At 40.5% G+C, this 123,887-nt stretch overlaps 1 protein-coding gene across 1 annotated transcript; it reads left to right on the forward strand.

Moving 5' to 3' along the window:
- The first annotated feature begins 17,985 nt into the window (after positions 1-17,985).
- On the forward strand, positions 17,986-106,366 carry fam155b (family with sequence similarity 155 member B). Its single transcript, XM_036525570.1, has 3 exons — positions 17,986-19,106; positions 99,352-99,523; positions 105,778-106,366. Exons 1-3 carry the CDS (start codon positions 18,387-18,389, stop codon positions 106,098-106,100), a joined length of 1,215 nt encoding a protein of 404 aa, XP_036381463.1. The 5' UTR covers positions 17,986-18,386; the 3' UTR covers positions 106,101-106,366.
- The last annotated feature ends 17,521 nt before the right edge of the window (positions 106,367-123,887 follow it).

The following is a 123,887-nucleotide window of genomic DNA, read 5'->3' on the forward strand; positions in this document are numbered from 1 at the left end:
TGAGTGGGTATGGATTTACTTCTGTGCATACAGCATGTGCATGTGTATTTGCTGTGTGTGTGTCTGTCAGTGTGCATGCATTTATATGTATGTATGTGGCTGTTGCTGTACAGCACATCTGTGCACGGGCATGTGTGTGCAAATGTATTTGCTGGTGTGCATACAATATGTGCATGTGTGTCTATCGTGTGTATGCACTTGTGTATGTACATGCATTCTGGTTTACATTACATGCATGTGCATGTCTGTTTACCATGTACATGTGTGTGTGGGTGCACGTGTGCACATGTTTGTGTGTGAACGTATGTGCTTGTGGACGGACGTGCATGTGTGCATGTGTAAGTCTGTTTACCGTAGACTCCACTGCAGCCTCAGCAGCTGGTCAGATGTGGGGCGATGGGAGGCATAGATAAGCAGGCCCTGACAGCACGGAGACCCCATGAATACTAATGTTCCATCCCCTTCCTCTGAAGCAGTCCGAGAGCAAGGTGATGAAGCCCAGTCTTTGTGTTTGAGGTGCTTATCTCTCCTCTGTTTTCATCCCCTCTCACTCTTTTCTCTTTTCAGCCCTCCCTCCACTCTGTCTCTTCCACACCCTCTCAATCTCTTGTCTGGTAAATAGAAACACTGGCACTTACACATCCAGTGTTAGTGAATGGGATGTGAACAGATTTATGTAACCTCCAGGCAAACATGCAGTGTATGCCAATGTAACTGTTTAATTCTGAACAGAACCTTCACTGAACAGGCAACATTTAAAATGCACGGTATCACAATAACTCCTAGAATAGATCATTATAATCAACACATCCACAACAATGTACAATATCACTATTAATCTTCATAGTTTCTCAGATTTATGGGGAAAAGTTCCATTTCAGTCCTTTCAGTGCCTAATGGGATTACTGAGTAGCATTTGTAATCATTTTTGAGACATTTGATAAACATGTTTATTTACTTTGTTCATTATTTTGTTGTGCTCAATCACTGAAATTTGTACAGTTGTGGTAATTTGTGTGGTTTGTGTCACCTCATCTGTAGACATTAATGATGTACTGTGACAAAATTGTCACCATACATATTATATAACAATTTTGGAACACTGTAAAAACAATGTAATGTTTTGAAACTGTTCAGTAGTGCACGTGATGAATGCAGTGTGATATTTTCTTCCCACCTGGATTAACAAATCTGATATCAAGGAGATGATGGTGCGATATCACTATATACAGCACTATATACAGATCTGACACCATTGGGCTGATGGCATTTATCCGTGCAAAACTACTTTCTCATTTTTACCATCAGGATCTTACCCAAAACGGCCTACGGCGTCCCTCCGAATCTATCGCAGCTGTGGCAGACTGAATGCTGATGATTACAATGATGATTGAGCTGAAAGGGGCTTTTTATGGCAGCAGATAATGTCACACAGTAGCGAGTGCACCACAGAAGCCTTCCCCTGAAGCCTGGGCCTGATTATTTTCATTCAGTCGCTCATTTATCACAGCGCATTTCACCCTGACAACTGTTTACATTAAAGCCCACGACAGAATTCAATCAGTTATCGCAGAGCGAGAATGCCGGCCTGCTCGACGTAGGAGAGAATGCTATCCCAAACATGTGAACTGAGCCAGGCAATGCTACCAGCTATAGCATTGTGTAGTCCTATGTACATTTGCTGCTTTTTGTCCATTTTAAAATCTGTTTTAGAGGGGGTTCACTTCTTAAGTTAATCTTGCAGTACTGTAGTGTTTTTTTTAATTTTTTTTTATGATGTCAGATACGTATTTGCCTGGTAATGTTTCAAGCTGGGTCTGTTAAATATGTAGCTAGCTAAAGTTTGAGTTTCCAAGTGAGTGAATATTGCAAACTACCTTATCTCGCTTTACAAATGTGTCTGGCATATTCCTGCAATAGGTGTACATATGCTGTACAGAGGTAGACAGTGCTTAACAATAACATCTGACAGCAGAAAAGACATTGTTGCATGGACTGGCACCATTGACATGTATTTACATTGAACACTGGCCTCACTGTTGAATTTTCTTTTGTGATTTTTTTTTTCACTCTGAATGGACATCTGTACATTTCAGTTTATTTTTTAATCATGAATCTTTTTTAACTATCACTCTCTTATTCAAGTGCATCAAATGCATGTTAAGCAGTGTTTTAAATATGCTTGGGAATACTATATCTATGCTAATAATAACACTACATCTATGGCAAACATTTTCTTAGCTTGACATTTACTAATGAAATTCAGGTAAGGCGCTTTGCTTACATGGCCAAGGATAGGCCCTTCAAAGTCGTCAGTATTACACTCCTTACTGTGTATATTTTTTTTGTATATGAGTTACTTTGATTGTGTGGTGTGTGCTGAGGCTCATCCTACTGCCAAAATGTACTAAAGTGATGCTATCATTAATATAATTTTCCTGGTTACAGGAATAGTTATTTTCTGGCCTCATCCATGATTTCTCATAGTTATATTTTATATATTGTACAAATAGCTGCTCATTCTTCGCTGTAAATATATCATTGTGTTTACCGCTGCCTGTTTTTCAATAAACCATTTTTTTAGCCTGGCTTGGCTACTAGTAGGTCAGGTTGACAGCACTTAATGAGATTAAACCAAATGCAACCTGCAACCCTTTTTGATCACAAATTCCTTAACCACAACACCACCCAATGGCTTGGAGATAAACCATTTCTATGAGAGCAAAATTTGAGGAGGCAGCAAAAATCTGTGTGACACCAGAGGAAATCTCACTTGTTACAAGAGCTGATTGTAGATAATGTCCAGTTGTTCTGCCTTTTTCATCCTTGTTTTCCTCCCCACAGATTGGCAAATATACCACTGCCCACGGAAGATTGCTCAATTAAAAATGTGATGCTTGTTGCAATAACGACAGGAAAATTATAATGTGGTGAACAAGAGAACTATGCAAATGTTCCATCAGGGTGGGTGGAGGGGGGTGTTGAGGCCTGTGAATGGAGTCTATGCATTGTTCCTATTCCAGCTGGCACTCCCCTCCCAGCATGCACAGCTGTTCAACAAGGAGGGCGGTTGTTTGTACAGTGCAGATATTTTTTTCCTTCTGGTTTCTGATAAAGCTTAAACTCTGGGTTTATATGCTTGTCAAGAGCAAAGACATGCAGGGCAGGGTTACGCTGTAAATGATTACTGATCTGGTAAGGCTGGGTTTGCTCTCAATACCCATAATCTAGCAGGATCCCACGGGAACAAGAGTCCTGACACTTCACTTGAGGATGGTTATTTCTCAAGAGCTCACTGGATCACAACCAGACCATTCCTAGAGGGCTGAATCTATGATTGGCACAATTCCATTTAGCAGTTTGTCACATGTGTTGTGGCTGATGTGGAACAGTTACTGGGCAGACCCTGGTCATCCAAAATACACACTGCTTGCAGTAAATCTGACTGTGACCAAAGTTGCCTTTGTACCAGACCCTCCTCCAGCTTTGTCAATGCCAGACTGCACATACAGCCTGAAAAACAAGGAGGGTGAGCCTCTGTGGAAATTGACCCCCTACTGCCCCTTGCCACCCCTGTGGAACCTATGATATAAGTGGTACTGTGCCTTACTCCCATTGATCAGTCCACTCCAGACATCGGCTTTCACACAGTGTTAAGTGAAGATCCTCTTTGCACTCCTCTCCCAGTAATTACAGACATTCAATTAGCGAGCATTTGAAGTGTGGTGGCATTAATCACCCTCAAACACAGAGAGCTCCCTGTACCTTTTTGAAAGGCCGCTCTACCCCTTTCATCAACACCTGTAATTGCAGAGCACTGAAAGAAGAAACAGATAAAAAGCTGACATGCATAGAGTAGAGCCAGTTTGCCATATTATCAGATAGAGTAATACTGTTGCAAAAGAGATTTTTATGTGAAAACACAAATATAGGGAACGTAGTGCTAGCACATGTCAAAAGCATGTCATGTTTTATATATGATAGGCACTGTGCTGTATATTGCACATTAAAATTACATTTAGTATATTCTACAATTGAAGTATTACATTTTGTAAGAATCCAGTTCCCACACAAGGGGTGATGGATAAGTGGTTCATTTGCATCTTTGTTCAAAAATGGAAACAATGGATTTTAAAGGTTTCCAAAACTGCCTCACAAAATTTCATGTGCTTTTTGCCCATAAAACATCAGGATCATAAGGCAAGCTGAAACCTGCAAAGCTCTGGTTCATTTTATAGGACATTACTGCAAAGGCTCCACAAACACAAATATTTTGATTACTGTAATAGCAGAGGTGTGAAACTTAGGATAGTGGCTGTAGAGATAGCAACCACTAGATTTTATATACTGTAGGAGCTGTCAGATTTACTTATGACTTTGTGTCTTCCAAATATGGATGATTTTAACATCTTCTATTGATAAATAGATCAAAATTGATAGCCAGCTTGATTTAGTTGAAATATCTAAAAGTGAAATACCTAAAATTCTACTTGTATAAACACAATGGTATTCTCCAATTCTGTGATGGTATCACCATTTGTAACCCCCTGTCTGAGTTGTTTGTGACTCTTTATTTCCAACTGTCCAAACACCAGCTAACTATCTTTTGTTGTTCCAGTTTGGTGTTGTTCATTGTTCTCTGCATTGGGATTTTCATTTTAATCATTAGTAGTGTCAATATCCAAGTTGTCATAAGTTCCCAAAAGGCCATTAAGTCTTTGTAAGTGGTGTTATCCAAGCAGGGATACAAGTAGCCGCCGAGGTGGACTCATCAACACGACAGACAGCAAGATCACCACACAGCTCTGAGGGCCTCACTTTGGCCTGCATAACAACAAGCAAATATTTGTTTGCAAATGTCCGTAGATTGTTTACAGATCTCAGCACCATTGTCTTATTTGGTATCTGACCCAGTGGCCCTCCACATATTTGAGAAGCCAAAGGCCTGCGACAAACAATGAGAACATGGCATTGGTTGTCAAGGGAACAAAGCACTGAATGACAAGGAAACTTGCTGCGCAAGTCAAACAAAGGAAACTCAAAAAATGTTGAAGATATTTTGAAAATATTAATATACTTTAGTTTAGAATTTTATGTATATTTCAATAATGACGATAATATATAGTAATGTGTGTGTGTGTGTGTGTGTGTATATGTGTGAATGTGCATTTTGATAAATATCAAAATATATTGCTCCTAGTCTGCACATTGTGTGCTCCCACAACACTGCATAGTGAATAGACTGAACTAACATTTTGTTTTCTTTCAGTCTCATTTGTGTGTGCTGGAGGTAATTCCCCGCAATTAACCTCGTGGACCCTCAGTGCGGTGATGGTACAACAGCCCCCTGATCTGTCTCTTTAAGATTCCAAACAGTGACTCACCCAGCTGAGGCTGTGTTTAGCATTCAGCGACAGACAGCGCATCTGCCAGGCTTCACTCCCTGTCACTGTACACCGATGGAAGAAAGACAGTCTTGTCCTCACAGAGGTAATCAACTAAGGCAGGACATAAGCGTGACACACACGCTGCTTCTGTGCTGTCATTAGCAGATTTTTACTTGTTGGGCAAGAGGGAGAGTGCCCCTTATTCACCTGGATGACTACAGCCAGAACTTGTTACATGTCAAACAGTGTTTTTAACGTGCAAAAGACTATCTTTAATCTGCTGTAACCCACAGAAAATTAATGATGCCTTCTAGTGAAATCAAAACATGTACACCAAAAAAGGAAACTAAAGCTAATTTCAGAGTCCACCAATCAGAGGTCACAAAATGGTTCTGGTTCTCTCATCCTAGACTCTGAAACACAAGTGTATACCTATTTCCAATAACAAAAGCAATTAAACATCGAACCATAATTGTGGTGATAATTTTTTATTTATTTATTTTATTTATTTATTTTTTATTTTATTTATTAATTTATTAATACAAGCAAGTACTTGTAATTACCTATTCCACACTCTGAAGGAGGCACTTAAAGGCAGTCTGGTGAATGGAGAATGGATGCACTGGTTATGTCAGGTATTCAGGGCTCCAGCTGAAACCCCTTTCTGAATACCTCAGACCACATTTGCACAAATAAAGTACATCATTTTTCCTTCAAATCAAAACACAGGAAACAGAAAATAGCATTACATAGAAGATGCAATTTTTTTCTTCGTGTTTAGAGGTGCATTTCTGTTTGTTGGGCCTTTGCGCAATCCATGCAACCCACTCAGGGCAGTTAATGGATCAGTGTCGATGTTCTCCGGTTTTTGAACCTTCCACTTAGTTCTGTGTTTTCAGGTTTAATATATGCATTTGGTTATGTCCCATGATCACGTGATCATGGAAAGAAGGTTCAACAGTGACTGAAAAGCATTTTTTAATCTAATTTGTAATTTGTCACATATGCTTACATCTAAGAAAATGATTGTTTCCAACCTGAGCTTTTATTTCATTGTAGGCCCATATTCCTGCCTGCTATGCCTTTAAAGTATTTTTTTCTTTTAGAAATATAAAAAAACAGCCAAGATAGAAGGTGCCTATGGAAACAGTATTTTTCGCCCCAAACAATGAACTAAAGGGAATACTATTTATGTTAGGTTTCTCCCTCCAGAAAACTAGCTCACCAAAGGATGTAGCTTTATGAAGCAGAGTAACAAAAATGTCAAAGGAAAACTTTTTTTTTTTTTTTACCTTCCAGTATGCTTGTGAGATATCACTTTGAGATTGCATGTCCAGTTTCCTAATTTATAAAACGCACTTGAATTCCATCCTATGTTTAATTGTACAACATTTCTTCAAAATGTTTGTGGATAATATTTACAGAAGTGCTCATACACATGAATTAAGCTGTGTAGCTCTGAAGTATGAATCTTCTATCTATAAATTACAAATTGTAAACCAATCACACAGACTTATCAAGATGCATCTGGGAAAGGATAGTGGCTCAAAAGCCAGCCATCATCCTGAAAGAGGAAGTCAGCTCAGTCCCTAAACATTCTTTCCCTGCAAAACACATGGTTAACCAAATTACATTACATTACGTTATTGGCATTTAGCAGACGCTCTTATCCAGAGCAACTTGCATCAGTTACAGTTAAATTGGCTACAGTTTTACAACTTACAGCGGTTACGACTTACTTCAGTTAACCATGGTCAAACGTCAATTAGCACAGGTACTGGGTCTTCTTATAGAGACCTACATTTCCACTCATGCTCAAAACCTTTGAAACAATATTAAAAATTGTATTGTTCATACCCATTCAATTTTGAATCTGGAGAGCTACATGATCATGTTCACATACATTATTATAGGCTTTCATGCCTAACATTAATTGAAGTCTATAATGCAGCAGTTTGGCCACTAGTAAAGGTTTGCTTTATTACTATGGGCAGCAGTGTAGCTTAGTGGTTAAGGAGCAGGACTTGTAACTGAAAGGTTGCTGGTTTGATTCCCCATAGGGGCACTGCTGCTGTACCCTTGGGTAAGGTACTTAACCCACAGTTGCCTCAGTAAACATCCAGCTGTATAAATGGATAGCTTTGTAAAGAACTGTAACCTATGCAAGTCACTGCTAAGTGGTAAGAGCATCTGCTAAGTAACGTAATGTAATGTTTGCACGCTAGGGAAGAAGCTTGCATTGTACAAAGTGCTTTTCTACTTCAGAAATCATTACTTTGATGTGGATTTTAATATGTCAGATTGTAGGATCAAATCTGTTTGTAAGACCATTTAATAAATAAGGCCTAAGGAGTGTTGCAAAATAGTTTTTGTATATTCATCGTGTCATTCAGGTGTCACTAGACACTGAGCCACATTTAATCAAATGTCATTTAATAATGAAGGGAAATCAATTTTTCATGTATTTCATGTATTTATAAGGATTTTAAAAATTGCACATGCCTTTTCTGCTCTTTTACTGATAATGGAACAACATAACCCATGCATACTTTTTACTCAATGGGTTAAGGACAGATGTTAGCAAGTTTTATCTAAAGAAAACCTGGAACTTGAATTGTTATACCAGCACAAGTGTACCACCAACACACATTCCTTTCAGGAGGTGTTGAATACATGGCTGTATTTCGTTATCTTCTTAATATAAGTAATTAAAAGCAGCTGGGATTAAAACCAGCATGTAGCAGGCTCCTAGGACCTGGAATGGACACTCTGACCAACGCCTCTGTAAAAGAAGGTATTTAAGGTCAGCGTACAGAAACTGGTTTGGGGAACACGGAAGATGACACAGCAGGCTATTGTTTCTTTGAATTAGATGATATATCTCGCTGGACTGAACACGGCAAATAAGTCCCGGCCGCACCAACAGAGAATAGGTAGGAGGTACACACTGGCAGAGCAAGCAGAAAGCAAGGGTCTATTTTGGCCTGATCCCAGGCTAGGCTTCAGGGTGCATGAGCAGGCCAGTATGAGGCTGAAATGTAAACAGAGCCTTGAAACAGGCCAGCCACAAACAGGTTCACATGTCACTTAAGCACTATTCACCTCCCTTTATTTTTAGCATCTATTCCCCATGCATGAATATCTTAACTGAAGCAAATTCAACTGCTAACAAAAGAGCACAATAAAGAAACATGTCAAATAAAGATGTTGATGGCAAATGTGCTAAACAAACACTCTGGGCACATTGTTGGTGGATATTTTTAAACACCGATAATTGGTAGAGAAGTGAAGTCTTAATAAATATAAGTAACACTTTATAAGCAAATACAGATAACAAGCAACAGGGGATTTTATGAGAAATGAAAACCCAAGGAAAGTATTTTGCCAAGTACCAAGAACATACATCAGCCTGGCAATGACGTTTTGTATGGTGTGTGTATTGTATGCCCAACTATACACTGTTGCTTGGGGTTCAATTTTCAAGGTTTGTTGTCTTCATCCTAGAATGAATAATGCTTCAATAAAAGGTAAATTATGAATATTTGTTCTGAGAACAGCCTGGGTACAATGTAATATTAAGTGTATTATTGAATCCCTGCATGGAAATATACAAATAACTGTAACTTATTTCCATGCAGGGATTCAACTTAAATTCACTATTCTTCCTGGTACGTCAATAACAATTGATAAATATTTTTAAACAGATTTATTTCTTATTATCCTACTTTCCATGCAGTTGAGAGAAAAACAAAGTGCAGTGTATTTTGTCTTTAGTGTTAAGTAAGTGTATTTCTAACAGCATTTTTTGGTTATTTTAGCAAAGGTGAACTCCTAATGTTCTGTAGGAAGTAAAAATAAAATGGATGACATGCTTAACTGCATCACTCAAAGGACAAATCACATTGCAATTCGATCGGATCTGGGCTTCAGTCTTATCTCAGTAACAAGGCTGCCATTGCAGATTTGCTTTTAAACAAAATTTTCTTGACTGTGTTAACTTCGAGAGTTTCTGCTTCTCTCTGACTCCTGTTTCTTTCAGAGTCAAGGACATCAAGACAGAACCAGTTCACCTCAATAGCTGCCATTTCTGCAGTCTGTCTCCAGGAGAGGGGGGAAAGTTGTGCTTTAAGTTTTCTTATCAGCAAACACAAAAATAGCTCTGAAATGCACACTAATTCCCTTCACAAAAGGCTCCAGACATGACAGGCAACACAGCATTGTAGTCCCATATTTTGTATATGAGTAGAAATGTATTCAATATCTGTTTGTGTGTATGCACACATGTCCATGCATGTGAGAATGCCTGCATTGAAATCATCTCTCACCAGACTCAACCAGCAAATCTCTGTTTCTAACCACTTCCCAAAGCCAAGCTCCTCAGATCTCTGTAAACCAGAATAACACATTTCCAGAGTATTTCTTAACCTGTATCCTTATACTTATATCTCTTCAGATAATGAATACCTGGAAGACAACTACTTTGCACATACTCTACAATTCATAGTAACTGTACTGATTCTATGAGAAAGGCTATTTGTATTCTGTTTTATGTAATGAAAAGCATTACATTTTATTGACAAGGTATTGTATTACATCAATCTGTGCAGGCATTGTCTGGCATTTAACATTTCCAGTTCTGTTTATGTGGTATTACAGCTTTTGCTTTCACTATATGTGGAGTAGCAAGACAACTTTCTAACAACATAAGTTGATAGGGCAATAACATTTGTATGATTGAATAGCAAAGATAATTCAATAGATGATTCCTAACACTATAAATCATGTATTCTATGTATGAAAAGCAGTCATTAGAAAATCTTTAGAACATGCCACAGGTAGCGTGACAGGTAGTAGTAACAGCATTGTTGAATTGCTTGATCTGTTTCTCCGTGAACAAAACATTCATCTGTTAAGATTCAAACCAGGAGACTCAGCCCAAACATATTTTATATTGATTTTCATGCTTTACGTCATCATCAATTTCAAAATGAGATCTCTGATATATAACTATCACAATGACTGCACACAGACAACACACAAAGCCTCCATATAAATGAATTGTATTTAAAAAGTGCTGCCTATTACTGCACAGATGGGTGTCTTGCCATTAAATGAGAGAAATAGTTATATGGCCACGAGCCACACATTTCTCAAAATCAATAATATCTGTAAACCTGTTTTGGTCGTGAGAAGGATTTAAATGGACAATGTCTGCAGCTGTACTGTTGCTTTCCTACCAGCAGGTGCCACTGTAATGCAGTGGAGATGAGGTGTGGTAACAATTTCACCCGAAATCAAAACTATCTCAACAGAAAAGAGGACATGGGGCAAGGGGGCATTAATGTAGAAGAAAAATACTCTCTGCAGCAATATTTTCTCTCACATAGAGTTAAAAATGCGACAACTTGCCAGTATTTGTCATGGAACCAGAGAACTTCAAGACAGGGACAAAATCAAACATGCTCTCAAGGTTACAGGCAAACTATATTCTGTGGTTGGCTGAAACATACACTCCTACAGCATGTTATTTTGGCCAAAAATTTATTTGTCAATTTATTTAACTTATTTCTATTTATTTAACTCAACCAGAAGTGTTTTCTTGTCCTATGATTTTCTTGTTGGGTTGATATTATTTGTGTTTAGGGACCATTTATTTCAAGATACCTTTGTGTGGTCCAGCCTTCAGTTTATACCCCCCTCCCCACTTTAATATGGAATGATTATGATAGGCACACATACTAATGAAACCTGACCATTATCTCCTCTGGCTCGTAAACCTTTCTAATATCAGGGCAGTAACAAAATAAATCACACATTATGTCCAGCCAGAGCTCCTCTACAATCAGGCACATTATCTGACTGACCGTGCGTGCGTTTGCAGTGAGGTCATAGTGATTGGTTGGTGACGTCGTAAATCAATGCCATTAAATGGCTTTAAATCATTCCCAATGTGTTTAGTTGTGTAATTCACTTTAGCGGTTTGCTCTAGTTCATTCAGGTCAGCTGCCTGTCTTTGGATATGTTGACAATTCTAAACTTTCTCTGCATTTTTTGAACCTCAGATGCTATTTTAACTGTATATGAGAGCTGAAAGGAAGAAAGCATTAGTGAACTGAGTGTCACTTCTGCATGTTGACCCTTGTTTCTGCAGTTGGAAATGTAATTAAGCCATGTCTCTAACAATGATATAGTAGAAGTGTGCTAACAGGAACCACACTGTCCAGTGAGATTGCTCACAAATGCAGGCAAAGGAAAAAAAACACATTAAAGAGGTCTTTCATTGCGTTTCCATATGTGATATATGCAACACATTATCTCAAGCAGTCATTTGCTAATAGCATGTTTAATAATTCTGACTTAAAGTCTTGTTTTTCAGTGAAAAACTATTATGGAATATTTGGTAAATGGGGAAATGTGAATGGTATCAATGCTTTGTGAATAAGGTTGTACTCTGAAGTTCAGGTAAATCTGTATTGAGCAGGTGTAGGTTTTTGCCACTCAGAGGCAGGAAGCTGACAGTTGGTTGAGTAAGTTAGCAAAAAGCTGTGAGATGACTGTCGCTAACAACGAAAGAAGTGTTTGCACCCCGGTACAAATAAAGGAGGATAGTATGCTGACAGCACGGTCAGGCTGATAGCCTAGCACCTTTATTTGTCTAGCAATTACTTTAAATTAGTGGAGAGAAAGATGGTCTTTATTAGAAAATCACTTGCAGCCCTACAAATGACTGCGAATCCCCAAGCAGATGGCTGTGTTTGTGTAGCACTAGTGATCAACTCCTTTGTTCAGGTAGCATTGGCTGATGTGTCTGTTTACCTGATACGTCCTATTGCAACCTTAAGAATAATAGCTAAAATGTTTCCGACTGTCTTCACGCTATATAACCCTTCTTGCTGTGTTGAAATTCAGCTGTAGTTTTAGTTCTTGTGCTGCTTATAGGATAAAAACTGCAGGATTATTTTGGTCAAAAAAGTTAATCAAAACCCAAAGGAAAAAAAAATCTTTGAAATTGTAGCCATGGAAGACAGGAATTAAGTTCAGAATACAAGCCACTTGTTGAGCACCTCACAGAAAATTTGAATGAGACAGAAATACGTTTGCTAAAATATAAGGTTTGCTCTTTTACAAATGGCACATTTTAGGCCCAGAACAGCAATATTATCTATCATCTGTGGACACCAGGATATGCCATCATAGCTCTGGTTTTATTGGATTTGGATAGCCATTCATTAAAGGAAATCTGAGTCAGTCCAACTTCACAAATGGATGAGCTTGTTTTAAAGAGCTGAATTTGTACCAGATCGCAGCATGAGAACAAGCTAGAAGTAGGTCAAAGTAAGAAATGAGCATTGGGTATTTCCTTTAAAAAAAAGCTGAAATGCATAATGGACATGTCAATATCATTGTCATTGTCATCTTCGTCATAATAGGTGTTATCACAGACATCATCATTGTCATCATTATTATATTCGATGTTATTCCTGCAGGGTCTTGGTATCATCAGCTTGTATCGTAATGTATTAATTCTAAGATCTCCTCCTGTAAAGATGTTGATGCCAACCCCCCCCCCCCCCCCCCCCCCCCCCCGCCCCGCTTACACACACACACACACACACACACACACACAAAACCTCTTCTCCTTTACGCCTTTATCCAATACCCATCTGGATGTCACTTCCTCGTTACATAATTACATGCTTACACATCTCTCTCTCTGTCGTTTCTGTTAAGTCCTACATGCCTTGACCATCTGCAAACCTGTTGTGTTTTATTCATTATTCTCTGACTTTAACTCATATTTTCATACCTAGTTTTACCTAGTTTGTGTTACCTTGCAACACATTGGGTATGTTGCACTTCTCTTTACTCTCAGGTTCATAGCTGTATGTCACGTTTCACCTTTTCTATTACCTGTAGATTATTCTGTTAGCAGACCACAATGGAAGCAAGTCTTTTAGATATTTGGTATTATCCTTAATAAGTTTAACTCAGTGTATGTGCTTCGGTTCAATCAATGTTTTCAATTGTGATGACAAAAGCATGTGTTTCAAGTATCAAATCAATCAATAAACGTTTCCATCTTCATGCTTCACCATTTGCTGACATCCTTTTGCTACATTTATCAAGCCCCTGTAACATCCAAGCAATCCGTGGTGTCTCCACCTTCCTCCATGTATAACTGGTGCTATTTACAACACTCTTACACATCTGCGAAGCTTTTCATTCAGTGTGCATCAGTCATTTGAAAGCAGTTTTACCTTTTTGCATACCTCCCTCTGAAACTCAACTGTCTCATAGTAGATGTTTCTTCTTCAGCATTCAGTTTTGCCTGCCATTCTGTTGCTTCTAGATTGATATCAGACTCCATCAGGTTCACAAGGTTTGTACCCTTGCTCATATAATCATATCATGGTGCCATCCTGAGAGCCAGTCCAACTGATATCCAGGCATTAGGATCAGTCATATCACCAGTCATATCAAACTCCTTTTAAAGTGGTTCAGACCACATGCTGGCATTTATCATGTTCTTATTTCTATAAAATCTGACATATTTTTTCTCTTCTTTCATTTCTGTGACCTATGTCAGCTTAGACTTTCTTCTCATCTTCTCCTTTTACTATCACTGCAGTACACGCTGCTATTGCTATACAATTGGCATTTCTCATCCGCCTCCAGTGGTGACTTCAGCTGGCTGCACACGTCCTCAGATTCCATCATTGGGTGACCTGAAGTTGCCACATAAGCTTATATGATTACAAGACCTGCTGGCTCTGTGTGCACCTTCACAAAGCCCAGTCTTACTACCCGGCTGCCCTGATTTTGGCATTGTCTCTGCAGCCTTCTTATCTGGCATCCCAGCCACGCCTCTTCCTTTCCAATCTTCAGCACTATCCTCACATTTCATATTCAGATTCAAAGGCATTTACAAGGCACTCAATCAGTAACATCCCAGGGGGTCTTACAATTTACATTGTGTGAAACTTTGGTTTTCTCAAAGGTCCTATTTCTGGTAAACATTGGAATCTTAACGATGGCTAAATACATAACATGTGATGGCATAAGTTCAATTATACATTTATTAAGCTGCAGATTTGTTCTTTACATTTTAATGTGAGGCAGTTCATACTCCTCTATAATTTTTTGTTGCATCAATATAAACTTTTAATCAAAGATTATCAATGACGATTCAATTAGCTGACCAGTTAGAAAAGAAACCTGGCCTGTGGCAATCCAGGACCTGGACTGGGCTTCTCTACCCCTAGTGATGAAGATTGACCTCATTTTTGTTCAATCAGAATTTTTGGGCATCCATCCTAATTCCAGGCCTAGGGTGCACTGGAGGCCAAAGTGTGCTTTTTCTTCAGTAAATATAACCAAAATTCTACATTGTTCATGTCTTATACGATGTTGTGAACCCTGCTATGGTTGAAACCATCAAAAACATTGCCTGAGAAACCAAAAAAGAACACTTGCTTGCATTACGGACAAATTACACTGTTCTTAGATTAAAAGTGGGCATATTCTCATGTTTCATGGTGGAGCAGGAGCCCCACAGATGTAAGTTTAATAAGTGAAGTTCAGGAGGACAGGAAATTCCTATATCCATGCCTGTTCCTCCCTAGACCAATCCAAACTAGCAAATTATGTACACAAACTGCCTCCTAACCTTTCCTTCCTGTTACATCAGCTGTCTGGAATCCCACTTCCTCCCCTTTTTCACTTTTGATTACTCTCCTTCTACCTGCAAGTCTCCATCCTGGGATGTCTTCAAAGGTTTTCTACATGGCCTTGACCTTCTCTTTGGTTGAGTCCAGGATTCAGCTGTCCTTGTCTTTTGGCCAGGACTAGCTCCTTCTGCTCCAGAGGATCCAAAGGGGGGGCCTCACAGTGCCATCCTATAGGCGCACTGACATGCTTGCCTCCCTGGAGGACTAGAGTCCAAGTTAAGCCAAATATCCCAGTAGAACTGCTTCCCAGTCATGTTATGCTGTACCTTTCATTAATAAATAGAAGAGCAAACATTAAACTCTGCAGCCTGTGTGGCACAGTATCGACTAATTGTTCTCAAAAAAGAAAGCGTTTGGTTTCAGCAGAATCCTGAGTGATTTTGCTTGGATCTGAATGCTTTGCATCTGATGAGCCAATATCTTAAATGCCTAAAACTGACATGGGCTTACATTTCAGAAAGCAAATGTCAGTCACATCGGTTGTTAAATTTTGTCTATTTTCTCGCACATTGATTGTGTCATGGAATGAAGTAGAGCGCAGTTTTTAAAAACCCAGGGTGGCAATATTTCTGAATGATTTACATGAGGTTGTTCCAACAAAGTGCCATGATCTGCATCAAATAACTCACTGGGATAAGGAAGTGATAGACCAGGCTACACATCTTTGAAGTCTCTGACATATTTGTATTTGAGATATGTTGTGGAGTGCATTATTAGTTTACCACACTGCTTACAATTGTTTGAACCTGTGCATAAAATGCATTTTCTTGGCGTTTTCTCTGTACCTGATATGTATGAGGTCGTGATTACCATTCATTGACAAGTCAACACCATTATCATTTATGTTTGATGTGGACATGCAAGTACAACATACAAGTGCAACGCACCTTGCCAGTTTATAATAGGGAATAATTTGTATGTGGGGAAATTTATGTAAGTGCCACTTTACTGTATGAGACAATGAAGATAATGTATGAAGCTACAGCTGTTGTTCTTCGAGTTTTAGCATAGGGTTGCTTGCACTCATGCTCCAATTGTTATTAGACTGCTGCATATTCACTCAAAAGTGCCTCTGACATAAGCACATTTACCAGCAAGCTGTGGGCCACTTCACGCACTTCAGTATTCAGTTCAGTGGTCAACCAAATCTTTACAGCTTAGTTGCATCCTTAGTTCAGAAGCTCTGATAGGCCCAGATTTCCACTCAATATCTGGCAGCCAAAATAGATTGTTTCGATTGGCAAAGATGATCAATCAATGGAAGGAAATAGAGAGATGCTCCTGCTACTGAACTCTTACACAGTCTGTAACTGCTACTGAGAAGCTAAAATTTTTTAAATGGGTAGGTGTACAATATGAGACTGTGTCATAACCTCCCAGCTTTAATGACGTTGTGTTTATGTACCTTCCAATCTCAGCATTGAAAAGACAATCCTGCAGCAAAAAATGGAAAAAGTATGCCTTGATCAACAAAGTAATATGATTCACTTCTTGACTTTTCTTTATTGTATCCCATGGATTAAATTTAACACAATGTTTTTCTGCAGAAGAATAAAATCATCTCAAAGTGTGAATGCAACAGGCATTGTTCATCCCACCAAACGTCAAAGTCTTTTAAGCAATATTTTCACCTTATTTACATCTTGTAACAAACATTTTCTATGTAAGTCACCCTTTCACAAACCTTTGTCCTTTGAAATGGTAAAACTAAGGAACCAAACTGATTTGAAAACTTGATGCATTTTTCAGTACCTGCTGTGCCACATAATATTCAGATACCCATATTTTGTTTAAACTGACTGGACCAGAGAAGGGCATCAATTTTGAGGACCATTTAGATTATTTGTTGGCAACGTCTTGGCCTGCACAGGCCCAACCATCAATTGCGCACACTTGGCCAGCTTTTGACAAGATCACACCTTGGGAGCTCTCCTTCAGCACCAGTCTATTGGCAAAAACTGATAGGTAATTTATTCGCAGGATAACAGAGAACACAATCAGCCAATATATTACAGCAACCATGAAATTTTAAGATGAAACTATTACTTTGTCTGTTCAATCCTGTTTAAATAGTTTTGACAATAGTTGTTCAATTACAGACTGTATATAATTCCTATTGCCATTGTTATTACTTCAATTATTAGTAGTAGTAACAATAACATTCAGAGGAAAATGCAGAAACATCATCTCAGAGTTGTTACCTGTTGGGCATAACATGGCTCACTCTTCAGAACAGAACATGAGGTATTTGTAACCACTTAGGGAGTATTTATTTTGAAGTATCACAATTAAATGAAGCAATAGACTTCTATAGGCTATATAGATGGGCCATCATGTCATTTCCAAATTAAACTGGACTATGTTGGCACCTAAGAAGCAAATGATCAAAGAGGTGTTTTATCACCTGGCAACTATGAAGATGGTAAGTGAACAATACACAATAGCAGTTGTGCAAAACCAACAGAGCACATCACAGTAAGAGAAGAGAAAGACAGAGCACCCTGCATGACCCTTGCTGGCAAGGCTGTCAGGCTACTGGTAGGAACGTACCGTACGAAAGTGACCGTTATTAAGAGGTGCATTTGCGTGAGTGGTGCTTATTCCCAAATTCGATTGAAGCATCATGTTGCGTTCTATTTGATCAGAAGCCACTCCCAAACATAGGGTTACTAGGTGAAAAATGAATGAAAGTTGGGGAATGAATGGAGCTGGCGTTAATGGGAAGCGAAAGGGGAGACCGGCATCGAGTGCTGCGAGCGCGCACGCGCCCCACCCCCCTCAATTAAAAAAAAAAATTCTCAAGGTGTTCTCTGCGAAGCCGAAGATGGCGACAGACTGAGAAGGGGAACATAAGGGGAGATATCAGGACGATGAGCAGCAAATACAGCTTTCTGCATCAGAAACGGAAGAAAAAATAAGAGAACACATCTTGGTTCAAAGATGACAGTTTTTAAGTAAGATTTCGTTTTTCGTGCGTGATGTGCGTTTGCCGAGTGCTGCTGAAGGAGTACTGAGGATGCTGGTAGGATTTTGCAACATGCTAAAATTATGGGTGTATAGGAAAGATTTTGTCGGGCTGTTTTCCTTTGCAATGGATCGCTCTGAAAATTAGACGCAGAGGTGAGGAAGTGGATTGATTTTTTTTTTATTTCAACAACGGAAGATATGCAGCCCATCATCATGTTACAAAGGAGGTAGGTGACATTGTTTGGGGGAAAAAATTGGAGAGGAGAATAACCCACTGGAGATTGCTTTTGTCTCCCCCTAAAATATGATCAGGGGTGCTTGGATGTATCGAAGGGAAGATGATGCCGTGTTGAAAATCTGTTGTGCACCCAAACAAAACGACAAACCCTGCGCCGATTCTGAGAGGGCACAGAAATGGCGAATGTCTTTGGCATCCCTGTTATTTTTCACCGTCCTTCTTTCTGATCACCTCTGGTTATGTGCTGGAGTTAAGCTAAGGTCCAAGGATAGGAGCTACCGCAAACCCTGGAGCAACGCGACTGACGGGGACCATCCAGTGCAGAGCGAGAAGTGTGGTATTTTTCTAAGCAATCTGACCAAATCCGCTGCTCCAAGTCCTCATTGCACTGACGCTCAAAACCACCAACATCTGGAGTCAGCCTGCACCACCTTGCATCGACAGAAAACGGGCTTTGGTTCCTCATTTTCAGCTCCACCATCGTTGTCGACACAGTTTATTCTGAGTTATTTTAGAAATTTCAGCCTTTCCTTTTGTGACTCTTACGTTATCTCCGACCTGCTGTTGGGGATGGCCAACCCAGACAATTTAAATTGCAGTCTTCAGAACATGATTTGGGATTTGGGTAGCGGCGGTGGAGAAGACGAGGACGTCTGCAGCACCTGCATCCAGGCATACATGAGACTGGACCAACACGCTCAGGAAAAATACGAGGAGTTTGACTTCCTCTTTCTCAAGTATTTATCAGAGGAGTATTCAGTCAGATCACGTACAGAGGACTGTAAGGTAAGGTTTGGCAATTTATGGGCTACTCCAGCAGGATGCCCGTACACCACCATGTGCTGGTTCTTCTTTTTCCGTACACCTGCCGTGAATATAACGAAGTGGGCTTCTTTTATCTCCGTTAGCTTTGTTTTGACACAACAGGTTTATCCTTAAGCGACCGTGACGTTCACTTTATATCATAAGGGTATAACTTTGTCGTTGCCAGCAGGGGCCATGGGGTTTCAAAACACCGCTAAATGACGTCATTTAATTATCAAAAGTCGTTGCCATAGCACAGCTTTAGCCATCTGACATGACTGACTGTCAGGGAGACATTGTATTTGTGCTTAAATAATAGGCACGAAGTAAACAGCACTGGCTCAACATCAAAGGGGCATTGCATTAAATAATAATAATAATAATAATATGTGTTTGAAGCAGTTTTATGTTCCTTATATTAAACCAGTTATCGAAACTGAGGCTCTTTCTCAAAGTGCCTACATCACTGGGAAACAAGTCTCTTCAGCTGTCTGCGTAAGGGTAATAGAAGGTTTTCCCACATCTTTTTAAGATTAAAGCAAAGCAAGTAATTCGTGGGCAGTGATGCCAAAACAGTCTACCTGGTTGTGTAGAGGAATCAGTTCTGATTTCTGAAGTTATTTAATGCTGAAATCACCACAACGTATTTCCTGTGCCATGATTTCCAAATGATATGTCCAATTCCTTTAACATTGCAGCTAGTCTCAAGCTTCACCTTTACCTTTGTCTAGATGTCTCACAGGGTTTTGCTCACTCCAACTAGCACACATTCCTAAACTGATAGAACTGTCATTGTAATTGCTTGATCTCACACTATCTTGTAATTGCATGGGAAGGGTTTAAATTATTGCATGCCTTTGTGCTTATTTTATTAGGAGTTTTGTGCTCATTTTGTTAAAGAAATTTGAGTAGCCCTAACCTAGTCATATGAATGAATTGCTGACCCCAAAGTACACAATTTATCCCAAGACAGTTACAGTGTGTGTGTGTCTTAGACATTGTGAGTTTTGAAAAAATGTAAAGTGGAAAAATGTATACAAACTCCTTTGAAAGGGTCAACATGAAAATAGATTTTTCATCCAGTATTCCATTCACTGTAAATAGGGGGGTTGGTTTTAATCTTACTAGACTAGAACCCCTTCTTCAGAACTGTAAGGAATCAGATATTCAGAAGTTTGTGAAGCGTTATACACTAGATGTCCATCCATTGTTGAAGGCACACTTTTTAAATGTGCCAGCTTTATAGCAAGTGGGCGGAATGACGGAAAGAATCAAATAAAATGTATAATATTTATAACTTTGTATTCTTGTCCTCATGGTTGTCTTGGAGTGCTCAGAAAGCATATTAAAGTGACATCAGTTTTTAAAGTCAGTTGTAATCCAGGGGGAGATCACTCACAGGCTATTGGTTGTGGCAGCTCTCAGGTTTGCTAAAACAAACTTGCATTTTCCATAATAGTCCTCAACAGAGCAAGAACATGCAAAGTTACAAGGCATAGACATTGAATAAGTGCACATAATCTTTCCCCATGTGGCTACCGAACTGTGATTTTTTTGTGATAAATAAGCTTGCCCCCCAAGATTGTGCATGGTATGGATACTGGTGGTTAAAATGTCAGTTGGTCATTTTGTGTTTATATTTGGTTTGGTTGCAACTTAAGACCCAGGGGACTGACACAAGTTTGCTCTGAAAACACGTTCATCTTTTTCAGTTGAAGCATCTTGCCATTTCATGGACTTTATGGATGTCATCTTCTGCCCCAGGCGAAATGTCAATGAAAGCAGTGTAGAGGTTATTTCTGCCGTATCAATACAAGTAGAGTGATGTCAGAGATCAATGACAAGACATATTTATTGGATACTTAGGGAATATATTGTGTTATAAAAATTGTGTGTGTTTTTGGAGCTTATTTAAGAAATTAATGAGGTCCAAGAACTCATGACAGTATGAGCATCACAAGTGAGACACAATTGACTCCTCTTAATTAAAATACATCTGCATTTGGCAGTATTTACTGGGTCTTGTTCAGGCTTCTCATTGCAAAATGGCACTTTCTCGTCCTCAGATTGGCAGGAATTCCCCAGCAGACCTAATGAGCCTTTCAAGTAGCCTCTCGCTTGAACAGATCATTTGTGTGCTTTATGGCCTCATGATTCTGGCAAGTTTTCCTCTTGTTTTGTTTGCTTTACACCATGTCTCAGCTCTGGCACCTTGCCATGTGAATGTTGTGCACTGATGATGTCATCCTTCAGAACCTCATCAGGGTTGTCTGGCAGATCCTTTGATGTTCCACTTCCAAAGGAAGCCATCTCTGGCAATGGGGCATTTACTGCTCATTAAGGAGCTTGCGGTTCTGAGCTCGGGCTGAACTGTGGCCCTGTGTGGTTGTTAGCAGCGCTATCAAGCTCCAGGTGCTGTTCTGTATCTTTAATGAGAACTTAAACAGCCAAGTGGCATTGCTGCTGCAAGCTTTTAAGTCCCATGGTATTACACACAGCCAGAGAAAAGGTGTGAGCCACAGTGACCCAGCTAGATTTAAATACAGCTCCTGACAGAGGCACTGCTTAAATAACCCTCTTTCTTCCCTCGCCCATGTTTTCAGAGGTAGACACAACAGCCGCATAACAGATTGCTGTTGCATCCAAAATTACGGCATTGTTGTCAAGGGAATAATGATTATCTCCAGAACTTACAAACACTAAAGATCCTGAACTCATCCTCTAGTGTCATGAGTTGACAAATTCTTCCTGTGACAAAAAGGTGTGAAACATTGCCAGTAAAGTACAAGAGTTCTCTATATATATTCCAAAAATATGTCTTTAGAGTTCTGTTTAAAATAGTTTCCTAATCAAATTCACGTACCATCTGTTAGCAGGTGCCCTCTACTGAATTGTTAGCATGGAATATGTGAGTACCTCCTTTCCACACAATAGAAAAACAGACCTACGGCAGGATACCCAAATTCAATGCTAACAAGTCATTCCAAAACCCACAGCATGGGAGAGAGGCACTGCAGCCACTGCTCATCGCACCGTGTATTCATTTCCCAAAATGTCGTATACGCACATTTCCCGCTGTTAATAAGGATCATGGACCAGCTTGTGAATGCAATGTGAAACAGGCTGTTTGAACAAGGGAAATGGCGTGCTGGCAGATTTTACACTCAGATCCTTAATGGTCTCGGTCAGTATGCTGGCTTGCAGCAAAATGTGCAGCAACGTTGTAATCTCCAAATGCATAATACATTGATAGCAGGGTCTAAAATGATCAGAGCTATTGGAATTCATTTCTTAAATTCACTTGTCAGAAGGAAGCTGAATTTCATGGAGCCTTCTGATATAAACAGAGGATGAAAATCTATCAGCAAATTTTAGCCTGCATGTCAGAGTGTCTCATGTAGCATACACTAACAGTATAATGGTTGTTATGTATTTTAGAACAGAAAGCAATTTCCAGGAAATCTTGAAGCACCCATTAGTATGAGACAAGGGCTAGTTACAGTAATTGAACACGTATTAGTCATGAATTCAAAGAGTTCACATTAACCTATCAGTGCTTTTGAGATAGACTTGCTGCTGACTTTACATGCAGTTTCATTGTAGGGAAGGCATTCGGTAATATATTAATACTTAGTAACAACTCTAACCCTAACCTCCTGCGTGTTTCCCCAACAGTAATTAGAGAGTTAGATAGGTTAGATAGTGAGAACAGACTTCATTTCTGTAATGCTCTAGCTATTAGGTCGACATGGCAAGCTAACTAAGTAGCTGGGTAAATGGAATTTTCTCCTCCTAGCCAGCAGATAGCTTGCTCTGAAAAAGTATTCCCTCTAACCTACACTACCTACCCTGCTAGCCAGCTGCACCAAGCGTGTTTATCTGCTTGTGCTGGCAAGCTCTGTCACTCCCCAGCATACATATCATTTGTTTGCAAAGAGTCTATTTTGTGTGTTGCCAGGGTCATGCACTACTAAATGCTTTCTGGCACATCTGTAATGTGTTGTTAGGTGGCTAAATTGAGTATCTGTGTGTTGAACCATTATTTCTATGAATAAACTTGACAATAACACTAACATATGTGGCTAGACAGCTAGCTATGTAGTTCAGTAGTTAGCAGTATAAGAAGATAGCTTTGTAGCATGTTAGCTACATGTCAGGTAGTATCCGTAATAACAAATGGCAGGCTTGCTAGTGACATTACTACAACTTTTTGTGGCTAAATTAACTAGTTCCCTTGTTAGCTATGATTGATAGTTCCATGACTTACAATGCCAAAGGTAAGGAGCTAGCTGAAATGATATCAGCAGGCTTAACATCTAATTTTATTAACAACAGCAACAAAATAATAATAAAAAAAGTTTATGCAGTATTAGTGAGTGAGGCAGCAAAGTGTTAAAAGCCAACATGGTATTTCACACAGCTTGCAAGAGGCTGTAAATCAAAAAGTAAACTGTTTATTTAATACACATTCAAAGCTTAGGAAGGAGTAGTGGTTTGATTTTGGAGGAAGAACCCATTACCATAAGCAATCCTGATAGATAACAATAGTCCTTGCCTTTTATATGCAGCCTAATTCATTGTCATGGGCAAAATAACATTTTTTTTTTAGTTATCTGTATGTCTATATTTCTATCTGACTGTCTGTATTTCTTGGTGGCCACTCTGTGGGCATGAAACAGTTTTTTTGAAAGGTGGTGTCAGTTTTATTTCAATTCAAAGCCAAACAATACAAATTGACAGGAGAGCAGTTTTACTGCCTCTTCATTATTTTGGCAGGACCCAAGCAGCTGGATAATGTGCAGACATCCAGTGTAGATCTGCCATGATGCACACAGTTTGATTGAGGATTGACACAAGCTGCCCTCCTGATTCAATGTAGCACTCCAGTATGGAGATTGGGCTGTTGAACTCAGATGCTCATCTCATGGTGTCAAGACCGAGGATTAGCTGTCATATTTCCCAGATCTGTTAGAGAATCCAGAGCAGCAGATGCAATACCACAGCCAAAAACTTGACAACCCAGAGGCCGATTTTGAAGTGATTGAAATGTACTGATTTAACTAATACCAGTCCAGTTTACCCATTTAGCTTGTACAGGACAAAAAATACATTTTTGTCGATTTAAATTTAGAGGTATTTACGAAGCATTCATCATTTTATTGAATGCAGACTAATCATCATTATCACAATGTTTCATCTGTTTATTCATTCATTCTTTTATTCATTTAATGGTCAGCAGCTGAAGCATACTTGTGCCTACTTGTGTGGGACTGGGCTTGGTTACTGCCTGAATGGAAGACCTCATGGCAAAGCCAGACTGCTGCTGGAAGTGGTGTTGGTGGGCCAGTAGGGGGCACTCTTCACTCTTTGCCAAGTGATTATAATCTGACAGTGTAGGCCATATTAGAGGCACTGAGCTATCCTTAGGATGAAATGTTAAACTGACGTCTCTCACTTGATGTGGTCATTAATGAATCTGTGTCATTTATTGGAAGAATAGGGGTGTTATTCCCAGTGTACTATCTCTAGCCACCTAATCATCCCCTTATAGTTGATTAGAGACTGAATACCTTGAATTCACATATGCCTGTCACAGGCACATACAAAATCTAGATATAAAACCAAAATTAATGTGAAACGTTACACGAGGAGAATATAGAAGGAAAAATGTCAAGAAAGGCACATTTTATAGAGGCATATCTTGAGGACAGTAATAAGAGACTGTGCTAATATTAGCAGGCTAGACATTGTACCTTTTGATAGCTAAAGAGGAGGAAAATGGCTTTAGATGTGAAATGATCTCAAGAAGAGATGACAGAGATGGAATGGAGAGCAGAGAGAAATTACATTGTTTGGTGGAACTGTCAGTTTAGCTACTGTACAGATGCTGCTGTTGGCACTGAACATTAAACTAGAGGTGTCAAATGGTAGTTACATGGGATTTCATTGCTTTTTTCAGTAAGATAGGTAACTAGAATTAACTAGAATGCATGATCTTCCTGGAAGGCATCTGAGGTCAGGTATAGCCTACATCAAACATGCAGGCATTCATTTTGAATGGTTCTGAGGTGATGCTATACAGGTCAAGTACACTTGAACACAGTCATTAAGAACAAACCATAAATGAAGATATCATGGTGCTGCTAGTGTAGTAACTCTATGTCTGTTACACTATGTTAATTTGCTTTTCAAATACTTTTATGTATACCCATACAAATGCTTTATTTCAGAGGAGGTGAAACTAACACTTTCAAGAAAGCCAACACAATACAAAAGCCAATGTGATGCCAAATTGTTACCTGTTGCACATTTAGTGATATTGGCACAAATAATCTGTCTTGCAAGTTACATTATATTAGGTAGTTTGAAAAACTCTACATAGGCATCACATCAAGCAACAAGATGGGAAAAAGGACACATTTCCAAACCAAGGGCTGTGTTTTTTGTGTGGTTGGCAAGCGTGTGTCATAGTTGGTATTAAAAGCGATATTGAGGTAAGCCCATGTTCAACATATTTCCAGGGTGTGTCTTATGTTCAGAGTAAAGCAGTCAAACCAATGCAGCATTTACTGAAGGAAACAAAAGCCATAGATATAAAATGGAGTGCCAAATTTTATTATTACATTTTACTCCTTAAGGATGCACCCATGGCATTGATTGCAGGTACTTTTTAGGAGGTGTGTGTAGATTCACTTTTTGCCGTAAAATTAAGCGACTGTTTTAGCCGATTAGAATATCTCTTTTGCCACAGAGGTGGGTCATAGATCAGTATTGTCTAATGCAGTTTCTCCATTGCCATAAAGATCAACAAAAATTTTCAGTTTCTGCTTTTTCAGGTCTTATGCTGATCTCTGCTACTGTTCTCCAACCATCCAGCCCATTCTATCTCCTCACTCTCCTTTGCACTGTGTCCTTCCTCATCAAATATTGCCAGCAGCTTCTTCCCTAACACAACACAATTTAAAACTCTCATGCAGCAATCATTTTCTTCACAACATTCTCTGCTAACATTTTCTTTGAAGGGTTCTTACCTGTATAGGCACTAGATAAACATAAAGTTCCATCTTTCAGATGATAAAGCAAAGTACTGACTTGCTGTGGTCATTGAAGATCTTGTGGCACTATAAAAAAAAGTAGGGGGTTCCCCAGTGTCTTGGCAAAATTCCCAGATTTTCAGCCCGGCCCTCTAATGATTCCTCAGTGTAACTGAATGATTCCTCTTTATCTCATCTGATGTGTGGTCAGCGTTCTGCCACAAAATGGCCAAGTATCACCCAAGTGGATGCTACACATGATGATGACTGAGGTGAATAATTATCCCTTTTTTGTCATGTCAATGTCACGTATACTAAGGATGGCAATCTAGCACATCTTTTGACAGTGTCAGTTGGCATAAGTATGAAATGCTTATGAAGATTGGATATAGTCAGATGAGGGTTCTATGCAGGCTATGTCTTTTGTAGGGAGCATCATATGAAGGATTAACTTTTATTCTAAGGCAGCTGAGTTTATAGTCAATGAGATTTTTACATGTTCTTTGGATCAATTGTAGTCTTAGTGAAGTTTTTATGCGTTTCCCCTTTATGCAACACTGTTTTGCAATTTCTGACAGTACTCATCCCACCACGACAAGCCCTGCATATGTGCCCGAGCACTGAGGCGAGACAAATGCAATCCTGCAATACAATCAAATGAGCCAACAGCTATTTTTTGCACACTCAAGTCGCACAGTGCACTACAGTGAAGTTAGTGCTCATTGGAGTATAGGCACTACATCATCCATGCAACTGACAAATCACCGGGTTCCTGATAGTGGATAATGGAAACACTGGTTAACCTACCCATCACTGTCCCCATTGAAAAAATGGGGACGGTGGTCATTGCTGGCAAATGACATGGCTTATTTTTAAACCCAAGCCAGAGGGCTCAGCCTATGTTCTTGTCTTGCAAGCAAAGTCAGTCTGGACCTGGTAGTTTCAGTTCCTTGCCATGTTTGATGGCTTAATAAAAATTATCACAGGAACCACTATTGTCCATAAAGTATTTAACTGATCCTAATTTAAACTGGTTTATTTCCTCTCAAGCATCAGAGATATCCAGTTTATCGACAGTAGAGAAATTATAAAACCATGAGAGAGAAAACCCTGTGAAAATGGGAATTACAGCCTAGAAATAATTTTCAAATGTAATGTGTCCTGCCAATGTAAGACTTAAACAATAATTTTCATTGAGATGGTAACACACCATTACACCAGGATGTAAATTTTAAGGCCGTTTCCAAACGTGCTCTAAATACCATTCATTGAAATATCAATCCAACCAGCATGCACCATAAATCATGAGCAGTTAAATTGCTGCGTTTATCTGACAGATACTGTAAGGGATTAAGGAAAGAAACAATGCTCACAGTCATGTAGAACGAAATGCACTTGAAAGGGACTCGCACAACAAGTGGCACTGCCAAACAAGGCGGATCGGCTCTCTGAATATTATCAATTAGTGTTGCTGTGCATGACCACAAAGACCATCACTGCTGTGCATTTCCGTGCCAGTGAAGTGTGTTTAGCATAAAAACAGCCCTCTGCCGCTTGCTGCATGCGCATAGTCATTGCCACGTAGTCATGTGTGTGTGTGTTTCTTGCATGCTGTTCATCCAGCAAAGGGATACAAATAAACATGAATCCCCTGGGGGGCTGGAGCGGGATTCTGGAACAGACTGACAGGGTCAAACAACTTGCCTGAGGCCACACAGCTGCTGCCTTCCAGAGATCACCAATAGGTTCTCAGGCCTCGTGCTTTAGTGCTTAGGTCAGATTGACTGCATCGCAGGCTGTAGACTCTGTGCTGAATGTTGTGTTGGGCTCCTTCTATTTCTTTGTTGCCTGTGGCACTGATGAGTATCAAAGCTGCCCCACACAGCCTCCCTTTAACAAGCTGAGCCCTACATAGGTAGAACCCTCTTTCTGCCTCATTTTCTTATACATGCTCTGCTTCTCCTCAGTTGTGTGTGTGTGACTTTAAGCGTGCAGGGTATTTATTTTTCATGAGTTTCTAGTCAAGTCGCATGTAACCATGCCGACCCAAACAGCTACGTGTTGGTCCCACTGTGATGCCTGTCAATAGCCTACACGTTTCTCTTTTTGTCATTCACAATAGCTCAAAGTGTACCAGCAAATTTGTTTTCCTAAGTGTGCATGGCAAGCAAGCATGACAGGGCCACAAAGCACTCCCTGACATGACCACAGATTGGTCTGGGGTTTGTAGGAGGTGAACTGGGGAACACTGAACTAGGAGAAATGGGCACACATGCCAGCACACTACTCCATTTTCACCCTTTGAATTGTTTTCATGTGCGGCAAAAGCTTCCTGCCAAATAGTTTCTTTCTGTTGCATGGAGCCAGCAAGTAGGTTGTAGTTTTAACCTCCTTGTAGGAGGCTAACAGAAACTGCGCTTGTTACTGTGTAATGCCATGCTGCAAGGCACTTACTGATCGCATACTCACTGAGAGTGATTGCAATGTGCATGCACATTTGTGGCATTGCTGTCTCAGAACATTAGTAACGAGACAGAGAAAATCATTTGTTTAGAACATGCAATTTAGAACCTGCAGAGCTAGCAATGAATGTATAAACAAGGTCTGTATAATGTAATTTGTTTTGATGTGATTTATGATCATTGCACAAAGCCTTAAACTTATCTTGCATTGGAACTAGATTCCCCAAATATATTTTTACTCTCTTGTCATCAAATATTATGATTGTTTACTTTAATGGATATGAATTATATTTTGACTCTGATGTGCATCAATAAACAAATATTGCATTACATGATTGTGTGGTTAGCATGTCTATCCTCAGAGAGGATGTCATCTATGCAGGGAATATCGCTATCCCCTGAGAGGCACAGGTGATTTTGTGAGGATACTCAGATTCCACAGTGAATATCAAATCTAACAGTGAGGTCTGCCGGGTATTGTGTTGTATTTGTATTCAATACAAAATACAGACAATGATGTAATTAATAAATTAACTAAATACACCAGAAATTAAAGACCAACACAAAATGAAATGAATTTATGAATTAGGAATAAGGTTGTAGTGGTTACAAGACAATGATATGTAAAGCAGAACCTGAAAAAGAAGTAAAACTCTGAGTCAGAGTTCAGAGAGGGAGATTAACAGTGTAAGTGATCATAAAATCACAACTGCAATCTGATGTTAGCTGACAAAACACTGATGGCATGGGGGTTTGTTTGCACAATTCAGCTGGTATGAGGAAAGCTTAACTGTTTGCCAGTTAATCATTCTCATTCAACCAATTGTAATAGGGTATAAAAAATGACCACATGTGTTCTCATACATGATCATATCAGCTACACTCACGATGCCTGTATTAAGGAGTGATACTTTACAGATATTTCTATGGAGGGCCTGTCTGTTAGATTCATAGGGATAACAGCTCATTAGTTATGCTGGGGAGGCCACAGGCCATGTCCGCTGGAGGATTCTGGGCTTTTCACAGGAGAGAGAGATGTGTGCAGGGGAGATCAGATGTCTGACCATTGTTGGAAAATAAGATTCCATTGTGGACAGCACGAGATGCAAGTACAAAGAAACAAATGGTCCATCAGTGGAGGTCTGCTTCCTCTGCTTTTCTTGCCAGGCATAAATGTCATTGACATGGGGGTATGCTTTTGCACCTTAGACAATATACTGAAAAAAAAATAGTGAAAAAGTTTTTAAATGATCCACACTGTTTACTACTTACTCTGTAAATCAAATACAGTGTGGAAAATCACACCAATTAAAGCAAATTTTACAGCAAATAAGTATATAGTGTGTGTGCAATTGATAGATGTATCAGTCCAGTTTAAATGATCAGCTGCTCGTGTATGTAAGTCCTTAGCCATTGGTCTTATAAAGGTCTGAGATTTCTAGGCTACTTTTGAGCTACCTTTGTTTAGAAACTGGAAGTTTGCACTCCAAATTTGAAATATCTCTATTTCTGCCACACACTCAAAATTTGAGAAGAGCTTCAGCGCTAGTGACAGTTTTACTACTTGCCACTGTTCAGAATGGAACCAGTCACAGTTGACAGCATTGTTTTCCAGATATAAAAACTATCTTGATATTGATGACATGACAAAAGAAGGTACAGCCTTAAGCATATTGTGCATAACAGTATTGTGTATTTCAATGCAGTTCAGTTATGGAAGAAAATTCTGGGTTCACTTTATGGATTTATGATTGTGAGTTCATATTTTGTGCTTAGATGTGCTTTTCTTACACTTGGTTATATTTTAAACGTGATCTTTGATATAGTAAAGTAGAATACCAATAAACAAGAAACAGCATAAATTTGGACATCGTCCTATATCATTATTTTAAGTCCATAGTGCCCGTGTTAGAATTGACGTAAAGATCTCTATCTCTCTGTAATTAGGCTGGCACGACTTTGGCATGCTGCCAGATCATCTCTGTAGTCTCTCCAAAAACAGATATTTTACAAAAGTACTGTTTTCTGCCTCTTTCAATTTGCAGGCTTTTAAAAATATTAAATAAATTTAATGAGTTGCTTGTCAAAGCCCACCTTGATAATGCAGGTGTTAACGATACGGCTCCTTGGTTTCTCTCCCCACTGCGTAGATTGTTAAAGAATTCTCCAGCTTTACTGGGTGGCAGTGTAGCATAGTGGTTAAGGAGCAGGACTTGTAACCGAAAGGTTGCCGGTTCAATCCCCGCTGGGACACTGTTGCTGTACCCTTGGGCAAGGTACTTAACCCATAGTTGCCTCAGTAAAATATCCAGCTGTATAAATGGATAACATTGTAAAGAACTGTAACCTATGTAAGTCGCTTTGGATAAAAGCGTCTGCCAAATGAATAAATGTAAATGTAAATGTACTGAGCCAGGCAAAAAAGCTCTGCGGGAGTCCCCATAGAATGGAATGGTATGACCACAAATGGTGAAAAACTGTAATCCATTATCAATCCTCTGTATGGAGTGGCATTACTGGAGGAGTGTGTCTGCCTTGACCATTAATCAAATTGCATTTCCTCCCCACTACGGCTTTAACCGCTGACCCTGACACCCTGCCGCTGCGTCCTGCATGGGGGAATTATAAACGCACATGAAAGAAAATCTGAACACAATTACTCCAGGGGACTGGAAGTCAGTCTCAGACAATAGCCACTGGTTTGTGAGTAATTTTGACACAGTGTGACGGTGACCCAGCAAACAAGGTGGATGGAACGGTGGCAGTCGGGACAGAATGTGATTCAGAAGTGGTGCAGTACCTCATTAAGCATCAAACTTGCTGGAATAGGTAAAAATAGGGAGCAGAGTTGTAGTATCCAAAATATGCAAAAGATAAAATAAAAGTGTTAAAAAAAAAAAACTCAAGACAAAGTGCGAGGGTATAGAGGATACTTTTCCTCTTGAGAGCGGTTAGGGGGACCCTGCTGTTGTACCCTTAAGCACGGTACTTAACTTCAATTGCTTCAACAAATATCAAGCTGTAAAAATGAATATTATGGAAAATGTAAATGTATGTAAATTGTCCTGAATAAGCTTGTCTGCCATCCAGATGAATATACTGGCTTTAAAGTGACTCTGCTCAATCACTCTTCCATGAGCCTGCTGCCTAAATCACATTAATATAACATCTCCAACTTACGATAGAGCGCTATGTTGTGTCACTGCAGCTCTTGCAAAACTGACAGCCAGCCAAAGCAGCATGCCTTAGCCCCAAGGAAACTCCTCTAAATTAGACTGTTCCATCTGATGGAACAGCGGGTAAGGAAGAATGACTTTGCTTTCATAAATTTTGATGTTGACAGGGTGAAATTAAATAATGAAACAAGAAACAAAGAATCACTGTAAACACCATTGGACTGGAAAACATTCAACTTTAAAATGAGAACCTGTGCCCTGTAGCCCAGGGCAGCTCACTGGAAACATTGATTAACAGCCCTACTGTATCAAAAGAAATGATGCCATTACCCCAATTAGTGATAAGATGGATTGCCTCATTCACATCCATCTTAAATATGGTTTTGAATACCCTTTTGGCACTTAATGCAGTCTATGTACACATGCTGTTTGATTCCAAATGGCAGTGGTGGCCACATTAGTTAGTGGTGTTCAAGGCAAGCATTTTGTGTGGTTGTTAATTACATTTGGTTTGATGACTGGTATTAGCTGTGTTTGTGCATTACTACACTGAGACCTCTACAAGGTGCACAGTGGATTACTGCAGTCTGGGTTCAGACATTTGTATTAGTGTGATTTCTTCAGTACAGTACACTGTTCAGTGAAAACTGAGGAGGCATTGGTCTTTTTGTAATATGAGTTAACAGAAGCATTCTGGATAAAATGCTGCCATCAATGCTGATTAGTTTCCACACGTCCTTTCTCATTTGCTTTGGATATACCTATTTACGGGCCAAAGAGGGCTTGTGTTGGTCGCCGTGGCTAAAAGGTGGAGACAGATTGGAGATGACAGTCGGTTCGGGCAGGTTTTTTTTTTGCTCGCCAACCCTCTTGAGTCAGACATGGGGGTGGTGAGGTTATTTCAGATTAAACTCCTCAGGCAATCCTCCAGAACTGTTCAAAGCCCAGGCTCACTCGATGGACTCATTGCTCTTTCCGAGGACAAACAGCTGGCTTTGCTCGCGGACAGATCCTCCATAAAGTCCTGCCTTCGTGAAATGTGGCGAGCTTTAAAGCATGAGAGACCCTTTCAGGAGCGTGCTTTCACCCCACGTGTTGGCAGCTTTGTTTTTACAGAGGCGAAAACTCGACCAAATGCAGAAACAGGCACGGCTGTTATGTACACAAATCTGATAAGAGCAGCGCATTTTCAGCACGGGGATTTTGGGGACATTGTGCTTTTAGTCCTCTTCGTTCATGTGGAGTTTTTATGTGGTTTTTCCCACCTAGGTTTACGCTGGCAGACAACTAACATCCAATTTTTTTTGTTCTGTGTTGTTTGATTTTGCATCAAAAAATTTAATCTTACTGTAAACCACTTTGCTGCAGCTTGTGTACTTACTGTTGTGGTAACTCAGATTTTACCCCACACATGAGGTAGCTCTCTCACTAGGTTACTGAAGAAGTACATGTGTCAGTGGTAAAATATACATGTTGTTTGAGACTAATACCATTAGCAAGCCTGTGGACATGTAAATGCATAACTTGGAAATCACGTCTCTATGGCTACCCTTTCTGAAAATGTTACATGTGCATCACTACCACTAATTTCTATTAATTAGTTCATATAGGTAGCATTATAATGACCTTGATGCAGCAGCTAAAGTAATGACAGTTGGTATTCTTGGAGGGTGTTATTTCAGTTCTGAGAAATTCTGTTTTGTTGAATTTAAGCATAATTGCTGTTATGTTAGGGCTAGTCTTTGAAAATTACTGCAAATTGTTCACAGTTGATGCAAGACCAGTTTTTTTTTTTTTTTTTTTTACCAACAAGCTTTCAAACCTGGCAAACAAAACAGTTCCAGAATGTCCCCTCAGAATGATCCAGGTTGGAATGGCCTGTTTATTTTACTGTAATGTTGGATTTTTATGAGTAGTAAAAATGAGTAGTGTTCTCAGACCAACAAATAGGCAGTCTAACATTTAAAGTGAAGTAAGTATACAGTGCGGTACACAGTGGTCTGTGATTTTGTTTGCATTATTGAAAGTGCCAGAGATTGGTGACATGAATCAAAACCTGGCTAATACTGGCTAATTTGCAAGCCGTTCTAAGCTCCTCCCACACTGGTTATTCTGCAGATCTTCTGCCAGTGAATAGTGCTGTTAAGGTGAGATGGTAATATATCATTGTTACCACCTAGACAGCTGTTGATTGTAAAATGTCAGATGAGCAATCTGTAATGCATGTCTGATCAGTCTAGTACTGTGACCTTAAGGACTGCGTCAGTGAGTTTGTGGTCAGCCAGACTCCTTGGCAGCTGAGGAACTAAAGGTTAAACAGCAAGAATCTTGCAGAGCAGGGTGTTTGATTGAAGAGTGGCTTATATTTTCACCGCCTTGGCTGATGTCTGTACTGTAACTACATTTCACTTTAACAAAATATTCTGATTGCTTTAAGGATGTCAGTGTAACACTTTTAGGTCTGAATGGAAAAGACACCTTTTTTCTTTGGCTGACATGTCCTGTGTTCTTCCCACTACACAGAGCTAAACATTTGATTTGATATATATCTCAGCATGTATGAAATTGTATCGTTTGCAGTACATATTTGCACTTCTGGGCGTTAATGAAGTTAATCAAAAACTATTTTTGAGTTGACACAAAGTAACATGAATTTGGTCTGCACTCTTTTTCTTTTTCTCAGTTTGGCACTACATTATATTCACCACTTCTGCTCTTTAGTATAATCATTTCATTGAAGCACTGAGCCGGATGGGGCTTGTGAATGTTGCTTGGAGGTCAGGCTGTGGGAAAGTAACATGAAATAAATGTAACACGAACACAATTGAGGCTCTGAGGCGTACAAGCGAGTGGAAACGACATGTGTTGTTTTTATTTTTGTTTTTTTTTTCCTTTTGGGGGTGGGGGTGGGGGGAGGGCTGAGACTTTGAGGAACAAAGCAAGAGGTGAGGACACCAGCAATGAGTGTCAATCAGAACTGCAGCACAGCTGGCTCGCCGTGTGCTAGAATATCAATGTGCCCTACTTGGTATTCCTGCAGCATCCACTACAGGAGCTGTCACATTGCCCTATCTCCCCATGTAGACCATTGGCTGGGGGCTCTGCGTCACTCATCCAATAGAAGCGAGTGTAGCTTGGCCCAGCCCCCCTTTTCAGAGTATGCTGTCATCGTGGAGGCATTAGGATGCTACACATGTTTAGAGCTAGGTGGAATGAGCATACCTCAGCTGTCAGTTGAAGGACAGTGACTCAGGAAAAAATATAAATGCTTTCTGAAATAAATACTTGTAAAGACGCTGGTACCATGGTTTCTTTAATCTAAACGTTTGCAGCATTTAATGCAAGTGGTCAACATATTATTTATGCCTTTAGAACTGTGACAGCTTAGGCCTCCTGTGGAGATAACCCCTGCAGGTTTTGACTGCTGCATACCTCACATTCTTTGTATGAAACAGGAAATGGCTTTCAACAACCATGTTAAAGGAATGCATAATTTAATTATTCATTAATATGGAGCCAGTTGTTGCCCACATAGTTCACTATTACGTTTACTCATTTCTTTCAAGGACACAAAGAACCCCCTGTTGATGGTTGTAGCTTCAATCATGCAATTGTTCTATGGGTTCGTTTTTCATTGCATTTGCAAATTGTTATTCAAATGGAGAAATAAACTCATCCCTATTTATAACTGTTTGATCAAAAGATTGCATGGAGTTTCTCAACACATGGGAAGTGTGAGTAAAAACACTCCCTGGGGGGTCTTGTTGTTTCAAAGAGGGCGCTTAGTGATGCTTGTTAGATATGTGAAATCATATTGTGGATAGTATCCAACTATGAAAGTATTACATTAGCTCACACCACTGATGTCTTCATGGCCCACCATCCTTCAGTCTACCTTTATGAAAGTAATAGGTTGCTGAACATGTGGCAAATAGTAATCTCAAAATAAAGTGACTTCCTTTATCTATTTGACTTTGAAACAATGAGTTTCTCACTTTTTGTGTGACTTAGAGATATTTCACATTGTATGCAGCTTTTTGGTTTCCTCAAAGTAACCAAAGGAATTGGTAACACTTTCTGTTTAGTTCAGTTACAATGCTGAAAACATTACATAAAAACAAATTGCTGATGTTTAACTAACCGTAAGGATAGAGGTAGCCAAAACTGTCCCACTAATAATTATATACATTTGATATATTTTATGTATTGACATTATCTGACAGCCTTGTTTCCTCATTAATAACATAATTAATAACATTTATTAATTAATGTTGTACTAAACAGCATGTCTTTTTAGAGGTGTGTAATGTCATATTGACACCAATAAATACTTAGAATTGCCCCATATTCTAAAATATAAACAAATAAATGATTTGTTCACATGAAGTTAATTGACAAGAGAATAGCAGTGCTTGCCATATTTTGATACAGTTGCGTTGGTGGCATGAAAAACATTGATACCATATGGTTTCTGAATCCGTAACACAGCCCTCAATGCTCAGTTGTAAGATATTGCATGTTTAGGGATTTTTAGCTTTTTGTGTGTGTGTGTGTGTGTGTGTGTGTGGAGTGAGGAGGGGTGTTGATTCAGCAGAAACTAGATTGTGCAAATATTAATATTATTATATTAATATTATTGGGCTTTACATTAAAAACAACTTTAAGAGAAAGGATGAAGTGGTGGATGGGATTTATTAAAAAGACAAATGTAGCTGTGGCTAGAGTTTGCCAGGTAATCCAATGATTTGATATTTCACACTTTTTTAATTGCTTCATCATGGATGCCAACAAGGTTTTCACACTCACCCTGCTATGCCACTAATGAGGGATTAAAGAATAGGCAAGTAGGCTTCCAGGTCTGTGCGCTATCGCCCGATTGTCTCCATTCCAAGCTGAGAGATCTGTGTGGTCGTGGTGTTGACCAGAGGAACAACAGCACCGTTTCTGTTGAGGTGTCTCTCTGAACCTGCTGTAAGTAGATTCATATTGATTCTTCATTCCTGCTCATAACAGCTAGCGTCCCCAGTGACCGATCAATTTAACTAATAGAATAAATGTGCTATCATATACCTGGCAATGTTTTTTTTTAATCAAAATGCATTTGATAGAATTCCCTTTGCAATGAATTGTCATAAAGTGCTTAACAAGATATAGAGGTCTAACTGCAGGAGAATTGAATTACTAAATTGAATTCCTCTTTCTGCCATTACTACCTTACCTACTATTAGTAGCAGTAGTGCTAGCAATGGTACAAATGAGAGCACTAGAAGTAGAAGTATGGTTAGTAGAAGTAATGGTAGGACTAGTTCCTCTAGAAATAAAAGTATCAGAGTGGTGAAATTAATAGAAAAGTAGTAGTTGTAGAAGTAACAGTGAAAGAAGATAATAGTAGCACTGTGAAGGTGTTTCATTAGTGGATGTGTTTTTCCTCAGAGCTGTAATATTGCAGTATTTACAGCCTCTGGGAACCTGATCAGCTGATGAGTGATTGTGGCTTTGCCTTGACATGAGTCCATGCTGTTTGCTTATCGCCAAGGGGGAAGGACCCAATCATCTGTGTAATGTGGGCCGGTTCTCTAAGATATCAATTTAATAAATGTACTTACAGATGAAAGCAGCAGTGCTAGGAAGGGGGTTCCCTTGCAATAAACAAAGGCAAATAAAGAGACCTACACTGTGCTCTATGTTTTCCATTTTCATTCATGTATCCAAGTGGTGCTGTGATTGTCTTTTGAGTTTAGCTACATGTTCTTGGAATTTTCTCTCTTAATATATGGACTAGGATACAGTATTATGGGAAATCGTAAGGGAACCTTCATCTGTGGCTATTCTGTTGCAACACTTTTGTTGATTGTGTTGCATGCTATTTTCTATTTTTAAAAAAAATAAAGCCTGTTGATTCATTCATGCTCGTAGCATACTCGTTACACTGTGGTGAGTAGTATGTATATGCATGTATAAGTGTCAATTTCATTTTCACTGAAACATGAAATACAGCTTCTTTCTGAAAACATGGTGTTCTTTTTTAACAAGACTGAGTAATTAGGGCGATCTGTTTTATTTTCAGAAGCTAAATTTTGCCATGAACCAGTTTCAGTAATTAGATGGGATGAAGTTTTAAGTGTTTGCAGCCTCCTAAAGGCTCTGCACCAAAAAGTAAATAAATAAATAATTTAACAGCCATAATTGCATATGTTGTTGCTTACCTATGAACAGAGGATGTCCTTCTGAACCACTGCTGGATTGAGACAAGGTAAACTATTCACTGCAGATGCACAGTTTTTTTGCACTCTGTATTAATGTGTGTCAGTGTAAGAGTTCACTTATCAGACACCATAGTGCTCGCTTTCATACCCTACTCATTAATACCTCTTTTCTACTTAAGAGCTGCAATCAGGCTTATAAACTTATTTCAAGTTCTGGGTAGTTTGGAAGTCATGATGTTGTATATCATAACTTCTACCCATGTCTGCCCATCCTGCTGGTATTAGTGATTCTAGCATGCTACTGTCAATGCAATCTGTTGGTGGAGTCAGTGAATTGTGTAACTATGTTTCTTTCATCACCAACAGTACTATAAACGGAGAGGATAAGCGTGAGAGGAACACTGGACAAAGCCACCATTGCTGATCACAGCAAATGACCAGAGGAGCGTTGAAGTAATATGCAGTGTAGTTTCTTGGGAAAACCTCATCCTTGGGCTGCAAACTAGTCCAGACAGTCATCTTGCTCTGGGCAGATGTCAGCACCCGGTGTGACATGACCTGTTGTATGTGATGCTGTGGAAGATCAGTCATATTGCACCTGGTCAGCCAACTATGGCTTCCGTTCATGCTCTAACAAGTTTTACAGTCAAAGCAGGGTTTGTTGACATTACCATCTGTATCAACCAGTCAAATCTGTAATGATCCAACAAGAGACTGACAACATAACTTTTCATTATTTTTCAAAATTTTACCTTTCCATTACACATGGTGCATGACTTCAGCAGGAAATGATGAGACAAGCTGATGCAGCTCTACCCTCCAAGGACCCTTTGGTGCGTAGTTAACGCCTAAAAGAAACAGTTCCGCAAAATGAAGGAAACTGTTCAACCATGAATTCCTCAGTATTTATCTGTGCTATTTTTTACAATCAGTTCAAATCTCATATGCAACTCATTTACAACAGATGTAACTGAGTATTTCAGAGTAGTGGTGCATTTCTGGATTGAAGGCTTAATGCCAACAGCTCAGGTGTTCTCCCCAAGGAGTTTTAAAGACCTGCTGAAAAGGGTTTTCTGACCGTGGGTTGTCCTCAAACTAATTACTGGAAGAGTTCATATTCCATTTCTTAAGTGTTGGTTCTAAAATACAGAGAAAACAAGTGATAACTGAAGATCAAATAACATAGTCCTCATCTTAATCATTTAAGGAATACTGTGTTTAATTTATCAGCAATTAAATAGAAAGAAAACAGCTTTATGCAGGTAAGCTTTCTACACAATTGAGGTAAGCATTCATGTCCAACTGTACGCTATCATACTAATATTTTTTACTAGTGCATTGCTACTACAGGGGTAGCCATGCGTCAGCTAACAATATTAGATTAAATATTATATATAAAGGGAGTTATATAAAAGGGAAATATGTGTGAATCACAAATGAATCACTGTACATTATTGTACATTGAGACAGAGACAGATTATATTATTAGATTTTATATTAGATTATAGTGGAGATAGCATAATAGTATAATACTGTATACTGTTCCTGTGCTGTAAAGTAGTTTATCCACTAGCATCCTACACAGCACTACCTAGTTAACTGCAGTAAGACAGCTTTTTATCTTGCCTTTTGTGTGTGTAGTTGAAGATAATATACCTCACTAACCTTTCATCTTCATGTTCTTACTTTTTTTACACTTAATGTCATATGCAAAGAATAGCTGAAAATGTTTTTGCTACAGCATTAATGGTGCTTATTAACTTAGTCAAATGAAGTGTTTGGGTTCTCTTTGTCTTGATTGGCTCACATCTTATTATTAAGGTTAATGAGCACCCTCGGAAAATGAAGTTTCTGCTGTAATTACTCATTTTCAGTCATCTCACAAGATGTAAGAAAAAACTGCACATAAAATAAAAAGACTGACACAATTTGTGAATTGTGAGCATTGTTAGAAGTGCAGATACATTATTTGTGAACTATGGAGGTACAAAACCAAGGTCCATAAAAAATCAGTATTTATTTTATATGTTGATTTTTATGTATTTCTCTTTGATGTCTCAGTGGAAGCATTTCTGCCAGCCCTGCCGAGGAGAACAGAAGGTCAGTAACTTGCAGGCATATAGCATCGCCTATAGACTGAAGTACAAGCTTGCTTATTTTCTATTGTAAACTGTCTTTTTTTAATAATCAAAAATATCTACAGAAAGTTTCCCTTTGCAGCTCTGGTTGCCCCCCCCCCCACCCCCCTCCCCAGCCCCTCCACGTGAGACTGTGGTAACTGTCCCAAACAGAATACAACAGTACAAATAAAATCCCTCCCTAAGGTAACTGCAAAGGTAAATGTTGCCAGAGCCAATATTTGCTCTTTAAATGAAATCCTGGTCGCAGGACCTTTAATACGGACGTAACAAGCCCCATAAAATATGCATATGTGTTTGACTTTGCGTTTAGCGGTCATATGAATCCCTTTATAGATGTCACAAGACACTTGTTCCTTCCACTTGAATCGTCCCACCCTGTCATCTTGTGAGTCTCCCCTTGTTACTTGAGACAAGTCCCTTCACCTGCTGAGGGTGAGAAAGTGCTAGGACCAGCTGAAGCTTCCAAGTATAGATTAATGCACTGCATGTGGGTCTGGATCTGTTCATTTCTTGTGAGAGGAAGGGTGTTTGGAGGTTATAACCCTTGTTGCACAACAAGGCTTTTTCTATTTAAATGGGACAGTCATTCTGTGATCTATATTCTGTTGATTCAGCAAATATAAGGGAAGTGGTAGTGAGCTTAATTCAATAAAACTGTCAATTATCTGCTAATGAAAACCTGCAGACCTCTTCAGCTTAGTTGCTTATGTTTTGTTCTTTTTTAAATTAATTATTACTATTATTATTTTTATTTTACGTTATGACTGTTGAAGTGTTACAGGGCTCCTACTTCATTATAAGTAGTTGATTTGCAGTTGGGCCCAATTTCAGACCACAGACCTAACAAAACAATGTATCTTATGATGGTTACAGTTATCTCCTGGGTGTGAAGAGGGAACAATATTTGTTCCAAAAACTCATATCAGCAGTTCTCTGGTAAGTGTTAGTAACAGTGGGTTGAAGCAGACATTTTATTCACAGTTATCTGTCTATATATCAACAATTGCATATTCATTTAATGCTGAATATGTTTTTGAAAAAAAAAAAGTCTTGTTGCTTCTGTAGTATAGTAATATTATATTATTAAGGGCTGATGCAGTGCATGAATGACAAAGAAATAGAAATCGCAATAGTGACCTTTGAGATTAAGTGATTGTTATTTGTTTGATTGATGTTGATACATGGAATCACATTTAGCATATCTTCCAACAAAGATAGAATTGCCAAAACATAGTACCATAAAAAGAGGGTTAAATGAAAGGACATCCTCTGTCAAAATAACAGAATTTGCACCAAAGTGGCAAAATGTCAAAATTCTGCTCATTAAATAGACTTGATAAGCTCTGAAAAGTTAAATTGCTGTTATGAATTTGCAGCGAGAATCACTTGTGGTGAGCTGCATCTCTTTTTGTCTGCAATCCCTGTGCAGTAAAGCCATTGTGAAATTAAAGGGCATCTGGGGATGTTCTTTGAAAAAAATTATCAGCAGTTTACCTGGCAATTATCATTCACCGTGTGTGTCTAACTGGAACGTGAAATCAATTTTAAGTTGTCTGGAAAAAGTGCTTGAAAATGAACCTTAGGGAAAGTATTTAGTTGGTCGCACCAATCACATTACAGGTCAGTGGCTGATTTGTGGATGCTTGCCACGTGCACCCAACAAGCCACTTTCCCTGCGTTTTGATCTCATATTTGACCACTCAAGAGGCCTTTTCAGTGGACTGAGGTTAGTTGTGGTGTACTTTTGCTTTTTACTGCTGCTGTTCTCCATGTTAGCGAACACTTTCTTTGCTCTGTATTCCACACTTGGTCCAGGTTCTGTTTATGCTTAAATAAGCACACACAACCTTATGATGATTAGCCTCTTTCCCATTTCAAAAGCATGCAAAGTTTCCAGACTCTACCAGGAGCATCATTCTGAAATACTGAAATATATCCCCTAATGTACTAAAATTTCAAATTTTGATTTGCTCATCAGTGTAGTTTTTATTTTATTTTATTAGATTTACAAAGCTGTAGACAGGAACTTGTTTCAAATCCTGATGTTTTGTTTAGGGGTTTGGTCATTGAATTTGTAATTATGTCTACTGTAGCTTATGAACACACTGAACAAACCTGAACAAAGGCTGGAAAAATAGTACCTTGTCTGCCTGACATTTCATGTCGGAAAAACAGCATTTTGTTTGCGTTGTGGTTTCAATGAAAGTTCACGGTCATAGAGAAGTGATTTATGGCAAGTCTGCAGCATGAGACAGCAACAGATTGTGCATCGTCTTCCCTCCATGTGCTCCAGCATCGACCAAGTCCCCACCTGGGCCTCACACATCTTATTCTGTTTCTCTGTGTGTGTCAAAGAGACGTCTCTGTAGGGATGACCTAGAACATAACCAGTGACCTACACCTGCAACTGAACTGAATCCTGCATTGTGGGAAATGCATGCTATGAGACAATAGGCCCAGTTTTAACACCACACAGTACAGTCCAGCACATTTGTGTTTGGCAGGTTGAAGTCATCAAAAATAAGGCTGGCAGTCGATTTTCATTCCATTGCACTATAGCTTTGCCCTAAAAAAAAAAACAGAGCGTGGTTGTGGATATTCAGGGTGTTGTTGGTTTTTGGCACACCACAGTAGGCCTTTTTGCCTTTGCTTTTTACACCACCTGAGACCTGGCGGGAAGCCCATTGCAGTGTCTACTCCAACTGTATGAAGAGGGGAAATTGATTAAAAATAATGGCAAACTATGAGAGATGTGGGGAAAATCTGCTGATGAGCACCAACATTTCATAATGTTTGGATGGGGATTGGTAGCATTTCATTTTTCAACTCCATCAACCAATGCTCTCTTTGAAATCATAAACACATTCTTTATGATGTCAAAGATAGTTAAAAAATGAAATGCTACCAATCCCCATCTAAAGATTATGAAATAATAATAAATTTAAAAAATCCAGAAAATAGGATCACTGGTCAGAACTAAAACACTGACAGCTAAGCACAATATGAATATGGTTCAGGCAGATCCACCTCATCCCAATGAGAACAAGAAACAGCTGCCCTTCAATCATTTCATCAAGTGTGAGCACCCAATACACCCACCTTATCAGTTGACAGTTAACACAACCAACCATACATCTCTCTTGTAGTAGTGGAATATTTGTTCTTTAATGGGGAAGACTGTTGCAGTAGGTAGAAATCTGATTGATCACCTCTCGATCTAAGAGGAGGGATGTCCGGAGCGGCTTTAGTGCCCAGTATCAGCCCTTGTTTATCCCATTCTACCAGACCATATCCCCTGCCTGTTGCTGTAAAGGTGACAACTGCCTTGTCATTCTATACTGCCAGGTCATCTGAACATTTCCTAATCAGCCTTCAGTTCTGCTCTCTGTGAGGTCATTTCAACTGCACCCGCATGCAGCTGCAAGCACCTTCATTCAGCCCTGTCATTTATCACCATCAGGGGGTCCCCATTCAATCAATGTTCAAGCAGAATGCAATGGCAACTGTACCGAAGTGATAGTATATATCTTCTCAGTACAACAAATGCATAACATTTTGTGCCACCAGCTTATTCCATTTAATTTTGTAAGCAGCAGAAACAATACCCACTAACACCAGAATGCATTTTAAACTCCATTCACAGTACCATGTAACTACAATTCAAGACAATCTATATATGTTGGCAAATTGTGAATACATTTTATAGAAACAATTTACAGTAATAATGTCTCTCCTCCAAAACACGCTTTGTGATTGAAGTGCATTCCTTTAACACAGTGTTTAATATGGCAGGTGACTTAGAGAGAGGAAAAACAGCATAATGCAGAATTTGATCACTTGATATCATTTTTTGTACTTTTACAAGCACAAAACATCTTTATCTTAGATAAAGATGATAATCAAATAATATTTTCCCTTCTCTATAGTTCATGGAGTACAGATCTTGAACACAGAATTAAACAGACAGGTATTTGTTTGAAAGAACATATTGTAATAAAGTAAAAAGCATGGTTTGGTTGGAAGGACTGTTCTCTTTGGAATGTACCAGGTTCTAGATCATGGCAGCTTTCATAGCCTGCCATACTCAAGTTACACTTCTACTTGTAAGTAGCAGTTTACTGCGTTCTTTAGCATCAGTTATGGCTCATGTTGTGGTATTTAGTCCTTAAATAAAGGTATGAGGCTTACTAACCAGTGGCTAGGAGTATAGAAAAACTTACGAACCTATTACAAAGATAATTCATTGTTATTTCTGTCCACATATTATGCGCAGTAAACATTTTTTGGGGTTTAAGATGGGTTGAAGATAACTGCAGTGATCAAATAACACAGAAAAGGTTTTCGTATGGTGGTCAAGTTATCAAGATTTTTTGTATTGTGGCCAAGTTATCAAGTTATCTGTAGCTGCAAGGTTTTGTTGGCCACTGGCCCTGCTGCTCACCAGTATATCTGATAGTACCTTTCTGTGAAGGCCATGTTTTTGGTCAAATTGAGAAACCACAGCCGCAGTTCATCTTCCTGTCTGACCGCAGATCATGTAATTGCCCCGCCACAAAAGAATGCGGATCGGGAGGCTGTCGGACTCTGAGCATAACCCATTACCAAGGGCGCAATTGATCAAAGTCAACGATGTGGGCGGCCTCTGTTTTGTGGTTGGGTGCTCACTCAGCCTGCCCAGACAATCTCTCATCGTCATTGGATGAACTTCACTGCTCTCTAGTCCCATTTATCTGATTATGAGACAGATACCATCCCTCACCAGCTGGGCTCCAGCTTGCACTTGAATGGGGGTTTTTTATATGTGATATAAACAGTTATTGTCTTCCATTTACAACCTGCATAAAACCTCTCACTACAGATGTATGATTACATCTGTAATAAGGGGGTGTCAGATGCCATCTTTAAATGATTTCTAAGTACAGTTTTAGTTTTGAAGTATTTATAGGACAGAGCAACACAGTAACCAGTGCCTGGGGCTATTTAGATTTGTGCCAGATCACTTCAAAATTAAAAGTCAGTGGAGTAACTAGCTGGATAAAGTAATGTTTTTCTCCCTTTAAATCCTTTCTCATACATTAAAAAATGAAAAATGTGATTTTTGTAACTTGCCATACGGAGGTCTCAGACCAAGACTTTGCTGAATCAGAAAAGAATATATAGACAGCTACCAATGAAGTAAAAGCAGAGGCTATTATAAAGCCAGATGACTTAGCTGTTTTGTATAATGCTTATGGGGATGCTGACATATGCAAGTGGTTGTTAGTGTTTTTTGATTTGAGTCTGATAAACGTTTCCTGTGCCACTATACAATATGTGCTCCTTGTATGGAAGATACAACAAAGTTTTAAACATGCTAAATAAGCATGCTTCTCCAAATTATTATTAAATTAACTAAAATAATGTGACTATTATAGCCTATTTGTAATAGCTTTTTATCTCTAATCACCCCTGTCTACATCTAGTGAATTACCTGGGACATGCTCATGCTCAAGGATGTGTGAAATAACACATTTTTCCTGTAACTTTTTTGACTTGGATGTGAGTATATTGTATATATTGAAATACAAACCAGGTGGCCTGCAATTGATGTCATTAACAGAGCAATTTATGTGATTTATGTAGCGTGACATATTAAGTGGCATACATCTTTATGTATGAGATAGGATTGAAGCCAGGTTGATTTATTAAGATGTTACATGAGAATGTGAATCTTGTTGAGACACCACAGGCAGACGCAAAATGGGATCCCAGTAGGAGGACTAAATATGAGAAAAACGCCCATTGATAGCTGTTGTTTCTGGACATGGTGAAGTGGAACTGCAGGACTGGCTTCAGATGGAGCACTTGAATGAAAGGTCGGACTACACAGCAGGGGAGATGGCTGACAGCTGACTTCAGAACAGGACAGCAGCACCTCCAATTGATCAGATTCAAAGTGCTTAATCACTGCTTTCCTGTCAGCGAGGTCGGTGTGGGGGAAGACCTGCCTTCAGCAGCGAGGCTCTGTGGTTCAGTCACACTTCATTTACTCTCTGCGTGTGTGTGTGTGTGTGTGTGTGTATTTCTATTCCATTCAATGTGTATGACAGGACATGCAAAATTTTGATACTGGGTCATACTAGTTCTAACCAGCATGGAATTTGATGTAGATCTCTTTCTATGGCACCTGTTTGTTGCTGGACCTATTCAGAAAATGTGCTGCTTCAATGGAGAAACACCACAAAATGAGAAGATGGAATTGTACTAAATGGCCTCTTAAATACAACTAACATGTAGGATAATTGAAAATGTGGCAAACCCATTGTAGAATATGCAGCTGTGAATGCTATGTTGACAAATGTGAAGACATTGAAAATGAAGCCCTCTTCACTCTATTGCTTTTGTATGGAAAAGTAGGTAGGAAAGAATTTTTTATACTTTTATCATGGTTTTTAATCAGTGTGTATGCATTAAAAAATTGTGAGCCCAGAGTTAGATGGAATAGTGATATTCAGTTTTGTGACTGAATGAAATCACGAGTGCTTCCTTTTTTCAAGCCTCAAATCACAAAGAGGGTCATAGCGAAAAAGGGCTTGGCCTATCATAAATTGTGATCTTTGTGGATGAAAAGTCTTTCCATTAATCAGTGGGTGATTTGCAAATTGCCTAAACGTCCTTTAATGCTGTGAATGTATCCTAAGGACAAATAGATTTAGAATTGCTTATGTGGAACAAGGGTTTGATTTCTGTGTAAGAAAGATCAGGCTTAAGGCACTTCTAAATTTGTATAAAATTAGTTATGGGGGATCCCTGCCACATAATCCCTCCTTGCCTGCATGAGAGCCAAGGTATGGAATCCCTTTAGCAACAATGCAAAGCCAAAGCATGTTGTAAACTCTTTGGTATTGTGCAGATATAAGATGTAAACCTTTTAAGGAACCATGCACAAGGTGTATACAGGGTGGAGTGAAATTGAACAAGCTTGAACTGGTAATGCTACAAGATAGGTGTAACCTAAAGTGGTTGTAGTGTTTCTGAATTTTTGGTTTTCTAAATTCTGTCATATATCATAATATTGATTACTTGCACAGTCTGTCAGGGTGTATCAGATTTCTCATATTCATTATTTGGGTATATTATTTGGGTATATTGGGTATGTTAATTTTAGAATTTTGATGTTGGGACATGAAAATCTTTATACAGAAGAGAAGGGAGAACAAGGGAAGATGGAGAATTTTGATGCCTTTACATGACACTTGCCAAATTCTAAGCAGATAACTGCATGTTGTCAGTAATGTTATATATCATTGTTGAAAGCACAGTTAAAATTCTGTGTAGTGAAATGCAACAACTTGTAGTTAATGATGATCACCCTGAAGCTATCAACAGCAATTTCTTGAAAGCCATACAAAGCCAATGTATATGGTATCCTTTGGAGATAATTAACTGTAAAGAGTCACGGTTCTGTTGGGTTCATCTGTTTTGTATTGTCTGTGGAGACTACAGTCTGTCTGGTCATACTTCCACAGCCTACCTTACACATGAAAAGGAAAATGAAACCCAGTGATAGTGTTTGGTTGGCTTTTATCTTTTGTGTACAACTTTAAAATGGTTGTTTAATTTATTGCACTGTACAAATAAACAGTTTCACTGGGGTACACTTATAAATGTATATGAACCTTTATTTATTCATTTGTTTAGTTGTTTATTTTAAAATACATAAAATTGATTTCAGCAATTTGAAATGGTAAAGTGAGCTACTGATTGTTTTTTATCTCAAGCTCTTGGTGAGCATCAAGAAAGTTCAAAAATCTTTCCTGTATTCTCTCCTGAGTACATCTTGTTAAATGAGGAAGCAAAAGTAATATCTGGTGAAATGGTCCTTTCTTGACATTACAGGAAATCCACAGCTAATCAAGATCTTCAGTTGTGTTGTCTGTAATCAGATATGAACTGATTAGTGTTTTGCATACTGGTGTTTGCTTTTGTCCGATTTCCTTTTCAGCATGCTTCAGTACTCCGTGTTTGAATTAAAGAGCACAGGGGAGTTCTAAAAGACTTGGTGGCTGGCATAAATATATCTCTGTCTGCCAAAACACTGGGAATGGTCTTTCCAGAACTCGTTATTCCCATTTCCTGGCACAGTGCTAGAATGGAACAGGTGTGACTGTTGGCACTGGGCGTTTGAATCATGCAGGGTGATGTGTCACGATGTAACAGGATATAAAGTTTCCTGTCCAGAGTCCAGATCTTTCTGATTTAGAGGAATATGGGCTAGAGTGATATCGGGGAAGATGGTCACAGTGTAATGAACTTATAATACATAATGCTGCCTGGAAACAACTTACAGGCAACTAAGTAGCTAACCAATGAAATTATCAAATGCTGAAAGTACCATTCATAACCTGAATTTACAGAAACACTTTAGCTATACTATGCATCTACAGAAATACTCTCACATGCTCTGTAGATAAATAGACATTTGCTTGAAGATTGTGATTTGTATCTGGCTACCTCTTCAACTCTCAATTCCCACATTTATTATGTGGACATGTTTATTCATGAAAATAGCCAGTATGTCAGGCCTTTAACACATAATGGAAATGTTAAACATTCAGTGAACTGTCCAATGAAGTAACTCTTTGACAGAAATCTGCAATGTGTAAACTCTGATTTCAAAACAACGCATGCAGAAAAATGAACCCAGTTTACTAACATACTAAAATACTGTCTAATGGTTTATGGTGGTACTGTAAATACCACACTCAAATGGAGGAGAAACATCACAGATCATTGACTCAGTTGTGGAGAGATGTATGCAAATTACAACCTTGATAACCTCTCTGTGTGTTTATTATGTGCAGGGTATTTAAAGGGATTGTTTTGCAAGTGACACAGCCATCTGTGGCTAACATTAAGACCAGAATTTCCCTGAAAATATTACAGAAGGCACAAATGCCTCTGGATCAGTAAAGATGCTTGTTAGGCAATCCTTTCCTGGACATTTACAAGCAGAAAAATCAAAGCAGAATTGGACTCATGGTTACCAGCAGATTGACAGTAAACAGTACTAATGGAAGTAAGGATTAAACACTGCTATGAGTGTTGTGTTTACTGCAGCAAAGATAACCTATTGACAGCTCTTACAGATGAGGTTCAGTAAAGAAAGGCCTGGCGTCACTTACTGTGGGTTTCCTTGGAAACTGTGTCAGGCTTTTGATTGCTGTGAGCCTTTTAGAAACACAATGGGATGGAGTGGCGGGGGAGTTGGGGGCATTTTGATCATCTATTTAATATCCGATCAAAAGAAAGTGATTGTCAGGTAAATGGTTAGAAATGCGTCTGACAATGCAAAAGCAGCGGAAATCTCTTACAGCTGTGACCACAAACTAAATACATATCTCAGCAAAACTTACATCACTGTAAATATTCTGAAATATTTTAAGTTTTAAGTTATGATTGTAATTAGGATTTCCAGATTTCCTGACCATTCGATTAAAAGTTCAGTGCTAGAGTCAACTTTTCAATGTCTGTAAATAAACATCTCAGTGTGGAACATTTGACATCTGAAAATACTGCATCACAAACTTCAATTACTTCAAGCACAGAGATTTAATTATCCGAAAACACACTCAGGAACACACTCAAATGGAATAGGTTGACTGCACTGGAAATAGCATGTTTAAAAACCTTAAAATAGTACACAATAGATCTTCTCTCAAATATGCACAAATATGACTGCTGGAAAGAGTGGTTTGAATAAATCGGCAAAGCTCTGGTGATACAAAACAGAAGATCCACATATATCCACAAGCAGTAACATACCTACACGACACTGTTTTGAACCACTATTTTATACTGTTCTTCAACTGAATAGTCCAAACCTCCAAATTACTCATTTGATCCTTGAAATTAATAATTGAGGCTCTCATTGCACCTTTCATAATTCATACTTTCAAAATACTATGTGTAACCCTCATTTGAATTAGTAATCTGAGGTTATAAATTATTAAAATAAGGTTTTGAATTAGTAATCTAAGTGTACGAAGTATGAAATTGAGGGTTCCAACTAATAAAAAGAGGGTACAAGTGGTGAATTTGACACTGCAGATTAGTGGATTGAGGGTTCGAAATCGTAAATTGTGGGCATGAATAAGAATATTTACAGTACAATGACTGTTTTTTTTTTTAATTTTCATTATGACCTCTACAGAACTCCACACGAACAAAGAGAGGGAAATGAGAGGGAAACTGAACAATACATTTGGGTTTCAACAGCAGCTCATTTTCACATCAAAAGAGAGGAATACCCTCCTATTCATTTCTTGATTCTCTTTGAATTTGCCATTTATTATAAAATGTGAGCATTCCATGCATGCCAGATGTAGGTATTGTCTCACTGTGGTAAAATATACGAAGAGATATGATAACCTGAAAAATAAGTACAACAATGTTGTTTGTAAATATTACTACCAGTGTTTGATCATCTATTGCTAACACTTCCTTGCTTATTACTTATACTTTGAAAATATATTGCATTAAAATGTGAAGATACTAGATATCATTGTTGAAAGCTGAACTTGCTGGATGTATGTTTCATACTGTGCCCAGAAACTACTTGTGGATGAACTACAGATTCCATTACAAGCTCACAGATACCAATTAAAGAAATAGTGTCTTTTTGAAGCGGCAACAGCTGAAGGTTCAAGTAGATATGTTGTGGAACACACTTTCATGCATGAACCTTAGTCCTGCCTTTGAGAAATCCTGTGTAGCTCACCATTTCAGTCTGTGTGCTTGTAACCAGGATCCAAACACTGGTAAAGGAATAAAATGCTAAAAACCAGCATGAGTCATATGATACTAAGGAACAACTTCCATGAGACAATTTCAGCACATTACTGAAGGTGTACTCACACTAGGTCATCCGTACCGTGCCCGAGGACGTTTGACCCCCAAAGTCCAGTTCGTTTGACTAGTGTGATTGCTCCGTACCGTGTCTGGGCATGGCAGCTGACATTGAGGGAGGAATTTAGAGCTTTACTCGCCGGCTACAATTCACGTTCATCAATAAGGTGAGAACCAGACCCGTTATTAACCCAAATATTCTTGAATGAATTGAAAAGTGTACTATCCAAGTAGTAATAGAAGTTTGTTGTTGTAATGATGACAGTTGCGCGCACACACAAGTAGTAGCCCTAACTGGTTAACATTAGCTAACATTCAGTAATCTGATACAAATCTGACACAAAATATTAGTCTGTCCTTTAGCATAATGACTGAAACATCAGCTGCCTCTGTAAAAATCGTCTTATATGTGCAGCACGATTAACTGAAAATCACTGCGTTGCATAATTGATAAATCTATAAGGCACGTGAAACGGTCGCGTGTCACTGTGCCCGAAACGACTCCAAATAAGCCACAAAGTAAGTACAATCATGCACTCTGTTGTGCTGTGCGAGAGCGTTTTTTTTTCAACACAAAAAATCGCACCGTGATGACGTAAGCGTACTCGGGGCCCAGAACGTTAAGCACAATATGAGCACAGGCCAGCCGGGGAGTGGGGAGGGGGGATAGTCGTGCTCGGGCACAGTACAAGGCAACCGGGCCTAGTGTGAGTACGCCCTAGGTGCTTTTGAGTATCTTCCAGTTCCAGGTACAGCAGGAGCACAGCATCACTCCATTACCCCGCAGATGCACCGGTTCTTTTTCAGACCCGGTCATGAGTGTAGAGAAGCCTGTTCCAACATCCACCAGTGACTGTTGCGCTTGTGAGGCAGGCACCTCCGTCAGGCATTGGAAAAAGGTGTCGATGAGTGGGCCGGTCACTTCTGTCTCTCTGCATTCTCTCCAAAACCGCACACTCCTCCCTCAGGAGATGAGCTCAGATGTGCAGATGAGCGCAGCTGCGAGCATGGGGGATGCACTGTGATTGTCCTGGCATGCCTGAATGTATTAGTCTGGCCTTAATGCAACATCAAAAAACGCAACTCCTTCCTTTTTAATTATTTCCTGTTTCCCTCCGGTTTCTCTGATGAGCTGAGACTTGTTGCTTTGTCAGCTTGTGCATTTTAATTTTACTGTTCTGCACACGCCTTTCTTTTACCAGCATTCTCTTTATTGTTCAGGTTACATTTTAGCTCCACTGTGGAGCTACAAACTACACATACAGATTGTTCCTTGTTTCATATCACCATATTAAACTGCGCAAAAAACCTTGCAAGAACAACCTATGTTGCTGAGGCAGCAGAGTTGCACTTCAGTGTAGAGCAAGTTTACTTAGCTACATTTATATCACTGGCAGTCATCAGTGATGTGTAACAATCACAGAACACCTGTACCATTGGTTTAAATTCCAAATTCCCTTCAAATGTCAGTCTTCGTATACTCCCATTAGTTTCAACAGCAGAAACAATCTATACAAAAATTGCTCAGTATTTTTTCTAATACAAATAGTACAAATGCACTATGACCCATAAGCATATGACATATTCACCATTCTATGTGAGCTTTCAGGGAAGTTCCAGCAGGGACTTCTGGTTCATTTCAATCTCTGCATTCTCCAAGTGGCCAGTAAGTGCACATGCATCCCTTTAAAATGTTGTGCATCCGTAATCTCTCTTTTTAAATAAGTTTCTTTCAAAACCAGCTTGTGGTCCCACCTCAAATCCTTATAAGGCAGCCCATGCCAAACCTCTCTGTTATCAGTTTCAGTGCACATAAAATTTGGAACAGATAAAGTAAGAGCAAATAGTAAAAGAAGGGCTCATTAAAGCGCAGTTGCCAGCCAGGAGACAGTTGCAGATCTGCACATCCACATACTCAAACAAAGTATATTATAAGTACAATCTGTTCAGTGTATTAAAGCGATCAGAGACCTTGCATGCAGAAAGTGCTTCCTCACATACAGCAGCAGCTCAGGGCTGCCTTAATTCCAATTACGTCATCAGTGTTCAGGAGGAGGGTTGAACTCAGGGCCATCTGTGCTTTGGGAGCATTATTCTCAGCCATCATGGTACAGCATTTAAATTGTACATTTTGATGGGAGTGACCATCTAAATATGTGAATTGCCTGCTGCCTTTCGCAAAATTTTGTGAAAGCTGCACACTTTCTGAACCTGATGACAGTGACACTGCCTGAGGATGTCCGTGTCCCTGCAGAAGATGACTACATAGCTTGGTGCTGTTTTTTTTTTCCTCATCTTTCTTGTAGCCTGCTTTACCTAGAGCTGTACCTTACTGCCTCAAAACCATGACAGCAGTCTCTTCTAAGGGGCGTACCCCACCACATTAGCAAATGTCATCCAGTTTAAAAACCTGTGGTGGTTTTAAGCTCAGCAACGTCACTTCTACACTGGTGTCCAGTACTGTTGTACTCATTGATGAAAGCAGGTTGCTGTCACAAATCTGTAAAAATCCTCATTGTTTATGTTCCTGGTACCCTATCCAAAGATGGCTTCTGAGGAAACAGTGGAGTAGAGATGCTTCAGCAAGGAGATTGGGGCACTGACCATTCATTTGTGCCAGAGTCTATCAGTCCACCCTGCTCGTCAGCTCCCATCCCCTCACCCCAAACTTTTAGGCGCGCAAGATTGGCTCTCTGCTACCTCTCACATAACCTCAGAGCTCAGTCTACAGTTTTTCAGTAGCGTTCAGTCCCTGACATATGACCTTGAGTACACTCACTGTTTTAATGCCATAATTTTCTTTATGGTAAAATATCACGCTTCTCAAACTTACCTTTAACAGCATAGTAAACAAACAATACAAACAACCTACAGACAAGTCTACATTGAATTTGCATTCTTGAAATAATTCTTCAAATAATCGCTGTCATCCCCATCCGTCAACTTCAATCCGACTCAAAACTCAATGCTGGCTCTAGGGGTGCCATTTTGCCCCTCATTGCATGATACCACAGCTGTCACCAGTACCGTGACTACTGTGGCACTCACATGCTCTTCCCAGCAGACATAGCAGCCAGTGCAGAAGCCATCAAACTAGGTTAATTGTTTGTGCCTGTCTCGTTCCTGTGGCCACACGCAGTCTGCTGTTGTTCACTGACATTGACGAACATCCTTTGGTGCTTTTAGGGTCAACTGCACATTTGTGTTGTAGGGGCTGTTTACCTCTTCTGAGCGGTCTTCATTTTCTGTAATGTGTGGTGCCTGGCGTTGTACTCAGAGGAAACATACAATGATTGTATTGACATGGTATTATAACCCACTGAATCAAAACCTAAGGAGAAAAGAAGATTTGAAGAATAGATGAAGCTGAAGTGAAAGTTGTGAAAGCCCCTGTCTACCCCAGAAAACAAACAAGCTGACACAGATGGCTCATTAAGGGAGACATATTTGCGCCGTTCGTGGAAATGCAGTTCAGGGACAAGATACTGTCTCCTCTTTCAAACACAGGAAATAAATGAACTTGTCAACTGCCAGAGGGAGGACATACTGTCCATCTTGAAAATCATAACTATTTTCTGATGCAATATTCATGCAATAATATTTCAATTAGTGTGATTTTTTTCCCATAAACTATATGCACAAATCAATTTTTTTGTGTCTAGATTTAGAAGAAGGATGTGTTAAATCAGAAGTAAATACTGTTGATAGAAGCTGAATGACAGCACTTTTAAGAAATACTACCATTACACCAGAATATGGATAACACTGAGTGGGGTTTATCACTTCTCATAGCTTAACTGGGAAATTTACTCCACTTGTCAACAGAGGTGTATGAGGTTAAGTTTGGAAGAGCTTGAATGATGTATGCACACATTGATATTACACACTGTTCATAGGCCACAGACATAGTCAGCATCTACTGGAAGCAGATCGAATAGAGGAGTGAAAGCTCCATCCACAGGGTGTCTCGCACAGCGATTCCACCATTAATCTGAAATAGTGTCGCATATGCTGAAAGTTGAATGAAAATAATAATAATCATTCAGCCATTTATTAAAACGGCATATCTGTGGTTTACTTATGCAGCCTCCTTTTAACCCTGCATTTTATAGTAACTCATGTGAATGCAAGAATACCAATATGATAATTTACTAACAAGGGTTGTTTTCAAAATGTACCTCTTGAGCCTTTTTTGGAGCGCAGGTGTTATTGAGAGGGAGGTGGATTTTGAGATGGGGTTTCAAAAGTGCACATGTGGTGAGGTTAACATGACCACAAGAGGGGTGAATGGGGAGTGGAGGAGCCAGGTGCTGCTATGGGAGGTGTTGGCAGGTGCAGTGGAGGGGTGGGGGGGGCGGGGGCAGGGGTTTGGTTTGACTGCTTAGAACAGTGTTGCCAGAAATGGACTGGGCTTTTCTGCAGTTGCTGTGCTGTGTCTTTCTGCTGTGTTCAGATCAGAAGCTGTTTCCACTACTGTTACCATTGCCCATGTTATACATGCATTCAAGTAAAATCCATGTTTCTGATGCACTGGGCTGGCTTAACCTGTGATGTTCTTTGTGTGGGTGTATGTATATTATTTTTACTTTATGGTGGTCCCTAGTCATGCATAGTCAATGTTGTGCTGTTGTTCTGCTACTGGCTGATATGTCTACAGTACAAGCAGATCTCTATAAGAAAACTGATCTGTTTAATTTGAAGAGAATTCAAATATAAACAGATAAGAACTTTCTTCTTACTGGATTCACATAGGAGAGCTCAGCTCCCCATGAAAAAGGTTCTATTCAATCTCAGGCCTCTATTTACAAAGCTTTTGTGTTACTGCCAGTGGTTGCAAAATGGAATGCCATATGTTGTTGGACATACTGTATTTTACCACTGTAATACAAAAATATGTTTGTTTTCTTCTTCCATTAATATCAATATTAATATTGTTTGGAATTTCTCCCTCCTCTGCCTTGTGTCTGCTCTGTCACTAGCTGTGTATTTGCTGTGAGTTCAGACACAGACTGCAAGTTATTGTGGGAGGTGTGTAATTGAAATGTGTCCAGGGGTATATTGGTGGGTTCTTAGCTAGTAGCATTCACATGATCCATTCTTCTAAATACCCCCACAAATGTGGAATTCTTCACCCATGCTATCTCAGCTGCAACAAGCTGGTATTTGCAGCATGGTTATTAAATGGGGCCCACACCTCCTTTTCCATTCCCACCACATAATTGGAAAGAGACTGTAGTGACATTATTCAGGTATTGCACTTTGCCTAAATGGATGCTGGTGAAATATATGAAACTCTTGTGGGTTCTATTTTGTTTTCTTTCCTTTGTCCAAGAAAACATTTAAATAGTTGTAGTAGTAGTAGTTCTAGTGTAATAGTATTTTTTATTATCATTTTATTTTCACTGCTGTGTCGGCTTAAATATAACGTGGTGTTTTTTCACAACAGTATACATTTTAAAATTGCAGTTCACAAAATGTTTCCGGAATAGATAAAATTGAATTTAATGGTAATGCTATGTAGCGAAGGGTGGCGCCATTGGCCCAAGCGACGCTGATGGATGGAGGACACATTCTGCAGTGTTTTGCTAGCATAATTGTAGGAAAATGGATGAGCTGGTGAACATCTTGAAAAAAGTGGACCAGAAGCTGGGCAGGTATCCAAGGGATTGAGAGGGAGTTGTCATGCCAGTTAATGTTTTTTGCTGTACTTGGGATGTGTGGGATACAATTTGAAGAGAATATCATGGAGAATAACTGTGCTTGCAAAAATGTGACCAAAACATGAACTTTCTAGACCATGTGAAAATTTGCTAATTTAACAAGAGATGAATAAACATCACAGAGGCACTGTCATAAAACTAAGACCTCCTAACTGTTGAAAATCACAAAATAAGGCACAGCCTATCATCTCCATGGTAACCAGTAATCACTGTGAATTACAAGTAGTCACATGTCCATTTTTAAATAAATTAGAGATAGTTAATGCTTATGCTAATTACCTACTTCTTATATCATTCCATTAGAGTGGTGAGATAATATCAATAAATGTGTTCAGTGGCGTTTTTGTGGCTACCTATCTAGCTCATAGAATTAAAAGATCTTAGAGATCCAAATCAATCTAAATTGCTTGCTAGCTCACATCAAAGTTGCTAACAGTGTTTACCTAGGTAGCTCTCTCACAAGCAGAGTCCATTACTAATGACCAGCCAGCCAATGGCTACAATCTGATGGTATGTGTTTTAAAAAAATAACTAAATTAATAACACTGACAGAAAATGTTATGCTTAAAATAAGCAAACTGTGATTCTCTTGCTATGTAATAGTGCATTCACATTGAATTGTTATGGACAGAACCACCTTAAAAGAGGGGAGGTGAGGTAGGATGGTGCATCACTGGACCTGTTCATACCTGGCATTAACCTGCATCTTGGGTGATCCAATCACAAGTGGACAGCTGTAAGTACAGGTGTGAATGCACCCAAGATGCATTGAGGACGCATTGAGATCCGATCACTCAGACCACATTCGGAGGTGGTCTGGGCCACATATGGCCATATCCTTTTAGCTTTTTCATTTATAGACGTGACATTTACCTCAAAACCCCCAAATTAAGAGAGTCTTAATGTCCAGCAAGCAATAGAAATAGTTCAAATATGAATAAAGTTAATCAAGATTGCAATCAAAGTCAAAGTGCGATTAATCACTGTCAGGTCAGCAAAGATTTGTGTTATGTAGATAAAGCTTAGTATCGTGTCTTTTCGATGAAGTGATAGTGATTAATCTTTTCTGAAGCAAGGCTCTATTCGTGGCACTGTGATGCAAAATAAGCTGAAAACACATTATTATACTAACGAAAACACAAAGTTCAAGCATCCCTATGATTCTAAAGATCTGCCTTAAATAAACTCCGTACCGATTTTCAAAATTAAATACACATACATGACTTTTTTTTTCATTTAAAATAAAAGTGTCACTTTGACGCACTGTGTAGACGCCCTTAGCACAAGGCTAAGGGCGTGTACACACTGTCCGCTTTTTCTTTTTTTTTTATAAAAAAAGCGGTGGCTATACCAGAGGACAACAGTCAGGCATCAGTTCTGCGCAGCATCTGATATTATTGTCATTGCTATTATTCTGTCAACCTTTTTGTTGACAAAAAAACTGCCATGGAGAAAATTAAGAAATGATTAAATCATAAATCCTCTTTAAAAATATGATTTTAATTTTAGAGGGCAAAACCCGGAACCTAGCACGTAATCCAACTCTTCGTCGTGATCGTTCATTTGGTACGTGTATGTGTACGTGTTTATTTGCATATAGAGTGGGAAAGTGCGATCCGATCAGAAGTGGTCACTTGACACGCATGTGGAGACGCATTCTAATGGCAGGTGTGAACTGATGCACTTAGAGCTGTCCACTTGTGATCGGATCACCCAAGATGCATGTTAATGCCAGGTGTGAACAGGGCCACTGTGTTGTATGCTAATCAGGCCTGACACAAACCTTCCCGCCAAGCAGTCACAGCTCAAATGCACACAGCCACACCTGGCTCTTCCACTTACCGTTCACCCCACTCGGGTCACGTTAACCTCAACCACATGTGTGTTTTGGAAACACCTCTCATTTCAAAATATGTTTATTTGTCAATACTACCTGTGTTCAAAAACAGGAAAAAAAATAGTAAGAGATTTAGGTGGGGTGACACTCAACATCTACAAACATTTTCTCAAATAACTTCAGGTGTAAACGAAGTAACTCAAAATTGGCTAGACCGTTCAGTCAAGAGTACTTCAAAATGTGTACACTCTTCTTCAGATAGCACAGACGTGAACCCTAGACATATGACCTTTAGGCTGCTTTTTCTTCTTGGTTTGTTTCAGTAATTGTATCTAAGTTGCATTTACCTTGTTAACTAACTAATCTATCCTACCAAGGAAGGCCCAGCTCTCTAACTCTCCACAGTGGTACAGTAGACAGCTGTTGGTAGTCATTTCTTCTTGATGTTGAATAGAAAGCTAACAACTCAATAAAGCTTGTAACATCTATTCATATTGTACATTGTTTCACACATCATGAATATTTTCACATTTACATTTTCTTAGCCATGTTTTATCAACCAAACAAAATGTTGACACAACAAAAATGGTCCAAGAGAGCTCCCCTCCAGAATTTGCTGAGGTGGTTTCAGATCAATTCAGAGAAAAAGCTTAATTTCCATTTGCATTTTACAATGTGGTCAGCCTGCAATGAGAGAAACCCTTCTTTATCTGTGGGGGCCTATAGACAGAGCACACCCGACAAATCCTCCTATTGAGCCCATTAAGTTATGTGGCAGCTTACCACTATTATCCAACATGAAATCTAAGCGGAGCTTGACATTTATTTGACTTTTTTCATTTGAACCATTTGAAACTGAACCCTGGGCAAGATGAGTAGTAGAGTAGACCATATCAGGTGGCATCCGCTCTTACATACTGTATGGCCATCCAGATACAGTTTTATTTAATCACAGAATCATCTTAGGTGTCTGATATCATGATGTACTGAAATGTGTTTCTTCCCCTACTAATGTGTCGTTCCTTTTTATGACGGCAAGCACAAGTCTGCTAAACGGAACTTTCAGCTGAGTCAGACTTAAATGCAGCTACTTCTGCCTTTTCTTAGATAGGGGCTGGGGCAAAGCTAAGCTGAGCAGTAAGCTGTTTTTGGTACTCCAGAAGATTCATGTAATAGGTATTCCCTTTGACTCCCTCTTTATATGACACAGAATGACAAGCTACTTCATGAAACCTCTTTTTGCAGTTACCTGTTAGTCAAAGCAGAATAGTATTTAATGAAATATTACACGTCAGTGTATTGTTAACAAAGCTTTGAATCAAGGTTACTAGTATTAGGTTCTAATTTGAAAAAGGCAATAATATCTGCTTTTTGCAAATAAAGAATATAAGGCCATATCTTTGCAAATGATATGGTATTTTGCAACATAATTGAAGCATGGTGCTCTTTCTGAGCAAATGCACTTCATTTTTTAGCATTCAGCATGCCGAGTTTTCATGTTTAAATTAATCTGTGCTCTTTTTATGCTCAGAAAGAACGTGCCATGTTAAACAGCTTGAAACACAATATCCCTCTCCTGCACCTGCCTCCTGTTCATCCTGAGTTGTTTTCCTGTGCGAAGCTTCTCTTAGAAATCACAGGCCTTTAATCATGTGGTTTCCTCTTTGCTTCATTGAGTGTAAACAATGCACTGGCCTGATTGTGAAGTTTATTTTTTTTTTTTTGGGGGGGGGGGGGGGGGGGGGGGGGTGGTTAATTTTTTTACTTAGGCTGTCAAACTGACACAGATGGTGACAGTATCAGCACACCAAGTGGAGCAGAACAAAAGTGGAAATATATCAATTTATCTCATACACTGTAGATTTATATGTGGCTTCCACGGCTGGCGATTGAAAAGAAATGAAGCCGGAATGGAATCATTGGTTTTAATACAGTCATCAACACAGCTGAGAGAATACGCAAGGATGTGTCTATGAATATACTATACCCTACAGGTACTATGTCGGTGATTCATTGCTGACTAAGGCAGGAGGATGTTCTCATTGACTATGGTTTATTACGGCACTTGGCCCACAGAACACTTTTGACCATACAGAAAAGAAAACATTTACAATGAGTGTTGTAGAGTGAACCAAAGCATTTTGGATATGTATGATCACTGGACATGTCATCTTGTTGATAAACCCTTTCAAGGTTCCTTGGCTCTGCCTTGCCTCCTCTCTCATCCAGTCTATCATTCAATTGACTGACATGCTCATTCTTTCACCTAGGTTGGTGGTCCATATCAAAATTGTGTTTCGAGGCGGACATAAAAAAGGGAAATTCATTTTGTCACAGCGCTGCACCACTTTTGCTCTGAAATGGGGTTATACTTTTTTATTGGCTCCGAGTTTGTTTGTGAAGGTGCTTTGACCACATTGTGCTGATATTTGTTGTGCTTTTCTCACGATATGTCTAAAGATGTGTTTCATTTATGAAGGCCTATTCCTAGCCTGAATTTCCTGCATTGCAAAGGTGATGCAGATGTTGTTCCCAGTTTAAATATTTGAAAGACACTGTCATAACCCCAGTGAAGCAGAAGAATGTATTGGAAACTTTGTGATATGGGAAGCTCTGACCTTGTGATATGCACAGTCTCAGTTGTCTTCCTTTCATTTCAAGATTGTCAGAATCATATTCCTTGACCATGGACTGAGTATCTGTGTCAAGCACAATGAGGTTATACAACAGCTTATGAAAGAGTAAAAACAAGCACAGAAAGGACTGTAATGAGGGTGGCATGTGCTTTGCAGGCTACGTGGAGTGGAACAGTTACAATGAGCAAAAATTGCAGAGTGGAAAATATACAGTCTGGTGCTGGTCTGGAAATAGTTTTCAAATCTGGGAATGGTGGCATTTCCAGGATTATTTGATTGCCTTTGGTGTAACAACAGGGGTGTAACCTGAAGCCCTTGATATACAAAGTACTTTCTTTTTGTTCAACACAAGCTGATTACTATGGTTTTATTATTCAGTTTCATTGTCAGCAGTGTTACACTGGTCTATGACTCATCAAGGCAATAACGGGGCACTTGAATGAAGAGCTGTGTCCACCATGTGTTTCTGGAAAGGAATCTCATTCATTACCCAGCAGTATCCTGGAAAACACTCAAAAATGCTAAACATGAGTCTAAACATGAGGAAATTATCGTGTGAATTGAAATGCAGTCTTTTTTATTTACCTAGGTGCCCTTACATTTACTAGCATATTTCTTTGATTTTCCAATAATGTATCACAATTTTGCAGAAACCTGGGAATTCTGTGTGATCTAGAATTGCTAAAGCATAACTCAGCCTGTAAGGACCTGGTCATTACACCCATAAACATCAAATGAAGCAAGTTCTATTTTTCTGTTTGACACATCTCTTTTTTTTCCTTCTTTTCATATATTCACTGCATTTAACTATTATTATTTTTTTTTATCTCTGCTTGTTGTATTTTGCCTACTTTTCCCCATCTACAAATGTCAAGATAAGATAACACAGCAGTTGTTTAAATATTTTGGAGATGAATTGTCTTTAGCACATGTAAAATTAAACAAATAACTACAAGAGTAGTTAATTAACTTGAGCAGAATTTTAGGAGGCAAAAATGACATCTGTCATGATGGTCTGTTTCTTCTCTCCCTGAGGAGTGTTGGGAAAATGAAAGTCGAGTGCATTTTTGCATTTTAATTTTCATGAAACAGCCCCTATTTTATTGGTTAATAAATTACAGGGCAATTCAAAGTGTTTGATTGCACTTTGAAATTCCCTAATCCATGTGAAACAGAAATTATGTTTCATAACTGGGTGTTATGGAAATTAGGCTCCATTAACTAATACAAGGTAATACAATTCTCTCTGTGATTCCATGGTCACGGAATAGTGGGGACCATGTCACATGTATTTATCTGAATGGGTGTCCTTATTTGTTCCAGCAGGTCTCCTTGTGAGCACATCTGTTTTTGGTTGTTGACTCTCTTTAATTGTGTCTTTCAGACCCCCTTACAAAAAATTTAATTACACATTATAGAAAATGCACACAATCACACCTTGGTCCTTTTGTATATAGTACACAACAATCCCTACAAGTACGCAGAAATTGATGGACTTATACCCACTCTGATGTGTTATGTGAGCTCACATTCACCATGAATTTGCAAGCAGAGGAACTGCCAGTATTGCAAGATGAGTCATATTACAATAGCAGTGCCATTTGGGCAGCCATTTGAGAATGGCACATGCAATTTCCCATCAGTGTGTATGTCATTTGGTGTTTATAAAACCCCATGTTCCATTACCAAATGTGCTTTACGAGAGGAAGTAGATCCTGTATCTAGAGGATCCATTTCTACAGCTGCCCCAGTATGGCTTTTAATTTTTTTCTACTGCATTACCACCTGCATTACTACCTGGTTAGAACAAGGGGTCCAGTCATTTTCAGTACATCCTGATGCACGTCACAAGTGCAAACCCTAAGCAAAGAAAATGAAGAAAAATGGAGCTGAATGCTTGGTGATGCATGAGATATAGCCTTCAGACATTATTTGCAATGCCTGTACATTTGTAATGCCTGTACAGACAACATTTGTAATGCAAAATGAGGCACACTGTACAACTGTAAACCATTTGTTTTGTTTCACACGTGGTATCAGTGATTCATATTTATCCCGCATACAATCAGAGAGAGGAAAAAAAATTACGTAACTGGCTCTTAATTTTGCTTGAGCGTGCGATTATTTACTGTTTATTGTTTCCCATAATGTACATAATGTCCCTAAATAAGGATGGGAGCCACAAAATCCTGTATGGAGGATCATTGTTGGCAGCTAGTTGAGCTATGTTGGCAACATTACATTTCAATAGTAGGGAACATAATTGTACTATCAAGACAAGGCCAGGGCCACATTTAGAAAAGTGCATGCAAGTGGAAAAATGGTGTCACAAATTACCTGGGATTTTGTGTATCTCATTTTTCAGATGCAGATGTATGACTTGGATGAATGTATGAAATGAGATCAAACACTAAAAGTCACTATCAGTTTGAATTTAATGACAAATTAACAAGGGCTAGTGTGGCAAAGCAAGTAAGTCCACCATTTATAAAGAAGCAAAAATGATATAATGTGCAAGTCAATCATCGTGTGTTATTTGTGTGAGTTCCAGTCAAGGGGTGGGCTGGAATGGGGGGAGAGGCAGATCAAGAGGGAGTACCATTAATCATATCACCATTCATGCTTGTGTGAAAGTCCCATTCCATTTTGCCTCTGTTTCAATATAAGCGACATCCAGAAGCAGACATTTGCTCTAATGAGTATGCACCTCCTGTTGCTTTGTTACCACTTTTTAGTATTCAGTCCTTGCGTCTCGAAGTGAAAGGGTGTTAGCATCCTGTCAGGTCAGACATGGCTCTGCCACTCTGCTCACGAGAAAAGGTTATGATCTTGTTTGATGAATCTCTACATTAATGACAGTGTTTCTAGAACAGAGACATCCAGAATGGTGTTGTTTGCTGATTGAGCACCTTGAGTGCAAGATCCATTGTTTTGAGCATCTATTGCCTGGCCTCCACTGCAATAAAGAAACAGCAGCAGGTTACTATTGTGGTTAAAAATTAAGATGGCAGCCAAGCTTAAGAGCCGAACCTTCAAAGTTGTCTTCTCTGGAAATCTGCCAGTGTTAGCCCTGGGAAGCATGATTTTATGTGCACATTTACTACTTGGCTAAAAAAAATGGTGAAAGAAAGAGGGAATTTAAATTGGAAATGGCATTGGGGGTCCTATTTGGACAGGTGGAACCTGTGCAAATGGGAAGAAGTACACATGAACCAGAAGGCAACAGATGCACTCAGCATATGCTTAGAGTATCTGAGGAGTATTTAAGATAGGAACCCAAGAGGCAGGGAGGTTAAACAGGGTTAAAAATTGGGTAAAGCAAACTGCCTGGATGCCAGTATCAAATAAAAGCCAACTATTTCATAGTTTGTGCAATCAGTAGTGGGAGTGGGGCAGAGGTAGCAAAAATGCAGTATGGGTAATACATTGATATGCCTTTGCTCTAGCAGTGTATTAACTTTTTTTGTTTGAGGTCCTTGGATTAGGGCTATGACATGGCTACCACGACTAAATATGGGGTTATGCACAACATATTTTGGTATCAATTTATTCAGAAATGATAGAGGTAAGAAAAGAGGAAAAATGGTAGCTCTGCTTAAAAGTAACTAGCATTTGCAGGAAATGGAAAGTAATGACTTTATAAATCCTTGTGACAATATCTGGATTAAATTACCAGAGGGAATGAGAAATGTCTGAATTTAGGAATATTACACAGACCACCTGGATCATATAGCAGCCCACATTATCCTATAATAGTGGGTCTTAATTTCAAATAACCCTTAAAAGGCTGAATAGTGACTAATGTACTCCTGTGTATGAGGGTAAGACCTAGAGTTACCACCAAAGTGAGTATCATGAAGTGCTTTGTTGACTGGAAAGCAATGCAGATGTTAGGGACTGTTTTTTGTCACTTCAAAAACAGAGAAAGGTTTCAGGGATCACAGTGAAAGCAATGCCAGAGAGTACCTGACTGAAGGAGGAGTTTTCACTGCTGTAGGCTTCTTTCCTGACTGTCCAGACCAGGCCTATTATTTTCCATTTCATATGTGACTCCACTTTGCAATCACATGCATACAAGAATGACTGTTTCGTCATTTCAAGTACCTTGTCTCAGCAATGCCACTTTATTGATTTACTGATAATTGTTTTGATGAAATCAAGTTTTTTTTTTCCTAGCAAAGGTTTTCTTCTACTCTACATGATTTTAATAGCTTTATCTATCATACGAGCACCAGCACCATCTCCTTGGTTTTGACCCCCAGAGGCAGCGTTCTCACAGCAGGAGGTGTGCGATGGATGGTGGCATTTTCCGCCCACAGCTTGCGCTTATCCCCAGAGCCCCAGTTACCTCTCCTGCCGGTCCCCAGTGGACAGGCTGGGATCCCCTGGCATGTCTTCTGCTCCCACATCTCCTGCTGCTCTTTAAAGGCCTGAGTCTCCGCTCTCTCCCTCTCCGTGGCATCAGGCCCCAGAGAGCCAAACTTCCACTACCCAGGGCCATGTTACACTCTCTGAAAAAAACCACATGCTTCTGAGGAGACCTTTCGGATTTATTCAACCTGTTTGCACACTTCCTGTATCCAAGCAGATGTGCTCGATTTCTGCACCAGTCAGGCAATCACAGTGGAATCTACAGATTCACAAACCTCTCGCCACAGTAACCAAAACATTTGACTGTTCATAGCTTGGCGTTGTGCAGCCACATGGCATGCTAGTAGCTTTCCAAGCTTTTTTACTGAAGTTTAAATGGACCACCTAACATTAGCCACTTAAGTAGCAAAACAATCACCTTTAGTGTGATTTTAGTTCTGAATTTCATTCAAAATGTAGCCAAGCTTATGAATTGCAAGTGCCCTCTGGGAACACCTGAATGAAAGGGAGTTTGTCTGCGGCAAATGTTATAAGACGCAACGTACCCTTTCTGCACAAAGACAGATGGCTAGCTAGCTGAGTGAACTGTCAATAACTTGCATTTCAGATAATAATATGCTTAAGGAAAACCTTTGTAATATCATGCTATGACAAATCCCTTCCATCCAATAAATGAAAAAGACAATCATTTTCAAGTTCTTGCTATGCACTGCAAAATAACACCCCAAAAAGGATTCTTTGAATGTGTTCTACAGCCAAGATCACAGAAACAAGGTATTGTGGGATGTTCTCTCAAGCATGGGGCAGAAAGAAGAACATTTCTAACTTTTTGCAGCATTTTAAGATGCAACATTTGCAGAGTCAGGGTTGTCAAATTTTCTTCATTCAGTTTTTTTTTTTTTTTGTTATTCAAACACTACATGTGGACTTCAACTGTTATACTGTCAGTTCTTGATCATTTGGATTTCTAAACAGCTGGAGACCTCTTACTTGGGAAAAATGTAAAATATAAGTCATAATGTTGTGACATGCTCCTTTAATCATATTCTGAAGGAAGTCTTTGGGGTTTCAGGTTCACCCGTCTGCATGACCACAGGCAGATACGTAATCGGATTGTCCAGAATTTGCGGAAACTAATCTATGAGGAAAACTGGCTGTTGTGCTGTTATGGAGACGGCAATCTTAGCTCCAGATGCAGCACCCCTTGGCCTCTGCGATATGACTCAGCGTAAATTATTAATTGCTCCTGTCAGCGTCTGAATAGGGAGATTATTAGAAACTGCAGCATTTAGAAGGAAATGGGTCAGGCTTTCATCTCTTCCTGTGGGGTCAGAGGAGAGGGCCTTATGAGTTCAGAAACTTATTTGGCCATTTTTTTGCCCTCCATCACACTGTTTCTGTACCAGAAAGGGGGACAGGTGCCTAAAACCCTCATTAGTATGTTTATCTCTGTGTTTTAGGTATAATGCAGAGTAACAGACCTGACCACTTCCTGAATGAATACATTAAGACAGAATAGAGATGCAAATTAGACAGAAAAAGGACCTATTTACACATAAATATGGATTTTATTAGAAATAAAATGATATTGTATGATATAACAAAAGAAACACTAACTGTCATCTTGGTGACAGTTACAGTTACTGACATGCCTCCATGTGTGTGTTACTATAGAAAAAACTGTATATATCTGCATGGTCACAGAATGTCAGAACCAACAAAGCCATGTTGGAATATTTTCTGCACTTGCTTAAATACATTTGATGGCTGTTGCATTTCATCATTTTATTTTAAGTGACACGTGTAAATGCAGCCAACTGTATCTTGTATGTGCCTTGTTTTAATCTTTTTTCTGACACTTGCACTGCTGTTGACACCATTGTTGTCACCGCAGTGTTCGGTCTTGCTCCCGCTTTGCCTGCTGTTGTGCTGGCTTTGTTTTGTCGGCCAGGTTCTCATTGAAAAGGAGAACTTGTTCTCAATTGAACTATCTGGTTAAATGATCATTTGTATGAAACTGGACTGCTCCAGTTGCAGCGTTAGTGTTCAGTGTGGTCTTTCATGAGTGCCTGTGGGAGGCAGTGGGTTACATCCGCAACGGTTATCACTACCAGTCTGCATTAGAAAAGCAAGTTGTTATGCTAGCCTACATTTACCTGTGTGATGCTGTGCTATACCGCGTGGGACACAGCCGAAGAGCTCAGCCTCAGATTTAATCAGGGCTCTACGGACACTGCCAACTAGGTTTTTTCCACAGCTGGCGGTGCTCACATGTGGGATTGTGGGCTTTCTGTGTTGTTAAAAAGGCTGAGATAATCAGACCCTTGTGATATTCCCTACTCTTTCCCAACCTCAACCACCCCCCTACCCCAATATTTTTCCTTGTAAAGTGGTTACCCAGCGTGCCATGTCCAGAGGTGATGGAAATAATGGCTACTTCAGGCAATGTAATCATGTCCCAATCAGCTGGGCCGGGAGAACACAGAGGCTGGTGGGAGGAGAGCACTTCAGCAGGCAAAACGACCCACACGAATGGAGCCGGGGTTTGCAGAGCCTTGTTCGGCTCTATTGTTTGCACAAGCTCTCTTCTCTTGCTTTGGGAGAGCACCAGGAGCCTTGCTGAACAGCTAATGAGGAGCGATAATCTTCAACCTGGATAAATCCTGCAGCTAATTATTCTGAGTTGTTCATTACTGTGTGGTGGTGTTTGACTTTTGAAGGGATTTGAACAGTGGGTGTTATGGAGCATTTGCTGATTTGTTTGACTAAAGTTGAATAAGAAAGCAAAGCTGTCATGTGGGTGTAGTGTCAAGGCCTTTATCTGAGGCTAGTCCCACCAGATCCTTCTTGGAACAGTGGTACTGTAACTTTGCAAGCAGACTTGGGGTCAGATATATTTGACTACAAAGAATATAAATGCAAATATCATCATTCTCTTATTTATTTTTTTTGCTGTACTCAATTTTAATCTGAGTTCTTGTTCATGTTCTTGCTCAAATAGTAAATACAATTCTAATTTGAATATTTTCAGATTTTCAGTGTTTTAAATACTTCTCTAATGACCAAGCAATTAAAAAAAAAAATAATGGTGTCGATTTGACTTATCAGTCAACTGCCCTTCCCACATTTAATATAATTTAATATTCATAAATTGCAACTCCATCGCGTTGTTTATGTGATTTTTTTTAAAATTAAGACTAAATAAGATTGAAAAGGTCAGATGGTCTGTCTGTGCCACAGTCATGGCTTCACATTAAGTCTATCTTCGATGCTGCATTATGCCAGTCAAGCAAAATTATACACGACAAACAGAGCTGCCAAGTGTCACATCTTGGCCGTGAGACATAAATTTACACCCAAATCACCCCTCACATGCAAACTAAACTAATCTTACTCATCCAGTTATCGGGAAACTGTAGAAGAGCCACACAATAGCAAACTGTGAAGTTTGAACTTTCATGTAAGCAGCCTGAAGGGCTGCAGTCTCCCTGTCCATGCCCTGTATCAGTGATGTTTTTACTTTTTTCACATATTTATCAAAATGTAACAAAGAATAATATGAGGATAACTCTATGACAAATCTCACACACTGACCCTCAAACTCATTTCTGTTGGCTGTGAATATGACTCATCAGGCCAGTCAGCGTGACCGCTAAGATAAGACTTTAATCTTATTAGAGTGATCCGGACCCCCACATGGGATAGGAGCCCAGAACAGTTGTCCCAATTATTGGTTTTGCGTACAACGGTCTGATTGAATAAGTTTTAATGTGGCAGAATAGTAATTAAAAACCTCCTTTCTACTACCTTGTTTTAATGGCATTTTTCCACAAGCATAGAGTATTGTAGCAGCTGTTACTAATGTGCGGTGTGCATGTGACATTCTCAGCATCGTGTTGGCGAAATGGAGGCAGTGGCTACGGCGCTGTGCAGTGTGTAGGTGGGTCCCGAGACAGCACGATTGCTTTCCTCTCTCTTTAATTAAAGCGCAACGCAGCTGACTCACGTCCAGAAGAGGAGTTGGCAGAGCGTGTGCCCCCAGCTTCCCCTGGGACTTTGGTTCAGGGGGAGTTTGCGGTTACCATAGATACGAGGGTCCGTGCCTAGCAACTCTCCCTCAGAGAGCTTGGAGAACAGTCACAATTAGAAAGGATTTGTTTCAATTTACACCGGCCCCAAGAAATTTGCCAGTAATTTGCCTTCTCTACTGCTGGGGTGGTCTTACCTATGGTGGAGTTAGTTAAACAGGAAGTTGATGCTAGCTGGATCACTTCAACTAACACTGAAACTATGTTTGACATGACAGGGCTAACAAAACCATACACACATACACTTCCATTGTTCATACCATACATCATAACATCAAAAGCAGCCACCACTTACCAAAATCTGTTTTAGTAATTAATTAAAGTGTATTTGATGATGTACATTAAGTCTAGTTTGTAATTAAATTAAGCCAGTGAGGATCTAGTTGATTTTTAAAGCAGTATTTTACTTGGTGCATGAAATAAATTGATTATTTTGTTTTAATGTGAAGACCTAAATTGTGTGTGTCTCTTAATAGTGTACATTCCTAATACTGGGAACACTGTAGAATTCCACCATGTATGTATTTTATTGCAATGTGTAATATTTTCCTTTTTAACACTTTTTAAATTGCACCAAAGGAAATTTTAGCGGTGTCCTGAAGTATAATTTTATGCATGACTGAACATATAAATGAAGGAAGTATTCATCAATTACTGCAAAAGCATTTTCATGCTGGGGTTGATTCAACTACAGTTTGTGCCAAAGTTTGGCCTAGGTTTGGCTAAGTGGATCAGCTGTTAGATTCAAAATACAGAGTGGTGATTTATTTTTGGCAGTTGTCAAAAAGAGGTGCTAGATGCTACACAACAGAAGTCTTTAGACTTACTCACAGTCCACTAGTTGTTGGTCATTGCAGCCTTTTGAACCCATTTATAGATCATGAGCAACTTCGGTATATTAGTAGTGCTTTTCTCAAATACTTAGTACCTCAAGTATGTATTCAGGCCCACATACAACCTTATGACAGGTTAAGAAATTAGATGTCAGAGTAGCAATGTAAGCAGCAGATCATCATGGATACAGAGCAGCCTGTAAAACATAAACTATAATGCCTAGCTCCTGCTCCATTCCACTGAGGGGGGTCGTCAGCATAGTGTGGGGAAGCAGCTCTTCATATGGGTCTAGTCACATACACATAAAGGGAGACAGACAAAGTTTGAGGGTGGCATTTATTGGGAGCTTGATAGCTACTCATCACACCATCCATGTTGTCTATCAACTTCCTCTCTCACACACACACATAAGCTGCATGGCCCAGGGTATAAATGGCATCACGTAATAGATGCATCATTATGCTCATTACAACATGCATCATATTAAAATGCACACAGGACCTAGTAAGGTTCAGTCAGTTGTCATTCTGTTCATGAGGTGTGACCATACTCTTGGTGTCTAACAACCACTTGATAAAGCTAGATTAAGCAGTATTGGTTAAAGATTAAAGTGATCAGATACTCTGTGCTAGGCATAGGGCATGTCCAGATTTTAAGAACCAGCTGAAGTCTGAACAGTACCCGTTTTCAGTCAATTGATGCTATGTGATTATGTAGTTCTGATGGTAGGGAAGTAGCTCCTTCCATCACTAGCAGACCAGTGATGGGATGTTTGGAAAGGTCCAGTGAAGAATTAAATGCAGGAATGTCTTGACCTTGACTGTTCTGTATGATAGCACCAGTAACTTGAATTTGATGTGAGTATTGATTAGAAGCCAATGAATTCAGATGAGGAGAGGTAAGGCTCAGGTATGTTTTTGAAGGCTAGCTGACAGTAGCAAGAGTTCAGAAGTGTGAGTGAACATGTGTGAATGCCTGCTTGTTGGTGCTTATAAATTCAGAGGATGCTGAGCTGTCAGACCAGTGCTTTCTTCGCAGGTTATGAAACAAGACATAGTCAAAGGGCATTCCCTTGAGATGTGAGAAGTTTGATGTCACATTGTTTAAAAGTGAGTTGTGAGCTGTCCTATAGATAGATGACAGGCTATAGTTCAAATTAAACTGCAGTTCCCAACATGCAAATACCGCACTCACAATCATGGCATTTCAGGATGAGCTTATTTGACTTTATGATTGATGTAATCAGTTCACTGAATACAGAGACCACCAAAACCCCAAATGCAGAGCTAAGATCATGCTCTGTTTATGTGTCTGAGCAAGTGTGATACAGCTATAGTAGACCAGGCTCTTGTGCTGTAGGTCCATACTTCCTGTCCAGGCTGCTACTATATTCACCTGCTCAGGAACAGGCTAGCAATCAAGTCTTCAATTGTCAATTTCCATATTGCTGCCAGAATTTGTATGTTGAGTGCAAACAGACAATTTTAATATATTGTCAGTATATGTGTCCTAAGGCGCTTAGCTAATTAACAGGCTAATGAGGCATGTTAGGTTCATTGCATATGCCAGTATAAGTATTTTTCTTACTCATTTTAATATGTCACAGTAGGGGAGACTGAGTTTGGTTGTCATGCTGGTTGTAGCACTCACAAATACAAAACCAGGAGACACTATCATATGATGTATACATTTAAATCTGTATTGTCTGAAAGTTGAGAGTTTACTATTTGATATGAATGCCAAATATTGTAGTGGGTTTAGTTGTGTTTATTCATTTGGTATTCTTTAAGTTGATTATTTATGTTATACAGTAAATTGTTGTTATGCTTTGGATTGTTTTTGTTTGTTTATTTGTTTTTGTTTTTCAGTGTACATTTATCTTTTGGAGTAACCATAACCAGTAGGCTGAGGCATAATTGTATAATGGCAGTAGGGTCAGTTGTGTGGTTTTGGTCATGACTTCCCTGTAGGAAAATAAATGGTTAGAAGATTAAAAATGGAATCTCAACACACCCAGCTGAGAACTGCATAAGATGGTTTTTATTTCAATCATACTTCTACTAGATATCGTCATATGTTTAATGCAAAGAATATAGGGGGTGATGAGTGATGAGTGATTATCAATAGCAGTTCTTGAATGGTTATATTCAGTGCCTTGAATGGAAAAGCAGGATCGCAAAGCTTGTTCTCAAAGGGCCTCTGGTATCACAAATGCAAACACACAAATTTCTAACCTATGCGTGGGATAATTCTACTAATGGTGTGCCATTTGCAAAATAATGTGTTCATGAGAATGTTCCTACCTTTGTGCACTTTTAAGACTAGGAACATACATAGGAACATTTCTTTGTGGTCGAGTGTTGGTACTGCAGGAGAGAGGTGGCAAAGTCTAATCCTTTCAGATATTGACAAGCACATAATTTGTGGCAGCAATTTAAGAGGAGAAGAATTATCAAGAAAAAAAGTGATATGATATAACATGTATAGCTGGCAGCAGTAATTATGAATACACGTGGGGATACAAAAGACATTTATTACACAATACATGTGTGTGTCTGCATAAAGCTTCTAAAGCAGAATGAAGTGTGTTAATTCAATTGCTAACAATCAAGGAAGTAATCAGTGTGTCACTTATTAAAAAAATCTTGCTAAAAATGTGGCTAGTTACACCAAAATAGGTGAGAGTCTAAAAAGACCATCTTGATTCCTTTTCCTATGTGATGACATAGATCCTGCAGTATGAGACCAACCTGCTACAATTTAGGTAGTTTAGACACCATGCAAATGATTTTTAATTCACTAATGTAATTATTATACTGGACTTACAAAGTGTTGGTGAGCCTTAGGAAAAATGGAAATTGTGACTGTGGAGTCTCTCTCCTCAAGTAATACTATACTTCAACCTGAACTAGTATCACTTCGCTAATAAGATTCATATGTAACAAATGACTAGGCATGCAAATCACAGTATTAGTAAGGATTTGCAGTTTCTTTAGTTGAGGTCTTGCAGTACAATGCTTCATTCAGGAGTATATTTAAGTCATATATGTGTCTGACTCAGACTGCTCGAAGTAACCTGTTTGTAAGACAACACGTTGTGTAATGGAGGTTACTATAAATACCATGGTGATTTACTGTCCTGGGTATTTGGGAGCAGTGGTAGAGGTTTATTTGCACTTCAAAGCATGGCTGAATACTACATTAGGGGAGCTTGTGGTTTTGCTTGGCTGCAGTTTCCCCTTAAAAAATACACTGTTCCTCATTGAAATAAATCATGAGTGTGCTAATCAAGAGAGAAGCTAACAATGTTTACAGCTAACCCTTGCATATTTTAAGTCTTTTGATTTCCTGATTTATGGTCTGAAATTGAATTTGATTATTATTTGTGTTGTATGATCGAGAGTTCACTATGGACATTAAAATATTGCACCTTGTTACATGTGTTCTCAATGTCGTCAGTACTATTTCGGGCAACATGCAATATATACTAAGGTCACCGTCCAATTTATTTTTCAGTTTTCCAATAGACACAGTAACTGATTTTCATCTTATTTTGCTGTAAAAAATATATGAGCCATAAAAACCCAGTGGCTTTATTTAGAGCGCTTGACATGTAGCCCAGTTAACAGTATAAGTGCAGTCAGGACAAATCAAGCATTCTCACCAGCAGAATGAAAACAACACCTCTGTTTCCTTAATCTCTGTGGCTAAACTATGGGTAAATAAATAAGCACTATGATTATTCTTACTAATGCTTTTAGATACATGACATTAACTATAAAGTAGTGGGCAGCATGACACACTTCATGATTACTAAGTTACTAAGATTGTTAGCATTGTTGGGAGCAGATCCTTGTGACCTTTACGAGACCTTATGGCATTCTTCCTGCCCTAATGTGACTTGAACTTCCTGTATGTAACATACTATCTCCTCTCCTCTGCGAAAAGGTATCTCAGAGGTGTGCCAGTTCGAGCATTCTTAACAATTCTTAAGTGCTCAATGGACATGCTCAATATGGTCAATGCCAGAGTCATTCAAAATGATGACCAGACACAGCCAATGTTATGACAGCTTACAGCCTGAGCTCTCTACAACTCAAATAGGTGAGAGATAGAAGATCCCAGCCACTAATTAGAATAAGCAGATGCGGTGCTTCTATCTGTGCCATTTTATTTGTATGCCCATTTAAATGCCAACCTGTCTCATGAATGTGCCCTTTGGCTCAGTATGTTATCCCCCCTCAAACCGTAGTACAGAGAGAGGTAATGAGGTAAAGGTATAGTCTACAGTAATTAGTATCTTGTGGAATATTTTTCATGGGTAATGCTAAAATTAGTTTTAATAAATACCTGAGATTAGTATTCCAGGAGAACACCTGCTGTATTAGCATCGAGCCGCCAATCAACTGGGAGCAGCACACAGAATACGGCATTCCCTCAAATGCCTCTGCCCTCCTGGAGTTTCTTATACACCACAGAATGGCGGAAGCGCCTTTGGCGTCGACCTCATGCGACTGCCCTTTATTTGAGTGAGTCATTCATAGTGTGCTGTTTACGACCAACAAACACAAGCAGAGAGCATACTGTATAGGGCACGGATGGGGAGGCTTGGTCGCACTCTGAATCTTATCGAATTCTCAGGTCTCCTCTGTTGGCTGAGTGGAGGCATTTTGACTTAAGTCAGCGGTCAAAAACGGCCCTCTGTTGCAGTGCAGGTTGTCCTTCTAGCACAGCCCTGTTTGTCAGAGGAGATTGCCTACCACTCACAGCTGCAATTGCTCACTGGCTCGCGTAAACATCCAGTTCATCAGCATTCACTGCCTCACAAAAACATCCAGTTCATCATTATTCACTGGCTCACATGAACATCCAGTTCATCATTATTCACTGGCTCACATAAATATCCTGTTTGTCTTTATTCACTGGCTCACATGAACATCCAGTTTGCCATTATTCACTGGCTTGCGTAAACATCCAGCTCATCATTATTCACTACGTCACATAAACATCCAGTTCATCATTATTCATGATCTCACATAAATATCCAGCTCATGATTGTTTAGTGCCTCACACGAATATCCAGTTTATCATCATCTACTGGTTCACATAAAAATCCAGTTCATCACTCTGCTCTACCTCATGAATATCACATAAACATCTAGTTTCAGATTCTGAGTTCTTGTGAAGTCACTATGAAAAAACATACAAGAGAGACTGCTGAATTGAAAGGAAGTGTTGTGTACTTTAAGTATTTAAAACACTATTTCTCTGAATTTAAAATGCTTAAACTGAATAATGATAGTTTGCCATTCATGTGGCTTCTTTTAATTTCCTACCTCCTAACAATGAAGGAAAAGTCACCCTGACTTAATTTGTTGGATTTTGTTTGCTTGCTTGTTTTTTTCCCCACAGAACACTCTCCTCCAAAGAATATGCATTGAAATGTTAGCACTAGCATTGTTTGATTATATAACAGACCTTGCTTACAAGCCCCTGAGAGATTTTTTTCATCTTTTCATGTTTTAGGAACATAGTGCCATATTTCAGAATTGCTTCCTATTTCAGATCGATATGGAAATTTGTCCTCAGGCTTTTTGTTAAGATTGTAGCTCTAGGTCAGAACAGGTATGTGTATGCTGGTAGTAGGTGCTTGTTCTTGTGTTCTTTGGTGGTACGATTCAATCAACAAATATATTACAATGACATAATAATGAACTGAGGGTTTTTACAAACTAATATTTTTCTTCACATAAGGAAAGCTGTAGAATTTATAGTGTATCACATTGACAGGGTTATTCTTTAATCTTTATTTCCAGCCATGCCATCTTGAGATAATTATTTATTCATCATTTGCTAACTGGAAAGCCAATATTCAGATCCTGGATTAAAAATGAACCAACATTCGGTCTACCTCTTTGACAGAGTTTGTAGTTTAGCAGGTTCCTACATGACCCCCAAGCAAAACTGCTTCTCAAACATTAACTTTCTGTCATGCTTCACCACATCCTCACAGAACCTTGCTGGAGCTCCTGAATATTTCAGGTTGCCTCTCTTTTCACAGGCCTACCTGTGTCTATGATTCTTGCTTTCTAGCAATAGAGACCACACTGTAGCACTGCTCCCCAGCAATCAACATGACAAATGATAAATTTGCAGCTATCTTGTATCTTTTAATTCCTAAGCGTGCACACATACTGTGTGGCATGAATACTTTTTGTTTGTTGTTTATAAACCAAAATATCCTTGACAGAATTCCAAAATGCAATGCAATGGTGGTCATATTTAACAATTGATTAGAGAGGAGTGAACCACAAATATGATACTTTTAAAGTAATGGGATTGCCATTAGCAGAAATATGCCACCGATTGGCAACTACAGTTTATAACCACCAAAACTGCATCAGAAATTTGGAAGCGGGATATGCAGGGAAAGTAGCAGTCATTGTTACGCTGTTTAGAAAATCCCTGCTGTGTGTTCCAGCCTTAAGATTGTACTGAAGACTTCTGAGTAGGAAATGGACTTCCAAAGAGGGGGTAATTTTTGGGGCAGCAAAAAAGTGAATGAAAAAGTGGTTAGCATTATACATAATTGGGGGTTTGATTAAACTAATTTTTTGGCCAACTCAGCCCTCGACAAGTTTTGTGTAATATTTTGATATTGCAAGAACCCATGCCAAGAGAAAAAGTGGATAAAGTGAACTACAAGTTTACATATAATGGATTCCCAGATACGATCCTTTCATTGTATTTGAAATTCCTGTTCCCATAAATATGTGATGCTGGACACGGACAGTGAAGAATTTTGTACCTATGGTAAGAGTACATATAACATAGCATATGCTAAGAAGTACCTTTTGGGGATTTGCATAGATTAAGGCTATTTTATTATTGCATTAAGAGAAAATAGTAAGGAAAATAGTGTTTATTATTTATTAGGCCATTGGCAGAGTGATTTAAGCACAGCATTCAGATGTAATTGTGTCCATGTTGTTAAGCTATGCATCAGATTTTTGCTGTACTTAGTAAAGGTCACAGGGAGAGGTGAGCTTCATAGAGGGATAGGGAAACAGGTCTGCAGGTTGCCAACTCAATTTGGCTCGGGGAACACTCATCCATGCCAGGGGTAGATTGCATCCAGTATAGCAGGTCTTGGATGTGGCTGCCCAGTAATAAGTCAGAAAATTAGACAAGGCCAGGGCTCAATTAGGTAAGGCCAAGGTGCAAGGGGCTCAACTGCTATATTGCATAAGAAGGGACTGGGAGGGAAAGCCTGCCTTTTTCCTCCATGGAAGTTGGATGAAAGTGAACACAGGGGCTGTTAGTGAGCTGTTAGTGATCAAAGTTAAACTTTTGTAGATGGTGTAATCTGTGCAATGCATTTGTAAGGTAAACCCACCCAATGTAGTACAAGGGTTTCTCATCACTCAGCACGACAGCTACTGCAAGGGCAGATTACACCACACATAGATAAATAGTAAATATATAGATAAAGATTTATGACAATGAATATTATGCGAATGGAATAGCTTAGTTTGTGACATCCCCTGTGATGGATTGAAACATATCTCATGTGGAGATACTGTATGTGGAGTTAACACATATGCTATATATTATGCATCATTCCTCTCTTCACAACAAAGGTCTGCATATTAGAAGTATTTATCCAAACAAATCAATTTTGGACAACAATCAGTCCAAAAATGTGTCTTGTCTGCAGTCATCCTTCAACTAAACTGAAGTGAAGGTGGCGAGAAATCGGGCAAGGCTGCAAGATTCATCAAAGCAAACCAGAGTGGAGATGAGCTGTTTCCTGGGCCAATGCGTAGGGTAGATGCAGAGGGGAGGCCCGCTATAACTCTGCCTCAGCATTCAGCATTGCTCTGGGGTAGTCTCGGGCCAGCGGCGTTAAGCCTGCATTACAAGAGCAGCACTCTAATGCCAAACGACAGCGGGCAGGAAGGTCTGGACTCGCAGGTAATGAGGTTAGCAGCTGTCCTCCAGGGAGGCAGGCAGCAGAATCTCAGCAGCTCTCACTTCATCAGTTTTATGGCCCTGGCTTCAGTTTCCAGCTTCCCAGGATGCAGTGCTTTAACTGGGTGAATTATGGTTTGTTCGTGAGGGGCTAAGTCATGCGGATGGGGGAGCCTGCAGTTGTTGAGAGGCAAACTTGATTGTTTGGGTCTGGTAATTTTCAAATATAAGGACCCATATGTCTTGATGTCTATTTCAACACCTTCTTGAGGCATATGAACACTGAGAAGAAAAAAAATAAAGTGAGAAATGAGAAGGTGCAGCAAGATTTGAGGACACACTGGGTCTTTCTCTGGATTAAGCATCACTGTTATCACTTAAATGATTTTAGTATATATCAGTACAATTGTTTAAAAAGTTACCTGGAACAATTAGTATAATTATAAACGTTGGTAAGCAGTGGATATGCAGCACAGGTAGAGGAATTTCACAAAGCTGCTTTACACATTTAGGGTATAAAGTGAGAGGAGTACAGGTTGTTTTCTGAGATTTTCAGAGATGGACCATAGCCTGCTTTTTCAGCAAATAGTGTGCCTTAGGATGATAGCTTACATTATAAAACCAACAGAGGGCACACCTTCAGGTAAAATGTATACTCCAAATTGTAGCAGGAGGTGGAGTTCCCAGTTTAGAGTTCAGGAACGGTATTCAGGACACGGTACCTGAAGTGTTGCACAGCCTGTGCCAAATTTACACAATGGAGAGGCAAGATGTTTGAAGAGGCAAACGGGACCACCAGCCTGTCAGCCACACTGAAATTTCGAAGGCTGGGTTTGCCCTCCACAAATCCTGACTGTGTAACCCTCCCTGGGGCTGGTGTGTGAATGTGCTGTTCATGCATGAGCACCGTTTCCCAGCGCCAGAAGACTTGACTTTGATGCGGGTTCCTTGAAAACAATAGATGGACCGTGCTCCGAATGGGCAGTGCACGGGGGAGTCCGCTCCCGGGGGCTGGCTCTGATGGGAGGAAGCCAGGACCTGAACTGATCTGGATCCACCAGGGAGGCAACCACCAGGGCCTTCCCCCAACTGCAGAGGAAGGAGGCACACAATGGCTGACCTCATCTGATGGACAGAGCCCTAATTAGATCCTAATAATTAGCTGTTCTGCAGCACAGATTATTCCAGTTCACTCCCGGGCACACTGAAAACAAACAAACAAACAAACAACAAAAAGGCACATCAAAAATGCTGTTCAGAATTTTTTTGATCTTAATAGGTGTTAGCTGACTTTGATTGGACTCATCAGAGGCACCTTATTGGTTAAGAATTTCACCAGGTAAATCAATGATGTTTGTAATGGTGGTATTCATTTTGGCTTTCATAGTGAAGAGCACTGACCTAATCACCTCTCATGTATCTCCAGCCTCAGGTTCTCCGAGTTCCCGAGAAATTTTTTCGTAACAATCGAGAGCTTTTAGTTCTCATACTATTTTGCCCTAAGCAGCCCAGCAGAGAATCTCAATGCTCATTACTGATGTCATTACTGCTGTTTGCACAAATGTGTGTGTTTGACAATGTTGTGCTGTACTCTGCCTCGCTTGTAAGTCGTTTTGGTTAAAAATGTATGCCAAATGAATAAATGTAAATGTAAATATAAGTATTGTAAGTACAATAGTGAATATAGAGGCATTTATTTGACTCAGTTTGCAATGTATTGCAAATCGTTTTTATCAGTCTGCCTGATAGACTGGTATCTTCAGATTCTGAAGACATGGTCAGAAGGATAGAAGTGTGTAAAATTGGAAAGAAAACTGCCTGTCCTGTGTTGTCAATTCTGGTCCTGAATAAGGCAAGACTGTTGGCCTACTTTTAGATAGCCCCCCCCCCACACACACACACATCTGGGCCACCTCTTGAATACACATCTAATTTACCAGTGGTCCACTCCAAACAAATCCATTCATTACCCCTGCGTGCAGCTGACACATGCACACTGAATAACAAGTGTGTGTGAGGTAGAGGTAATATAAACAACAAACCAATATGCCTCAAATTGAATTGGGAGTTATTTTAATGGGGAGAAAAGTATGCATGTGCATAACTTTGATAGGACGTCTGACATTGATGGACTGAAGGTATTTTACTATGTAGAATTTTGTAGATAATTTTTTTTATTATACAAAACCACTGTGCACCCTGTGTCATCTGCTTAATATCATAATTTCTTTGTAGCAGACTTTTGGAATATTAAAAAGCCAGACATATTAACTTTTTCCCATTACGCCACTGGAAAGACAAGATAAAATTTAAAAGAACTCCATTTTAATAATCTACATTTCACTGTAATTATGAATAAATGCTGTGCCAGCAAGCGATGCTTCAAGTTTGGATTAACATTTGATAGATGTACTCTGTTGACATTTTAAAATTTAAACCATTTTTTTACTGTTTTCACCACTGTTGTCACAGTAAATGCTTGTGAATAAAAATCCTAAGATAATTAGCAACTAGTCATAGCAACTAGCCTGCAATAATGCACTAAAACTCCAGTAATGTAACATACTATGCCTGTGTTCAGTATTGAAATACACTTTCCAAGTCTTATTTGCCTGAAAGCTAAATCCTAAATCATGTTGTTTTAGTTTATGTGTTTATGAGAGTGCTGCTTATGAGAGTGATTTGACTTACTGACAGGCATAATTATTTTAGGAAACCTTGAAAAGTATTCTGTGAACTTTGAACAGAGCAACAGCTCTGCATCATAGAATTACAGAAAGTTACTAGAGACAAGAAATGTGATTGCACTTGATACAGTATTTCTAGTGGTTTTAAAACATTATATATTATAAGTGGAACCTGGATAATTTTGGTGTTGTAAATGTTTATTAAATTGGCTGAAAAATTCAAACATGAAGAACAGTCACCAATCAAGCTTTTTTTCATGTTTGGGGTTAATTTATACTGAATGTTGCATGTCATTGTCATTATTCAGCTTGCCAAATACAGTCATTACCTGCTGGGAAGTGTCTCCCAGTCACTCCACTTCATTAACACTGCACCGTCTTTCTATCCTATCCAATCAGAAGTGAGGGATTGGAGTTAGAGTGCAGGATTATCAGACTTCATCTTTAGGTCTGCAATAAGTCAGGGTGTATGTCCTACAATTGTAAGATAACAATATGTTGATAATAATATCATTCATTTAACAATACATTGATAATTTCAGCTATAATTTCGTTTGTTTTGTTTTATTTAAAAATCAATCCTATGAACCACTGGAACACGATGGTTAACACATAAAACACAACTATTGCCTTGCATGCTTAGGAGTAATGCCTTCTACAGAGACACAATTGCAGCATTGTTCTGTGGGTTAGAGGTTTGTCTCATATTCATGCAGATGGAAAATCCCCACAAGACAGTGGTCTTCCCACTTAATATTCCTTCAACCTTCTCACCTCACATTCTCCACAGCAACAACTAAAAGCAGATGATTGAAAAGCTCCTCAGAAAAGCAAGAAAAAAAAAATTAAAAATAACTTTTACGGGCAACAAAAGACCACTGGAAAGATAAGAAAAGAGCGGATGTACAAAGACTGCCATGGACAATTGGAAGAGAGAGCGGCCCCTCTCTGAGCTTGCCCTGCGCCGAAGATGTTGACAGAGCAGTGGTTGGCTTTCTCGCTGGACGGGGAGTGGGAAATCACAACTGCAAGTCCTCGCAACACTCATGCTGAAGTGTGAGGGAATCTGATGGCCTTCTGATAAGACAAGAGTATTGAGGCAGACGCGGGCGAGGGCTGACAAAGGAAGCTGTCTTTGGGAAGATGATAATAAGTGACAGTTTTCATGGATCTCAGAGTGCTTCACAATGAGGAGGGGTCTGCTTCATCTCAACTGTAACCACTACCACTATGTGTAAAACTGTGTTACCCGGTCTTTAGTCTGTTACGACTGCCACCGAGGTTCCTATAGTTATTTCCAGCTGAGGGAACTCTACTTTGTCAGGCTCTTACAAACATTCTCTCACTTTCAAAACAGCAGCTTCCTGTCTGTCCCACTAATAAATGAGATCTTTTGTCTGCCAGATTTAAATTGGCCAGATTTATTCAGGGCCAAATGGATTAATTTCAAATTGCAGTAGTTTAATTTCAATCTGGGAGGTAGCTCTCACTGTAAGAAATGATATAAGAAATGTATGTTTTTTGGACATGTAAAGAGCACAAAAAACAAGACTCTACAAGCTTTTTATTTATCAATTTGGCAGATGCCCTTATCCAGGCAATTTTCAGAGCACTAGCAGTTACAAAAGCATTAGGAGATATACGAGACAAGCTCATGTTTTCTCGCTTGGGTGTCAGCAATTTGTATTCGTTTGATAATTGCTTTTAAGTTCAAAAAGGGATCTTTGACAATACAATGCATTGAGGATCACATTCAAATTAGATATTTGAATGTAAAGCAGAGTTTTTTCAAGTCAAAGTTAAATTGTGAGGTGAAACTCATGAGGATGATTTAAACAGCAACAAAGCCCCATTTTTGAGGGGGCTGTGTGTTCTTACTTTACGCTTTTGTTTTATAATAAAAGCGAGAAATATCCTTTCCCATTTTACTGTGCTTTACCTACACACTTTGCATGGGCCCGGTTGTGTCTGCAAAGTCTCATACTCAGTTACATACTCTTTTGATGCATGATTAAAATTCCCTTCTATATTGCAGGAATTTACACTGAATATTTGCATAATTTGGAAAATGCACTGCTTTGCATGTTTGTCTGGTGCTTAAGAGTTGAGAAAGTGCAGATCCAGCTTTAGGTTTGTTACTCAAAGTTAAAGACAACTCAATCCACTGCACGGAGGACAGTGGAGGGCTACAAAATCACCTGATTTTGGCCTCTGTCATTGTTACATACAGAGAAACATTATAAGGTCAATTTCCACCCATCATCCTTAGGTCTGAGGCTAACACCATTGCAGCGTCCTCCTCCTCCATTGGACAGTTGTATCTTGAGAAGAAATCGTTCAGGATTCGGTTTACTGGATCACCCTGATTTTAGAAGACGAATGGTGCTTTAAGTGGATAATGTGCAGCACAATCAAAACACTTTGCTGAGTTTATGTGGGCTTTTTGTCTCATGACAGCAGGGGATACTCTAGAGCAGCTGTATGCCAATGGTCCATTTGCCAGTGCATTAGGATGGCTGTAAAAGCACTTTGTTCTGAATGTGGAGGTAAAGTGAAATGGATCCAAACAGTGGACAGAACTGATAAATCTCAAGCGCAGACAAAGAGGGTGTGATAACATCTGAGGACAAATGTCTTAATTACATTGGGCTCATTAGGGCCTGGTTCCCTCTATAAAGGTAACAGTACCATCTGTGCCTTTAACTGCTTGATCTGAGGTACTTGTTTCCCTTATGAGAGCCCAGTCTGACCGGTAAGGTTTCTTATGGTGGAATTGATTCAAGATTGTGTTGTTCAGATAACTAATCTCCCTGTAGCAATGAGCCATCTATTAATTGGACAGCAAGACATTACAACAGGAAAAAAAAATGCTATTAGTCTACATTCCCTTTTAAATATGAAACAATGGCTCATGAAAGAGCAGGTCCAATGCTAGATTAGAAACACAGTTGTGAGTGGCCTTTTAGAGAGGAAAATAACTTACTCATAGGCTTGATGTTTGTCACAAATATCCCAGCCAGAAACCCAGCAGGAATTGCTGACTCACTAGCTCTTAACCTGTGTTTTAGCCAATATGGGTATTATGCCTGCTGTGCATAATTACACATATAGCAAATGGTATAGCAAGCCCCTGACTGATTCCGTTTGAAAGCTGTTGTAAATGCCATTCCTTCTCATGCTTACAGTAAATGCAGGAGCATCTTACAGGAAAGACTCACCTTTGGTGTAAACAGTGAGCACTGTAATCAGTTGTATTGAAGCTTTAATTGTTAAATTGTAAGCGATGAGCAACCCGAACTGTGAATGGGATGTGTGCCAAAGAAGGTGTCTGCCTCTGTTCTGACCGAGTCGCCCAGGAGAGAGAGCGAGTAGGCTCTCCTGATGTTGCCTGAGCAATAATGTGTCTTGACAGGTGGGTGGTCTGAGATATGGGGGAGGACACTGAGGGTAAGACAGGTCAATGTCCCAAAGCTTCACACCTCTCACTGACAACAGGGTAATGGCCTACTCTTATCTGCAATCAAAAACTACAAATTAAAGTGTGGGGTTCTGGCATTTAGAAGTTATGGCCAAAGAGCTAGTTATCTCACCACGTGGAAGGTGACAACCAGGGCACAGTCACAGCTCATGCATGTTGCCACATTCACCAGTGGTGTATCAAGCACCATAATGTCTGGTTAAGAAAAAAACTCTCTCTGCAATAACAGTGGTCCATGCAGAGTTTTTAGGTTTTTTACAGTGGATCACCAGTGGCCATTGACTTAGAGGCAAAAAAAATCCAAATCTGGCTTTGTACAGAAGCACATCCCAGTACAATAACATGTCCCAATGATGCTTGCAGCATGCATGAATTTTACTTCTCTCAGAGCAATTTCACTTAATGGAGAAATTGTTTGAATTTCCTGGGGATTGCATAGCCACAAGCAAGGTAGGTTCTTGTAGATATCCTGCTTAGCCTTGGACCTTTCAGTTTCAGTTTCCAGGCAATGCATCACATGCATCTATGATAATCCATGTTTCTGAGGATAATAGACATAGAGTCCCAGTGGTCCTTGTCTCTGTTGTTCTGTTTTAAACAATATTTCTACTGTATGAAAGTCCCATGGTGTGGGACTGCTATGGAATCCATTGTGTATTTATGTGTAGAGGAAAGGGAGATGTGTATCAGTTCAGCATACTATACAGTATTTTGAAATGGAAATGAGTGAAGTGGAAATGAACACAAATAGGAACTCTTGGTTTGAGAGTACCCTTTCAGATATTTCAGCTATGTCTCCAACCCCTCTGTGAGAAACATTTCCCTGTTGCCATTTTCTTGAAAAACAATATGACTAACAGAACTCACAATCTGTCATTTAAATCTGATCTTTGAATGGACTGTGAAACTCACATTGTGGTAGCCCTGTGGCATTAAGAACACTTTGCTGAAACTGAATGTGGATGCACACAGGAAGCAACTGTGTAAAACCAGAAATTCTATTCTCTGCTGTATTTAGCATTAGCTTTCAGTAGATGTTGATAGGGAATTGAGGCTCAGTGCCAGTGAACAGTGATTTTAACCTGTTCAGGGTTACTTGCACTCAAATGAGTCAGTTTCAATTATTGTCATTAGTGTCTTATATTCACCACCCCTACTGTTGCCACATGACATTTTCCCTTCTCCTTGATCATCCAGATTGGTGTGATTTCCGTCATTTAGTATTGTAATTTCTGCCCCACAGAGCAGGAATCTGCTAGTAGCTTTGTAGACCAACCAACGGGTTGACCACAAAATCACATGCACCACATGTTATGGAAACTCGGTGAACAGTCATGGTTATCATAAATGAAGCTTTGAATGAAATTACCTGTCACAGGCCACCTTTCCTTTGGGGGGATGTTTTACTGTGTATCTAACTAAAAATTAGCATGGTGTTGGATTAGCTCTTCGGGTTTCTGTAAAATTGCAGAAGTATGAGGACCCCGCAGAGGGAAAGGTTACGTTTTTGTTGTTGTTGCTGTTTCAGAAATATCTGAAGGCCTGTTATCTATCAATTCACACGATCAAGCCAAATGCAAGAGAAATATGTGCTACACCACATGTGCTCTACATTTCTTGGTCAACTAAAACAAAAGCTCACTGCTTTTCTACAGCAGGAAAGTTTAGGCAAACCAGCACCCGTTCCCAAAGTAGCTAAACTCTTACCTACTCCTAAATTTTGTTTTGACCTAGATCTCAAACTAAGGTGGCCCACTTTCGCACCTGCTTTAGACATTTTCAAGTGATGGCGAGCTTATCTGGGCAATGATGAATAATAACAATGGTATCTCGTACCCATTTCAATTTGCTCCCTGGGCCAGGTTCATCATGGAACTGACAAATTTTGGGCAGTTGTTAATAAAGCCGTGCGGTGAAGGGGATTAAATGCTTGTTAACAGCATGTTTCACATGACATAAACAATGAGAAGATAAAACACTGCAGACCATGACTACCTTGTTAAGCTTGGTGTGGCTTCTTTTCCTCTCTCTCTGTCGTGCTTTTTAAATTTTTTTAAGCTGGCCGCAGCCCTCCAGCTGTGCAACATGGCAAAGATGGAAGAAGGAGACTGAATAGAAATGCCAAGCTGCGCTATTAAATTTGAATGGGAATCCCTCAGTGGCTGAGCAGGCTCGATAAGCCTCTGTCATACTGTACCTCATTGATACCCTTAATGGCTGCATTGAACCCAGTGTCTCGCCCTTTCATCACAAAGCTGGTCATCGGCGCCGGTCCACTGGAACCATTCAGCGTCAGACCACGGAGTGCAACTTGTCGCGAGGAGAACTCTCCTCTGTTTCGGCTCAAGGAGTGAGCCACCGGAGTGCTCCGGAATTAGAGGTGTTACCTCAGGGACCGGGGGGGTTGTGGGCTAAGAGGTGTATAGAGCGGATTCGGGTCTCGACACGTTCTTCTCTCAGCCAAGCGCTGAATGAATTCCCCTGTCAGGGGGGCACTGCTGGGGCCTAGCTTGGCGGATCGGCCCTTGGAGTCATAAACTGACGTACGCACAGAGGCCTGATCCCTGCATCCTTGCAAAGAGGCACTCATCTGGATGTGTGCACAGCCCGGAGGCTCCTATTTCTCCTCACCGCCAGTGCTCCACCCTTCCCTCTCCCTCCCTTGGAGGGTTTATATTTTTTTTCTAATCAGCGTTGTACAGGTGCTGCGCAAATTCACTGATCTTTAAATCAACTGGATGGTCATCCTGTTCACTGAGCTGTTTCAGGTGATGCACTTATAAAGAAGATCAGTAAAGAGAAAGAAACAATTTGGTGCAATCACACCAACAGATTTAGATGCTAGCTGACATCAGCCATGCAGTTTTGACTCAGTGCACAAAACAATTAGGATTGCTGAGCACGAATGGTAGAAACTAACTTCCTTGTCACTGCTTGTCATCGTCTTACATTTCACAGAAGCATGCCAAATAAAATGTGTCACAATGACGCTTTTTTCAATGGCTGCCTCATTGGCTAGGCCTTGCTACACCTGATAAACTCCTTGTTTGAGGAGTGAGCTCGTCATAATCATTGTAGTCCTGTCAGTTTCTGTACATTTTGTAACAATTCATGGAGAGCATAAAACTTAATAGGGTTGAAAAACCCATTCTGTTGGTGTCATATCTAAGTAACATTTGTTTTTTTTCCCTTCCCTTTTTCCTCCCTGACTTTGGAAATGCCAGTCTGACCTCCTGCTTGACTCCAAAGCAAGGTGCATGTACGCCTTTGACACACGCACCCATAATACCAACCCCCTCAATGTATGACAGGAGAGTTTGGGCCCCTTGTTGTCGGGCCTTCTCTTATAGGCACCTCACCAGTATCACCAGAGATTATGACAGAGTGAAAACAAAAGGAATTCTGGCTCATATATGACCCCAACCTTCCTTGGTAGCAATGCCTTGGCTATAGGTTTGAGCCAGGAGCTGTATATGATGTTCTTCTATGACTTCTATTCTGCCTTGATCAGATGTGAAAGGAATGTGTGCATTGCAGTATACATTCATAATTACACCTGATAATTACCTTGCTGAAGCAAGCTTGTCTTGTCTGGTCTTGATTGTGTTTGTCCACATTGTAGAGTACATGAATATTCTAGTGTTCATTTTGTATGTAGGTTTTCAAGAATGTATGCTGTCTATCTGAAGTACTCAGTATTTTCATTTGCACTGAAAAAGCCTATCATCTTCTTCCCAAATTCGAATAGGTAATTCATGTAAATTAACTCATAGAATGGTTCCCCTATACATTGTACATTTTGAGTAGGATAATGATCATGTGCTTAATTCTAAAAATTATATTTTGTAATAGTACCTGTAGTAGTAGTGGTTGTACAATTATAATAACACATGTCACCTTTATTGTCATCAACATAGTGGGCCTACTTTAACTGAGGATGTTATTGAAATTGAACTATGAGGTTTTGGCACCGTTTCAATGGTTTCAATCACTCAATCACAGCATGACTTTTTTATAGGGAAATTGTATTCAAAATATGAATGAACCAGTCCAAAGGTATGAGAACGGGTGAATAAGTCTGTGCATAAATGAAAGCCGCTGTATTTAGAGGGGCTCTGTGTCTGAATGAGCTTGTTATCCATGTCTGTGGAGTGCCTGCTGTGGGGGCGCACTCTCTCTGCCGGCCTGCCGCTATGGCCCAGCGCAGCAGACAGCTGACATCTTCATAGACCGGCAGTGCCAGCCGGGCCTGTGCGGGCAAGGACATGGTGGCAGGTCTGTTCTCCTCACAGTCCCGGTCAGCTCGTTGTTAAATTCAGTGCCAGATACAGCTGTGGATTAAGGTTCCATATGCATGATTTCTTCTGTTCGACGAAAGCGCTGCAGATCGGATACGTTCCAGAATTAAAGCATTCTTATGCAGGGCTTGGGAAGTGAATTCTACTGTGTAATACTGCCCTGAGTCTCCTTCCCCCTTCCAGTCTGAGTTACATATTACTGTAATGATGCAGGGAGGGAATGGTTGCTCGAAAGCTCAGATCTGTACTTTTGATGCAAAGCATTGCAATGCTATTCCCCATAATATTGCATCGCAAACAACCCAACAGGCCTTAAATAAAGTATGTTCAGTGGTAAGTTAAAATCTTCATTTGGAGACAATCAGTGAAGTCGTTGCTTCTTGTTGGAAATGTAAAGAATTTGCTATTTGTGTGAGAGTCATGACCTCTGCTGGTGAGAACTTGCATAGCAGCGGAGGGAGTGATAGAAATTTATGTTTATCTAAACAAAGTGCAAACCTGTTTTTTTTGTTTTGTTTTTTTTTTTGGGGGGGGGGGCATGAAGCATCATTTGGTTTATAATTTGCTAACTACATTACAGCTCAGCTGTATGTACAATTTTCATATTTTAACCATGACCCATGAATTTAATGTGATTTTGGAATTTCATGTGCTGTATCTAAAAGTCATGTCTATATGCATATAAAAAAATGTAATTTTATGACCTATGACATAAAATTATTTTAGTGCTTTTACAAACTAATTTAGTGTTCTCTTCTTTAAGTGCAACATGGATTGCTACTCCTGCAAAATTTAAATATTTAAAAATGGTTCTTTAGGAATGGGCGATACACAGTAGCATGCAAGTGTTTTCGAAAATGTCTGTACTGTGATGTTTTTGCTGGTGCACTACCAGCAGAATACAGACACAAGCTGAAAAGCTGACATTTGGATAGATAGATAGATTCCTCTGTACACAGAGTACAATGAAATTGAGTAGCAATCCTGACGGTGCATTCACACATAACAAACAGCAATTAAAAATAGAAAAGAGTTCAAGCTAAACAAATTTAAAAAATGCTACATATATAAATAAAATATAAAATGTATATATTTGCTGTAACCTATAAAACAATAAGATATAAAACAACACAATATGATAACTTTTATTATTAGCAGCTGAGGTATTGCACTTCAGGATATTGCACATTTACTGAATTGCAGTGACCCTATGTACAAGTAGTGCAATTAGGAATGTATACATACAAAGGTGCAGTTGAAATGTAAACTATCAGTTTCAGTGTTTGGCAGTGTTCAATTCTTTTATGGCTCTGGGGTAGAAGCTGCTCTTAACTCTGTTTGTCTGTAATATGATGGACCTGAAGCATCTACCAAAGGGCAGCTGGTCAAACAGATGATGTCCAGGGTAGGATGGGTCTTTCAGTATGTTGGCTGCTCTACTGAGGCAGCGAAAGCTGAATAAGTCCCCCAAAGAGGGCAGTGAGCAGCTGATGATCTTCTGGGCGGTATTGATGATCCTCTGAAGGGCTCTCCTGTCCGCTGCTGAGAAGCTGGCATATTATGCAGAGATACAATACGTCAGCACACTCTCAATGGAGCAGCGGTAGTAGGACACCATCAGTTTCTCCTGCAGGTTGTTTTTCCTGAGGATCCTCAGTAAGTAGAGTCGCTGCTGTGCCTTCTTGACTACTGCGGTGGTGTTTGTAGTCCAGGAGAGATCTTCAGCGATGTGCGTACTCAGGAACCTGAAAACAGGGACCCTTTCCACACAGCCCCGTTGATGTATAGTGGACCGGGGTCTGCACTATTCTTCTGGAAGTCGATTAAGATTTATTTTGTTTTTGAGGAGTTCAGGATGAGATTGTTCTCTGAACACCATGCTGCCAGTCTTTGTCTCTGTCTTGTCTCCTCCTGAGATAAGTCCAACTACAGTCGTGTCGTCTGCAAACTTGATGATGGTTTTGGTGGGATGGGTGGGGGCACAGTCATGAGTGTAGAGGGCGTAGAGAAGGGGGCTCAACACACAGCCCTGTGGGATGCCGGTGCTGAGTGTAAGGGTGGAGGAGAGGTGGGGGCCTAGTCTGGGGGCGGTTAGTCAGAAAGTCCTTGATCTAGTGGCAGGTGGGCTGGGAAAGTCAGTGAGTTTAGTGACCAGTCTGCCCGGGATGACGGTGTTAAAGGCAGAGCTGAAGTCTATGAAAAGCATCCTCACATAGCTCCCCTGGTGTTCAAGGTGGGTCAGTGCAGTGTGAAGAGCAGTAGCAATGGCATCTTCTGTAGACCTATTCTCTCTGAAGGTGGGTGGGAGGCTGGCTTTGATGTGCTGCAAGACCAGCCTCTCGAAGCACTTCATGATGACCGGTGTAAGTGCGACCAGACAGTAGTCGTTGAGGCCACTGATGACAGCCTTTTTCGGCAGTGAAATGATTGTGGCAGACTTCAGGGAAGGTGGGATGATGGATTTAGACAGGGACAGGTTGAAGATCTTTGTGAAGACCTCGGAGAGCTGGTCTGCACATTCCTTCAGCACCCTTCCTGTCACACCATCAGGGCCGGTAGCTGTCCTCGAGTTCACTGCTCTGAGCACACACACATTTTTTGGAGTATTTTAAGTACGTACCCCCACTCATGTTCATGTAAATGTTTTTATGTCAGCATAAAAAAGTAGCCACTTGGGAAGAAATGGTTGAATGGTTCAAGCACTGATTGTAACAATATGTGCTGTACAGATGAGTTTTATCAGTAAATACAGAAAAAGCTTGATTGACAGTAGAGCATCTGCACTAGGAAGCATGCTTGTATTAGTTTAACAGCAATATATGATGACTTTCTATTAGTCACATTGAAGTCTGAAACAGACTGGAGGACATGACATTGTGGAAGTGGTTATCGTACAGAGAGGAGGAAATCATTCCACTATTTATGGAGTGATTAGTAAACACAAGCTTGCCAATGCAAGGCTTTTTATAGCCACAGTAAAACTCTGCCAGAACCATGATGTCATGAGAATAACTCTGTATCGGCCATTAAAACAAGCAGGCCTCTCATTTGTGTACTCTACGACTCCTTCCATCGTATCTCCCAGAGGGCAGGCCAATGCCCAGTGTATCCAACGGCTTGCCATTTCCAAGTGTATCCCTCACTGGCATTCTGTTTTTCCACATGAGCTGAGCCGTTTGTCTGCCTCAGGCGGTCAGTACTTAAATCAAAACCCTCTCTCGGTCATCGGGGAAGCCGTCATGCTGGTTTCATGGGAGCCTGCGGGCGGCCTGTCTGAGGTATCTTCCGCCACTGGAGGCCAGCAAATCACCAGTTAGGATCTGGCATAGGCGGATGCATGGCACATGGCCTATCCCCCCCCCCCCCCCCCCCCCCCCCCAGGTGCTGCCAGCCCTCCTTCTGCATTTTCAACAGCGGGCCACCTGCCCAACAGTACAGTGGAGTCACAGACATCTTGTCAGCACTCTCCATGAGAGTGGTGATCCCACTGATGGCCAATCCCTCTACCCTTTCTCTTTTACGTAACACTGGGCCCATTTGCCAGGAACAGCTTAGTCATTGGTGTTATCTGACCAGAGCAGATATTATGACGCCTTATGGGTGCAAATTCTACTTGTATTTGCAAGTACCAATGCTGCACAGTTTTTCACATGTTCATTTGTCTTTATGACGTGTGCATTGGCTGATAGCTGAGCTGTTCTTAGCTGTGCAGCACAGTCATTCAAAACACAAGTAGTGTCTGAGTGCATTTCTTGCTTTTTTCCTTTTTTCTCAGCCAAAGTGTGTGGGTAACCTGTGAGGCTCTGAGATTGGCCTCTGGCTGAATGCAAGGTTTATTTGATGGATTCAGGTGTGGAGTGAGAACCTACGAAACAAGTCAAGCAACCCAAAAAATCACACATGGGCTTCAGGCCAAAGCCCACAGTTTCACCCGGCATTTCGAACGTTGCGATACCTGGATACAGGCATTCCAAAAAGAGTCCTCTCCTGACCAGAAAGGAATTGACGTGAAAGGCTGTGTGAGATTTCTTTTCAAGCAGCTGAGATATAATAAGCAGTTCATTTGCATGACAATGTGACAGACAGCGGTTGATCTCAAAGAATGTGAGATGCAGGGGATTTTCCGAATCTTTGGGATTTCGTCTCTTCCGCTGAAGACAAATGCACTGTGAAACAATGATGTTTGTAAAAAAAACATCTCCTTCAATGCAAATGAGATGCTCTTTTTGGTTCTTAAAATTGAAATCAGATGTTTGGAGAGCAACTCTTTGATGCAGTCCTCTTTTCTCATCTCTCTTTCAAGGAACTTATGTGTGTAACCATTGCAGTGCATTTTTTAGCTGAAGGGACAATGACATGAATCCTAATCAACACTGTAAACGCACACACACACACACACACACACACACACACACATATATATATATATATATATATATATATATGTGTGTGTGTGTGTGTAATTCATTCCTGTTATGATAAAATTAGTTATTGTTACTGTGTTTACAGTATGATCGCAACATTTCATACTAATTTCATCATTATCAATCTGTCAAACATATCATTTGAAGAGTTAAAAATTATGGAAGAGGCAGTCCACAGGCTTATAAGGATAAACCTTTTGAACAGCAATTTAAATTTATAGCATTGATGAAATATCCCCTTTAAAAGTTGAACTCAAGGAAATCTGAAAGGGGATTCCATTTTTACGAATCTGGGTGTTTTTTAAGAGGAGAATAAAATGCAAAGATTGTTTCTTCTTTGGAGACAATAAGAACTGATATACTTTCACGTGAACTCATATCTTCTAGTACCACAGTGATTCTGTTGCCCCCCCCAACCCTAGTCCTCTGCTACCTCTTCAGAGGATCTTGACTAGATCAAAGTCTCTGCTGCCTTATAAAAGCAGTAATGGCATTTGTTGTGACTGATGTCAAGTGATGTAATGTGCAATATCATTTTGTACTTCAAAGGCAGGACACATGTTGCTAATAGTTTTTTTTTCTCCTGTTTTTTAAGTGCAAATATCCGTATAGGATTCATCTCTGTATATTATGAAGACTATCAGACACAACTTATTGAATATCAGATTTTTCATGAACATGAGTTGCTGGGGAATTTAATTCTTTCATCTTGTGGTAATATTGTGTTGTGTCACAATATTTGTAACATACTTTAGGCTGTCCTCTAAGCTTGCGGGATACTTTGTAATGGTTGCTCTCATTTGCTTCTTTTCTCCCAAGCTGTTCATCAAGAACAAGTCACTTGATACTTTTTTCCAAGATCAACTAATTCTTAGATTCATACTTACTTAATTCATACTTACTGTAAGTAAAACAAACTCCTAAACAAATATTGGCTCTGCACGTTTTGTCTCGTCTCATGCATGTCGTCATGAAGAACAAAGGCTTTGGGACTGTAATGCCCATCAGTCAGGTGTTTAGAACCAGAACCAGTTCCCCTACATGAACAAGTTAGACATGCCATCTACTAAGTTGGCAGAGGATATCCCACACTAACACAGCACTGAGAGTTAGGCCCTAAATGTTTACTTTCGTACTATCTAGTGTGACTTTAACAAAGAATTTGGATATAGTCTCATGTTGGTACATAATAACCACCCAAACTTAAAACATTTGCAATATCCTTATCAATACCTTTTATCATTGGTCTGTCCTGTCTGCATAGTTTATTTGATCTCTAGATACATCTTTTGTTGTAGTCCATTGCAAAGCAGTACCATTTACAGGCACACAGACAGTGAATGTGACAGTAAAGCTGCATGCAGTTGGAGGATTTTGCCTTTAACCAAGATGATGAAAAATTTAGATGATCTGAATAGTCTGGGATTGTTTAAATAAATCTAGTTTAGCAACATTAATTTTGCTTTGCACTGGTTAAGAAGGAAATTATAATTTTGTACTTTTTTAAGAATATAGAAAATAGGAGAGTGTATGGTTTGTACACTTGAGTAACTTGCTGTATTTGTACATTGAAAGCCTTTTGTTATTATTATTATAGCTCAGAGTCAACTGATTTTAGTGACATATTTAAGCAACTGCTTTTCTTCTTGCTTTTGAACTATTATTACATTATACTTCAATTTGACTTAACCACAAAAATCATCATTTTTAGTTTCTCCCTCATGTGGTTAAAGTCAAAACTCATTCAGAGTTTTAATATTTAGGGTGTTTGGTGTGAAATGTTTTCTTTTAGAAAATGGATTGGGATGCAGATTTTGATATGACCGCATTACCTATATGACCTACAATAAACATTTATCATTCCAGTGACTGGAAACTATATGTTATTTCATGCAGTTATTCAGCTAAAGATAGATTTCATACGGTCCTGAATGATTTCTGAGTATGTTATGTGATTATGTTTCGTAGGGACATTTCATTTTACTGTACCATAGACTCATTGATTATTTGGATTTGCACTTGATTGATTATGAATATATCCCTCTACCATCCAATGTGATTTCATATCTGGATTGAATATATTCTTCTCATCTTTAGTCCTATTTTTATTTATATATTTGATAAGATGTCTGACACCAGGGTCCACCATACCTCCAGTATCTACACAGGAATTTGTAGAATGACTTGAGGATTGAAATGATTTTGTCAAATATGTATATTTTTCAGGTCTGGTTGTTTTTTTATTGTTTTATTTTGTTGTTTGTTTTTTAAATTAATAGATAGATATTGATAATACATATCAAACAAAATTAATGTGGTAGAAGCTTTTTAGAAATCCATTTACAGTTCCACAGCAACTGTTTAGTCACCCTCCCATCACAGTAATCCACTTTGAGAACCTTGAAAGATGCTATATCAATCCATTAATTTATTCATTCATTCATCTGACAGAGATTCCCAGTGAAATCTCATCCAGTACTTTTTCATTCTCATGTTTATATGTTGTTTTGTAGTATACCTTTCAGAATCTTTGACACATGTCTTGTGTAGAGGAGGTCTCATGTGTTGATCTCCTCTTTTCTCATGGAACGTCTCACTCCAGGACACTTGCTTTGAGATCTGACTGTATCTGTTCTAGGGGAACCCCTGTAGAGACACTGCTTTTTCTGCTGCAATGTTCGTAGACATGCCGACTCTTGTCACAAGAAACAGTAGCACCTTATCCCATACACCAAAAGATCAACCCTGACCTCAACTGGGATGAGAAATAAATCAGAAATAGAAGAACGGTCACCAATCAGGCTTGACAGTGTCAGTGCAGGAAATCTTGGGCAACGCTTCTCTGCCAGCGTTCTTTCTAGATGGCACTGTTGTCATCTGTCCACAGGCCTGCGCATGCACAGTGGAATAGAGCGTGCTCAAACAAAATAGACTGCCTTAAGCAGAAAAATCGTACCATGTGTGGAACACATGCAGAAACTCCCATGCCTCAGAGTGTGTATGTTTAAATAGATGTATGCAGCTTGACTGCAGGACCTTACGCAGAGTCTTTTAATGTGGGAATGTCTTCCACAGTTGCTCTTACCGTTCGGCTGCTGGCATTTAAAATGAGTGGGATTAAAAGCCTGATGACACTCTGACTGACAGCAAGGCCACTGCATTGACCCCTGTGTCCCACTCCTCCCGCTGGAATCATTTTATAGATTGTAATATGGACTGCAACTGCACATGTTAATCAGCTTTTAACCGCTTTTTAAGATGTTCCCCACTAGTAAAATGATCACAGACGGTTTGTCATAACAAAGCCAGCCTTGCCATGCATTCCCTGATTGAGAATGGGCCAATGAGTGTAGATCCAGTACAGTTGGTTTAGAGGATGATACTTCTTTGTCCTTTTGCATACTGACTCCGAAGCTGTGCCCTTTTTCATATGATGAAAATCCACTGGCATATGTTAACCTGTTCAAAACAAGCGTGATCACTGGAACCATTTTAGCACCCTTCTCCATTTTTGTAATACCCTGAAGGTATCATTTACATTTTGGGACAAAAACTCACCATGGAGCAGATGAGTGTGGTGTAATGTGACCCTGTCTTTCTCTTTATACTGCATATTAGTGTACAGTTGTGTCTTTACTGCTTGTCAAACACACACACACACACACGCACACACACACACACCTCAACCATTTCTTAAAAGACAAATGTGTAACTGCAATATACAACACAATGTTTTGTTCAACAGAACAACTTAAGCTTAAAAAAATAATGTGTGCTTTGGATCTCAGTCCAATTGGCTGACTGAAATGAACCAAAGTGCAGTCTGAGGGGGCAAGTCTCCAGGTGATGACACATTACTGACATTAAACTGGTCATATTAATCAGAGGTGCCCTGCCTTTTTCCTTTTCATTGTAGTGACTTGCCTTTTAAATGGATAACATTCCATTCACACAATGGAATGTTTTCCAGTTACAACCCATAGTCATTCAATATCTGACAATCACAGGATATTGATATTCAACAGTTAGTTATATTTGTTAAAAGCAGTATTAATGGAGACATATGACAGATACAAACAGCATATTTCCCTCTGTACTTTTGTAATATGGTATGCATGTACCTTTGAGTGCAACCAACTTGGGTGTGTGGCCATTACTTTGCATTATTATATATAAACCACAATAATGTGCTTTTACTGGCTTTTACAGGTTCTGTAATTAGAATAGCATTATATTAGCAGACACTAAGCAGAGTAACTTATGGTGTTACATAATGTATGGTGCGTACCATATATTTACAGTATACAGCACAATATTTTGCTGAAATAAGTACAACAGCATTGTCCATCATGAACATTGAACAAGAAACTTCTGAGTCATGTTCCTTACAACTACACCACAGTGCTGCCAAGATTTCAGGATAATGGAAATTTTGACCTGTAAAAGTATAACACTTGACAGATAACCAAGATGGTGACAGGGAGGAAAGCTGTTCACCTCCATGAATTAGGGTGCCTGCCCAGGAGAAGGTGAATATTAGGTAATTATTATTAAATATTACGCAGAAAGTTACTACAACAAAAATTATTGTTTCAGTTTCCTTCTGTTTTTCATTGTTAACGTGTTTGGAAGGGAGTGTGGGGCTTAAATGAAAAAAATCAATGGAGAATACAATGAAAAAGATGGGGGAAAAAAAACATTACTGGCCATTTTGTGAACCATAATTTGCTGTTTTTAAAGGCCATAAATTAGGATGTGAGGATAGGATGAGCATAGTAGTGGACCTCTCACCTTTGCCATGGTGGCAGCAGCAGTAATCTGAAGCAGTCTGGGCCAGGTTGAATCTAGTGGGTTTCAGTCCCCCCACTGCTCTAAGCCATCTGCAGGGCCCACAATGTTCCATGCATCTCCATTCATTTCATCAGAGCATCTCTTTGGGGACAGCAAAAGTATGAATGAGCTGGAAGGGTGCCCTGGCTCTTTTTTCCCCCTCTCTGGTGTATTTCAACTAACTGGCACTCTTCCTGAGCAAATTCATATTTAAAGGCCTTTGAACGCAAGGAAAAAATAACCTGCGCTGATTTGTCCTGGGCCGATTGTGCCGTATCAGCTCAAAAGAAGAAGGGTGTTCGTTCAGATTTCAGACTTTGCCGTCCGTGTCAGACCAGAACTTAAAACGTGATTTTTCAATTTAATTGAAGAAGAGTTTATCAGAACCTTATCAGCACCTGGCGACCCATCTGCAAGAGGCACAGTGTTGACTGGAGCAGACCTGTTATGACTTTATTACTGCACAAGCTTAATGCCTCAGCGTGTTGGCAGCTGAGTAATGTGTCACAGCAGAAAACAGCCAAGAGGAATGCAGCATTCTTCTCACTTCAAAGGAAACCTCACGTTATAATGAAGTGCAGAGCAGGACTGTTTGCAGACAGATCTATGGTGTTCATCAACCCACAGAGCAACAGAGCTGTCAGGAGCTGCTTCAGGGAGCCAACATGGTGACCTGGAAGGGTACAGATGACACCCATTTAATAAGAGATGAGAGAGAGGCATGTTCAGTCAATGTGCGAAACACAAATATTTGACATGCTGGTCTTCATTATGAATTATCACACCAGTGTGTGCGTGTGTGCGTGTGTGTGTGTTTTCAGATGATTTACCTAATGCCACATTCACAAATGTATGAAATATATATAATTAAACATGGATATTCATAGGCACCAGGTTAAGTGTTTTGCTCAAAGGTGTAACAGCAGTGCACAATGCAGGATTCAATGCAGGAATCATGTTGTTTAAAGTCCAATCCTCTAACCAGCACTCCAGTCTACCATCCATTTCTCCTGTCTGGTTTTGTGACTTGTTGGCAAAGCTAGCACTAAGCTAAGCTAAGATAAGATGTATCGCTTTCGCACCAGACAGATGCATTTTCCACTTACAGACATCTGACGTCTCTTCCTTTGTCTCCTCTTCTTTGCAGTCAGTCTACAAAGCCTGGTTATGCTCAGAATATTTCAATGCTACCCAGAGCCAGTGCCACTACAGGATTCCCTGCAAGCAATACTGTCTGGAGGTCCAGACCAGATGCCCATTTGTGTTACCAGACAATGACGACTTAGTCTACGGGGGATTATCCAGTTTCATCTGTACAGGTGAGATGTGAGATGTGGGCTGTGTGTGGGTGGGCCATGAGCAGGTTAAAAAGGCCTGCACTCCTGCCTTACTCTATCTCAGTTAAAGATCTTTAAAGTAATTATTCCTCAGGAGACTAATTGTTACTGTCAAGTGAGTCAAGAGAGACAGAGGAAGGGGAAAAAAACCTGCTGCTTACAACAAAGAGTATCCAATAGCCAATATATGCTAGTTGTGGCAAGCTTGACTCTGGGTGTTTCTATTGCATTAACAGAACACATCTCAGTGTTCTGTAAATGACCTCTTCAATGCAGCTTCACTGTTCTTTGTTCCTAAATGAATTTGTGCATTTTTTCCATTTCTCACATGTGTTTGGTCAAACTGAATGAAAATTTAAGTGAAAACATTTAGAGAAACACATAATTATAAGCTGTAACTCAATATTAAAAGCAAAATGTCCTGGGTAGGGACTAGTATGTAATTTCTTCCTGTACATCATTTGATGCTGATCGAGTTGACATGTTTATGGGGACTTCAAATTAACCAATTCACAGTTTTTGGTTTTTTGTTTTTTGCTGATCAGATGTGCTGACATGCTGCAAATATGCTGTGTTCATTTTAAGTACTGAATATAACTAAGTAGTTTGTCTCTTTCAGTTTGATACTTGAAATAAACAGAATGCTATGCAAAAAATGAAAAACTTTGAATTAAGAAAAAAATTAATTAAGAACAGACCTCAGACTCCCCATTTATTGATGGTTTAGCTTACAGTATTTTAAAAAATGTCTATTAATATTCAACCAGACAAAACCGTTTACAACACATACTTCAACAGAACTCTGAACTGAACTGTACTAAAGTACAATAAACCAGGATCTAGTTTTCACCAAACAATTTATACACTGTCTCGTAAAACATATCTGAAAATTACATTTTCACATTAAACGGGTCATATGAATACAGGCTAATCTTTGCCTTTTTGGGTGTAAGAAACACTTCACAAAATGCATTGTGTTCTGTGTCACACATTACATATTCCAATTATGAAAATACACACAAAACACATGCCCCTTAATTTGGAATTCTAAATCGAAGTGGTATTCATACAATTGTATGTTGACGTACTGATTAACTTGTACAATAAGAACATAAAGAGTCTCTGAATGCAGTGCAATGTCAGAGGAGTATTACCAGGAGAGAATTTAACAGGGTGATGGACTGTTATTTTGTCTCCAAAATAAAGATGGTGATACATCTGTCAAATTATTAGAGTGACAATGTCAAATGGGCCCTTTCTATTTACTAATGCTTCCGTCATTTTTGTACTGCTTTGAATGGGAGCATACCATTTACATTGCTTTATTGTCATTTAACAGACACTCCTATCCAGAGCGACTCAAGTTTCAACTAGTTTTACAAGTTAACTGATAATACAGCTGGGTATTTACTGAACTGATTCTGGGTTAGATACTTTGTCCAAGGGTATAGCAGCAGTGCCCCTGGATGGAATTGAATTGGCAACTTTTAGATTATGAGCCCTGCTCCTTACCACTACACTACACTGCCTCCCCATTTATGAGTGGGGATGTTATACAAACACATCACGCCCATTGATGTAATTATTTTCTAACAAACACCAATGAGGCCACACTTGTCGAATGTGCAAATGCTGCAGTGTCACCCCCTCTTCCCATTTAACTAGTTTTGTGTGCTTCAGTTTTCAGAAACATCTAAGCTAGTTAGTGTCACCCACGTTAGGAGGCTGCAGTGCTGTTGAAGATGTTTGAAAGGTCTCAACTTACCACATCTTACATAATAAAAGGGTGTGCTGTTCTGCAGAATGACATTCAAAACAACTTTCTCTTTATGAATTTATGTGCTGTGTCTGAGGTGATCTAACTGATGTTAATTACAGGCCACTGCGCAGCCTGCATTTTAAAGCTATGTTTGACTGGTCACAACTCGGAGGTCTGAGGCTATTACTCAGTTTATTTGGATTTAAAATGAAGTGTTGCATTGGGACAGGATCTGAAATTCATTCCCGAACAAAGTCACTCTCTGGTCATGCTGCTCTTAATAGCCTCAGCAACTTTCTGCTTCATCACTGGGTGTAGTGGGGGGCTGGGTTCAATTTTTACATCAAGAGCTGTGGACATACATGGGCAAGAGAATTAATCAATTATGTGCTGGACAGCTTAAATTGCATGTGTTTGGTATACATCTGGGGGTCCTAGAAGTGATTTAAGTTTCATATTTGAATTTGTGCTGCTGGTGATGTGATTTAAAAATGTGTGATTTCAGAAACTGATAGAATTCTAAATTGAAACACATGTTCACTGTACATTGTTTGGAATGTCATGCTTTGAAATGCTGAATCAAAGACATTTATCGAGAATTAACCCCGTTCATGAAATGTATTTTTGGAGGGTTAGTCAGAGTAAATCATTTTGCCAGACCTTTTAGCAGACGGGCATTCTTAATCTGCTTTTCATTGTTTTGCAGGTATAGAGGCTGCAAGCTAACTATAGAAACTTCACATTAGGCAAACAAAATGCCAGAACACTTTTCTGGCTTATTTGATATTTGCTTCTATTTTATCCCAGCAACCCATCACAGAATCCACCACTATTGTCTTGTGAGTTTACAGCTGTTGCTTATAGTAAACAGCTGGGAAATGCACTCTCCTTTTCTGCATGAGGTCTGAGAAGTATTACAAATGACATTTTCCAATGATATATTGTGTTGTTCATAACTAACAATGTGCCTGCATGTGTTCAGCTGATTCTTCTCTGCTAGGCTAGCTGGCATCAATGCTATGCCCACACAACACTTCCTTTTCCTGAACAAGAACCTCAGTGTCTGTAACAACATTCACTCCAGTTTGACGTCTCTTTCAGTCTAAGTGTGAACACTGACCTTGACTTCAATGTGAAAAGAGATAAATCACTATATTTTTGATACAATAAACTTGTGTGAAGGTATGCAAGTACACATGCGTTCCTCTCAGCAAGTAGAATTCAGGAATTCAACGGTCTAAACATTAAATGTAAATGACACCAGTTTCCATTTAACCTGTTACGTTACTTCCACGTCACTTGAGAGTCAACTCTAGTATCCCTAATGGGAAAATATTGTAGCCAGCATAAGGTTCCTCTGTTTTCCATATGATATGACGAATTATTAGGACAAAGAGTCTATTCATGTATTCTGCAAATTACCAAAATTCATCCTTCAGGATGGGACAAGATGAGAGGAATACACCCATTATTAGACTGACAAAATGGTGGAGAGGCAAGTTTAGGATCACCAATCTGTTATTATAATATTATAATTCCATATTCCATTTTTAATCTAAGCAAGAGAATTACCAAAAATAATCATATATTTTTTAAATGCATTCCCTCTATTTCCCAAACCACCAAAGGTTTTAGATTTCAATGTATACAGATGCTGTATATTTAGTGATTTAGCGATACTCTTGTGTTACTGTCCAGATGTACCTGTATATGTATTGTTCCTCTTTCGTGATAATTATATTGTGATGCATTGTTAGCCTTGGAAACTGACTGGGTTATCATCAATGGCAGTTGACTATTCCTGGAATATACACATAAAGAGCAGTGGAGTTTTTGTCATCTTCAAAGAAGATATGGCATCAGATTTACTGGAAGGTAGAAGTCTGGCAAGAGCAGGTTTACCTTTCCGGTCGCTATCAGTTTAAGCACTGTTTCGGCTTATTGGGGGAGCAGTTTTCAATTAAGTGTATCAAGTGTGGTTAGTGATCTCCCTGTTGGCCTTTGGCAAAATAACAAAGTGGGGGTACTAATTCAATTAAACCCTTCACTTCTCATTTGGTCCCTCCACACTGTTATCAGTTTACAGCAGAGAGTACTGACACAAAGGAACAGCTTGCATTCAAGTTTTTGGTTATCTAGGGAGCGTGTTAAAAAAAATAAAAAAGTTGGCAATGGTATTGTTATCTACACAATGAGATTCCTAGCAACCAGTGTTTTTGTTTGGAGTCTATGATTGCAAGCTATGCACACTGAATTTATCTAAGGTTTCAATGACTGTTAGTATCAGGAATTTTCTCTTCTTTCTCTTCAAGTTCCTCTTCTTTTGCCTACACATCTTTACATGACATGAATTTATCTCACAGTCTATGACCATAAAGCATGTAAAAGTTTCAGTGTATGGTAGTTGTGAATAACTCTGTTGTGTTGGAAAAAAGCCTTGATTATTGAATACTGTAGTGTGACACTCTTAATTTGGAATTCATTAAACAAATCTCAGTGCTAAAATAAATTGACTTAAAATAAATTATTGTTAATAATGAACTATGAAACTGTTCATTATGAAAATGTTAACTATGAAATTATCATTTCTATAATTAGCCTGAAGTAGATCTAATGTCCTGTGCAAAATGTCATTTGAAGTGTTTTGGCTATTTTCAATCTCACCTGTCAGCAAGGCTACTATTTGTGTTAAGATTAAAATTCATAATCATTCATAATCCAGGCTTCTCCTGATAATTTATGAATAAACCCCTTAGGCAGACTGTGTTTGCAGTTAGTGGTCATTGTCTTCTTTTTACACACTATTTTATGAAGCAGACATTTTGATCAAAATGCAGTTGTTTAATGTGGCGTATCATGTAACAGGTATGTTCTGTGTAACAGAGAGAGTAGCCTAATCAGACCATAGTGGGCTCTACCGTGGGTTTTGGATTGTGTCGAAGCAGAATTTTCCGGAATGGTCCAGTTTGTGGCATGAATGAGGTTTGATTTTTAGAGACATTCTGTTCTGAATGTGCTATAAGCTAGGATATCACAAACCACCTGTGGATATGTAGATGATATGGATGGCCTGGCTGGGTTTGAAGCCAAACAATAGAGCTCAGCTTGTGCCCAAGGCCAGCACTTTATCCACAGAGCAACTCAGAAGCCCCTAATGTATATGACCTTACATAAGTTGTAAATCCAGATGAAAGAATGGGTTTGTGTCACCTTGTATAGCCACAGTAACTGTAACACAGTTAATGAAAATCAAAAATGGTCATAAGTCATAGCAATATTTGGTTTTTACTTTGGGCAACTGACACACTATCCTCACTGTGATGGTCGCTGCAACAATCACTTGGAGTTAAGTAATAGTGACCGTTGATTCCACAACCAGCTCAGTTATCATGGTAGTTGTTCATGATGCCATTTTCTTGAGGCAAATAGGTTCCAAACTATGAATCAAAGTCAAGTGAGCTTACTTTGACACCAATGACAGTGGCTTTGCATTACATTAAAATGTAAGACCAAGAGTTTGTGGAGAAACTTGTCAGCTACTGTATGTTATTGCATGCCCATGCATTTATTCCTTTCACAGGTCAGATTAGAAACTCTCTGCTCCTATTAAGAAAGAAAATGCATGGGTTGTGATAGCCAGCTAACTAAACAGCAGTAATGAGAAGTCACTGCTAGGTACATCGTTATAAGGTATCCAAAATCATTACTATCATTATCAATACCTTTTAGCTACTGATAAGAGTAATTATGGAGAAAAAAAATACAAAAATTTCCAAATAATAATAAGTTAGAAGATTTCAGGTCCATTTTCAACTCTGTCACTGCAAGTTGACAGCACACATCTCTGTATTGGTAACGGGAGATGGGAGGAGCCATAGATTGAAGCTGTTTCCCAAATTGCATAAGTTACTGCATGTACTGCTAGGGGCGGGTCTGAATTTCTTCCTCCCTCTCTCTGCTGGTCTCTCAACAAGGATTTATACTTTTTTCAAGAGTCAGCATTCAAATTCTGAGTCGAGTGAAAACAGAATGTTCTCAGTGTCATAACAATTTCAGACTGTAAAGCCATAAAGTTAATTTTACTTGGGTAATCCCACTATGATATTTTCTAGCTCAAGCAAGCAAGTTATCACCATGTTTGCAACGGCTGTTGAATTATGTTGTATGTGAATTACTTTTGAAGTAGCTTTGGATAGTCACCACTGACTTTAGACTGCTTGATATAATTAGAAATATCTCACAGCTCATTAACAACTCTCTGACATTTCATTATTTATTTGCTGTGCCCCTTACCAAAGGTGATTTATTAACATTTGAGATTAAAACACAAAGCAGTAACTGCAGTGTCATATGTGAGGATTGAGCCCCATGGCTCTCAGATCCAGTGTTACCCTATATCCTGTCTTACAACCCCCCATAACATGCCGAATCAGTGCTGGATTATCTGATTCATTTTCTCTCTGTCTTTGTGCTACAGGGCTACTAGAAAACCATTTAACTAATGTAGAGCCAGAATGTTGCGACGTAAGATGGACTGGCTGTGACCCGGCATCGGAGGGTGCCTGCAACGCATCAACCAAACCCCCCAGCTCCTCCACGTGGCCCGGACGTGCCTCCCAGCCCGTGTCGGCCGCCCCGCGGCTGTGCGGCGGCGGCGGCAGCAGCAGCAGACTCAAACTGTGCGTGCTGGTCCTCATCCTCTTGCACACCGTCGTCACTTTTTCTACAGTACAGAACAGTGGTGGTATCACCCTGGAGGCACTCACACCCATGGAGGAGACCTCCACCAGAGAGGAGTGAAACGTACATGCCCTCCCCCAGTACCGCTGAAGGGTCTGTTGGAAAAGGAGAGATGAGGCACAGGGTGGCCCTCGGCAAGCAAATCAGACAACACAGTTGGAGACGGGGGAGGGGGAAATAAGGGAAGTGAGGAGGTTCCACTTCCTGTGCGCACCCAGAGGACTTGCATTTTTCTCTCTGGAAAGGTGTCGTTGTGCTGCTTCCGAGAAGGAACTGGGTACAAGTGGCCTTTTTTTCTCACTGCATGCAATAGAGGGTGCTATGCAGCAGGGCAGAGATAGGGGGAGCCATTTTGTAGTCAAGATACATTTGAATATAAGCAGTAGTAAACAATAAAGACAGTGTCATTTCAGAATACTTATTCTCTTTGTCTCAAATCACAGTTGGTCTAATGATGGTCAAGTCAGTTTTGTATGATTTATGTCATTGTTTTAAACAATCAGGGCTCCTTGTGTTGATATCTGATTAAAACAGAATAATTTTTATGTGTGTGTTTTAAGCAAACGGGCAAAGTATTGTAATTATCAATATAGTTTAATTAAAAAACTAACACTGAAATGGTAAAGTCAGGTGTTCAGTAGCACAAAACATTAAACTCTTGATACATGACAAGGTGGTTTACGTTTGTATCTGTTTGTCCCTGTTAAAAAAGACTTGATTCATGCATATTCATAAATACATGCAGTGTTCATCGTCAGACACCAAGTGTGGCAATTCTGATCAAAACACATGATTACTGCTGTAATGCAGCATGTGTTTATGCAAATGGATTGAAATGAGTCTGGAAACACTATGAAACTTTAATCAGTTGAAGAGACCAAGTGACCACTACATGCAGGAGTGTCTCTCTGTTCCTTGGATAAATGAACTGCATAAATCATTTCTGATTAAATGATTAACATAATATATCACTAATTAAATAATACAGAGACTGAGAATAGTTTAATGGGCACAATGGGGGCTAAATTATTGGTAGATGTTTTGGAAAATTCTCTCAAGATGTCAAATTTATTTGAAATATCAGAATATCATTGTTGAAATGATTCAGACCTGACCCAGTGCAATCACACTTTCCTCTTTTTTCCACAGTCTCTTTTTCTGCACTGAATCAGACCCTGCTCAAATATTTATGCAGAATCCTCTTGTACAGCTATATGCAGATTTTCACTATGTGAACTGCTGCCATGAATTGTGTTGTAATGTGAATCCCCTTTAATATTTGAAAATCTGGGTAAAAACAGCTTCATTTTCATTTCTCAAACCCTATCGAGGCCATCTGTGTTCAAGGTGTGGTAGTGCTATTGTCAAAGACTTTGCAAGCTAAAATATGTTCAGATAAATCATTCACACATGTTTCTGCTTGTAGGGATTAAAGTTTACTTAACCATTTTTTTGTTGTTTTTTTTTTTTGTTTCAGACTGCAGTGTGATTGATGAAGTTTGAGAGTTTTCCCCCCTCTGTCTTTCTGAAAATGTCTTTCTTGTTGGTTGAGTTTGATTAGACTTGTGAAAAATAATGTGCCCCTGGGTTAGAAAGACAGACATATGGATTGGTTGAGAGAAAACTAAACCAAAAACAATCTGTCTTCCAATGAAAAAAAAAAATTATAATACACTTACTGAAATAATCATATATATTTTTTCTAGATCAAAGAAGCTTATTTGTCTTTGTCCCAAAAACTAAATGATGGAACATTAGAGGTTTTCTGGTTGTTATATTAGAGATATGACACTCTCAGATTTTCTTTAAAGATGTTACAGAAATTTCCCCTGTCAAAGGCAATGACCAGACTGAATTTTAAAAACTATGTTGTAGGTTCTGTTTGGTTCTAATGGTTTACTGACCATTAATTCAGTATTTGCTTTTTTTCTGCTCACACAGCCTCATTTAAGATGTAGCTCTTGTATGTAAATTTGATACAGATACAGTCTTTGCATGATATTAAAGCTAATGCTGTGGCCATTTTGAGTTTCATGTGTTTTGGCAAACTAGCTATTTGCTTCGAAATAAAAGTATCATTTGCACAAATACCAATAAAGTTGTTCAGAAGGGCAGTACATATTTGGGTTGTGCTATCCTTCTTATTCTGATTGTCTGTCACGAAAGAAGTCTGTGTTCTCTAATGAACTCATCAAAAAAATGCAACCCCCTCTAGTCCCCAGTATCCTATCAATTTTCAGGCCACAAGGTTAAAGGTCAATTCACAATTAACCAATTCCTGATTGGTTTTCTGGTTTTTAGTCTACAACTTTACCAATTGTGCATGGATTTCTGTGATGCTTTACACAGTTCTCCAGAACCCTGATTGTTCCTCAAGGATTAAATTGAAAGGTCACAGAGGATCCTGATAATTCTTTTTAATTACAAGGTTATATTATTTGTCCATTTACAATTTATTGTGAACCATTTTTAGTCATTATGCACTCCTTTAGTTTCTTCAATAGATGATCATCGACTCATGCTCATGCTCATTACTCGTGCTAGTAAATATACACTACCAAACTGACAGCTATACGAATTACATTGATTGGGTATTTATACAACATTGTCTTAATTTCACAGTTCTAGCTCATTTTCTTTATTTTTCATACAGGTGGGTGTCCGCCTACCTACCAAGGGCTGACTCATATTGAATATTTTTAGTCTTGGGGGTTATTTCAATTCATCTTGCATCATTGTTGATAATATGTATCCATGATATCTGCCTTACCACTATACAAATTTAAAATGACAAATTTAAAATCCTGGGCATCATAAAGACACCAAATAAACATGAATTTCAAAACTGTAAGTTGATGATATCTAAATTACAAATCTAAAATTCATACAGGGAAGGTTCATGTTCCAGCAGAGTTTTATTTTTAACTGTTATGTCTTTCCAAGAGTTTCAGTGTCAGTTTTTGAAGATGGGGGATTACTTCACAGACTGAGTTATCATGAACTCAAAAGGCCTATTGCCTTATTCAATACATGAGGATATAAAATATCTGTTAATACTGGTGTCTTAACTCCTCTGAACACTACTTGGGCACAAGTTCCATAATCTGACTTAAAAATATGTCTAATCCTCCCAACTTCAACAAATTGTAAGGCATATTGTTCTGCTTTCAGTAACTGCATGCCCCCTATCTCTGAGAAATAACAGTATGTCAAATTGTGATCTATTTGTTACAACCAACCAGTCAAAAGGACTGATTTATTGTGGAAGCACTATACTGAAAGATGTTAGCACATTCATAACTGCATATTCAAGGATTAGGATGTGAACATGTCTTTGTGTACAGCATGTGTTATGCTTGGGTGGGGGGGTTTCAACTCTAAAAAGGCCGTTTGTACCCTGTCCTTTCTCATGTGTCACAAACGGGTTTCACCCAGTCTTTGGCATAGCAGAACCTTCTTTATAAGAAAACTAGTGGGGTACCCCCAACTTAAGGGACAATACAAGAACGATACAAATCTAGACATCTCTGCTAAGCCTGTGTTCTTTGAGGGGAATACTTCTTATGCCATTTTATACACTGTGCTTTAATGTTTAGAACTTTTTTGCACTAGTTCTAATAACATTTATTTTCGGAGATGGTTTGGAAACTGTGCTATATAATTCAGTTGTATAACAAATATTATATCATATCTGTGTTTCTAGTCTTAACCTGTATCTGTAATGTTTTTTGTTTCTGTTGTATTTTGGGCAGAACAGGTCCTGCTCAATGTTTAACCCCAATAAAGACATACAAGCGTTCAGTCTTAATCCGCAGCCTCTTGTTTTGTGAAAAGAAGAGGGAAAAAAAGATAAAACGCTCAACAACTATGTTTTACTGTTTATACTTTACCTGTTTATATCACTATTAAATCCAAATGCTCTGAAAGTCTTTTTATTTAGAAATAAAATTAGAATGAGAATGACTCTGCTCTGCTTGTGTTCTCTTTGTAAAATGCACATGTCCACACTGACGTTCCCTCCTCTGATGAATTCTTGTCTTGCAGTAGGCTAAATCGGTTTTGGGACAGCAGATATCCTTCCACTGCTGTGACATATTTCAAGTTAAATTCCAGCATTCCAGTTTTCTTTCTGTGTAAATGCAAATTCTACGTAAAATGTACTTTACATTTTATGTAGAGGTTCTATCATGCTGTGGTAATTAAAGATCTTAGGCTACTGTGCTTCACCAATGTCATTTTTGCAGAATAGATAGCTTTCTGCTTATGGTAAGTAAAGGCATCAAAAAATGCTCATAATATTTTAATATGTACTTTTCAAGTGGCAGCTGATATCAAGGGTACCACCAACAGTCTGAAGATGGTATCACACAAAGTAGCATAATTGGCTAGCACACCACATTAACACCCAACTATGTTACATAACCTAACTTGGCAAGCACACACAGGTAATTGCAACAGCCCAATTCACAGATCAACATTACAAACATGAGATTCATGCATTTCATTTCATTTAAAATGACCATGTGGATCATTTTTGTTAAAGCAATAATACACGAGAGGGTGTGTGATACTGTGATACTGGCAAATAATATTATAATTATTATTTTAATAGCAAACAACATTCAACAACAAGCTAGTAAGGGAATAAATTCACCAACAAGCTAATGTTAATCACTTCAGCATTTCATGGATCATGATGGTGTTACATAGATACTATTTGCTAGCTAGCTAGATAGTAGCCAGTGCTACTATCGAGATACTAGTTTGGGAGGCATTGGCATTTGCTAACTACTTACCAAACTTTTCTGCAAACTCACATTTTATCACTATTATATTGGTACAAACAAATATTGTTTACCGAATATGTAGACAAACCCAGAGCCAGTCAACTGTTTACACCACATGAAGTGTGAAAATTTAGACTTGCTTATCTATCTTGATTACATTACCGCACACAAACCTGCATACAGAGATACATACATATATTCAGATACTGTACAAGTTCCTGCAAAGTTCTTAGAGTCTTGATAATATTACCTGTCAGTGAAAAGTGGTATGGCAATGACCGTATTGGCCATACTTATGGCAGTGGCTATGATTGATGCAAACTTTGAAGCATTTTCTAAACTAGTTAGTTGCCTTCAAAAGAAATGTTCACTTTTTTCTGCTGCTGTTTCTTGTAAAAACAATTTCAAACATTTAAATATACCTACTAGAAAGTAAGAAAGGGTTAAGAGCAACCTGAGTTCACAGGTGTTCCTTGTTTTGTGGGAATTGTCCTTTTTTTCAAAGCTTTGCTTTGTATTTAACAACATTAAAAAATGTTTGAAACATCTGTTCCCATACAAATTGACCCATCTGACCTTTTGAAATTGTGATTTCAGAAAGGACAACCCCCTAGGGTGGAAATGGCGAATGAATGAATGATTCCTTTCCACTTACCCTGAAGCCCAAGAACCCCAACCCCTTCTGTACAAAAAGTATCTTACACAAACACATACACACACACCCTGCCAGCCCCCAGTAATGTTAAAATGAAAAATGTCATTGGTACAGCTGCACCTGACTTTTCCCTGCTCTTATATTGTTTAGAAATAAATGAAATACCTTTAACTAATGCCTCTGAATAATTGAGGGGGTGTCGGGGGATAGCGACATCATGCAAGCTCTCAAACAATACTGCTGCACAAAGATGAACTAATTTCACTGAAAACATCCCTTGAAACTGCAGACACTAAGCACTCAGTCACTAAACCCAGCTACAAGTACACTTTGTGTGGAGTCATAAGTCATTTCCAATCCATGTCCTATTGTCCTCTGTCTCTTCTTCACCTTTCCCTCAATCTGTCCTCTTGTCATCGCTCTCTCTCTGTCTCTCTCTCCCTCATATGCCTGAGGACACACTAATATATGCATTGTTGTGCTACCTACAGGGTACCATTTAATGACTTTTTCCCCACTTCCCCTCCAGACTTGTTGATGAGAATCAGAGAGCTGAGAATGCTTTCCTTCCCAATTTGGGCAGAACACTCTGGGCACCACTCACCAGCACCTGAGCTGAGATATATCCAAGGGTATCCTGTAGTGGAAAATGAAACTGGAAAAGGTGTATGCCTGTCTGTGAGGGAAGTAGTGTGGGTTGGGGGCTGGGAGGGGGGACAACTGCACATCCAACACCCGGGTGACACAGAAGAAATGTCCTTGAACAAGTCATTTGCTAGTGGCCATCTTTCATATCTCCTGCGGGACTTCATCACAGATACATGTTTATGGTAGAACTGTGGTGGGGGTGTTTGGATGGGTGTGGGTGTGGGTGGGTGTGTGTGTGTGTGGGAGGGGGGGGGGGGGGGTGCTTGAAATCTGAGGTCAGACTTTGTCTTGTTTTTTCAGACAATGCTGTAGCATGGACTTTTTATCCACCAAAGGCTGATAATGGCATCATCAGCTGTTTCACTGTCCTCATCACAGACCAGCGTCTAATTATTAATATTTTTACCATATTAATTATTGTCAATTTTGTAAGTGCATGCTTGAGTTTGCTTGAATGTATGTGTATATCATCATATTCTTTCCACTTTCAGAGATTTAAACTGTACTTTTCGATACATTTAGACTGAACTTGAATATAAATGTGAGGATTTTGCTTTCAGGGAGCATAGTCCTCACCATTAACTTAGATTTGGATTCCACAAATCACTTTTATTTCCTATTAGGCAGACTGTAGTTCATGGCACGCAGATATATTAAAAGTAGTTCCACGGCCAACAATGTATCAATGTCCACAGGTTATCCACAGCCACTGCTTTATGGAAATCAGATCAACAGGAAGATTAGTCCACATAGATGTAAAAAGAGGCATTGGCACTTTGAGACAGGAGTGTGGGACAGGAGACAAAGTGTATCTGGAACCAAGTGATTCAACCTGATTCATTCTGAGTGCTCACACAAGCCCATCACACAGCAAGCACGTCAGGAAACATTCCTCTCATTTTTCATTCTGTTCACCTATAGAGTCAGCATAACCCAGTTTGGAAATCCATAAATCTTGTGGGAGTGGGTCAACTATATACCCAACTATATGTAACTCTTGGGTAACACTGCAAAAATGTATTATACATTTTATTTTTATATTTTTCCTGACTTGATTTCTTGTAAAATCCCACCAAGGATTATAAATCTTGTTTCCAGCAGAGGGCCCCATTGATGAAGGAGTGAGAATAGAGAAGTCACTTTTGTATTCATACACTAATTTTCATTATGGTACCTATATAATTTTATTCTCTTTTCAACCCTGTGTGATCATGTATGTCTTAAGTGAATGAATGAATCACATTACTTCCTTTGACACCTTTCTTTGTGTAGCTCTCAGAATGAACTTCTCTCACATGAAAATATTTGTTTTGTAAAAAGATAATTGTTTCATCAAAAAGATGTTGTGAGGCACCATCTGATAATGCATTTTACATACATTTTGTATCTTTATTAAATGTTTAAGGAGGTTTAATCTATCAAGATGGTAGAGATCTTTTAATAATTAATCTAAACATTTATATAATGAACATGTGCATTTCATTACATTGCAGTATAGTTAGATTCATCACTGGAGTGTTTGGAATAGGTCTGTAGTTTTAAGGGGTTTAATTATTCCCATGGTCTTTGTGCATGAGTTTCTAATGTCTATCCTCACATACAATTTGCACCAGCTCAAAGCTTCTCTGTCTATGTCTGTCAATCACCAAGTGTAACACTGGATGCTCCTAAGTGGCTCAGTTGGCCAGTTGAGCATTCCAAGCCCAAGCTACAGTTCACAGCTGGGTTCTGGGAGTCCAAGGTGGCAGAACACATTTGGCTTCATTTTGCTAGGGTAGGACAGGATTTGTCAGGCAAGCTTTCCCTCATAACGCTGTAGGATTTATGGATACATGATATATTTACAACTGAAACCAGGTTTATTTGCATCAGTGTTGAAAAAACCTCTGGAATGCTCAGAGCATAAATGACATTCATTTAAATAAAGAACAAGAAATCTCCACTTACAAATGTAGGATATATGGCCTAGGCCACCTGGTAAGGAGAGGATGGTGCTCTGTATGACCTCATATCCTATAGAACAAAACTGTGGCACCCAAAACGGAGCCTTGCTTGCACTGTACTTAAGAAAACCATAGACATCTTGGCGCAGCTATTCATGTGTGGCACTTAACCCCTCTGATATGGCTGGTATTTCAAAGGGGGATTCCAGCAATGGTCACTCAGAGGTTACCGGTGATTCTCGCATTTTTTGTCAGACAACACCTACCTGAGCTCCATTGCCCAGTTTGATCACATGGCAATTGGAGGAACAGGTTTTCAACCAGTGCCGGTTTGCCCACATCGAGTATAGCTTTTGATGTGGTTCTATCTAAGGGCGACAAGAACAATGCATCTGATATGGCACCATCCTGGTTCTAACAGGTATCCTCATGGCGTTCTTAAAGGGCACTGTCCTTGCTCTGGGAGGGTCACAGTCCCACCCGAAACAGAGGCAACCTCCCCTTTAACTCACCAGCAGCTCTGGAAGATGACGCTCTTGCTGATAATAGATGTGCCCATATTATGACTGACCACCATGGCTATGTGAACTGCTGGTGCTCTGCTCAACCTGCCACCCCCTCTCTGGAACACCATTGTCATTAGCTGACCGCAGGCTGCCTCTCTGTGAATGTGTCTCTTGTGTTCTGAGATAACCATGCCTCCTTCCTGCCTCACTCCATGTGTTCTGAGAGTCCACTCTGAAACTTACACTCCATCTCTTGTTTTTTCCTGCTATAACATTTATCATCTGTTCACTAATTCATTTTGTGTTGCCTTTGTCTCTTTATTTAGTTATTCTAGTTTATTTAACTTTGTTTCCCTTTCATTGTTTGTTTTGTATTCAATGTTTGTCATTGTTGCTAATGAATTCAATTTATTAATTACATTGTGGCCTCATCTGTGTGTTGTATTGATGAACCAGGCTCTGACTTGAAAAATGCCACTTTATTAAATTTAATATTCATTGCGGAATTTAACTATCCTTGCCAAATTACCGGTGCTTCTCAGGGGATAGCAATATTCCCCACATATACCATGCCCTGTCTCAGCATTTTGCCTGCACCACTACTCCGGGCAACATTGTAGAGTGAAAAATAGTTGTGGTTGACCTGCATGTGTATTGGGGAATTGCATTTGCTACACTTCAGTACTTCAGCATGACAACAGAGGATGTTGCAGTGAGCCCAATACACGACTGATTGTTGGTCATTCCAAAGTTAGAGTTGAAGAAGAGAGAAAACTGCATAAACTTACATGACAAGTTTTTTTTTCATCACTGCCAGTGATGAATTAAACTGAAGGTGACCCAATGGATCAGCTCTAGATTATTTTTCAGGGCAACCTCTTGGTGCTCTGCTGAACTGAAATGTCTAAAGCTCAGTCTCAACATCAGAACCCATAAAAAAGCACTTGAAACCAAGCTCTATTCCCAGTGCTGGAGAGCGATAAAAGACATACTTATATTAAGATCATTTTATTGCTGTTGGAAGGGTTCGGCTTCAGAGAGTCCCCTCAGAACTTGATGCTTTAAGGGGGCAGAAAGGAGTCTGAAAGACATTGCTGTACATCTGTTGGACAGCTTGCCACAGTTGCTTGCTGCAAGGATGTGTGTGGTCTGAGGCTGGCTTACACCTGCTGTTGGACTAGCAAGAAATTCCATGATGGTCAGCACAGTGAAGGACAGCACAGTAGAGGGATAAGACCATACAGTAGGTTTACAGCACTGGTGTCCATTGGAGAGCCACATGTTCCTTGTCTTTTGTTTCAGAACCAGGTTATTATTTACTGGAACAATTTATTGAATGCAAACATGAATTACCCGTTGTTCAAGGTCTCGGTCTTACTGTAGGAGCAGCATAATTTTAAAAGGTCAGAATAATGACTCTGTCAGGAACGGGGATCGGGACACAAGCGCGGACCACCGGGTAAACGAAACCAAGCGTTTAATGACAATCGTTAGGCAGTTCGTAGTACAGGGGCAGGCAGGGTTCAAAAACACGGGAAGGCAGTCCGGGGGCAGATCCAGGATCGGGAGTCGGTGTAGGCAGAGTCGGTAACCAGGAGGGCAGAACAGGCAGACGGGACCAAAACGGCAGGCGAAGGGCGAAGTCGAAAAAACAGGCAGGATTCCAAAACAGCGATCAGGCTTCAGGTTACTAGAGCGGGAACGAGACAGGACAAACTCACTGCAACGAACTAGCAACGAGACAGAGACACGTAGGGAAGATATAGGGCTGAGGTAACGAGGAGATGGGAGGCAGGTGCAGGCAATAAGGGAATCAGGTGGGCGGGGACCCGGCGGGGAGCCGGGCGGGGCAGGAACACAAGGAAAACAAAAGCACAAGGACAGGGAAAACAAAAACACTGCGGCTTAAGGGGGCGGAGCCCTGACAGTACCCCCCCCCCTACGGACGCCACCGGGCGTCACAGCGGGTTCGCCAGGGTGTCGGCGGTGGAAGTCCCGGATCAGGGACGGGTCCAGGATGTCCCTAGCAGGAACCCAGCTCCGCTCCTCGGGACCGTAACCCTCCCAGTCCACCAGATACTGCCGACCGCGCCCCCGACGCCGAACCTTAAGCAGGCGGCGCACGGTGTGAGCCACCGCTCCGTCGATCAGGCGGGGCGGCGGAGGAGCCCGGGGAACAGGGCAGAGAGGACTGCGGGCGACGGGCTTAACCTTGGAGACGTGGAAGGTGGGGTGGACACGGCGAAGAGAGAGCGGGAGCTTAAGCCGGACCGCCGTGGGGCTGATCACCTTGACGATGGGAAAAGGACCGATGAAGCGGGGAGCCAGCTTGCGGGAGTCTACCTTGAGGGGGAGGTCCCGAGTGGAGAGCCACACCCGCTGACCCTGGCGATAGCGGGGTGCCTGGGAGCGGTGGCGGTCAGCAAACCGTTTAGCCCGAGCCGAGGAGCGGAGCAGAGTGGTGCGCGCGCGTCTCCAGGTGCGACGGCAGCGCTGCACAAACGCCGTTGCTGAGGGGACCCCCACCTCCTCCTCCTGGGCCGGGAATAGGGGAGGTTGATAGCCCACACAGCACTGGAAGGGCGACAGCCCCGTGGAAGCAGAGGGGAGGGAGTTGACGGCGTATTCGACCCAGGGAAGGTGCTGGCTCCACGCCGACGGCTCCCGAGACGTCAAACACCGTAGTACCGTCTCCAGCTGCTGGTTGGCCCGCTCGGTCTGGCCGTTGGACTGGGGGTGAAAACCAGAAGACAGACTGACGGTGGCCCCCAGTAACCTGCAAAATGCCTTCCAAAAGTTGGACGTAAATTGGGGTCCTCGGTCGGACACCACGTCAGAGGGTAGACCGTGCAGCCGGAATACCTGGCTGATGAGTAGCTGAGCGGTCTCCCTGGCGGAGGGCAGTTTGGATAAGGGGACGAAGTGCACAGCTTTAGAAAACCGGTCCACGACGGTGAGGATAGCGGTGTTACCGTCAGATGGTGGCAGACCGGTGACGAAGTCCAGGGCGATGTGGGACCAGGGCCGTCTGGGAACAGGCAAGGGTTGCAGCAGACCGGCGGGGGGTCGGGTGGAGGTCTTGCTCTGGGCGCAGACCGAGCAGGCGGCGGTGAACTTCCGGATGTCCTCCGTCATTGTGGGCCACCAAAACCGCTGGCCGATGAACGCCGCTGTGCGCCGGGCTCCGGGGTGGCCCGCGAGCCTCGATGAATGCCCCCACTGCAGAACCTGCGAACGGACAGACTGGGGAACAAACAGGCGGTTAGGGGGACAGGAGCTGGGGCCCGGTTCGTTCTGGAGGGCGGTGCGGACGGCGGTCTCGACGTCCCACAGCGCCGCTGCGACAACGCATCGGGCAGGCAGGACTGTGCTGGGTTCCTGGGAGTCCTCGGCAGGGGCGTGCTGGCGCGAGAGGGCGTCAGGTTTACCGTTCTTAGAGCCTGGTCGATATGACAGTGTGAAATTAAAACGGGAGAAGAAGAGAGACCAGCGGGCTTGTCGGGGATTGAGGCGTTTGGCTGATCGGACGTACTCGAGGTTCTTGTGATCAGTCCACACCAAGAATGGAACACTCGCCCCCTCCAGCCAGTGCCTCCACTCCTCGAGCGCCAGCTTGATGGCTAGCAGCTCCCGGTCGCCGATGTCGTAGTTACGCTCGGTGGGCGTAAGGCGGTGAGAAAAGTAGGCGCAGGGGTGGAGCTTGTTGTCGGCGGCCGATCGCTGAGACAGGATCGCCCCCACTCCCACGTCCGAAGCATCCACCTCCACCACGTACTGACGAGCGGGATCGGGCTGGGTGAGGACAGGCGCCGAGGTAAAACGAGCCTTCAAGTTGCGGAATGCCTCCTCGGCAGCCGGAGCCCAGGTGAACGCTCTGCTGACAGATGTCAGGGCGGTGAGGGGAGCCGCTACCGTGCCGTAGTTGCGAATGAAGCGACGGTAGAAGTTCGCGAAACCCAGGAATCGCTGCAGCTCCCTGCGGGAGGTGGGGCGAGGCCACTCCTCGACGGCGCGGACCTTCTGCCGGTCCATGCGGATACTTCCAGCCGTGATCACGAAACCCAGGAAGGAAGTGGTGTGCTGATGGAAGGCGCACTTCTCCGCTTTCACGTACAGGTGATTTTCGAGCAGGCGCTGCAGAACGCGGCGGACGTGCTGTACATGCTCAGGCAGGGAGCGAGAGAAGATCAGGATATCGTCGAGGTACACGAACACAAACTGGTTGAGCATATCTCGGAGGACGTCGTTCACCAAGGACTGGAACACGGCTGGGGAATTCGTCAGACCGAACGGCATGACCAGATATTCATAGTGCCCCGAGGGGGTGTTGAACGCCGTCTTCCACTCGTCCCCCTCGCGGATCCTGACCAGGTGGTAGGCATTACGGAGGTCGAGTCTCGTGAAGACGGTAGCGCCCTGTAGCGACTCGAAAGCGGACGACAGAAGAGGCAGGGGGTAGCGGTTCTTGATGGTGATGGCGTTGAGGCCCCGGTAATCGATGCAGGGACGGAGGGAGCCGTCCTTCTTCCCTACGAAGAAGAATCCGGCCCCTGCAGGAGAGGAGGAGGGGCGAATGAGACCGGCCGCGAGAGACTCCCGGATGTATTTATTCATGGCCTCGGTCTCTGGTGGCGATAAAGAAAACAGTCGCCCCCGAGGGGGGGACGAGCCGGGCAGCAGGTCGATGGCGCAATCATACGGGCGATGAGGAGGCAACGAGGTGGCGCGGGACTTGCTGAAGACAAGTTTCAGGTCCATGTATTCGGGCGGCAGCGCCGACAGGTCCGGGAAGTCCTCGGGAGCGGAAGCGATCGACGACACCGGGGTAACGGCATCCCGAAGGCAGTGGGAGTGGCAAAAGGGGCTCCAGCCCAGGATTCGGTTGCCCTCCCAGTCGATGTGGGGGTTGTGTCGCGCCAACCAGGGGCGACCCAGGACCACGGCGGCTTGCGGGGAGCGGATGACGTTGAGAACAATCTCCTCGCGGTGGTTGCCCGAGACGAGGAAGTCGACCGGGGGAGTGGCGTGGGTCACGCGAACCAGGGGAGCCCCGGTGATCGCGTGGGCTTCCAACGGCGAGTGCAGGGGAACGCGGGGCAGGCGCAGCTGGGTTGCCAGGTTGGCGTCGATAAAACTGCCATCCGCCCCGGAGTCAATCAGGACGGAGACAGCGTGGCTCTGACCTCCGACGAGCAGGGTGGCTGAAAATAGAGGAAGGGTCTGGGGGGAGTGACGCAGGGGGGTTACACTCACCTGCAATCCCCCCGCTGCGGGTGACCGCTGGCCCTTGGCCGGGCAGTTCGCCACAAAATGGCCGGGCTGCCCGCAGTATAGGCAGGACTGGGTGCTGATTCGCCGTTGTCGCTCCGCGGGAGACAGGCGGGTGCGGTCGACCTGCATCGGTTCGGAGGTTCCCGGGGATGGTGGTGCAGGGCTTCTGGCCGGCATCGGGAGGGGTTGTTCACGGACGGAACCGGGCAGGCTGCTGGACGCTCTCTCCCTGCGTCTCTGCGAAAGGCGCTGGTCTACGCGGATGGCCAGGTCCACCAAGGCCTCGAAGCTGGCCGGCAGCTCCCGAGTAGCCAGCTCGTCCTTGATGGACTCCGCGAGACCGTGAAGGAAGGCGTCCAACTGGGCCTCCGCGTTCCACCCGCTGGTGGCAGCCAGGGTGCGGAAGTCAATTGCGTAGTCCGACACCGAGCGACGTCCCTGGCGAATCTGCAGCATTTCTCTTGCTGCCTCGCGGCCCTGCCTGGAACGGTCAAACACCCTTCTCATCTCCTCGGCGAATCCGGCATATGAGTTGCAGAAGGGAGCGCCGGCGTCCCAGACAGCAGTACCCCACTCCCTCGCTCGTCCGGTCAGCAAGGTAATGACGTAGGCGATCCTCGCCCGGTCTGTGGGGAACGTGGAGGGTTGCAGCTCGAATATCAGGGAACACTGCGAGAGAAACGAGCGGCAGGTTCCCGGGTCCCCCGCGTACGACTCGGGGGGTGGCAGCCGAGGCTCCCGGCCGGGAGGCGCTGGCGGAGCCGGTGGGTAGACAGCCGCTGGCGGAAAAGGTCGGCTCTCCTGGCCGAGCTGCAATTGGTGCAGCCGCGCAGAGACCTCAGCGAGGCTGGTGGCGAAACCCTCCAGGGACCGGCCGATGGAATCCAGCTGGTTCTGGTGTCCGCCCAATAGAGCACCCTGGAGCTCTAGGGCCGTCCTCAGCTGAGGTAGGTCCGCTGGGTCCATTTGGCTAGTTCGTTCTGTCAGGAACGGGGATCGGGACACAAGCGCGGACCACCGGGTAAACGAAACCAAGCGTTTAATGACAATCGTTAGGCAGTTCGTAGTACAGGGGCAGGCAGGGTTCAAAAACACGGGAAGGCAGTCCGGGGGCAGATCCAGGATCGGGAGTCGGTGTAGGCAGAGTCGGTAACCAGGAGGGCAGAACAGGCAGACGGGACCAAAACGGCAGGCGAAGGGCGAAGTCGAAAAAACAGGCAGGATTCCAAAACAGCGATCAGGCTTCAGGTTACTAGAGCGGGAACGAGACAGGACAAACTCACTGCAACGAACTAGCAACGAGACAGAGACACGTAGGGAAGATATAGGGCTGAGGTAACGAGGAGATGGGAGGCAGGTGCAGGCAATAAGGGAATCAGGTGGGCGGGGACCCGGCGGGGAGCCGGGCGGGGCAGGAACACAAGGAAAACAAAAGCACAAGGACAGGGAAAACAAAAACACTGCGGCTTAAGGGGGCGGAGCCCTGACAGACTCTTCTGGATCTTCAGGAATGGACGTCACTGGTTTACAGACAGGGGCTTTTTCACTTGCGGAATTCCTCATTAATTATCGATTATGTCAGTATCTTCCAAAGGATGTGACAGTAACAACTATGGCCTGAACAATATATTACTTCACCAGTAAAAGTGGCCAATGACAGCTTTTTTATGGCTTACTGGAATTACTCTTTCTGAGGGCAATCATACAAGATGGCTATTTCTTTTGCTTTCTCGTTGATTAACCTGTTGTGTTGCATATCTTATCACCCTTGCAAAAGAGACTTTATATCTCAACTGTTTTTTTCCTGGTTAAATAAAGGTTAAATAAATAAATAAATAAAATACAATTGTGAGTCTGAAAGTGTAACAAGTTCCATGTGTCTGCAAGGTCCTTGTCATTATTATGAATATTTGTACTGGTATTTGTGATATTGATACTTGTACATATGATTCAAACAATGTATGAGGCAGGGCTAGGTGTAATTCATGAGTATTGTTGTTTCAGTTTAAGTCTATGTTCCTTTGTGCAATTTTCCTTTAAAATGAGTAATAAAAAGAACAAATCTGGCAGTTTATTGTTTATCGATCGGCATGGAAGGAGAAATCTTATTGGACTTAATGAAACCCATATTGGCTGGCCATAGTCACTCAGAAATTTTTCGGTCAGTACAGCGCCTGAGGTGAGAGGGTGTTTATCTCTGTAATGTCACTCTCAAAACTATGCAGGAAGTAAGATGTGGTCCATGGTTTGAATAAATTTGCCAAAATCACAGCATTTGGCCAGGATCTACTATTTAAATAATAATTGGATAAGGTGATTGGAAAAATGTGTGATTAAGTACTTGACCAGGGTTGATGAGGGTCTAGGAAATATCTGCCTGATGCATAAAGTCCTTGCTGTTGGCTGAAAAAAAATCATAAATGTGTTAAAGATGTGCAAAGAATAGATGAAAAAATGTTGCACTTACATGTTAATATATTTCTAAAAATGGTTGCATGGATCCCCAATATATGTCCTAGTTTTACTAAAACCTCACACAAAGGTATGGTAGCAGTCAACAGGACCTAGCAATCCTTCGAGTTTAGTATATTTGAAGTGCAGGGTATTAAGCTCAGAGCATCAATATCAGTGTGACAAGGAGCAGAGTGAACCCAAATGCAGACAGAACTCCAGACATAAGAGACTTTGTTCAAAGAAAACAAAATTACCTTTACTGGAGATTCACAAGATACAAAACAGACTTGGCCAAGGGTACACACAGACATGCACACTTGCATACACAAAGGCGCGCACACGCACACACACACATACACACACACACACACACACACACACACACACACACACACACACACACACTAGGCATGGCATCTCAAGACTGACCAAAGTGAGCATAGACATGAACAAAGGACAGGGATTAAAAAACAGAGGACAGATGTAAAATATAACCAATCAACACAGGTGAAAGACATAACTAAATGAGACATAAAGAACACAGGAAGTTATGTGGCCATCTGGTGGCTAACCCAGGAAACAGCAGCTACATTCCTGCCAATCTGGGCAATTAGTGACTCATGTGGATTGCATCATTCATTATTAATATTATTAATGCTGTTCATTCAGAAGCACATACATACAGTGGGTGTATTTAGAAGGAGGTAAGGGGGAAGGTTGATTAGTCTCCTCCTGGGCCAAAGTCAGTTTTGCAGGAAGCAGGACACAAAGCCATAATATTCTGTCAGTTGATTCATCAAGTTGTTACATTTTAAAGTAAATTTTCTGCTTGGCTGGAAAACAGTGAGGGAGCCAGCACCAGGAATAATGTGCTGTCCAGACACTAGTCGGGAGCAGTTTTTGCTCAGGCTGGGTATGCAGGAAGTTGGGGCTGCTCGGGCTGGTATTGGTTTTGCTGGATTTAGGAACCTGTGGTGTCCATTGAGGAATCCTTAACAAATACACACGTGCCTAATCCAAAGAGTAACAATGGTAAGAAAGCAATGTGAGTTGCCCCTGGGTCAAAAAAGAAAGAACTGCCACCCCCAGAGAGAAGGAACTAATCTAAATATGTACACATAATTGCGATCATTATCACCATGTGCTCGTTTGTCACACTGATCCAACTGTATAATTGAGACCATGGGGATGTGGACCAGTGGAGCAACCAACAGCTTGCCAATGTTTGTGCCAATGCTCCTCACTGGGAATGCATTAGATGTGGGGGCGGGCAGCGGGGTTCGGGGTGGGTTGGACCATAAAAGTTGTTTTTTTAAGAACATGAGGAAATTATTATTCTCCTCTGTTTTAATCATATTTTTCCAATTTATCCCCAAACACATTCCATGATATTGAAGTCTCCCAGCCTTGCGCTCTGTGACAGATGCACAGGCGGGAGTGAGCAGTGCCAAGGGCTGACAGATCCCGCTGTTTCAAAGGGAGCCTGACACTTTGAGGATTACGGATCGCTCCGACAAGGAACGGCTCGGCGCATGCAAGTGGAAAAACGGTCCCGGCTGCCTCTTTTAACCCCCCTACCCCAA

This window comes from Megalops cyprinoides, chromosome 3, assembly GCF_013368585.1.
Source record: "Megalops cyprinoides isolate fMegCyp1 chromosome 3, fMegCyp1.pri, whole genome shotgun sequence".
Lineage (NCBI taxonomy): Eukaryota > Metazoa > Chordata > Actinopteri > Elopiformes > Megalopidae > Megalops > Megalops cyprinoides.

Coding starts and splice junctions, on each gene's coding strand:
- fam155b (XM_036525570.1), top strand. CDS start 18,387: ATGATCAGGGGTGCTTGGATGTATCGAAGGGAAGATGATGCCGTGTTG. Junction 19,107..99,351: donor CACGTACAGAGGACTGTAAG/GTAAGGTTTGGC, acceptor TCTTCTTTGCAG/TCAGTCTACAAAGCCTGGTT. Junction 99,524..105,777: donor ATCCAGTTTCATCTGTACAG/GTGAGATGTGAG, acceptor TTTGTGCTACAG/GGCTACTAGAAAACCATTTA.